This window comes from Cyprinodon tularosa, unplaced genomic scaffold, assembly GCF_016077235.1.
Source record: "Cyprinodon tularosa strain WSP-4 unplaced genomic scaffold, ASM1607723v1 ctg110, whole genome shotgun sequence".
Taxonomy (NCBI): Eukaryota; Metazoa; Chordata; class Actinopteri; order Cyprinodontiformes; family Cyprinodontidae; genus Cyprinodon; species Cyprinodon tularosa.
This window is the reverse complement of record NW_024037894.1, coordinates 1005665-1131899: the sequence shown is the minus strand read 5'-3', so window position 1 is coordinate 1131899 and position 126235 is coordinate 1005665. Positions and strand designations below refer to the sequence as shown.

The 126235-nt window shown below is 38.8% G+C and overlaps 5 protein-coding genes across 10 annotated transcripts; 3 read left to right on the top strand and 2 right to left on the bottom strand.

The window, feature by feature from the left end:
* The first annotated feature begins 47301 nt into the window (after positions 1-47301).
* Positions 47302-72794, top strand: brwd3 (bromodomain and WD repeat domain containing 3). Its single transcript, XM_038297125.1, has 40 exons — positions 47302-47463; positions 47625-47683; positions 47778-47807; positions 47974-48033; positions 49247-49397; positions 49500-49598; positions 52793-52953; positions 53045-53266; positions 53358-53458; positions 53550-53620; positions 54548-54648; positions 54736-54776; positions 54857-54961; positions 55044-55194; positions 55286-55420; positions 55498-55626; positions 56373-56598; positions 56675-56815; positions 56919-57096; positions 57183-57276; positions 57345-57512; positions 57583-57656; positions 57731-57923; positions 58017-58127; positions 58202-58309; positions 59910-60034; positions 62138-62220; positions 62299-62410; positions 62486-62547; positions 63427-63582; positions 63663-63783; positions 63855-63980; positions 68632-68707; positions 68791-68841; positions 68934-69068; positions 69160-69312; positions 69394-69563; positions 69677-69765; positions 70149-70283; positions 70378-72794. Exons 1-40 carry the CDS (start codon positions 47430-47432, stop codon positions 71142-71144), a joined length of 5304 nt encoding a protein of 1767 aa, XP_038153053.1. The 5' UTR covers positions 47302-47429; the 3' UTR covers positions 71145-72794.
* Positions 72795-76667: 3873 nt separating this feature from the next.
* On the bottom strand, positions 76668-84934 carry LOC119791155. Of its 3 annotated transcripts, XM_038297101.1 has the most exons (3): positions 84740-84934; positions 84367-84573; positions 76668-79743 (listed from the first exon to the last, which is right to left on the bottom strand). In XM_038297101.1, exon 3 carries the CDS (start codon positions 79732-79734, stop codon positions 77485-77487), a length of 2250 nt encoding a protein of 749 aa, XP_038153029.1. In that variant the 5' UTR covers positions 79735-79743; positions 84367-84573; positions 84740-84934; the 3' UTR covers positions 76668-77484. The 3 variants fall into 3 exon arrangements, with proteins under 3 accessions (XP_038153029.1, XP_038153014.1, XP_038153022.1); XM_038297086.1 differs by having other exon boundaries at positions 84367-84934; XM_038297094.1 differs by having other exon boundaries at positions 84451-84934.
* Positions 84935-84989: 55 nt separating this feature from the next.
* Positions 84990-91771, top strand: chmp1b (chromatin modifying protein 1B). Its single transcript, XM_038297116.1, has 8 exons — positions 84990-85112; positions 89967-90064; positions 90138-90284; positions 90354-90422; positions 90503-90610; positions 90693-90736; positions 91022-91094; positions 91184-91771. The coding sequence occupies exons 1-8, from the start codon at positions 85097-85099 to the stop codon at positions 91226-91228; spliced, it is 600 nt and encodes a 199-aa protein (XP_038153044.1). The 5' UTR covers positions 84990-85096; the 3' UTR covers positions 91229-91771.
* A 1807-nt stretch (positions 91772-93578) lies between these two features.
* On the top strand, positions 93579-101919 carry rraga (Ras-related GTP binding A). 4 transcript variants are annotated; one of them, XM_038297054.1, is made up of 10 exons: positions 93579-93736; positions 93961-94079; positions 95944-96043; positions 96133-96199; positions 96296-96518; positions 98802-98897; positions 98975-99097; positions 99184-99275; positions 99360-99475; positions 101443-101919. In XM_038297054.1, the coding sequence occupies exons 2-10, from the start codon at positions 94053-94055 to the stop codon at positions 101544-101546; spliced, it is 948 nt and encodes a 315-aa protein (XP_038152982.1). In that variant the 5' UTR covers positions 93579-93736; positions 93961-94052; the 3' UTR covers positions 101547-101919. The 4 variants fall into 4 exon arrangements, with proteins under 4 accessions (XP_038152982.1, XP_038152991.1, XP_038152996.1 ...); XM_038297063.1 differs by having other exon boundaries at positions 93581-93736; positions 93958-94079; XM_038297068.1 differs by having other exon boundaries at positions 93599-93736; positions 93936-94079.
* Positions 101920-102746: 827 nt separating this feature from the next.
* Positions 102747-122894, bottom strand: cnga2b (cyclic nucleotide gated channel subunit alpha 2b). The gene is made up of 8 exons (XM_038297240.1): positions 122720-122894; positions 116397-116506; positions 116201-116311; positions 114665-114841; positions 114318-114425; positions 114086-114192; positions 109442-111060; positions 102747-102800 (listed from the first exon to the last, which is right to left on the bottom strand). Exons 2-8 carry the CDS (start codon positions 116495-116497, stop codon positions 102747-102749), a joined length of 2277 nt encoding a protein of 758 aa, XP_038153168.1. The 5' UTR covers positions 116498-116506; positions 122720-122894.
* Between the last annotated feature and the right edge of the window lie 3341 nt (positions 122895-126235).

The following is a 126235-nucleotide window of genomic DNA, read 5'->3' as shown; positions in this document are numbered from 1 at the left end:
TCAAAAATAGTAACTTGCCCTATAAAGGGTTAAACATCTGTGCTTTCTAAATAAAAGTTACAGTGGATAAGATTCTTTCAGTTTTGAGTTCCGGGGCATAAATCTTTTCCATTATCAATAAACATTCTGCATAAAATTTGTATTTGCAAGTACTAACATCTACATAAATTGATTATTTGATAAGTTATTTATCTATGATTTCACTGAAGACTCCTAGGTGACTTGCAGAGACACATTTTCTCTTTACCCCATATAACACAAAATCTAGTTCTGAAAGAGCATGAATTATGTAGTTATCATCTTTGATGTTAGTATAGTGATGGTATAATTAATCACAAAAAATTAAAACCTTTTTGAATATTCCACTTGAGAGTATTACGGCTGCCACTATCTGTATTAGAGGGGGGAAATGGTAGGGGTGGCCAATGATTGGCTAAGGGTGGCCATGGCCCCCCATCTAGCTCCACCCCTGCATCACAGTAACCTGGAGGTGAAATGTTTCCTCCCCCAAAGGGACACTAATCCCCTATTTCTAATTTATTTATATGATTTCTTTCTTTTATTCAGTCTGAAGCAAAGGAAATTTTGTCCATCAGCAAAACAAGAAGCTAAACACCTGTAATGTTTTCCCTGCTCACTTCCTCTGCGGTTTAACAACTTCCTGGTTGCCTTTTCCCTCAGATGAAGCCCAAATGTGGGTCAGCAGCCTGCAGGACTTATTGGATTCACATATTTTGCCTCGGTGAAATGATTACACAAGTGAGCAGTCAAAGGTCGGGAGGCAGTTAGAGAACTAAAAAAAATCAAAGGTAAAACTTGCAGGCTGACAGTTCAGGGATCTCCTGTTCAATTCTGGCAGCTGAAACGCCTCATCGGGTAAATACATTTAAAGTACAAACACAGAGGAAAGATCTTTGTTAGTTTTACAGGATGGAGGAAAGAGAGGCATTGTTTTTAAATATAATCTGAAAAGTGCGGAGTACAGTTGTTTGCCTTTCCCAGCTGAGGAAAACAAAGAAATCCTCCCCAGCAGTTCCTGCTATGCTGTTAGTCCTGCAGTCCGCTTTAACGTTAATCTTTGTTGCATCTGGTCTGTTGTATGATGGTTCAAGAATAATCCCCAATAGGGAATTTGTGCTACTATTACTCATTGCTATCTGATAGTAATAAGTCAGTAATAACCAATATTTACAGCTGCTTAACATAAAGAACCAGACGGTGAAAACCAACCAGAGCTATGATGCTGCTTCTCTGCTCCAGTCAAACCCCCACAATCCTGAGCTGCATCACTACACGACCAACAGGTACCCTCCTCTCCTCCTCCTGGAACAAACAGCAGCTGGATGCAGAGGTGGATGGAGTCACCCACAAATTGTTTTCAACTAGGAGTACCACCAAGGGGCGGATTTAGGACATTTGGGGCCCTAGGCAAAGACAGGCATGGGGCCCTTTGAAATGGAATGTCAACACATAAAACAGACCCATTATACAGATACAGAATATTTTATAGAATGGACATAGATTATTTGTTTTACCTTTTGTCCCTCTCCTCTAATCCCTTTTCTTGCTGTTTTTCCTCTGTATGTTTTCTTTTGTCCCTTTTTTCATATTGGCAATGTACTCAGTAACTTTTCATGCTGTCTCAAAAGGAATGAAAGATTTTTTTCCAAGCACTAAGCTCACTTAGCTGCATGGGCGTGCACACATAGACACTAGGTGGTGCTAAAGCACTAGGAAGTTTGCCCTTTATCAACGAAAATGTCCTTTTGAAACTCGTTTTTTTTTTATTATTATTATTAATATTATTAAGATTTTACTGAGGTCGGTTTTGAAATGATCTTTTGAAAACCTGAGCCATTAAAAACGACTAAAACAATGCCCCAATATGAGCCACCTCCTTACGCACACCCGACCAGCCTATCTCTCTTCCTTTGTCACGTGAACTCGCGCGGTCGCCCGCAGATGCGCAGCATCATAGCAGTTCAGTAGCGTTTTCAGATTGCAGGAACGGTCGCTGACAGGCTGCTTCTCCCGTGCCCCATTAGCCAGGTAATATACAGATCAAGCTAAATCATTTTGTTGTGCATTAAAATGTCTCAATCAGCAGCACCAAACAAGCATTTTTGCCAACTGGTCACCTGATAAGCTAGTTAGGCTAGATAAAGTTTTACACTGTAGCCCAAGTCAATGACAGATAATGTGAGGACGACCACATAGGCTACAAATAATTTCGGTAGAGTTTTCAATTGCAAATCTATGTGTTAAGACAAACGTTTTCTGTTGTATAGGTTTTGTTAGGCAACATAAATTAACACATTTTGGTCTCTTTATTGTCTTAATTGTATATTGATTTAGTAATTGCAGCACAATGCCAAGAAAGAAGGGTTAATTGTATTGAAAAATCTTAAAAGCTGTTCACGTTTTATTTTTAAGTGGTTTATACAAAATCAGCAGGTATTAAAAATAGCTATTATTTTGTAGGCTACCATAAGTCATTGCTATTATTATTATTATTATTATTATTGTCATTATTATTGTCATGATGGTTATTATTATTATATTGTAGCCAGTCACAGCAGGGAAGCTCTATACCATCAACATCTACCAGGACAGGAGATGAGGAAGAGTTCAGGGAAGACACAGAGACAGAAAAAGACCAGGATGAGGGAGAACAGCAGGATGAGGGAGAGCAGATGGGTGAGGGAAAACAGGGAGATGAGCCAGATGAAAGAAGAAGAAAGATGAGCAAGTAGTACGCTTTAGTGTGTTCTTTTGGTGGTGTGACTTTTTTCCATTGAAAACTCACGTTTAGAGAATGTTACAAATAAAAGTCAAATTTCATTCAACATGCGTCTGTATTTTTTTTTTATAATTAAGTGTTCCACGTGCGCTAAAAAGTGCTCCCCCCCTCCTGAGCACCTGCCCCCCAAAATGTCTGTGCACGCCTCTGCTTAGCTGATTGCTGCTTCCTGCATTTCCAAAAAGGCGATGGCAAAAGTAAATAACACACTCCTTCCTTTCACTGTAGAGAAGCCATGATCTGCATATGTGTTCTCCATTTTTCATTTGGACAAAATAATAGCTGCATGAATCATGACAGCAGACAAGATAGAGGAGAGCAGGAGGCGGGGTTACTAATCTACGAAACCAAAGACTGGCTGATAAAAATTATTTTTAAAAAAATAGATCAAATTGATAATGTAAACACTGTTAGATTAATAACTGGAATTTTTAATGGGTTCTCCTAAGTTTTAATATGATTATAAAGTAAACGAAAGCATTTTGCATATTTTTATGAGAATCAAGAACCCCTGCTCCATAAAATAAATTATTCGTAAATTTCTGTTTGTGTTTCCAATTCTTATAAACAGCTAAAGATGCACTGAAATGAAAATGAAACAATATTTACCAAGATCATATTTTAAATATTTCCTTACCCTTCGGACACCATGAAAACCAAACAGACTATTGATATTTGTTCTCTGTTTCAGTTAAACACACACAAACCTAACAAAGCTTTATCTTCTACTAGAGATAAATGCATGCATGAGTTTTTCTAGATCCTGATGGACATTAGTCCTTTAATGTTCTTCAGGTGATAAAAGGCTTATTTAGTTACTGCCTTAATGAGCCTCCGATGGTTCAGATCTGAGTCCATCATTACACCAAGATTTCAGCCATAATTTTCTAGCTGGAGTAGCTGAAGCTGGGATCCAACTCTGTAACTCTCCTCCTAGTAGATTTTTTTTTACTACCCACCTCAGGCTGGATGTAATAAACATTGGTTGGTTAACTGATCGGATCGATACAGATATGTTTAGAAATGACCAACATCGGCCAGTTCCAAGGAGGAGCTTCCTAGAACATCCATGTTTAATGGAAAGATAAATTAAAAGATTTCTTTTTGTTTTTAAATGTCACCCTGTGGGATCAGACTACAGGAGACTGAATATAATTACATCTGAATTCTATTTGACTGGATATCAGTTCAACTGATGTCAATATAATCTACTGTAGATCAATGAATGAAATTTAAATATCAAATGAGTCCCAGATTTATGATGGCAACACTTTAACGCGTTTAATAATGTTAGGAAATAAACTTTACCTGGGCTTTAATTCCTGTTTCGTTCACCGTTTCACATTTCTAAAGATTTTTATAGAAGTTAAATGAAAGATCAGAGATTCTTAAAAGCTGAATAGTTAGACCTGATTATTCAACCAACCGGATGACTGAATGACCTAAATGGCAGATTAAAACCAATAAATGTCTGTTTGATCATCCATCCAATAATTTAGTAGAGACATGTATATGTTATTTATGTTTTCTTTTAGATTAAAATGTGACTTTTTGCATCTCTTTGCAGGTGAATAAGCAGACTGAAAATGTTTTATCATTATCTCCCTTTTATCTCCTCTTTCTTTCATCTTTTCTCCGTTTTTTCTGTTTTTCCTGTTCTGTTCTACTTACATTGCAGTGTCCATATACAGTAAACTGTAAAACTCCCTGCATAATTATAATAAAGCAATTTATATGCATGAAACAAGTGGAACACTATGGCAATATCCCTACTGCTCCACTTGTGAAAGTAAAATCTGTTTGGCTCTTCTTTGGCATCAAGACAATTATTCTTATTGCCACATTGCCAGACAGGACACTGTAAAAAAAAAAAAAAAAAGAAAGATTAAAATGTGACTTAAATGTAAAGAATTTAAAAGGAAACATGTTTCACGTATTTATCCATGAAATAATCAGCAGCTGCTTTAGGTCAGCCAGGCCTTATTATTGTCTCAACATTAAAGTTTCTCTCCAGATGTTAAAGAACTTCATCACGCACAGCTGAGGCTTCGCTGAGCAGCCGTCTAAAACGTCTCATTTTCCCTTCAGCTGATTCACGCTGCAGATGTTTTATTAGTCACATGTCAGGTTGGACGAATGCTGGGGTAAAAGTAGTCTAATAAACTCCCCTCTATCTTTGAGGTCTGTCGCCTCTTGACCTCCATAAAGTTGTTAAAAATAGCTTTCAAACCAAGTAAAGAAGTTTTCTGTATTATTTTTTATTAAAATCATGAAGTAATCATTCTACTTCTTAAATCCCTTCTCAACCTAAAATAATAAAATCCAGATCTATAAACAGGGAAGTATGAGGACATAAGGAAAGAACAAAAACACATTTTCTGGCACTGTAGTAAAGAAATAAGAAAGATCCCTAAGGTATTAACGTCAGTGGCGATGAATGGTCAACAAACAACGGTCTAATCTGAACCAGTTGTTCTAGTTTCCTAGATGTGGATAAACAATACAGACCATGGGGACCATGAATCCCACTTTGACACGTTATTTGTAGGTAGACAATAGCTGTTAAAACCAAACACTGGATTTATAATTGGACTTTTTATCCTTCCCTAAAGAAGAGGGAAACCTGAACAAATAAGAAGAGAATCAAACAGCAGCTGTTCATGGCAGCCATGATTAAGTTCAGGTATAAAACTGTTCCTAACAGAGGACGATTAAATGAGGTTTTTTTTTTTTTTTTATGACATCATCACATAATTTGTATATTAAAGGTAAATCAAAATTAGCAAGACAGAAAGTGATTAAAATGCTTCAAATAGGTTTGAAAGTCAAGCTGAACATTATAAAAATAATTTTTAGTGTTAAATAAGGTTATTTTAACCTGATCTAAACCTAAATCAATTAGTCTTATCTTATCAAATTCAAATTAAAGGAACTATTTTAGTGCAACTGGCTGAAAGAAAAGAAATCTGCGAAATATTATATTTGCATTCGACTTTTTGATTCAGGGTCGATGGTTGGAAGCTTTGGGAATGTGTGACTACTTTTCATAGGGGAACCAGGAGAGTTGGTTTTCTCTCTCTGACTGCAGAACTGTGCTGCAGCTGCTGCATCTTACTCCCTGTCAGTGTTTTAGAAAAGGGAGGGACTCACTCGCTGAAGACTGTAAACCCAGAGCCGTCAGTGCTTTCACACTGTCACAAAAGTTTAAAACAAGAGATAGTCACTAGTTTTGTTGCTAGTTGCTTTTTCTGTTTTATGCTGGTAAATATAGCAACAATGTCACTAATACCCCTTTCACATTGGGGAAAAAAACTTGCGTAAACCCGGGAACAATGTGCTTTTAGTGGCAGTGGGAACAGCTAAATGACATGTGTCGACTCGCTTAATTACGTGATACCATTGAATGCAACGTAGGGCATCAACACACCGCGGCAGTCGCTTCTGATTGAACAAGCCGAAACAACTCTGTTTACATTCATTAAACATGGAGCAGCTCTGGTGAGAGGGATTCAGACAGATAATAGAGAGAAACAATGAAGCACACTGACTACACCCTGGCTTTCCTACATATTGCTCTCCACTGTTTACTTTCCTGATTTCTGTCACACTGATGACATCATCAACGCTAACCCAGTGTGATTATAATGTCACTAGACATGCAGCCGTGGATGGAGAGAGGCCATTAAGCCGCCAACTATTTTAGCCAATGGGAAGGGAGCCAAATGCCAACTGCTAGCAGGTCGAACCATGTTTGAAATCTATCATTTCTATAATTTTCTCACAGGCTATTTGTATTACAACAATCTTTGAATGTATTAAACTCACATCTGTCCCCTACAATCCCAAACTGCAATATTTAGAGGCTTGATCTACAGTAGTTAACGTGGTTGAACTGAGTTTGTAAAACAGTTGCAACACCAATTTATTAAAATATAAAACAAATTTTTTATCACCTCTGTGATCATATTACATGGCTATGTTTACATACATTCCTCATCCACCACAGTAACATTAACCTGTAGAAGCAGTGCCTCTGTGATTAACATTCCCTCAGTGAGAGAACATCACAAAATAAACCCAGTATTGGCATGTGTGTTACAATATGATACGTTTATACACACTCTGTATAAACAAAATGACAATAAAAGTTGTCTAAGTCCACTATGACTGCCTCAACTACAGATATGACACTGTGCCGCACAGCTAAAGGGCTCCACAGCGCCATCTGCCAGAGTGGTGATGCAGAGGGAGCTCATTTTCCCTCTTTGTTTTAGATAAAAATGTTTTGGTTATTTTAATCGATTTTAGGAACTGAAAGATCAATATTATATCAAGCAGCCAAAAATCATCATATATATCGCCAAATTGATTTTTTTCTCAAACCCCTACCCGTTTAGTTGAAAATGTCAAAGCCTCTGCTTCAGAAGACACAGAACAAAAATGATAAAATATTCACAACATCTAAAACATTTTTTATGTTTTTCAGCAGCTGGAAAAAAGGAAAGAATCAGAGTAATTGGATATATTTTAATGACAAATCATTTCGTAAAGACTGTCCCAACTTAGATTTTCACACAGTTTATTCTGCCAAACGCTGACTGGATGTTTGTTATCTGGTCTAAGCTGGAAATAAAGATCTATAAATCTCCTCCACAGATGTGCATCCTGGGGTTTGGTGCATCTCAGATCCGACACATTTTAACATAACACTTTTTCAGGGTCTCACTAAAGCAAATTTAAAACCAGTTATTTGTTGTTGCTGTTTTCCACGGGGCTCTGTGGAATTGGAATATCTTAAAATACATTTTAAATGGGTCCAAACTAGATGAAGAGACATAAAACACACAGCAGGTACATTGATAAATAGTATTTTATTTACAGGGAAACTGATGGTTTATAACTTCCATTTATAAGCTGCCATATTTGGTGGCATAGCTGTAATATGTTGTTGAATTTTTTTGTTATCGCCAAAGTAAATATTATTGATACATATTTGTGTTGATTGGTTTGATTTTATTTAATTATTTTTCCTTTGCATAAATCTGTGATTTGATCATGATGGTTGCCATGACCACAGTCCACCTGATACCACTGTTTACATCCACAGCCAGACATAGAAAAACCTGAATTAGGGTAAAATATTTTAAAAATATCACTACAAACATTGCTTTCAGTATCATTATTTAAAATGCTGAAAAAGTTGGAAAGCAATAAACACAAAGTATCCACCCTGACAGTGTTAACTTGGCATTTTTTGAACCTGAAAATAATTGTTGCAGCGCGCTCACCGTCGCCATCTGCTGGATGTACTTTGTCTCATCCATCATCTCGGTAGCTCTGGTGAACGCTTACATTTATATTGTACTTTGAACCCCACTCGGAGAAGGATTCTAGGGGGCCAGAGAGGCCCCCCATTACAATTATAATACTGACAAAATAATATATCCATGCATGCATCCATCCATCCATCCATCTTCTTCCGCTTATTTGTGGTCGGGTCGAGGGGGTAGCAGCTTCAGTAGGGAGGCCCAGACGTCCCTCTCTCCAGCCACTTGGGCCTGTTATTCCAGGGGAATCTCAAGGTGCTCCCAGACCAGCCGAGAAACATAGACCCTCCAGCGTGTCCTGGGCCTCCCCCTGGGCCTCCTCCCGGTAAGACGTGCCTGGAACACCTCACCTGGGAGGCGTCATCCTAATCAGATGCCCGAGCCACCTCAACTGGCTCCTCTTGATGTGGATTAGCTGCGGCTCTACTCTGAGTCCCCCCCGGATGACTGAGCTCCTCACCCTATCTCTAAGGGAGAGCTAAAATGTAATTTTATTTATTTATTTGTTTTTTTAGAGAAATAGGTATTTGGTATCAGTTTATAATTAAATTAACTTTACTGAATCTAATTTAATTTCATTGGAATTTTCAGGTTTTCCCCACCGGGTCATGTTTTTCTTTTCCCAAACCAAAAGTATTGTTCAAAAGCAGTCTTATGTGAAAATTAGTTTAGTTTTTCCTAAAATTAATTTTATTTAGTAGAAAAAACCCAACACATTTTTCCTGACATCTGTAATATACTGCTCTGGACAGTTGGTGGTTACCATAGCAATCAGTAGCTGACAACTTGCCGCTTTCTAACTGTGTTTGTATTAATTTTCTTCCCAGACGTCATGTTGTAGTCAAACTGAACTGCATCCAGGGTTTTTATGTCGCCATGTTTTGTGTTTGTTTTTGACCGTTGTTATGGTTGATGTGTATTTTGCCTGTGTTTAATTTTACAACAGTTAACCGCTGCCAACTGTTCATGGTTTGTTTGTTGCATTTTAATTCATGTTTGGAAGCAGAAGCTGCTGGACTGAATTGAACCACCAACTTGATTCTCTCTGTTAGGATAAATGCAGTGAACCCGAGTGTGTCTGCTGTAGGAAGACCTCATGGACCTGAGACGAACAGAGCAGCGTTACACATGTTGTCACATCATACCTTCGCTCACGTGTTTTTTTTGTTACTGTAAAAACTGGAGACACTTAAGTTTGCTAACAAATAAAGTAAAGGCAAACTGTAAAACACAGAAAACAAAGTAAGCCAACTGGGCCCTAATTCACAAAGCAGGGTTAGTGGAGATCAGACTTAGTTCTTGGGTTAATTCCTTCATACTCTGGCTTTTCTGTTGCAAAAAGCTAGGAAGCTGTTAGCCTGGGTAAAATGGTAGCAACAGAATCCTCTGAAACAGCCCTGGGGTCTGTTTCAAAAAACAGGTTCACTAAATTTACAAGTTTTCCTGCACTCAGGAAAACTTTTTAGTTTCAAGAGTTTCCTCAACCTGTTTCTGTTGCCATGGTAACATTCTCCCCAGAAATAACCTGGTCAGCAGCAGGTTTTCTTCAGTAAACTCGGAGTGTCTGTCTCCGCTATCCTTACAGCCAATCACGTTACTTTATTTCCTGATTCAGTAAGATTTTTGTCGTAGTTTGGCACATAAATATGCATATGCGCTTTTAACGCTCGAACATCTTAATAAATCTTATCGGCACTTTTTCGCAGAGAATTAAATATTTTTAGAGAGAGGATTCAACAACTCAGTGACGGGATAGCAGATTACCTAGTTTTGGTTTGTTTAATATGAGCGAGATGTAGATGGTTTTATTTTTATTTATTTATTTTTTACAGTAAATAAAGAACTACTGAAATCATTATCGGATTGCACATAAATAGATTCATTAATTCTGCAGAGAACAGGAATTACTTTAGGTAGACCTTTTGATGAGCCTACTGGCACAATCTGAAGCCATTCTATGGGACTGATAACCGCTTACAACAACAAGTTATTTGGATGATAACATCCGAAGCAGCTAGAAGTAGACACTTAGCATTTACTGTGTGACAGAAGACATTATCAAACTGAGGAAGAACCCATGAGATGATGCACAGATTCTATCTTTTAGAACGTTTTTATTCTTTATCTTCACCTCCTGACAGATAATTTCATTTATACATATACATTGATAAACTAGCATTGAAGAAATAAACTCTTAATGTTACCGTGGTCGCAACACGCTATGGCAAGCCCGTTTAACATGTACTAGTATTAGGGTTGTCACGATACTAAACTTTTCAACTCGATACCGATACTAAGGAAAATATTTGATACTCGATACCATTTTCAATACCACAAGGATACTCCAAACACTCCAAAATTCTACAGAAATATTTTCATTAATAAATAAAATACAATAAATAAATACAATGAAGGTTGTATGCTGTGCACAATATTAAGCAAGCTTGATAAAAAACTTATAGAATTAAAATTAAGTGTTCCTTCCTTGGCTATGCTTTGCACACATAACAATGACACTAGCCAAACTGGTTAAGAAACAAAAATTATTCTCAGCGGCTGCACCTCTTACAAAAAAAGGTCTGAAACTGAAAAGTGCACAGAATTATTCAATCACACAGTGTTCTGAAAGTGCATTTTTCACTATTCTGCACTTTAGATGAATGACTGCTTAGGTGCCACTGGTGGTGGCACTGTATCGATACTTTTAGAAATGAGTATTGTATCCGGATACAACATTTCAGTATCGATACTTTTTTGAGAATCGATACTTTTGACAACCCTAACTAGTATTACTGAACATATATTCCTGATATCTGAAAAACTTTTTTCCTTGACAAAATGACCATTTCAAACAAAATGACATTCTTCAGGTCTAGAATTAACATTTATGCTGAGAAGTAAATTTCAGATCTCCATATTCCTATTGTTGCCTGCAGCATTTGTATTATTTTGACTATGAAGAAATGTATTTCAGATATCATAAATAAATATTCAGTCAAGCTGATAAATGTCAGAACTGTTAGTTAAAATGCGTAAACATCTTTAGATATATAAAACTTTTGGTGTCATTTTGTTTTTTACTTTTGAAAATTCAGTTTCTGCTGCAAAAATGTAATTTAGACAATATATTATTACAGTTCAGTCTAGGAGTGTGATTTTTATCAGGAAGAATCTTATTTTAGTGTTCTACAAATGGGACTACATAGAGGAGAGTGCTTTTAATAAATGTAAAAAAGCCTGCCACAGTAACTTCATATAAACCGAAGCAGTAACCCCGGCAGCAATTTTCCTTCGCTATCTTCCTCTCCTTTGCAGCTGTAGGTCTGTTTCTCTATCTTTTAAAACATTCTCCTTTTTATTTTTGTAATTTCTTAATTTGAAAAATAACTAGTCGAATCGGTGCTCTACTGATGATGGCTAGAAAATTTTAATCTCTTCCTAAGAAATATCATATTTTAAAACGGCTTGAATAAAGTTACCCGATTTTAATTTTTTTTTAGCACTAAATAAGATCCATGTGGAGTAATTTATACTGTACTTACATGTACAGTATAAATTATTGGCAATATGAAGAGAGCCTGCTGCAAATGAAATTTTCCTGAATCACATCTATAATTGACGCCTGACTTGTTGCACCAACTTACATAGAAGCAATTGCTGAAAAAAAAAAGTTAAATCTATGTCTAAAAATATTATATTTATATTTTATTGATTTAAATACATTCTTTTAAAATATTACATGCTTAATATGAATGTAATATTTTTTGGGAAATCTTAAATTTATACTTAAATCTTGATCTTGAATTTAAATCATATAACTAATAACTAATACGCAACATGTATTTTTAATGCAAATAGATATATTCTGTGTTAAATCTAGATCTAAAATCTCAGACCTAAATGTTTACCAGCTTATTCTGTAGCCACGCCCCCATGGCAGAGGAGCCAATCAGAGAAGGAGTCTTTCTTTGAATGACTCCGCCCACTTGTCATTCTTGGGGTGTGGCCACTGACTGAGCTGGTAGGGTGGATGATTCATTGATGAAACTAATTAATAAAAATTTTTGTTTCATTTTTTGGAAAATCTGGAATTTTTTCCACCAATCCACTCCTTGGGCCTCTTCAGCTCAGAATGATATCAGTTCATCACTTTTTGTCATAGGGCTTGGTCGTCATGACGTAAGCACTTTGCGTTGCCGCCATATTGACGGCCTCTTTTACCGCGGCTCAGACTACTGCCTATGACTACCGCATACTGTTCTCCTTCTCAGCCTGATTAATTTCACCTTAACTTGATTTCAACCATGGTAAACCGTTGCTGTATTGTGGGCTGTAACAGCTCAACACATGATCGCCATGGGAAAAACATTGAAAATGGGTGAACTTTCCACCGCTTTCCTGCCTGGAGGCGTAACCATGGAGACCAAGCGTCAGAGATAAAGAGTCGTCGGCTAGCTTGGATCGCGGCTGTAAGACGACCGAACATAACTTTCCACAGTATTCCAATGTCATTGAGAGTGTGTTCCCTGCATTTTCCTTCTGGTAAGTTAAAGATGCACGGTTTTATTTTATAGCCTACTTTGTTTCTTTCCTTCAAAGTTGGGATATTTTATGGGAGAATAATAAAAACGGCAGCGGGAAAAGGCTCAAATACGTGAGAAACCCGGAGGGTTGGCAGTTAACGTTACTAACTACACCTTTGAAACACATAGCAGCTAGTTAAAAGTACATTACATCCCTGAGTGGTTGTTAGCATTAGCGGTTAGCAGTTGCTAAACTAGCAGGTTCCAGAGCCCGTCTGATCACAGCTTACCTTCGTACGGATTACTGTGTTCCCACTGTTTGCTGGCTTTATGATCTGCAGCTCCTGAACCCATCCATTCATGAACTGCACATGAGACTCCAAGGACTTGTAGCTTCGGAACTGTTTTGAAGTATAGGCGCTCACTCATCGGTGCTCCACTCATTGTTTGGAACTTCATATGGATCCAAATTATTAATAATGCTGATTTTGTCAACATACCGGTCCGTGGCTTCTCTATTTAATGTGTCCTGGTAAATTCCAGATCTTTTTCGGGATTTTGACATCTTTTTTCTCTCTACTTCTACGTCTCTTCTTTCAACAACAACGTTGTATCAGAGCTATGTTTACGTTTGCGTAGCCATCACTATGACCGCGACGTCCCACAATGCAACGTGGATCCCGAGCCCTATTAGGTGTTTAGAACTGATAAACTAGCTCTCTGTGTAATACAAACAGCTGCTAACGATTAGTCTGTGATATTTTCACATTTGTTGTGACAAAATATTTTAAAAGCAGGTTTTCCAGTTTGCCCTTTAAATTCATGTAACCTCCCAGAGGGGATGATTGAATTAAAAGCTCGTTTTTGAAAGATGTATTTACATTTGTTATTTCTATTATGAAACTTAAAAGAGGGGGGGGGGCAGATTAAAAATAGGACTCCCAGAATTCTGATCCTACCAGAACTCCAGATCGGTCCACACCAAACATGCTTGGAGCATCAAAAAAGCTTTTGCTGCTTCATTTCTGATGTTTGTCCACATTAACGTCAGACGTCCAATAAAGTGTGTCCAGATGCGTCTGACGTTTCTGCTGCTCCTGTGTTTAATGGCAGAGAGCGGCTTTGCTATATTTGCTGTGATCAGTGAGTAAAAAGTAGTTTCAATATATTTTAAGTGATGAAGTCCCCCTGAAAACATCGTCTGTGGAGTCAGTTAATCCAGATTACCATCCTGCCTTCAAATATTATTTCTCTATCGTAGCTGCTCAGACCCCCACATACCGCTGGTGCGCTGTTAGCATTTTTCAGGTATGTGGCACAAACTGCAGGCACCAGGATGATAAAAATGAACATATTTTGCCTGCAGGTTTCGAAATTCTAACTTAATATAGGTGTTAATAAACTGTTTCAGGGGAGTAATCATAGCGCTCTACATCAGCAGCGATGTGTTTGTCTCCCTGCCAGCTCCCAGATCGGCTTCTCTGATTGTTGTCAAGCAGCAAAAGTTCAATTTTGATCGTGTCAAGAAGCAAAAGTTAAATTTTTTCAACTCCAGCAGCTGCTGTTTTTGCACTGCGTCACGTGCCTCAGATGCTCAGAAACTCATGAGGCGCTGCTCCAGCTGCTCTTCCTGCCCTAGACGTGCTGCAGGACCTTTTGATGCACCTTGATGCGGGTCAATCATTGACTTTGCATGTAAACCAGCTGCTTTAAATGCTTGAAGCGAGTCTGGTGTGGACCTAGCATAAGCCATACCATCCAGCACTAATTAGAAGCTGCAGTCCTGCCGTTGCCACGGTGAATCGTTTTGTCTGCCTTTCATTGATCAGGACTTCTGCTCCCACTAAACTCAGAGTTACTGAGTTTAGACATCAGCTGTTCTGAATCAGAAACACCGAGTAGAGAGGAAAGGGAAGAACTAATCAGAGATTCTGCTTTCTATTGCAGGTAGGAGGGTAGCAATTATATGGTTGAGCTTAAACAGGGTGGCTCCAGGTTTACTGCTAATGAAAGCTGCTGCTGTGTCGTAAGCAACAAGTGTGAGACATCTAAGATTCATAAAGATCTCCCACATTTCTCTGCATTATTCACCATCCCCCTACATGGAGATTAGCTCTGCTCTTTATGTGGGTCATGCCATTGGATAATGAGATGACATTTCCTGCTCATAAGTGGGCAAGGCTGTGTAGTAGATGATCATTGTTACCTGGTGTGTGCGCCTGCCCCCCCCTTCACACCCCTGAAAGAGGGAATTATTTCATATAATTACAAGGATATTAAGCCTCCAGCGACACCCGCAGCGCTGGTATTGATGATGTCATGGAGGCCCTTAAGCCAAAGCACTGGCTGTCATTAATTAGACCGCTACAGCTGTTCACTCTATGTTCCCATGGTAACCGTGTGCAGTGTCCATCAAACTGCTGGTGTTTGTTTTCTTCTGTTTTTTTTCATAACGGGCTCAGAAAAGCATTGATCTCTGCTTCAGAAAAGGCCTTCTGGTTCTTCTAAGTGGCTCGGGCCGCATGTGGGCAGCTTTACCGACGTTTTTAGAAATAATTACAAGCGGAGAAACAAACAACTGATAGGGGCTGAAACCATTAGTTAAATTAATCCTGATTAAAATAACCGTCAACTCATTTGGTGTCCGATTGAATCTTCACCTAAACTAATGGTAGAGATTCAAAACCCGTTTGCTGACAGAATAACCGTCTTATAGCAGTAACTACGAATATAAACTATAAACATATAATTCATAAGATTTTGTCCTTTACATTGATTCCTTGCAACATGACATAAATAACATTACAAATAATACGTTTGTTCCCTTTTCCCGTTTAACCTATTTTTAACAGGTTTTTGCCATTTTCAAACTATTTAAAATACTCCATCCTATTTGTTTTCTTAATTGAACTGAATAAAGGGCGAATTTTGAAAAGTAATAAAAAACACATTGATGGCAATGTTGGATTCTGTTAAACTTAAAGTAACGAGAGCTTCACAGATTCAATCGGTTTTAGCTTATTTTAAAAACATTTTAATCAAAAAAAGTTTTGAGAGTAACTTTGCCAAAGAAGCATTTCTATTGGTCAGAGAGAGCGATCGCACTGGGCTGGAAGTAAAGGATATTTGAAAAGAATGCAGATATTATACTTAATCAGGACATGAACAAAATTAAAATTAAAAAATTACAAAATTTTAAACAGCAAAATCTGAGAAAAAAATAAACATTATAAATGTCATTATAAATGTACTTCATGCAGCACTGCAGCTGATTACATTGAGCTGAAATGGCTGCAAAGTCCGCTGTTGATGTTTTACTTTCCTCACTGTGGAAAAACAGAGAAAACTTCAAATCGCGGCACCTCATCTCCTCCCAGAAGGACAGGAAGATGCATCAGCAACCACGCTCTCCTTCCATCAACCAAAGAGGAATGGCTGCTAGGTCCAGTTAAGCTACAGATCACTGAGCTTCAATCAGCTAAAGCATAGCTTTCAAGACCATGGAGTTCTGCTGCCAACAAGCAGAGCTGATCAGAAAGGTTCTACCAGTCTTCCCTAAGCAGCGCCAGCACAGATCCTCCACTGATAACAGCTTGTGTGCTCCAGTCACAGCAAAGTTCAACAAACAGTCCATCCTTGTTTTTATTTTAAGATGTGGTCAAGAACCAGGAGGCAGAGTGAATAAAAGGGACGTGTTCTTGGTATCATTGCTTCGACTTGTGCTCATGTTGAGGTACCGAACAGACGGTCCTCTCTCTGCTGAACTCTCAAACACCTGTGATCTCAGCAGCTACTGTCGTTTCTCTTTAAGTGAGCTAGGGGAGTCGTCCAGGGGGCATCTGATAAAGACGTCTCAGCCATCTCAGCCGAATTCTCTGGATGTGGAGGGGGCGATGGCTCAACTCCGAGCCTCCCCTAGATGAAGGGTCAGACAAAGAACACTTCAAAATGACCTAAAGATTAACAAAAAATGCCCAGTGAAGCAGAGCCGGGACCTCATCCTAGGGTTGTCAGCATCTGGCAGTTGGTTTCTGCCTCGCTGGATCCTGCCGGGCCAAGCCCAAAGGACTGAGACGAGGCTATCCCCCAGTGGACCCACCACCCACAGGGGGAACCACAAGGAAGGATGCAAAGAGGACTGGGCAGCAGTCAGACGCAAAAAACATGTTTTCACGACTTAAGACAAAATGAGACTGGTAGCTAATTTTTGCTTTAAATTCGCCTCCAAAGACATCCTCTGCAAATGTGCCGACCTATAAACACTCAGGCCACACAATATTTATGTTTCTACCTAAGCACAGGCTCCCCTCAGGGCTGCATCCTGAGCCCCCTGCTGTTCACTCTGACGACACATGACTGCGTCCCCAGGTTCACATTGTAAAGTTTGCAGAAGACACAACAGTGATTAACCTGACTCCGCCAGATGGATTTGCTCCGCATATCCATCAGGAAACCTTCTGTTAAAGTAATTTTGGGAAGGGGCGAAAATACTGGTTAGCTGATTGGCCTATGTTGGTGATAGTCGGGCCAAATAAACCAATCAGATCAACGAAGCATATGACGTACTAACAGAACGACGACGAAAACACAACCACAAGCCAGGCTACTCTTGCCGAAACCAGTCGGGAGAAGAGCAAAAACATCTTTTCCTCTGAGAAAAGCCTCCAGAGCAGTGTTTTGCTCTTCTTTCAGTGAAGAAATACTCTGTAATTCTGATAAAACTTGCTTGATAGCCACGCTAACGCTAGTTTTCATCGGCTGAAGCTGTTGCGCTTCTCATTGTGTCACACCTCAACCCGCCTCAAAGCCAACGCTGATTGGACGTTCGTTTGGTGAACGGCTCCAAATTTTCTTCTACGGAGAGTCTCCAGACTGATCAGCGTGTGAAACCTTGAAAGCTCGAGAGATCAGGATGGTCTCACGAGGCTACACAGTGATGGGCCTCAGAGACGACAACGATCAGAACTACATATTAAAGGTGGAGCAGCTGATGGACTGGTGCAGAGATAACGAGAAGTGGAGAAGACGAAGGAGATCATGGTTGACTTCAGGAAGTACGGGCCTAACCACGCTCCGCTGCTCATCAACAGCTCAACTGTAGAGGTGGTCAGTAGCAGCAAATTTCCAGGGGTGCACATCCCAGACACCTGGATTGTAAACACCACCTCACCTGCAACACTTTCTTCCTCACTGCCATCAGACTGCTGAATGTTGAAAAAACTCTGCATCAAATTTACCATATCAATGTATTTTTTTTTTTTTTTGCACCCTGCTTTTTCTTCCACAATGTTTACATTTGATCACTGCTGCACTTTAGGAAAATGGAAGTGTCATGAATGAAGACATTACATCAGCTCAATAAGTGCCAAAAAGGAGGAAAAGGTGCCTGGAGGGTATATATAATATATATATATATATATATATATATATATATATATATATATATATATATATATATATATATATATATATATATATTATAAATATAAAAATATGCCTTCAATAAAAGTGAACAAGTCAGCCAACAGCCAGCCTGTTTTAGTCTGCTGCTGCTGCTCAGTGGGGAGGAAGGAGCAGATACCTGACTCCTGGTTCTTAAAGAGCCAGCCTTGCAAAACAAATTTAAGCTAAATGGATAGCAGGCAGATTAACCTGTGGTGAAGGTTCTGACCAGCACTGAATGCTGTTATAGAGCATTTTTAAAATTCTAGTTTTTTATTTAAATGTGTGTTGTGTTGTTACACCTCAGTGAAGTGCTTTAAAGTCATGGGAAGTCTTCTTCTTCCTTGTTAAATAAAGGCTCCGTTTCAGCAGATATGTAGGTCAGGATTCTAGGGCAGGAGTGGAAAGGGCACCGCAGTGCTTTCTCTTTTCACTGCTGCCTTAAGAAAAACATCCCAGATTATATCGGATTAGATTCCTGCCGGTGGAACAGTAGCGCACATCTTTTCCAACACAGAGAAACTGTTTGAGCAAAGAGCCAGCATAAAGTCAGGGTCATGGATTCGTCTGTTTGTGAAACCATAACAAGTCACAGTAAACTGCAAACAGCCCTCGGAGCTGGAAGACTGCGGAAAGTATTACCAAATGTCTCCATTCCTATCTACTGCCGTTTCATTTTCTCTGTTATGAAAGCCTCTGTTGTTGGATCCAGAGAGGAAGCAGTTTGAAACAAAATGTATTTATTTCAGTAGGTAAACAAATCAAGATTATTCAATCATTTTTTTTGGGCTGGAAAAAACATTTTAAGCTGTAAAGATAAGTGTTAAATAAAGCGGCAGTTATTTAAATCAGTTTAGTAACTGGTCATTTCTATTTTCACCCAATGACTCTGAACCCGAATTTCTGCAAGACGCTGCAGTTTATAAAACTTTGACCTTCATACCTGATTGATAGAGATTTTTTATTTCAAAGTTATATTACAAGAATGAAGTTAAGTCTATGAGACTAAAGTCGTAATATTATGAAAATAAAGTTATAATATTAATTCCGCAATATAAAATTGTGGCATTATGAAATAAAATGTAACATTAATAGAATAAAGTCTGAAAATTATGCGTTTAAAGTTATAAAATCAATTGGTCACATTACATGTTTAAATTGTAAAGTTGTTGTATAATGAGAATAATTCCATATTAAAGAATCGGCCTACTTTAAACTCTTAGTTCAGTGTTAAAATGCTCGGCTCAGGCTGCAGTTTTGCTAATATTTGTTAATAACTATAAAAATGTCCAACTTAATAAAACAACTTTTCTCTCTAATAACATTTTTTATAATAGTTATTATTTTCCTGGCATCACTATTTCACTCCTGTAATAAAAAAAAAGGTCTTGATGCTCCGATTGATCCAAACTTTTTGAGACTTTAGCAGAAGCAAATGATTGATCTTTCTGCTGTAACTGCTTTGAACCAGTAATATCCCAGTTTAAACGTTCTCCATCATGTACTGCTGTCGATGCCCCTTTTGGGTCTAATGAATCAGCCTTCCAAAGTGAGTCTGATTACGTTTGTCAGCAAACTGTCACTAAGCTCTCTGCTGACGTCTAATTAGAGGAAAAGGAATCATGAGGGCCTCATGAAAAGGATTACCCTCCACCGCCTAGCTTTGTCTGTTGACAGGTGACTTAACTGTGTGGGAGTGCTCCTTTCAGACGCTCTGATACGATCATTTTACGTTTTTGACTCCTCAAAAACAAACAGTACAGTAACGCATGCAGCCAACACCCTGAAGTGAATATCTAAATCAGATCTAGGTCACACACTGCGGCCAGGCCCACATATAACAACAAACTACAGACACTCCCAGTTCAAAGGAAGGACTTCCTGTTGTAACAGCCAACAACTAATTAATACAAATCACAGCCAGGCAAATACTCTGAGTTAGGTGGAAATGTGTGAATATGAATTTATTGATTGACTTTTTAAGTGTAAATCATTGTCACTGCTTAACATCAATTCATGTCTTTATTATTTTCTAATTTTAGGCTTACGGTTAGAGTGTGATATTACTAAAGCTAGGAACGAAAAGGTTATTCTAAAATTAAGACACTGAGGAGGATAATGGGAACCAGCCTGCAGTGCATCTGAGCCAGGAGCTGCTGACGACAGTAGCTGTGCGCTCCGGAGCCAGAGAGCAGCGGCAGCAGCAGAGGATGATGACGTCTGCAGAGGAAGGTTATATAACCAGGGCTAAATATTGTGTCTGTCATAGCTGCAAGGTTAAAAAGAGCGACACGAATGATGCCATAGTCTCTGGAGTCATGCCCTGCTCAGTTTCTGTGGTCGAAGGAAGCACGGCGTTCCACAAAGGAGGATCAGCGCAGGAGGAAACGTCCTCATTTGAAGCTGACGTTTACCATCTCTGTCTCCTTCTTTCTGGAGTCTAACGCCGCTAAAAAACAAAACAGTTTCCATGGAGAATTCAGGGTTCTACATCATCTAAATATTTTTAAAAACGAGCTGAGTAGAAACAGAATGCCGTTTTTAATGATTTCATCTATCAGGAGGAAAAGTCATATAAACCAACATGTTAAAGAGCAGAAGATAAACAGAGTTACTGACGTCAATAAGTCTGGAAGACGGACCGCAGTGAGAACCAACATCTACTGACGGGAAGATAGATCCAAACAAAAAAAACACCAAAATCTTCTAAACATTTTTGGAAGGCATTTGCAGAAAGACGGTCATCTAAACCAGCGAGTCCACATCTGGAGTGGCCTAGTCAAAGTACACTTTGTATTTACTTATATATATATATTTTTTTTTTTGTCCAATACTAAAAGTCATCTGATGATCTGAAACAAAAAGGCTAAATATCTAAAGAAAAATTAACCAAAGTCGGCTCCCAGATACAGAAAACTTAAGACAGCTTAATTGGGGTTTGAACATATTTCCATTGTAAAAGCCGACCCAAGCCAATAGTAAATAATAATTTCTATTAGGGGGTTCTGAAGCTTTACAGTATCTGGTTAAGCCTGACTTTTTATCAATCAGTCAGAATACAGAACATGAGGAGAAGGGATTGTTCTCTGTAATATATTGAATTATTTTTGGCATTAATACAAACAGCAGGCTTTTAAGCTAGCAACGCGTGCATTGTTCGCCCTTTACTAAAAATATTACAAATTGTACACCCTGTTTTTGGGATGTATGGCTTTGGTACAGCCTAATTTCCCCCCAAAAACTTTCCTCAAATCTTCAAAATTTGCTGATCCTGACCTTTCTAGTCTCAGATATCGAGAGAGTTGCATCCTATTGGTCATATTTGGGTGGGACGCAGTGCAGATGGGCACTGTTATTGAAGGAATATCTAATGTCCCAACTGTGGTTGAAACAATAGGATTTATCGTGATTCCTGGATAATTGAAATAATCATCAACTAATTCAGTTATTGATTAATTGTTAACTGGAGTATAGAGACTGTAAAACATATATAGCTGAAAGAGCAACCCACTTAGAGCAGGAATTATATCAAAATTGTAAAAAAAAAAAAAAAATATATATATATATATATATATATATATATATAAGTTTTTGTTTCACCTGGTTTAATTTCATAAAAAATCTTTAAGGAACCTTTGGCTAGCTGATTATTAGTCGATTAATCAAGAAAATAATTAACAGATTAATCGATTTGCAAAATAGTAGTTATCTGCAGCCCTAGTTACTATGGACAGTTTCATTCGCAGGAACAAACATGCTGCGCTGTATGCAAGCAGGTAAGCTATGTTCTTAACAGAGTAGACAGAAATCACCTGGTTTGCAGATGGTGTTTAGTATTAAGAGACTGTTTTTCAGGTAGTCATTGTTGTTCAACTTGTTTTTTATGTAACAATCAAGTTTCACCTGTAGCAGAAAGTTTAAGTTACATTTTCTGATTGTTTGAATTAACCTATGAAACATAATATTGTCCCTAAAAATGATCTCGTGTCTTCCTTATGACATTTCCACCTCTATTCAAGCACACATACTTCCCGCAATCAGGACAAAAGTAGTGTTGGAACAAAAGTAAAAAATTCAGCAGAAAGCATTTTAGATTTAGATCTAAATTTCAACATTTTCTAAGGGAGGATCCCTCCGGACCCCCTCTATGCTATGCAAATCCTAAAGATGTGATACACCAAGTTGGACACCCTAAGAAATATTCCTAGCTAAAAGCCTGACAAACAGTATGCATGTTATAGAGGAAATGATCTAGAAATGTATAAATCTACACACACATTTATATCTATGTGGTACAATGGAATATTAGGGCCAGGATAAAGATTTTTTTTTATATGAAATTAAAGCATAAAAATCTTGAGAGTAAAGTCATTATATTACGAGAATGACGTCATCATACCACAACCTGTTTCAGAAAGAAGCGTCCAGCATGCTTTCTTTATTACAGACATAGTCGTTTCCACAATTGTTTCAAAGTTGGGACACTGATAAAAATTTGATGCTAAAAGACTTAATATTTTCGTATTTATGAAACTGATGCCAAAGTATAACTTCACAAGATGCTCGACATTCCTCATTCTAGGGAAGACAGTGTGTCTTTTAAGAGTTGTCATAAAATACAACTTTATTCTCATATTGTTGCAAATTTATTCTCATGATATTAGGACTTTATTCCCCTAAATGTATGACTTTATTCCCCTAAATGTACAACTTTATTCTCGTTAATGTACGACTTCATAATGTTACAACATTATATTAATAATGTTATGACGTTATTATCTTATTTAGGAAAAGATTTTTAAAAAATCTCTAGCCTGGCCCTAATACTCAGATAAAGTCAGAAAGTTGGACTCCTTAAATCCGCCTGCTATCCCTGATTAACAATGAATGAAGTTTCAACGTTCTCAGCTTTAATCAAAGCATCTATCCGTGCCGATATCGTATCGGTATCAGTCGCTGATCAGAGCTGCGATATCGATGTTGTATCAGAAATAAAGAGTTAGATCAGGATGTGGCTGTTAATGAGGCATAAATAGAGACTGAAACATCCATGAATCCCAAAGTCGAAGCAAAACAAAGCAGTTTTTAACATCAACAAGCAGGAAGTCTAGAACAGCCTGATAACTGGGAACCAGTTTGACCGATAAACACTCCTAGGACCTTTCCCAAAGATCCAGATCCAAATCTCCCGTTTGGTGTTGCTTAAAGGGTAAACAGATGGGATCTGCATGTGTGGTTCCTGATAGAAGAGGAGCCGTTGCATCAGAATTCACGCCAACACGCTACGCCATCTGCTTCATGGCAGCGTCCTGCATGTGGATGACACCAAACCTTTAACAGGTGCTTTATCACAAAGCTCCCCGTATGTCAAACCAGTTAAAGGAGGTATTGCTCCTGAAAAAACCCCCACTGCATCCAGGTATCCTGTTATAAACGTTTAGTCGACCCTCACATTAGATCCATTAGATTTTAATTGTCTGTTTCATTAAGTCCTGCATGCTGCTAGCTAATGTGAGCAGGTCTTTCTTTTTTTAACCTTTTGTGATGTCATCGAGCCAAAGCAGATATGGCATTCTCTCAGGGAATTCCTACTTCCCTCCCCAGCTGGTGTTTACCGTCCTCTACATCTGTAAGTGGAGGAAAGAGCAGCGGTAGACAGTTTGTCTAAAAAACTATTTTGACCACAGCATCAGGAGAACGTTGAAAATGCTGCGACGAGCTTTTCCAGTTATCTGATTTCTCTATCATGCTTATAAGCCTGCACTTCTGTTAGCACCTGCTGCTAACCCGTTAGCATTTATTTGGATGAACAGCTGCAGCGCTGGGCTCAGGAACACCATACCTCTAGATGCCCATATATGCTAATCCATGAATCTGTCGATTATTTCTCAATTATTAATCAGATAGCAAAAAGTTCCACAAAGACAATTTTTTTAGAGAATTAAACTAAAACTTTTCTACCTGAGGAGTTCTGGATAGAGCATATTGACGGATGAAAAAGCTTAATTATCTTGAATGCCATGTGCTTATACATATTTTTTCAAATTTTGTGAAAGCTAATAAATTAGTTGACGATTATTTCAATAATCTATTAATCCCAATGAATTTGATTCTTTTTTTCAGTGCTAAAGCAATTACTTAAATTTATATCTATAAATAAATACAAAGCAAAGTAATTATATGTATTTTTAGGTGGTACCCAGAATGGCTGAAATGATTAATCATGATTAATTGATTATTCAAATAATCCTCAACTAATTTGGTAATTAAATTGTTATCCAGAGTAATGTTAAATCGACTCTTAACCTGACAGTTGCTGAAAAAAAATGAACCTACTTTTCGAATTACTCAAAACAAAATTCTACACATATAAACTATAAACATTTTAACCATAAAATTAATTTCTAAAGATGTTACTTGTAGAATATGTACGTATACTTCTGACATGTTTGCAATTTATTTAAAATGTACAAAGCAATTTTTCATTTCAAAACTTAATTCAGAAATGTTAATTTACAAATAGTACTTATTTAAATGAATCCTTTTATTTTAAATGAAACTTTATACATAAAAATGTCACTGTAAAGTACAGATCAAAGGTTATTTAGGAAGCTGATAAATAAAATAAACAAGACAAACAAGCTCCTCATGTATAATTTTTATATATATATATATATATATAAAAAAGTGAAAGTCACTAATGATATTCTCATGGCCTCAGATAATGGACTTGTATCTGTGCTCGTCCTGTTGGATCTTAGTGCTGCATTTGATACAGTTGACCATAATATTCTTTTAGAAAGACTTGAATATTTTGTTGGAATTAAAGGAACAGCACTAGACTGGTTTAAATCTTATCTATCTGATCGAATTCAGTTTGTTCATGTTAATGATAGATCTTCAACACGCTCAAAGGTTACCTGTGGAGTACCACAGGGATCAGTGCTAGGACCAATTCTCTTTACTTTATACATGCTCCCAATTGGTAGAATTATTAGACAGCATGGGATTAATTTCCACTGTTATGCTGATGATACCCAGCTATATCTGTCTATAAATCCAGATGAAGCTAACCCATTACATAGATTACAGGCATGTCTTGAAGACATAAAAACCTGGATGACTCTTAATTTTCTGCTTCTGAATGCAGACAAAACAGAAGTTATAGTCTTTGGACCAGAGTCTCTGAAAAAGAAACTGATTAGCCAGTCACTTCATTTGGATGGGATTAAACTGATTTCAGATAATAAAGTAAAAAATCTTGGTGTTATTTTTGATCAGGACCTGTCATTTAAATCCCATATCAAAGAGGTTTCTAGAATTTCCTTCTTTCATCTGAGGAACATTGCAAAAATTAGAAATATCCTGTCCAGGGGTGATGCTGAGAAACTAGTCCATGCATTTGTTACTTCAAGGCTGGACTATTGTAATTCTTTACTATCAGGAAGTCCACAAACTGTAGTTAAAAGCCTTCAGCTGATCCAAAATGCTGCAGCCAGAGTTCTAATGAAAATGAAAAAGAGAGATCATATCTCTCCTATCCTGGCTTCTCTTCATTGGCTTCCTGTTAAATCCAGAATAGAATTTAAAATCCTCCTTCTCACATATAAAGCCTTAAATGGCCAAGCTCCATCTTATATCAGAGATCTGATTGTTCCTTATGTTCCTAACAGAGCACTTCGCTCTCAATCTGCAGGTTTACTAGTGGTTCCTAGAATTTCTAAAAGTAGAATGGGAGGCAGATCTTTTAGTTATCAGGCTCCTCTCCTGTGGAACCAACTACCAGTTTTAGTCCGTGAGGCAGACACCCTGTCTACTTTTAAGGCTAGGCTTAAAACTTTCATTTTTGATAAAGCTTATAGTTAGGGTGGCTCAGGTTATCCTGAGCTATCTCTATAGTTATGCTGCTATAGGCTTAGACTTTTGGAGGACATAGGGACCCCCATTTCATCATTCTGCTTCATTCTCTCTCTGTTCTCCTATTCTGCAGAATCTGTTAGTTCAATCTCTAACCTTCTGCTCTCTCTGCTTTTCCTCAGAGTAGCTTTGCCTCGTCTGTTCCTGTTTGGCTGTGACGTCATCCTGGAAAAAAACATCAGCTGTGCTGCTTCTATCAACACCCTTGTTAATAGATGTTGGAGATCGGCCTGTTTTCCAGTGTGGTCCTGTTTCTCTGACCGTGACTGAGTGGATGTGCTCTCTTCGTCCTCTGGCATGGGAGCTGCCTTGGAGCTCGTCTGCCTGGCTGTGTGTTTCCTGGACGGGGCCGCCTTTTACAGCTGCTTTTTGTATCTCTGCTTCTGTCTCCTTGAACCCCAGTCGGCCTCGGCAGATGGCCGCTCACACTGAGCCTGGTTCTGCTGGAGGTTTCTTCCTGTTAAAAGGGAGTTTTTCCTCTCCACTGTCGCTACAAGCATGCTTAGTGTGGGGGATTGTATTTGAGTCAATGAGTCAATGCAATCAACTGGTTTTCCTTAGATAGAAAACTTTGTATCAATTTGACTGTATGATCTGGTTGAACTGTAAAGTGCCTTGAGATGACATGTGTTGTGAATTTGGCGCTATATAAATAAACTGAATTGAATTGAATTGAATATATATATATATATAGGCTAATATAAAAGGAAAAAAAGCAAAACCAATCAAATGACAGCAAAAAAAAAAAAAAAAAAAACGCAGCACACACAAAACAGTTTGATGAACTAAGTGATTGAAACATTCAATAGATTAACTGATCCCTAAAACAACCAGGTCATCAACAGGTGCATCGCTGGCCCCCATTCTGCTCCATTGGTTTGTTTGGCATCACAGGCTGCTGAAAGATTAAAGATCTAGGCTGCATTAGATAATAAAACGTGTTATTTTTATTTTCAGTGTTAGATTACTGAACCTGATCCATTGGATTATTATCATATTATTATACATTCCAGTGTTTCTGCAGAAATACGTTCCAACAACACATCTGATCTAAATGCGTTTAGTTGCCTCTAACGTTACTTTTCAGTCTAACTTTTGGTCTATTTTAGGGATGCACGATATAATCGGGCCCCTATCGGTATCGGCCTGTATCGGCCTTAAAACTGAATATCGGACATCGGCCACCCCACCGATATTTAACCCGATATTTGATCAGCTTCTGAGTTTCTAAAGTCTAAAAAAAAATAATAAAATACTACTTCTTCTTCTTCCTCAAAAACTTCTTTTTTACAGACTTAAAAACTTCTAAAGACGAGGGAAAAAATACTGATACATTAAAATATCACAATATCTTCATATGCTGATATATTGCCATTTAAAAACACCATATCAATCTCTATTACTAAAGAAATATTGCTATATGTTCATCGTTATGCTATGAAATCCCCCGAAAATTCACGAAATTTTGCCATATTTTTATATGTTGATATATTGACGCGGTATCGATCTATTTTATTAACAAAATCTCACAAGAATTTGCAAAATATCACGAGAGTTTGTAACAGAACGATGAAATTTCAGGAGATTTTGAAAGTAAAATAGATTGATACCGCGATTTTTAAAAATCAATTTGATATCAGCATATGAAAATATATTTGAGTATATTATTTTTCAAAGTGTCAGAAATGGATAACAGAACTGCTATTTTCAATGACTACTTATTTTTGTCCAGCTTTAACATCGATATCGGTTATCGGCTACACGAGTTTTAAAATATCGGCATATCGGATATCGGCCAAAATCCCAATATCGTGCATCCCTAGTCTATTTTCTTAATAATTTTATCTTTTTTTTATTCAATCAACAATTGTATGTTTTTCTTTTGCATCTTCATCTTATTTGAATTCATGATTAATTTCCGTGATCTTGTTGCTTGGATGACACTCCAATGAACTGTGCCATAGAAAGAAACATGCCTTGCCTAAACATTAAGATGGTTTTTAACATGTTTCATGGAAAGCGTCCATGTTTTTTTTCCAGGTAACAGTGCTGCTAAATTTAACGTATCGAGACATTAACGTAAAAACCTTTTTAAACTTTTTAGGCAAAGAGACGTTTCAGCCAGCTAACCCAGAGGTCGACATCAGCCTTTGACCGACTTTAATAAAGATAAACCTCAGAGAAATTTATCCAGAGCTAATCTAAATACAGATTTTTAACTATTATTTCACCCTCATTGAGATTTTTTAAATTTAAAATAAAATGGATTATTCCAACCCAGCCAAGAAAACATGAGTTATTCTAATTACCACTCAATTCAATGCCCAAAAGTTATAAAAGCCGGCTTTATTTTGGGATCTATTCTTTGTCCCAAAATAAAGAGCTGTTGAGGTAACTGGGTCAGTCTTTTAAAACTTTAACACAACTGTTTCTCTCTAATTTGCCTTGACAAGCCCTGAAGAGATCTATTATTTTAGTCTGTTTTCCTCTTATTGTTCCAAGTTATTTACGAGAGCTGAGAAATGCCTTTTTCACCAAACAGAACAATATTGTTCAAAACCAGTCCATAGAGAAGAAGATTAAAAGGAAAGTAGGTCTGTGGTTCTTGATTTTAAAATGAAATTCATTTGCTGAATGAATAAAGCTTTGGCTTCGACTGTTCATGTTTCTACTGAAAACTATTTGGCCACGGTGACGATGTAAATATGTGTTTTCTCTGAGAATGAGGATTTTTCTCAGAATCAACGTTTTCCTATGCCCGAACAAGTCAGCTAAACAGCTAAACCATAAATGATATTGAAAAAAATCCTTCAATGTGAGTGCTAGAAGGATCTGAAGATGTTCTATACCAAGTTTCATGTTTGTACATCAAACTGTTAAGAAATGGGAACGATACGAAAATATGTATCGTTTTGGATTTTGTCTATGATTTTTGGAAAGTCTCTCATTGGATTTCTATTGGGGAAGTGTGGACTTCCTCGTGGTCTGGGCCAAACTGCAGGAAAACTGTAAATCCCACACCAATGAGGGTTACATTTCCTGAATCCTGACAAAAATGCCTACGTTTTAATGTAAAATTTATTTCAATAGAGTGAAAAATGAGGGAGTAAAAAGAATTTGTTCGGAAAAACCAGAACAGCTCAGAAGCTAGAGCACGCAGTCTGACAGTTGAAGAATTCCGTCCATAGACTTATAAATCTGAAAATCGTTAAAATTTCTTTTAAAGTTTGAAGCTTCACTGAAGTAAAACTGTAAAAGTTAGCAAAAAGCCGAGTGAAACAGTAATAGCAGAAAGATACAGAAACATTTTAAAAGTTGAATGGTGTTTCTAGCTGAAAGTATGCTGAAGTAGTTAAAGGTCGAAGATGATAACGTTTTAGCTGAATTTTGCTGAAATCTAAGAATTCTACATGCATTTCAATGGGACGAAAAAAACGCAGAAAAAGCAGAATATCGCGAAAACTACAAAAAATATCTTTACCAAAAGACATAGCATAATTCTCCTGAACAAGCTGAACGTTTTGATACCAAAATTGTTGAAATCGGTTGAAAACTGAGGGACTAGTTAGAGTCAGAAAAATAAAAAGTGAACAACAATAACATTCCCACTTGATAAAAAAAAGTGCTTAATTTCAAACTAGAAAAGCCATTTTCAAAGTGTGGGAATTCTGGTAAAGATTGATTGGAAAAGTGACCATATTTCTAGATTTTTAGAGCTAAAAGTTTCCATAAGTCCACCTTGTTTGTCTGAGATCCCAGATCTTTGAGATTTCTATGAATATTTGCTGTTTATCAACCTGTTGTCAGATTTCACACTGTTTTCTGCAGCTCTGAGATCAATCAGTGTAGGCTGAACATTCAACATTCCTCCTATGTGCAGGGCAGCTCTGTTTCCTTAAAGAGACAGTACAGGAAAAAGATCATGTTTGCTGCTGTGTGAAGCTGCACCATTTGTGCATGCCTGGTCACACTAAGCAGCTGGAGCAATATTCAGACTAGCATTCAGTTTAAGCTTGCAGGACATGGCCCAGTAACCTACTTTCCTCCCAACATGCTCACTAACATCAGACACGAACGGTGTGTCATCAGTTCATTTACCTTGAGCTTTACTGGAGAATCTAGAGACTGATCACTGTTCATGAGAGGTCATTTATCAGTTCAGCCTCTAAAAACAAACTTTACACAAACCTCTCTCACAGTTTAGTCTAGCTGTAGGGAAAACAACACAGAAACTAGAAGGAAAAAGAGGAATGTTTAGAGAGAAATCCTGACATTTGCTGAACTAGTCATAAATGTGATATCCTTTGTCAGAAAAAGGACAGAGCTCTTCAAGCTGGAGGTAAAATATTTCACCATTACATTCGTTGCTGACATCACCAACTCTTGACTATGAAGGACCAACTCTGCCATATTTAAAAATAAATACAGAAATAAATAAATGCTCATACTTGACAAGGACCAGAACAGGGAATAATGTCTACCATCTCTCCTGTAAAGTCAATGACTGGATGCAGCCAGCTGGTTTCACTTAGATAGAAAACTTTGAACTTTTAATCTGACTGGATTGACTGAATCAATCTGACTGGATGATCTGGTTAAATTGTCTCTATGTAGATACTGCCTTGAGATGACATGATGTGAATTTATATAATAACTATTAATTCAACATATTGTGAAAGACTAGCGACCTGTCCAGCCTTTCACCTATAGACTGCTGGAGATAAGCACCAAGCCCAACAAGACCTGGATGGATGGATGGATGGATGGATGGATGGATGGATGGATGGATGGATGGATGGATGGATGGATGGATGGATGGATGGATGGATGGATGGATGGATGGATGGATGGATGGATGGATGGATGGATGGATGGATGGATGGACAAAAGTGCAGCTAACAGAAGAGCGGTTAACAGGAGTGCAGCCAACATTCATTATGAATGAGGCCTGCATGGTGCATATAACATGAGGGCAGCTAACATATGTTACTGTATGACTGCAGCTAACATGAGAGCAGCTAACATAACAGCAGCTAACACAAGTGCAGCTAACATATATCATGACTGCAACTAACAGCTAAAATGAATGTAGCTAACATACACTAGGTGTGCAGCTAACGCACGTGCAGCTAACATGAGTGCAGCTAACATACATTATGAGTGTAGCTAACATGATGCAGATAACATGAGGGCAGCTAACATACGTTATGAGTGCAGCTAACATACACTAGTTGGGCAGCTAACATACACTAGTTGTGCAGCTAACATGGTGCAGATAACATGAGGATAGCTAACATATGTTGTGAGTGCAGCTAATATGGTGCAGCTAACATGAGTGCAGCTAACATGGTGCAGCTAACATGAGGGCAGCTAACATGGTGCAGCTAACATGAGGGCAGCTAACATGGTGCAGCTAACACGAGGGCAGCCAACATGCATTATGAGTGCAGCTAAACGGAATGCAGCTTGTTATGAGTGCAGCTAAAATGAGGGCAGCTAACATTATGTTATGAGTGTAGCTAACATGAGGGCAGCAAACATACGTCATAAGGGGAGCTAACATGAGGACAGCTAACATACATTATGAGTGCAGCTAACATGAATGCAGCTTAAATATGTTATGAGTGCAGCTAACATGAAGCAGCTAACATGAGTGCAGCTAACACACCCTAGATGTGTGGCTAACAGCAGTGCAGCTAACATGAATACAGCAGGAGTGAAGCTAACTCACAGAGTGAGTGCTATTAACACTGTAAATCAGTGGTTCCCAAAGATTTTCTTCTGGGCCCCCCTTTGGATTACAATAAAATTTCCACGCCCCCCCCCCACCCCCACCCCCCCCCCAAAAAAAAAAAAAAATCAACTGGGCACACACATCATTCAACCAGATATAATAAATCTATACACATATTTTGTTTTGAAACTCCACTGAAGTTTATTTCACACTTCAGGTTGCAACAGAACAAACTACACCATCTTTACAGTGGAAAACGTTTGTGTAACTGTATTTTTTTCATAGTTCTATACTGTAGATTAGAAGAGAATTCTTTGTTGTCTGTGTTATTTTAAACATATTTCTTTTTTTTTATTTGTAACAATATTTAACTTTGCTATAATCTATACATTAAAAAAGCCTCTGTGCAAAATGCAAAAACATTGAACAGCTCCCTGAGAGTTTTTTCTTTGTACTTTAATCCTCCCATCTTTTCAGTGGCTGTAGTGAGCCTGCTTTTTGCTGTAGATCTTCTCAAATCTGGGTTGCAGAGTCACAACTGTCCATTATGCTCAGTCAAGCAAGCGCTGTTTTTTTTTTTTTTTCTTCATTCATCCATCCATACCGCTTCCCGCGCCCCCCCTGCAATGGCATTGCGCCCCCCCTAGGGGGCGCGCCCCACACTTTGGGAACCACTGCTGTAAATCATACCCTCACTTAAAAAAAAATTTTAATCCAGCTTTCTGGAATAATGTTTTTTTTTTTTTTTAAGTAAAAATTTAAAAAAGTACAGTCATGAAATTGTTTTAATATTTTCTTTACCAAACATTGTTATTAAGCAAACTCTCTAAAAAAAAAAAAAAAAAGTAGCTTAATAGCATAAGCCAGTTTTCTTTATTCTGTGTTCTATCTGTAGATAAGAGCTGTACAACACATTTAATCCTAACCTTTAGCACAGCATCATTGTGTGCAGTACAATCAGCGTTGTCTTGATGTTATATTTACTGTGATATGTTCTACAATTTCCATTTATTCTCACATTACATGTCAATACTATATATATGGCCACTTAGCTGGGGCTTTATTACTAATTCTCTATAGTTTTCTGATTAAAATACTTAAACACATGGAGGCTGGACCTGAGGAGTTACAAAACCAGGTTATTCTACCTGATAAAATATCATGTCAGATGAGATCTTTTTTAACTATCGGAGAGCACAATGAAGGAAGGTGCAGCGGCAGGCAGCAATACATCTGTTTTCCTGCGGGTAAACTCAATGCACTTAAGTGCTACACAGCCATTTTACCCCATGCATGTAAATTCAGATTGTCCTATTTAGGAACAGGACTAAAAAAAAAATTGAGCTGATGAGCAAAAGGGATAGCATGAGTCATGAGGTTGGCCTAAATGTTAAGCAGCATGATGTAAACAGGAACATATGGTGCCATGAACACCCCGGTTCAATCAGTCACGGAGCTGCCCATCCCGCCCCACTCAGCTGTCAGCATACATCCTCATCACTATTCATGACTGCTGAGGCAATCTGGCTATATTCATATTCAAGCCCAAATCCAGTGGAAGAAAATAGCTTCAACATTGAGACCCATCATAACAATCTGAGCACAAACTCAACTGTAGTTAATTTCCCAAAAACAGTTCAACAATATAAGCTTTTAATTTTACCAGGTTAACAAAACGACTCGTTTTCATTAAAGCAGTCACAGAAAGGTGAAATTCAGACTCTTCCTTTTTCAGTGACATAAAAATAAATAATTTTTTCCTATTAATTATATGGATCTCTAGAAACACTAAACTTTTCACCGGTATAAAAACACTTTGGGATAAATCCATTTTGTAATCCTTCTAAATTCAGCTAGATTCAGAGTTATTATTTTAATCAAAGGACACACAACATTTTTTTTTTTCTTTTTTCTGATATAGTCCAGAAAAAAATCAAATAGTCAAAATGACATTAGAAAACTGATCAACTGTCTGACTGGTGTTAATATCAATCAGCCAAACGGTTAAATATCAACTTAAAGGTGTGAATCCTGTAAGTAAAAACATTACAGCAGCAATCAAGAGGCTGTTCATTAATTAATCCTTTTCTTCATTATTCCTGACGATGAAAAAAAGCTCCTTATATTGTAATAAATGGCAGTTTTGGTCAAAATGTTCAAAGCCTGTTTTCACTGAACAGGAGAGGAATTGGTAAAGTAATTGTGACTGCTTTTAATAGAAATACTGCTGCTCTGTTTTTATATCGCCTTAGTTTATCTGCTCATTAACACAAGCTGTAGTTATCAGGGCTCTGTTAAAATAAATCAGTATTACAGTTCTGAATAGATTACCATATTAAGCCTCAATAATGTTTTCATATGCAACCAAAGATTGATTAAAAAAATGCTGCCATTTACTGCCATCATTTTGTTTATTTATTGTTGAATCTTACTATAATACTGGTATTAATATCTTGTATAACTACAACTTAATTCAGCTAAAGGCAAAAAAAAGTTTCTTTTACCAGAAATCAAATTTGAGATCAGATCGGATTATATTGAAAAAAATCTACTCTAAAGGTTTAGAATAATAATCTAATCAATTTTTGGAAATTGAATCGATGCCCAGCTGGAGTGAGCAGGGTTCATCTTTTTACCAGAGCTCTGAATACTTTAATGCTATTATTTTCGTCATTGTTTACTTTTTTAAGAGACAGTCAAACTCTTTACAAGTATGATGGATGTATGAATATAGACGTCTAAACCCTAAAAGGCAGCTTAAAATAAAAACCAGGTTAGAAAAGAAGTTATAAAAGTTATGAAGTATCGAAAAATCTAGTTAACAGGATAGATTCAATCCTATAAACATATATTCAATTGTTAGAGTTCCAATTGACTGTATTTATTATTTCAAAGATGGATGCCAATAAAGGTCTAACTTAAATTTATTATAAAAAAATAAACTGAATTGTTCTTCTCCTACGAATCAGGTCAATTTTTACAGATACCTGATCTTGAATTTTTTTTTATATTGGGATCGAAACAAATAATAACATCAAATCTTTAGTCGTCCATGAAAGAGATTTTAGTCTCAATGACGACTTTATATGGTGGAAATAGACTGACTGACTATAACTTTTCTACTCCTTTTTTAATGTGTTTTTATTATTACTTCTTATTATTTAAATTATTATTTGGATTAATAATTTGAACTAGTAGTATTAATAAATTATTATTTCATAATTAATGATGTCATAAAGATTATTATTATTTCATATTTATTCTGTTATTATTACTATTCTTTATAAATTGTTAATTATAATAACTATTTCAAATATTATCACAGGTATAAATGGTTTGACACTTCATGCGGACACAGTTAGTTGGTGTCTGTTAGTAAAAAGGCTGCAGCAGGTTTCCAGGTGGCTCTGACAGCCCAGCACCACTAAGCTTCATTAGACAGCAGACTGTATGGCAGGCCGTATTGACATTTATTAGTGTGCTCTGCTGTTCACAATATTACATCCCTAAAATAGGATTATTCTGGTCAAATCCCATCCCAACTGGTCAGAACTATAAATACAGATTTCCTAAATTACATTTTGCCAATAAAAACTGGATGAAAAGAATATAAGTGGCCTTTTCTACATTTATTAACTTGACTGAATATGCATTTCAAATATCTCCAATAAATTTCGTCATAGTCAAAATGACATCTGAAATGTAATTCTTGCTGTCACTTTCCCCGATTCATGTGTATTTTTCTGTCACTTTCAGATATCTGACATTAAATTATCCAATTCCAATTAAATTATCCTCCATTTTAATAAGTCCAGAGGTGAAAATATTCCGGAGGTTTTAGGAAGTGGGAATAACAACTTCCTGTGTGAGGTGCTCAAAATGCCCGACTCATACATATGAAAAGCTTGCATCATTACTCAGTTGTGTAAAAGCAGTCATTTCTAATTTAGATAGAAATAAGGGTATCCTCAACTAAATAAACCTGCAGATGTACAGATCTTTAATAACATTTTTACTAGTAAAAATATATTCTAGATGTCAGAAATGATACTTTAGATATCTGAAATAAAAACTAGGATAAGTAACATTGGATTACAGAGGTCTTAAGTTCATTTTTAGACATCCAGAATATTTATTCTAGATAGGACTAATCTAATTTCAGATATCTGAAAGTAACGGCCCAATAGACATGAATGGGAAAAGTGAAATCTTTTTTAAAAAGTAAATATTACATTTAAGTTATCTGAAATGTTCATTTTAAATACGAAGAAATATATCTGAAATATATATCCAGTTCAAAAAATATATCTTAGAACTACCTCTTAAAATAAGTAAGAATGATATATCTACAATATATTTATAGATAGACATTATCAACATTTAGATATCTGGAATTATAATTTAATTTGTCTGTAATGAAATTTCTACTAGTAGAAACATATTTTTGATGTCAAGAATTGGATTTCTGATATATCTAAAATGTTATATTAAATTTTGATATCTGACATTGTCATTAGTAACTTGGAATATTTTTTTAGAAAGAATGTTTATTTTACATATCTGAAATTTTCATTTTGACTAGGAGGAAATGCATCTAGGGACTTTTTGAATTGCATATTCAGTCAAGCTAATAAATGTAAAAACGACCTGCCATAGACTTCAGGAACCAGGTCAGCCTTCAAAGTCTACGAATAAAGGAGAAAACAGGCTGTTTCATAACACAAATGACCAACACAGACATTAGGACAAGCTAATAACCGTTCATGGCTTTTAGACATGGCTGAAAAAAATGGTAATAACCAAAATAGTATGTAGTGAGAGACCTTAATGATTTAACAGAGTTTAATCTGTTAAATTAATTTTCCTGTCTGAGAGAATCATTTCCTCAAGAAGAAAATATCTCAGGTTCCTTGCTTCATTTTGTGCTTTTCCAGCCGTCAGCTGAACTCCGGCTAGATCTGTACCGAGTAGAGCAGGTAAGCAGCAGGTAAAGTGATCTGAGACATGGATAGAAGACACCTACCTACTTTATCCGCGAGGCAGAGGAAACTATAGCCTCAGCGCGTGACACCTGGTGAAGACTTCCTCCAACCCTCCAAGCCACCCCACAAAAAATAAAACCGGCGCCGGAGATATTCCACCTGTGCTGTGTGTGAGGGAGAATCCTCACACCTGAGCTGCCACCGCTTCCTGAGCTGCACAGCGCCGCGGACCGTCCGCTCATCCTGAGAGCCGCTGCCGGAGCTCCGCCCACCGGAGAGCCCCGCCCACTGAGGGAGCCCCGCCCACTGGAACACCTGCTAAATAAAGGTCCATGGGGAGACTTCAGCAGTGACCAAACATCATGTTAACCTGATCTATCTAGCACCACGTGATCTAACAGAAACTTTCTAGGAATCAACCAGCTGCTAATTTATTATTAGGATTTTTCCATATGAGTTTGATGGATCTGTAATCATGCTGATGTGGGTCAGGTTCAGGGATCCCTTCTTAAAGGAAGCTGCTGCGCCACCTTCAGGTCAACACTGAAATAAACAGGCTAACATTCTGAACAGGTGAGGAGTTATGTAATAATCAAAGGCGGGGTGGGGGGGTTCCAAATGTGTCACTCCAATAAAAGAATAAAGTAGTCATCCAAGAAATCACTCAAGTAAGAGTAAAATATACTTGTTAAAATCTTCCACCCATCATCCATCCATCCATCATCCATCCATCATGGATAGATGGTTGGATGGATGGATGTATGATGGATGGATGATATATATATATATATATACATACATATATATATATATATATATCATCCATCCATCATACATCCATCCATCCATCCATCATGGATAGATGGTTGGATGGATGGATGTATGATGGATGGATGATATATATATATATATATATATGTATGTATATATATATATATATATATATATATATATATATATATATATATATATATATATATATATATATATGTACATATATATACATATGTACATATATATATATATATATATATATATATATATATATATATATATATATATATATATATATATATATATGTACATATATATATACATATGTATATATATATATATATATATATATATATATATATATATATATATATATGTATATATACATATATATATGTATATATATATATATATATATATATATACATATATATATATATATATATATATATATATATATATATATATATATATATATATATATATATATATATATATATATATATATATATATATATGGATGAGAACTGCACTCTTCTGGACAGAGATGTCTAATGTGTTTCAGGAATCTGCTGTAACCACTTTTCAAGTTTGACCTTGGGCACCACTGATGCTTTGACTGTCCAGGTTTTCTCCAGCTCTCCTCTGAGACCCTGGTATTTCTCTAGTTTCTCATGTTCTTTTTTCCTGATTTTGCAGTCACTTGGTATTGCTATGTTAACCACAATGGCTTTACTCTGCTTTTTGTCTACCACCACAAATGGACTATATATATATATATATATATATATATATGGAGGGCCCAAATCTATTCATGAAATCTGTAGATGAAGATGATTCAAATAATCCAGTAATTACACTTAAATTAAATTTTGAAAATGAATGTTTTCTGAAATTAATATGATTTCCTTAGTCTATGTTTCTATTTAAGTATTTTTTTGTAATCAGGTTGTCTGTCTATAGCTCTCTTATTTTAGGGATATAACGTTTGGGAAAATTGTCTGCATGGAAGTGGCTTTTAGGAGTAATTAGTCATTGCAGGGGAAATCTTGAGTTTAAATGTTATATAAGTAGTAAGTAAAGCTTTAGCACCATTTCTGGACATGCCATAACTCCAACACGAAATATTTAAAACTTGACTAAAAAAAGAAATATTACCACATTTTATTTGATTACTTATGTCCAACCAACCAAAACAAAAAATGTTTTCTGTAATGAGCATTCTGGGTGTTTTATTTTTCTTAAATGAAGAGCCCAAATACCAAAACTTTAAAATCTTTGTGTGTAAGAAGTTAAAAGCAGTTTTATTTATGAGATTTTTTCATGCACCTTTGCAAAAAATGCACAAAGGTTAACATGGTGCATCTATGGCTGCTGATACGCCACACAAACTGGATGTAAGGTTAAAAACAGCGACTAAACAGCTATTTCTGTAAGCTATAATTTAGCAAACCGAGGTTTTAGTGGTGAGACCCATGTGTTTACAAATGTTTTCATGTGGATAAAAGTGGACAAAGTCTGCCGGACATCCTTTTTTATCCTGCAGTGATTTTAAAGCCTCTGAACTAATATAAAGTTGGACTTACTTTCATTTTAAGCTTTAAATGATACATTTTACAGTTTGGAAAAATTAGAAAACTAGTACCGTATATGCTAAGTTGATGGGGGAAAATAAACTTTTGACTTTAAAGTTAATCGAGCTCATAACAAAACTCTGAACAACTTCTTTCAAAATATTATTTATTAACCAAAATCATTAAATATAGAGTCTGACATGTTTCAGTTACAAACTCTTGACTAAACCAATGAAACTAAACTAAACTACTATGTACAAAGAAAATTTAATTTAAAATGTTTGCAAAACATGATAAATAGATTGATAAAATGACATCACATTTCAGCAGGGATTTTATGTTTTAGATCTAGATGTTTATCATGAAGAGTTTGGAAAGACGTCAAATTAGCTTTTAACTAATTAAGAGCAACTGGAACGAGTTCAAACCAATTCACAACACAAAACATTATTTGAATAATTATTATGAATTAAACATTATTTCCATCCAGGGTCTCAGCAGGTGTGTCTGACGCTTATCTCTGATATAAATATAAATACAGTTCATTACAGTAAAACATTATTTGGTAAATAATATTTTAGTAAAAGTTTTGCCTAAAGCTTTGCGATAACTAATTCCTAACATTGTGTGATTCTTCCTGAGGGAATAGTTCAGGTAAGAACCTCTTGGTTTGTTTAGCTATTTCTGGCGAAATAATGGAGGAAGTAGATACTTAATTTAAAAGGACTTTTTTGGTCATATTTTAGCAAATGAATGTATGAGCATATCAAGAAACACACAAAAATTTTTATTAGTGCTAGTGAAATTGTTAGGAATCCAGTCCGTGTGGGTTGTGCTTTTGTGTTTTTTCCCCTCCACCACTAGGTGGCGCCCTGTTCTTGTTGGTCCTCCCACACACCTGGTTGGCTCATTACTGAGGACTTCTTAAGCGGTGGACTGCCATTACTTCGACGCCAGAGTGTTTGCCAGTTTTGGGTACTCTAGCCAAGCTGAGTTTAGCTGAGTCTAACTGAGTTTTTGTTTTCTCTGAGTTTAACATGATTTTTTTGTCTTTGGCCTTTCGGCAGGAAGTCATCCTACATACTGGATGTTTGGCCTTCTCCCCCTGGAAGCATCGTTTGTGCTTCACATTAAGCAGGGGATTCATCTCCACACGTCCCGTTCAAGTTTTCCAGGAAATTTAAGTAGCAGTCCGCTCCATTGCTCCTCAAGATCCAACCAAACCAAAAACCTGTCCGCCCTCCAACGAGCCCCTCATTCTCTGGAAAAACCCACACCAATTGGATTCAGGGAAGAAACCTTTCTGCGCAATCGTGAGTCCCGTTTATCTCTGTGTTTGCAAGAGATCGTTCAAAGTTCCCTCGGACCCTGAACTAACCTCTGTGAACTTCCCTTCTCGCTTCCAGTTCCAGTTCACCAGCTCTCTGAGTTCTCCTGTATCAAACCTTTTGAACTCCTCAACAAACCTGTTAAACTTTTCTGTGGTTTCTCTGAGTGGTTTTCTGTATGTAGGTCAAATCTCTTAAATACATCATGACAGAAATAAAGTTTTTTTCCTTTTTGATAAAGCTTATAGTTAGAGTGGCTCAGGTTATCCTGAGCTATCTCTATAGTTATGCTGCTACAGGCTTAGACTGCTGGAGGACATAGGGACCCCCATTTCATCATTCTGCTTCATTCTCTCTCTATTCTCCCACTCTGCAGAATTTGTTTGTTCAATCTCTAACTTTATGCTCTTTCTGCTTTTTCTCACAGTAGCTTCGCCTCGTCTGTTCCTGTTTGGCTGTGACGCCATCCTGGAGAGAAACATCAGCTGTGCTGCTTCCATCAACACCCTTGTTTATAGATGCTGGAGACCGGCCGGTTTTCCAGTGCGGTCCTCTTTCTCTGACCGTGACTGACTGGATGTGCTCTCTTCGTCCTCTGGCATGGGAGCTGCCTTGGAGCTCGTCTGCCTGGCTGTGTGTTTCCAGGATGGGGCCGCCTTTTACAGCTGCTTTTTGTGTCTCTGCTTCAGTCTCCTTGAACCCTAGTCAGCCTCGGCAGATGGCCGCTAACACTGAGCCTGGTTCTGCAGGAGGTTTAACCCTGTTAAAAGGGAGTTTTTCTACTCCACTGTCGTTACAAGCATGCTTAGTGTGAGGGATTGTATTTGAGTCAATGAGTCGATGCAATCAACCGGTTTTCCTTAAATAGAAAACTTTGAATAAATCTGACTGTATGATCTGGTGAACTGTAAAGTGCATTGAGATGACATGTGTTGTGAATTGGCGCTATATAAATAAACTGAATTTAATTGAATTTTAGCTTTATGAACAATTTAAGACATGTCAGCATTAAGGTCCGTGATTCTGTCAGTTTAGTCATGCATTTGTTTTCATCAGAAAATTAAACTAATAAACAGAAAAAAATTACATTTCAAGTTAACGTAAAGGGTTAATGTTTGAAACAGGTAGAGGATGTCATATTTCAATCAGATGTGTTGTATTTAGTCAAAACGCTTAAAGGAATTTCAGGCTTTATTGAGGCGTAACAGTCCCCCCCAAACCCACACACACATTATATCAGAGTGAACATATGCTGCCTCTTCTCCTGACTAAATCAATGAATGGAGCACATCCCATGCTATTCAAGAGAATTTCCTTTTTATGTCCATTGAAGAGGGCGAGTGAATGTGATTCACATCCTTTATTAATGCTTCTTGTATGTGAGAAAAAACTTAAAAAGACAGGTGTCATCTTCTGATGTTCCGGTTTGCTTGTTTTTTTTTACAGATTATTCTCTAGATTTTCCAGAGTTCTTCCAAATTTGTCAAAAAATATGGATAATTGTTTGTTTATTTCAGCCTGAGATCAAATGTTTGAAGTGATAGAAAGATCCAAGTATTTTAAGATCTTAATTCATGACAACACTTACAAATTAGGTGACAGAGCTGTTTTACAAAGTAAAAAACAGTAAAAAAACGAAAAAAAAGAGAAAAAAAACCCATTTAAAATGCAATTATTATTATTATTATTATTATTATTAATAACTTTTTTAGATATATAGAATTGAAGCTGTCATTAATAATGTATTAATGACAACTATAATTGTTATTTGTAAAAAAGGGGATGGGTTAAATGCAGAGGTGAATTTCTCCATTGTGAGATCAACAAAGTTCAATTATCAATTATTATAAATGCAGGTATTATGTCTGAAATGGGGTAAGAATAAATAAAAATTATTTAATAATAACCCTTCACCCTCCTATAATCTATAAAACCAACAAAATTCCTGATTCCTTTTTAACTCACAAGTCAATACTACTCCATGTCCATTGAGTGAGCAAAGAAATATGCAAATTAATACCTGCCTACACACATCTACATTCAAACAATTATTACTCATAACCAACATGACCATTTCAAAGAGGTGTAATAACGGATCTGCAGTGACTGAGTCGCCATCGATGTTCCTTCTTCCATCTTAGTCCTAAACAGTCTCATGGTGTCATTCAACACAGAGTTTGATTCAAACATTCACACCATTTATTAGAAGCACATTTGTCTCATGTTTGTTTGAGCATTTTTAGATTATCTCTGTAATTTTACCCTCCCTTACGTTCAATAAACAGTCTTAGTAGCTGATTATTTCCAGCTTAACGCATCAGTTGTGAGGTTTGAAACTCTTCCAGATCGCAGAATCTAAGCGGTGAGAATGGATGAATGATGAATATCCAAACTTATAAATGATCAGGATGGCTTTCTGCAGCTTTCATGCCGATTTCATAAACTTCAACACATAACCTGTTCACTGATAAAACCAGGTATGTAATATCAGTGAACAGTAAAGAATAAATTAAGCTTTATTGTTCAGAAAATGTCTTGCTTTCCATAGAATTGCAATGCTTCTAGATCACTTTTTGGAGAATGTTTGATGTGAGAAATTTGTTTCATTTACTCATTCCACCTGTACCCCATCTTATTTCATTTCCTGCCTATGTCTCCTTTATAATCTCCTAATTACATTAACTTTTTTCATATTTAAGGCTGTTTTGTTAAAACCAGTTTTTTAGCTTCTTCATCTCTGAGGTGAAATTATCCAGGAGCTGCTCTAAGATCCCACCTGTATAGGATATGCATAGATATACGTATAGATATATATACAGAAGAGCTATATGTGTATATATTTTATCTATTTTTATTCTTATTTTTTATCTTATTATATTTTATAGTTGGATGTGTGTATATATCATGTAAAACTGTAACTGGAGCATGTAACAAAAGTAATTTCCCTCTGGGATTATTAAAGTATTTCTGATTCTGATTCTGAAATACTTTTTTAATCTGCCAATAACAAAATACATTTGAATACTTGCGTATGTCATTTATGTAGAGTCGGTCATTGTCCTGTTGGTTTGTAGTTTTTTGACCCACATGCAGATTCAAATGGAGAACTGGTGAATTTTAATGTCTTATTTACAAAAGCAACAAGACTCTGGAAGCGGAGAACTGCAGGAAGCCAGATGAAATGAAGTTTTTGTGTTCAAGGCTTATTCTTTAAATGTTTTCTTTCATCTGCTGAGTCTGCTGTGTAATTTGTAGAAAGATATTGTAATGTTACGTTCAGACGGAAAGCGTTTTCAGCAGCAACAAAAACTTCTGCTGCTTAATTTCTGATGTTTGTCCACATTATGGTCAAATGTCCAGTAAAGTGTGTCCAGATGTGTCAGATGCTTCTGCTGCTCCTGTGTTCAATGGCAGAGAGCGGCTTTGCTATATTTGCTGTGATCGGTGGGTAAAAATAAGTTTTAATATATTTAAAGGGATAGTCCACCTGAAAACACCGTCTGGGCAGTCAGTTAATCCAGATTACCATCCTGCCTTTAAATATTAGTTTACTGTCGGAGCCGCTTAGACACCCACATACCGGCGGTGCGCTGTCACTGGGAATCCTCAGCAGCAGCTGCCTCAGGCCTGATCGCCTCCTGGGGGTTTTCCCCTACTGTTAGTGGCAGTTGGAAGTAGATGTTAGCATTTTTCAGGTATGTGGTACAAACTGCAGGCACTAGGATAATAAAAATGAACATACTTTGCAGGCAGGTTTCATTTTAAGTTAATTTAGGCGTTAATAAACCGTTTCAGAGGAGTGATCATAGCGATCTGCATCAGCAGTGCTGTGTCTGTCTCCCTGCCAGCTCCCAGATCAGCTTCTCTGAATGGTTGATGTGGTGCGTCGAGCAGCAAAAGTTTAATTTTTCCAACTCCATCATCTGCTGATTGTGAAGTGCGTCACGCACCTCAGATGCTCAGAAGCTCATGAGGCGCTGCTCCTGCTGCTCCTGCTGCTGTAGAGGTGCTGCAGGACCATTTGATGTGCGACAACCATTGACTTTGCCTGTAAACCTGCTGCTTGTGCTGCTTCAGTAGCGTGCAGTCTGAACATGGCATTATACTGTAGGTTTTATAAATAAAAAAATAATGAAATGTTTGTTATGATCATGGGTAGTAAGTAGATCAGTTACTCAGTACTTTTTATCAAATAGCTTTCTTTTTTTTTTACTTTACTTGAATAAAATATGATGTAGTGGTGCTTCTCTTCCTTCAGTACCATTTTTGGATACTCTAACTACCTCTGGAGGCAGTAACTGTACCTGTCCCAATACTGACCCCTGAGGGACACCACAAGTAATATCCGAGCATGATAATTGATAATCAACCAGTTTCACATGGTGTTGCTTTCTATTTAAGTAGCTCTTCATCTACTCCAGAAACACCACCTCCATATTTTAGTTCTGTTTTATTTATTTATTTATTTATTTATTTTTAATTTTTTTTTTTTTTTTTTATTATTTTTTTAAGTGTTTCAGTCTGCTAATAAAGAGTTTTTTTGTCCCAAATTCCAGGAAAACTGTTAAAGTAAAGAAAAAAGCCTATAGTTTGTAAACTGGTGTCCATATAATTATTTTTATTTGTTTTGTTTAACGGTACAATCCTTTTTTTATTGTCTGTTTCAGTTTTACAAACAGCAAAAACAGTAGTATTCTGATTATGTGATTTCCCTTTGTAATCAAAAAAGTATTTTTTTGAAGTTTGAAATTGAATTACAGATCCAAATACAATATAGCTTCAGAACAGGTACACCAAACCCCAGCGCCACTGAGCCCCAGTAGATGGATGTATACAATTCAGACTGAATTAAAAACAAATAAGTATGACTAGATCAAAATAAATAGGTATAAACAGTTCTAATACTCAATCAATAAAGGATCTCAGATATCTGAGTTGGTAGGTAAACCATAAATCAATGAAAAATGAATAGATAAATTAGTTGTAATATACGTACACATACATGCAAAAAAAAAAAAACAACACTGGTTCAGCATTGATCAGACGTCTTGTGCTATTAGGAGAGAAAGGGATTCCAGGTTTCTGAAATAAGCCATCCTTTCTGACCAGAGTCAGTCTACTTTTTTTCAAATTGGAAAAAATCATGCTAAGCATTTCCTTAACCTAGTAGACAGGTGGACTGAGTATTTCCATTTTAGCCATATCAACCTCCTGACTAGAAGAGTTGTGAGTGCCACTAAATCCCCTTTAAAGGAAGAGGGAAAGGCAATACACCAAACTGAATAGAAAATAAGAATAACAGAGCAAGCTTATGTAACGCATGCCGGTTACATCACCAGAAAATGTCGCACAATTACCTCCGACCCCTTGTTGGAAAGGTCTGAGCCTCTAGTTACCAAAGATGCTGGCCACTATAGGGGGCGTGGCTAAAAATGAATACCTGCCGTTGCATTACTACAGTAGAGTCACACATTTTGAATTTTCAATCTCATTTTATTTGTTTACACAGCTAGAAAACAAAAAGTACTTGCGAAAAAATAATTTAAAACAATTTTAAGAAATTTTAAAGCCCCATTTAAAAGGCGTGTGGATGAAACACCATATGACTGTGTTTTGGCCCTTTCTATAGATAGATAAACATGAGCAGGTGCCAGCTGGGCCCGGGCTTAAGAGGTAAAGGCTTTGGAAGCCACATCCCTTCCAATTACCTTGGATAAAGAGCTAAATATTTCACATACTAGCCAGAGGAAAGAAGCTAACAAACATATGTGAGTAATTTGTTGTGGCTTGTTGGCATCGGTCACATAATATAGACAATTTATTAAACATTTTATAACCGTACAATTCTTGCAGTTTTCATTTTGTTTGCAAACTAACATGTTTGGAAAGACAGGTTAAAGATATCAGTCAGTGGTTTAACAATGCATCCATAGCTCTTCTGGCTGGTTTCATTTCAATGTCATCACAGCCAGTGTACTTTTCTTTTTTCTTTTACTTTTATTAAAGACAGCTATGATCTCTGCCTCTTCCAATGCTGTGAGAAACTATAAGTTTACATTTTTCTTTTTGTTATAAGTGCCTCATGTCGACTCTGATGTCACAGGATCAGGATTTTTTCCTGGCAGATTTGGGACAGTTTACAATATAACTGTTAGATTTTTCAACCATTCACATCATCAATAATTATATGTATGCTCATAAAGTATTGTGGATAATTAATTTATTTGACTTGTTTCCTGATAACATTACTTCATATGTTCCATTTGTTTTAAATTGTTCTTTTTTCTCATATATTAGTTTATCATAATATTTCTGTTTAGATGTCCTTTAAATATTTGTTAATTTGTTCTTCTATATTTTGTTTTATTTGTATTTGCAGCAGGAGGCTGCTTCATCCAGCAGCTATAGACGTATGGTTTCTGAGTATTTGTGTAAATTATGTGTTGCCTTCCATCTTAATCATTCATTGTGTTCTACATATTGAATCCCACTCAAATAGATTGAAGGATGTGATTTGAAAAAGTAAAACTGTTGGGAAAATTTAGGCCTACGCAATACAGAATGAGTTGAACTTTATTGAATCTGCATGGTCACTGAAATAAAATTTAAAAACATAGTTGTATCTGATAACAGGTTTATTTTCGTTCTACTTCCCTGAGTTTAATTCAAACATAAATCCAATACAATTTGGATCAAAATCCAATTTCATTTATATTAAATCAGTCCCAGATATTTACTTATAAATTTGCCTTAAGTTTTAAACATGTTCGTTTACAGGTTAGAGCTTTATATCTGTGTGTTTTTTTTAAATGTGTTAAATCAATTTGCTTTAGAAGTGGAAACAGAAAAGGTGCAGTGTTAAACTACCTCACTAGAGGGCGCTAACACAATGCTGCAGGTAATTTATAACAACTTGGGAAAGGAGGAGGCCATTCAATAGCCTGTTTTAGCTACTGTTAGCTAGCCGGCGGCTAACGAGCGGGCTAAAACACCAGTTTTGGCTGAATGTCGCCTGTCCTGAAATAGTAATGGCAAAAGAAAAGTGTTCACAAATCGAAGCGGGTGAGTTCCGAGCGTCCGTTTGATTTGCTATAAATAACTGAACATTTCCAGAGTTTGGAGTTGTGGACATCAGCTGGTGATCCTGGCAACCGAGCGAAGCCAGACGCTAGCTAGCATTAGCACGGCTAGTCACAAGCTAACAGCGAATTATTTCTTTTCAGAGCTGTATTTCCTCATTGCCAGATTTCTACAGTCTGGACCATGTAAAAAGGCAGCACAGGTAAAACGTTACGTTTCTACATTAAAAACGGTCATATTTTCTAAAGGAAGCGCACAGCTAGCCTGTCGGGCTAACTGTGTATATCTGTTGTTAGATTCTGATCGAGGAGCTGGAGGAGTATGAGGTAAGTTTGTGTTTTCCTCCTGTGGGCTCTGCCCAGTGATGCTAAACCTTCTGAACGAAACTAAGTCCGTTTATTTTTGGAAGAGCGTTTGAAGGATGAACGAGTCCCTTTGCCGTGGAGGGAACTGGTAGCTGCCTTATCTTTAACTGCTTGTTTTTAACTTTAGTTGGTTCCGCAACGATGGAGTTGGGACGGAAAGATATTCAAACGGAGTTTCCAAGACTGGGTAGGTTGGAGTTTTATTGGAAATATTATTTGGAAATGTGTCGTTTTATACTTTTTGACGAATTTTTATTTAAAAAAATTGTCTTGCTGATATAATTTTTTTTAACTCACAATTTATTTGGACGAAAGGATTCCTTATGAAAAAAAAAACTTATTAAAAACTAATTGTAATCCAGGCCTGTTGATAAATAACTAAATGTGCTTTCGCTATTGTGTGGAGCTTGTGGGCTGGTAGAGTAGAGCTAGGCGGATCGTGATAGGCTAAGTAAGATACCGAGACCTGTCAATCATCTTTAGAAGCCAATCAAATTGCTGCTGCTTCTTCTTTCTACCCGGAAGAGTTGAATGAGCCATTTGATTCGCTCTGCGTTTTTTAAGCCCCACCTTCTTTGTTTTCGTGTGTGTGTTCTCAAATAACTGTATTTATTTTCATTTACACACATATATATATAATTGTATCTCCCTTGATTGCTTTAAAATGATAATTTTGCTTTAAAAATATATCTATATTAACATATCTTGCTTTATATTTAAAGCGAAATTAACATTTAAAACCATAAAGGGAGATGCAATTTTATTTAAACAGTTTTCCATTTTTGTTGTGCTAATTTGAATTCTTAAATGGCCAAAAAAAAAAACAAAACAAACAAATTACTATTATGCTTTAACCAGTATGGCTAATAATTATTTTTAGAAAAAAATGATTTATGGTATTTTTTACAAATTTGAATGATTGTGTGCACATGTAGCTGTGTGTGAACGATTTTGCCAAAAATCAAAATTGCGAATCCCCTTTACACTAAGCACAAATATGTAGATGTTTCATTTGAGCGTTTCAGTTTTTTTTTTCATTTTTGTGTGAAATAGTTTGAACTTTCTGCAACTGTCTCTTCCCTTCTGTGTTAATTTGAAATTAATTTGAAAATTGCCTTTGGCTAAATTGCGATTATATTACACTCAACCGTATTTATTGTTTATTTATTTTTTCCCTTCAATCCACTCCTTGGGGTTTCGATAGCTCAGAGTGACATCATTTCATCACTTTTAATTATTTGAAGTCCACAGTTTAAAGATGATTAATTTGAAAAGGGAAACAGACATAGGTGATACTAACTCACTGACAATTACCATTTTAAGCACGGCTTGACTTCTGTGATGGTTCTGTTAGTGCAGAGTGTAGCTGAAACAGGAGTTTTCTCATATATGTCACCCAGGTGGTTTTGAATCAGCACATTCCTGCAGACTATCTGCTCCAAGTCTGTCGGCGGATCAGTCCACTTATAGAGAAGGAGATCCCACCCAGTGTTCCTGGAGTCCAAACACTCCTGGGGCTGGGAAGGCAGTCTTTGCTTCGCACCGCCAAAAGTAAGCATACTGTATTCTTTCTGATTTCTCTTGTTCTGTAGCGCTCTTTGCCTCATTCTCGCCAGTTTAGAAATAAATGTGTTAACTGTTGGTTACATTTAGGTTGTACCAGCAAAGTATGCTGTGGCTCTGCTGTTGCTGCCCTGCACAGAGGACGGCCCCCGGAACCTCCTGCTGTTATTGGGAATGTTCCTAACGTTGGTACGTAAAGCTTTTCATGTACTTTATTCCTGTGCAATCGGGGATTAAAAATGCATTCCAGAAAGTTTTCTGCCCCCAATGACTTGAATCAAGGAAAACATGTTCCTTGATTCAAGACATGTACGGTACAAAAAATGCACTGTATTATTTATGTAAAGATAAATGTTTGACCTGGATCGAATATCTAGGGCATCTTTTATCAGGTTTTCCTAAAAAGTAAAAAAAACAATCCACTGGACTTTGTTTCTAAGTTTTAAGATGTTTCGTTCCCATCCAGGAAGCTTTTTCAATTCAAATCAAATCAATTGAGATTTTTCAATTCAAATTTTTTTGGCTGAATAATTGATGTCAATTTAAAAATGTTTCTATAATTTTTTTTATTTTTTATGTTGTTTTCTAGTTTCAGAGTTTCCTCTACATATATTTGATGTCACAAAATAAAAGCCACCAAACCTTCAGAATTACGAAAAATAAATATAACGGTGTAATGCATCTGATTTAGCATACTGTTTATATTTGCCTTTTATCACATTATAATCAGTTAAATATTGTTTAAATGTACTTTATTTTGAAAAACCCTAGCCCTCCTGTCTCCCTGTGGAGCTGGTTAGCATATGAAGCTAACTGAAGGCTACAGGTCACTGCTCTGCTGTGGAGGAAAACTGGGGGCGACAGTCCAATGATAAAAAACTCAGTGATTTAATCGGTGTATATGGAGACTTTTTAGACCCTGTAGCAACTTAAAAATAGCAACTGGAGAGAAATCCAGTGACCTTTCTCTGTTTTTGGTGAGTTTAGCAGCACCAGATGAAAGCAGACCAGCTTGGAGCCCCTCCTGCAGTCAGATCAGACAGCAGACCTGCCCCATTTTTCCACAGCTGACGTAAAACACATGAGCGAAGTTACTGATTCTGTCCTGGATTACAAAGCAAGATATAAATATCATGGAAGCATAGTTTTTAATCTATTCTTTTTTTTTTCTCTAAAACTATTGAATTAAAATAGTGACTTGATTCCCACACAGCATGGATCACTTGTTTACAGGTGCTGGTCATAAAATTAGAATATCATGAAAAAGTAGATTGATTTCAGTAATTCCATTAAAAAAGTGAAACTTGTATATTATATTCATACATTACATACAAACTCATATATTTCAGATGTTTATTTTGTTTAATTTTGATGATTACAAATGACAACAAATGAAAATCTCAAATTCATCATACCAGAAAATTAGAATATTACTGAAGACCAGTAAAAACAAAGAATTTATAGAAATGTTGGCCAACTGAAAAGTATGAACATGAAAAGTATGAGCATGTACAGCACTCAGTATTTAGTTGGGCCTCCTTTGGCCTGTATTACTGCAGCAATGCGGCGTGGCATGGAGTCGATCAGTCTGTGGCACTGCTCAGGTGTTATGATAGCCCAGGTTGCTCTAATAGTGGCTTTTAGCTCTTCTGAATTGTTGGGTCTGGTGTATTGCATCTTCTTCTTCACAATACCCCATAGATTTTCTATGGGGTTAAGGTCAGGAGAGTTTGCTGGCCAATTAAGAACAGGGATACCATGGTCCTTCAACCAGGTACTGGTAGCTTTGGCACTGTGTGCAGGTGCCAAGTCCTGTTGGAAAATGAAATCTGCATCTCCAAAAAGTTGGTCAGCTGCAGGAAGCATGAAGTGCTCTAAAACTTCCTGGTATGTGGCTGCGTTGACCCTGGACCTCAGAAAACACAATGGACCAACACCAGCAGATGACATGGCACCCCAAACCATCACTGACTGTGGAAACTTTACACTGGACTTCAAGCAACGTGGATGAAGTGCCTCTCTTCTTTTCCTCCAGACTCTGGGACCTTGATTTCCAAAGGAAATGCAAAATTTACTTTCATCAGAGAACATGACTTTGGACCACTCACCAGCAGTCCAGTCCTGTTTCTCTTTAGCCCAGGCAAGACGCTTCTGACGCTGTCTGTGGTTCAAGAGTGGCTTGACACAAGGAATGCGACAGCAGAAACCCATGTCTTTCATACGTCTGTGTGTGGTGGTTCTTGAAGCACTCACTCCAGCTGCAGTCCACTCTTTGTGAATCTCCCCCACATTTTTGAATGGGTTTTGTTTCACAATCCAAGTGCTTGGACACTGAGCTCTGTGAACAGCCAGCCTCTTTAGCGATGACCTTTTGTGTCTTGCCCTCCTTGTGCAAGGTGTCGATGGTCGTCTTTTGGACAACTGTCAAGTCAGCAGTCTTCCCCATGATTGTGTAGCCTATAGAACTAGACTGAAAGACCATTTAAAGGCTTTTGCAGGTGGTTTGAGTTAATTAGCTGATTAGAGTGTGGCACCAGGGGCCATCAATTTTGAACCTTTTCACAATATTCTAATTTTCTGATATGATGAATTTGAGATTTTCATTTGTTGTCATTTGTAATCATCAAAATTAAACAAAATAAACATCTGAAATATATGAGTTTGTATGTAATGTATGAATATAATATACAAGTTTCACTTTTTAAATGGAATTACTGAAATCAATCTACTTTTTCATGATATTCTAATTTTATGACCAGCACCTGTAATTCCTGAGCCATGGATTACTGTCTTTTTGGAAAATGAAAATTACATATATCCAGTGAGGATTCAGGTCATATATGAAAATGTACAGATTATTTCACAAAGTCTTATTAGCATACATATTTTATAGTCAGTTTATCAGTGTAGTTTAAAGCCGGGCATACACTGTGCGCTATTTTCAGTATTTTAAGCTACAGGTTAAACTTTTTAAAAGTTCACAGCTCATAATGTTCTCCCACTGTGCAGCCCGACGCTCTGATGCGATCTGGCGACGGCCGACTGAATTTTAAACATAGTTGCTTTCCTCCCGAGCTTACGATCCCTGGTCAGGAGTTGGGAGGTGGCCACCAGAGGCTGGTCGCCCCTCTTTACCCCCTGTACACTAAGCGACACGTGATAAGCTGAAACTCGGCCCGATCGAAAATTCACGGATGACTGGAGAATCGGCCAGAAAAGTCTATGCCTGGCTTAAAACTTCCTGGAGGAAATCCTGTAAAAGTCCTAAAAAAGTTAATTCTGTAGACTTTCCCTGATGAGTCTGAAGGCTTCCTCTGTTTATCAGAGTATTTGTGTCTTATATGTCCCTGCTGAGGTCTCATAATGTGTCCTTTCACACAAAGTGTCCATCATGGGCGCTCGCCAGGCCACGGGTTCGGCCCGTTTCAGCCAGGTCCTGCCGTCTTCATCCTACCAGCACATGAAGATACACAAGCGTATCCTGGGCCACCTCTCTTCAGTCTACTGCGTGGTGTTTGACCGCACAGGCCGGCGGATATTTACGGTCAGGGATCCTTTGTTTGTCTGGAACATTGTTGCCCCGTTGCTTTCTGGAGATCCAGTTTGAAGAAGATATTGTCTGGGGTTTGGTTCAGGGTTCAGACGACTGCCTGGTGAAGATCTGGGCCACAGACGACGGCCGGCTCCTTTCTACGCTCCGCGGCCACTCAGCCGAGATCTGTGACATGGCTGTGAACTTTGAAAACAGCCTTATCGCCTCTGCAAGCTGTGACAAAATCATCAGAGTGTGGTGTCTGCGTACCTGTGCCCCCATAGCCGTGCTGCAGGCCCACGCGGCTTCTATCACATCCATACAGGTGATGCTGTGATCCTCAGAGGTGGAGCGGTTTTACAATTAGCTATAAGCACCTAAAAACCACTGAACTGTAAGGGTTTGTCTGTTTTTAGTTTTGTCCTGCAGCCAGAGGGACGAAGCGATACCTTGCATCAACAGGCGCAGATGGGATGGTGTGTTTCTGGAAGTGGCATTCCCACAGTATGAAGTTTGAGTGAGTTTTCCTTTCCTTTGAACTCTGAAGGTTTTGTTTTTAGATTCATTTAAGCAGAAAAATTAACAATGTTTTTGTAATTTTTCCCCAGCGATCAGCCAGTGAAGTTTGTTGAGCGATCGCGACCAGGTGTCCAGGTCTCCACTTCTTCTTTCAGTAGCGGTGAGCCTACAGTGATTCCACAATGTTAATCAAGTTGGTATATATCTGTAGCTGCATCTTAGTATTCAGAGACATTGTATACGTAGACGCCTCATTGGACATGTGCATAGAAGGCGACCATCTTGGATCGGACCACAGTTCAAACAGCTGCTGTCAGAAAGAATAGGAGGCGCCTTAGATCTCATTTTAATCACACGAAAGACGAGTCAGAGATAATATTACAATCATCTCTTACATGTCACAATCCCTTAAACAAACAAAACATGTTCTAAAATATATATGACACACATTAACTGATTAAAGAACAAATGTTCACATATTCATAAATAATTATAATTTTGTGTTTTGGAAGACGTTTAGACAAACTTATGAGGACAAAAAGTCTTAAGTTAGACACAACATAAATTTACCATTCACTATGATCTTGACAATGACAAAAAATGAATAAAAATGATCATAACATAAAATTAATTTAAAAAACAAAATAATAACTTTACTCTCTTTTGTAAATGACATTACAACGAATGTTCTCTATAGATCATAATACTCATTATCAAAGAGCAATCCTGAAAAAATACTGAATAATGTTATACTATATTATATAATATTTGTAAAACACAGTCTTATCATATATTAATATAAAACTTTGTGTTTTTCAGATTAATATTTAGTTGCAAATTATATAACTTTGCATATATCTCATCCAGTTTGAGTTCAGTTTGAATAGTTTTTAATCCAATAAATATGTGTAAACCATCCTCGTGTTATTCGGCACTTAATAATCCTGTGCAATCTGTAAACTCTTAAAATTCAGGAGAAATTACTAAGCTTATTTAGGAAAAGACTGATGTATGTTTTCAAATCTGACGGAATCTTGATCGTATTGCTCCATGTGTTTTGGTCTCTTGAATATGTTTTTGTTATCAGGAGGTATGTTCATGGCCACTGGCGGCACAGATCACATGATCAGGGTCTACTACCTCGGAGCAGAGACTCCTATGAAGGTGTCGGAGCTGGATGCTCACACGGTAAAAAAAAAAAAGCAGACCATCTGTCGACATTTTTGTCTCTTTCTGTCCTATGGAGTTGAATAATATTCATCTTTATCCTTTTAGGATAAAGTTGTGGTCGTCCAGTTTAGCAATAACAGTGACAGGTGAGATCTGAAGAGGAAACGGTTTTCCTTCGTATTTATGGAGTTTAAAGCATTCTGATAGTCTATCTTCTGTGTTCCAGCCTAAGGTTTGTGAGTGGCAGCCGAGACGGCACAGCAAGGATCTGGCATTACCAGCAGCAGGAGTGGAAAAACATCACGTTAGACATGACGGCAAGGCTTCCCGGGTAAGAGAGCCGTCAGAAACGAGTCATGTGTCACAGACTTTAAAGATGGTTATAGAATTAGTGATTTACACCTTCCTATCAGGACCGCCGTTGCTAACGGGGAGGATAAAACCAAGCTGGTGGTGACCATGGTTGCCTGGGATCGCAGGGACAGCTCTGTCATCACAGCTGTTTCAAACTACCTGCTCAAAGTGTGGAGCGCCACCTCTGGCCAGCTGCTGCATGTTCTGTCGGTAAGAAGCAGAAAACATTTAACTGCAGATCTTTTCAGGATGTCCAGATCTTCTTCGAACGTTTCCAACAAGTTTTTCCTGCCTGCTTAAGGGACACGATGATGAAGTATACGTGCTGGAGGCCCACCCCTTCGACCCCCGCATCATGCTCTCTGCAGGCCATGATGGCAACATTTACATCTGGGACCTGAGCAAAGGAGTCAAGATCCGAAACTTCTTCAACATGGTAACCTGCCAGCTGCGAGGTTTGCAAACCCAGGAGTCGTTATTGGCCTTGTGTTCATGTTGGAATCGTTTTTCCAGATCGAGGGCCAGGGCCATGGAGCCATTTTTGACTGCAAATTCTCAGCCGATGGACAACATTTTTCCTGCACAGACTCACACGGACATTTACTGATATTTGGCTTTGGCTGCAGCAAACCGTATGAAAAGGTATCATCCTGGCACCTATGGCCTCCTCTTTCATTAGGAGAGTTTAAAATCTGTACCATCTGACCATATGAATAACTTTTTCAGAAAACAAATCTGCTAAGATTTAACAGATTTTAGTACCATCTATATGGACCATTAAGGTAAAAACAGTTTAAAAAAAGAGCCTAAAAAGATGCAAAATTTGACTTAAGAGAGCTGAAAGGAGAATTAAGAAGACAAGGATTATTATTTTAGAACAAAATTCATCTTTAGTATTTTAAAAATTTGGTTTTATGAAGCGTATTGGTTGTATTTCATTAAACTACATCAGATGGATTGTAAAACGTGAGCCTACAGCAGGATCACTTAGTTTAACTTGGTTTCTAATCAACAATTGTAAGTCGTAGGGCCACAACAATCGATTATAGAAATAATCATCAAGTAATTTAGTAATCAATTAAATGTTAACTGGAGCATAGAGGCTGTAAAACATGACTTTAGCTGACAGAGCGACCCACTTAGAGCAGGAATTATACCAAGAGTAAACATTTTGCATTTAAGATAAACTTTTTCATCTGTCATTATGCTCTATCCGGAACTCCTGAAGTGGAGAAATTTTAGTTTCACCTGGTTTACTTTCTTAAGGAATCTTTGGCTATCAGATTATCAATAATTAATTTGAAAAATAATCAACAGATTAATCAATTTGCGAAATGAATGTTAGTTGCAGCCTTAGTAAGTCGATTTTTTGTCTTATTTCCTTTCAGATTCCTGACCAGATGTTCTTCCACACGGACTACCGGCCTCTCATTCGAGACTCCAACAACTACGTTCTGGATGAGCAGACGCAGCAGGCCCCCCACCTCATGCCGCCTCCCTTCCTCGTAGACGTGGACGGAAACCCTCATCCTCCCCGCTACCAGCGACTGGTCCCAGGAAGGGAAAACCACAAAGAGGAACAGCTGATTCCTCAGCTGGGATACATGGCTAACGGTAAAAACCGGCTCACTGTAGCCATTTGATGCATCAGCAGCAGGCTGATTTAGGACGTCTCTGCCCTGTCCTTTAGGGGACGGAGAGCTGGTGGAGCAGGTGCTTGGACAGCAAACGGCAGAAAACGGCGAAAGCCTTCTGGACAATCTCATCAGGCAGTTAGAGAACGAACAGGACGGACAGCAGAATGTGGAGCAGCAGGCAGATGGACCCATGGGTTGGCTGCTTCTCATTATGCACTTCCATACAGTCTGAACGCGTTAAATGATGAATGAGGGTCAACAGTTTCTTTCCCCCTCTAAAATGGGCTCCTTTTGCAGCTGCTGAAGCAGAGGTGGTGGCCTCCTCTCCTGGGGTCGAACCTCGCAGGAGCGGCCAGGTGGAGGGTGTGTGGCAGATGCAGCACAACTCGCTGCGCAGTCAGGTGGCCACCGAGAGGGACCTGCTGGCCTGGAGCCGCAGGGTGGTGGTGACAGAGGTTCCGCATGGTACCTTCAGGTGAGCCGGAATCCTGAGCAGCCACTCCGGGAAGCATCAACCACTTCTTTATGGTGTGCTGGATCATAATTGTTTCTCTCTTAAAGAGTACTTGAGGAATGCAGACAAGCCAAAAGTGACTTGGAGTGTTCCCTGTACAACGCAGAGAGGAGGAAGAAACCAGTGGGCTGCATCCTGAAGGTACGGCTGTTCCAGTCCATGTTGGCCTCACATCAGAGCCGCTCTTTAAAATGTTTTCTATGTTCCAGAGCAACACTCTAGGTTCCCGTCTGCGCTCCCTGCGGCCCACCAAGAAGAAGAAGCAGCAACACTCCTATCAGACCCGATCGGCTCAGGTCCGCCGACCTGGAACCCGTAGTCGGAACCCAGGCAACAGGCGTAACTCTGAGAGCCAGGTGGACTCAGACAGTGGAGAAGTAAGCTCCTTCTGCAGCAGAAAACAGGCTTTTTTTATAATGACGCTAACGCTGATCTGTGGGTTTACAGGAACAGGAGAGGCCGGAACATTCTGGTGACTCCTCTGAGGATGAAGCTCAATGGCAGAGCGAGAGCAGCTCCAGGTAAACGGCCTCAGTGTTTCCCCCAGACAGCTTCTCTGATCACCCAGCTAACATCCTCCGTTTCCGGTCCGCAGCGACTCGTCCAGCGAGTATTCAGACTGGACGGCTGATGCAGGAATCAACCTCCAGCCACCGAAGAGGTTGACCAGGAGACCCGTACGGCCCGCCGGCTACAGCAGCTCCGAGGAGGAAGAGGGCGGTGACGAGGATAAGGAGGCGAAGAAGAAAGAAAACAAGAAGAAGAAGAAACCCAAAAACACTAAACAGGTTAGAGCGAGCGAAAGCCGCTGCCGCTAGATGAACAGAAGACGCCACGTTGGTTTGTTTTCGGGTTAAGTAGAGTTTCTGTGTTTGACTCAGAAACCCACGTCCTCTCTGGCCGGACTCAATGCGGAGGAATGGCTGCCGCCGTCCTGGATCATGGAGACCGTTCCACGTCGCTCTCCTTTCGTCCCGCAGATGGGAGATGAAGTGAGTTCCTCTTTTGACAAGGTTTAAGTAGACGCCATGTTTGACGTGTTAACAACGGTTCTCCTTCCTTCCAGCTCATCTACTTCAAGCAGGGCCATCAGGCGTACGTCCGCGCCGTTCGCAGGGCCAAGGCCTATAGCATCAACATCCAGAAGCAGCCGTGGAACAGGCTCAACCTCAGGGTGAGGACAGCGGCCCTCTTTGCGATTATTTCAGGCCCGTGCTACAAGCAGGAGGATTCCAAAGGCCCTGACTGGGCCCCGGAAAATATAGATCAAGAATAATAGAACATTTATATAGATAGATTGATAGCGATAGAGGGAGATATAGGGCTGCAACTAACGATTACTTTGCAAATCGATTAATCCTTTGATAATTTTATTTTGGGTTAATCTTTTAATAATCAAATAGCCAAAGGTTTTTTTAAACAAATGTTTTTTTACTAAATTAAACCAGGTGAAACTAAAACCTTTTCTGGATAGAACTCATCAAAATTTCTTCAAAAACTGTCCAACAAACTGGTCTATCTTCAAGGATAGTGCAGATTGATGGCTGAAAAAGTTATTTTTAATCTTAAATGCAAAATGTTTATATATTTCTTTACAATCTTGGTATAATTCCTGCTCTAAGTGGGTCGCTCTGTCAGCTAAAGGCATGTTATACAGTCTCTATACTCCAGGTAACGATTAATCGATTATTAAATTAGTTGTTGATTATTTCAATAATCAATTAATCACGATTGTTTCAGCCCTAGAGAGATAGATACCATATGTTGTGAAAGGTATTCTCTCCCCTGCCCTGATTAACATCCAAACTTCCTAATCCATCGGGGTTCACTATGATATTGAAAAACTCTTTGCAGCTAAAACAGCTTCAACTCTTCTGGGAACGCTGCCTTCAAGGTTTAAGTGTTGATGGGAATTTTTACCAACTCCTCCAGAAGCACATTAGTGAGGTCACACGCTGATGTTGGACCAGAAAGCCTGGCTCTTCATCTCTGCTCTAATTCTGTTTTCCATTTTCATACATTATTTGAAAAAGCTCCAGATAGCCGCAGGGGAGGCATTAAAGAGCTGCGGTTTGCCAACCCCTGAATTAGATCATCCGGTCAGATTGGTTTTCTCCCTGAGAAAAACTGCAGTTTTCTCTCCTGGATGAGTCTGTAGTGACATCAGACAATTTCCGGTTGACTTTACAGCAAAGCGTCACACTGAGAAAGCATGGAGCGAAAAACTCCCTTAGAAAGGGGAATAAAAGGAAACCTGTCACTTTCAGCAGCACTGTTAGATGACAGGTCACTTCATCTTAGAGAACCTTTTGGTTTTAGAGGATGTTTTCTCTGTTGAAGATGATGTTGGTAGTTTTTATTTTTCTTTGATTACTTACACAGAATTAATCACATTAAATTGTAATTAAATGTAAATGTAAGGTCTTTTTCATCTTTTAAGAATTTTAATGTTAAAAACTGTTCATTTCAATTAAAAATGGCTTTTTGCACACTTTCCGTCTGCTTTTAATCAGAAAACAGTTATGTGCAAACAGTACACAGGCTGTTGTACTATTAGCTACCAGGAAGCAAGATAGTGTTGAGCCGGTGTTTTTTAAAGGCTTCCTGTCTGAGCTTTCTGACCTCAGTGCTTCAGTCGGTTAGAAACCTATCGCTCTGCGATAAGATGGTCTCCATCCAGAACACGCGAAACAGAGGTGGTTCCCAACAGTTGGTCCAGCTTTCATGTGAGCTTTCACGATGATTTCTCAGATGTTTCCTCGTTGCTCCTTTAGGACCAGGAATCTGTGAAGGTGGTTGGAATCAAGTACGAAGTGGGACCACCCACCCTCTGCTGCCTGAAGCTGGCCTTCCTGGACCCGGTCTCAGGGAAGATGACCAACGACTCCTTCTCTTTAAAGTGAGCAGCAATACGGAGCACACTCACCCCCTTGGAAAAGTTTTCACTCCCCTCAAACTGTAGCCATCATAACAGCTAACTTCAGTGTTTGGTGGTTAACATGTTACGTTTGACAGTTGGGGTTGAATTAAATCCTGCGGTAAGTAGCGTCCATCTGTGCGTTGTTGCTCTCGCCGGATGAATGCGACCTATATCTGAACGGCCAAGATTAAATTCATATTGGATTCGGGACCACAGAGCCAAGTGGCCTGGGTCGCATTGGAAAACATCGGATCTGTGTTGTTTAGACTGACATGAAAATATCATATACATAGTGTTAATCAGTAACAAAATAAAAAAAAACAATATTTTTCGTCCCGATCACCAAATCTGGGACCTGAGTCTAGTAACACCTGACTCCTGACATCTTCCGGCAGTGACGTCACAGTGCGGTAAGCCCAGCGCCATTCTCCCCACTTTACAAGCAAAATCAATGGGAGCTACTATAGGGATGGAACGGTTTATAAAAACCGTCCGAACTGTTCGGTTCGAGTGGTGAAAGAACAGGAGTTGGGAGACGCGCCAGCAGCACTTTATAGGTCTGCTGCATGGGACCACTTTGCATTTAGAGTGACCTACGATGACGGCGGAAAGAAAGTTGTGGATAAAGTGCACCAGTGTGCAAGCATTGTGCAACACGTTTTGTTTTTGCTAACAGCAACATGACCAACATGTCATGCTAACACCGAAATCCCACATACTCCGTCAGCGCTCCGCTCCAGACCACCTGCACAAAGCAAAGCCTACAGCCTCCGCTGTGGCTCCCGTCCGCTCCGCTCTGAGTTACTTGGAGATCGTAGAGAGCATGCGCGAGATGATTAAATTAAAGCAGCAAAACAAGCGGAAATGATTGTGGGTTTCCGCGAATCATTAAAAATAAATACAATTCATTATTTTTTGGGATTTTTTCATTAATTTCTTAAATTTTTATTTTTTCATTAATTTTTATGATTTTTTTTATTTTTCGGTGTAACAATAAACATATACTGAACCGAAAACCGTGACCACGAAATCGTGAACCGAACCGAACCATGGATTTTGTGAACCGTTCCACCCCTATGCTACTAGACACATCAGCAATCAACAACAAATATTTAAGATTTCCAGAGGACTTCACCATTGTAATTCACCCGAGCTATAGTTATAGTGACAATGCCCACATGCATGGCAGTTGGGTGTTGTAATACATCTGGTAAAAGTGGGAACAAAAAAAAAGAAATAGTTCTTTCACCTTTTCAATCCATGATCCACCACAGACGGGTCACTGCGGTCCTGGTTGTTGGATTGTCAACTTGAAGAGGGAGGATTTGCCATCAAACTTCTGGACAGAAAAAAAAAACACGTCTTCAATGCGTTACTCTCTGCTTCGCATAATAGCGGGTTGTGGCAAACATCAGATAGAGCACTGGGATTTGCTCAGCAGCCGATACCGCGCCGTGGCGTCACAAACCGGTAGGTAGCAGTAGTGTTCTTTGTGAACATAGATGTCTCCAGTAAATCACATTCAAACGAAATTACTCTTAATTTAAAAACACATAATAATTTCATGCTTAAAGTACTTTCAGAAGTTTGTATTCCTAATGTGATGGGGCTCTTTAACATAACAGATATTTTGTTATCTTATTTTAAACTAGAGCTGCATATGATTATTTTGCAAATCGATTAATCTCTTACTGATTTTTTTTTTTTTTTTTTTTGATTAATCAATTAATAATCTGATAGCCAAAGATTCTTTAAAGAAGATTTTTTATGAAGTTGAACCAGATGAAAAATAAACTTTTCCACTTGGGGAGTTCTGGATTATGGAGCAGATTGAAATACTTTTTTTGCTCTTTGTTTCTCTGTTTTTGCTGCCAAAAATAGCGTGTCCCACTTCCAATTACAGATATCCCACTTAAACAATATAGTGTCTCCAAAAATCCGACATTGGGGCAACAGCGTTTGAGGTTAATAATAAAATCTGTTTTTAGAATTTCTATTGTGAGGTCTGAATACTGAGGGTCTGAATACTTGGCAGTGTGCAGCTTCAGCATCAGATTAAGAGCGTGTTTCATCCTCCTCCAGGTATCACGACATGCCCGATGTCATTGATTTTCTGGTGCTGCAGCAGTTCTACAACGAGGCCAAAGAGCGTAACTGGCAGCCAGGTCAGTTCCTGCCCAGCCATCTCTCCAGAAGTTATGTTTTGGGTTAAGTTGTGTAAAAATGCCTGGTTCTCCCTGCAGGGATGAGGTTCCGCAGCATCATAGATGATGCCTGGTGGTTCGGGTCCGTGGAGGATCAGCAGCCGCTGCAGCTAGAGTATCCAGACAGCCTGTTTCAGTGCTATGCAGTGAAGTATGTGAAAGGATGCTTTATTTAAGCTATGTTGCTCTTAAAAGGACTGGGCTGAGTCTGATTTCATTTGATCAGGTGGGACAACGGTGAGCGGGAGAAGATGAGTCCCTGGGACATGGAGCCTATTCCAGAAGAAGGTTGGTGATGTTGATTGTTTTTAAGTTAAACCAAATATTCACAGAAATGTTTTGGAACAACTAAGGTTTGAACGATTCAAAAAAAGTAACAGAACAATCCACTGGACTTTCTTTTCAAGTTTGAAGATGTTTTACTTCCTGTCCAAGAAGCTTTTTCAATTCAAAATGTCAGAAATAGCGTTGAGTTTCGGGCTTTATAGAGTGGACCAAAAACAAAGCCTTGTTTTGGCTTAGAAAACATACAAATTGAATTGGATGAACGTGTCCGGCCCTCAGGAATGGGAGTCCTTTGGCTTCTTTTTTAGCCTCCAATACTCAATATCTGTCCGTGTCTCTGAAAGGGGGGTCATTAGGGGGGAATTTTTAGTCTGCCTGAACAGGCAACTGCCAGTTGGACACAGACTTAACTAATAAGGGCTTTAGTTTGAAGTCGGTCAAAGGTGACACTAAACAAAGAAGTCTTTAATGTGGATCTAAAGCAGCTGTTTGCTGGGAGTTTCGAAATCTAGATAAGTTATTCCTAAAATAAGTGCATTTGTTCTTGGATTCAGGAGGTAAAAGAGACATTTTGCCAATGGAACAAGATCATTTACATTTAAAATAAGAAAACACAATTACAGTGTCTTATTTCAAGTGCATATTATCTAATTATCTTATTTTAAGAGTAAAAATACTCATTCCATTGGCAAACTATCTCAAATTAACGGTAAATGCACTTAATTTGAAAAATTTGTACTTATTCCTAGACGTTTTTCCAGTGTGGATTCTCTGGATATAGAACAAAATCTTTTGAATCTGGTCTTATCTCAGACCGACCTGCTGTACCTTAAACATATTTATTATCCAGAGGTGTTTGAGTTTCTGAATGATTTCCCTCAGCTGCTTTGCCAGAAGAGGTTGGGGACGGCGTGGAGGTGATGGAAGAGGAGTTCCAGGCCCTCCTCTACAGGCCTCAGGAGGGAGAATGGGGGGCTCACACTCGGGACGAGGACTGTGAGCGGGTCATCAGAGGCATCGATCAGCTTCTCAAACTTGGTGAGCCTTCAACGCTTCCGCTTCAGTTAAAGGAACCCATCTGTGCTGGTTCTCATGATGTCACATTGATTTGCCCCCAGATGTGGCGAAGGCTTTCTCCTCACCTGTAAGCCTCCAGGAATATCCCCTTTACTGCACGGCAGTGGCCTACCCCACAGACCTCAGCACCATCCGCAGACGGCTGGAGAACCGCTTCTACAGGTGAGCAGGACGCGTCCCTGTGCTGTGAATAGTCGCTCTGAGCTGTGCGCTGACGGTTTTCCCCGCTGCAGGCGGATCTCTGCGCTGATGTGGGAGGTGCGTTACATTGAACACAACGCTCGCACTTTCAATGAACCCCAAAGCCCAATCGTAGCAGCTGCCAAGGTGGTGACGGATGTCCTCCTCCACTACATTGGGTGAGAAGCACAGATTGGAGGTTTCAGCCTCTTTGCTGATGTTCTGCTTTTCGGTTCCTTGCTTAATAATCAGACGGTGAAGAATACAGCGTATATTTAAACTGAACCAGGTTTCAGTTCTTCATTTTAGTTATTAAAACCTTCAGGTTTTCTGCACTGGAGCTTAAATCATTGTTCTGCTGTCTTAAATGTTTTTGCTGATGTTATTTCAGCCATAGTGATACTCAGGGCTAAATAGGTGTGTATGTTCACTATGGGGAAGATATAATATATATAATACTGGATTATATCTGGCTGCAACTAAGCAGAGGTGAAATAAAATAGTACAAATACTTTGTTCCCTTCCTTAAGTAGAAATGTTGGCTATCTATACTTTACTGGAGTAATTATTTTTTAGACAACTTTTTATTTCTACTCCTTAAAGACTCGTTAGTTTTGTTTCATTTAACCTCATTTTCATTATAGCCTGTTAGTATTTAAAAAAAAAAAAAAAAACACATAAAAAATTATTAGTTTCATCCAGACAATTCATTTCTTTGTGGTTGGACTCGGTGGTGCCCCAACTTGTTGTTCACCACATACCTAAAGAAATAGTTTTTTAAGATGATGCAAAGTTAAATTTGACACTGTTACCATTAGTTATAAAACTAAGAAAATGAAGTCTAAGGAAGTTATCATCCAGAACTGTAGAAAAATGTTCCTTTAATAGGGTAATGCAGTAAAACTTCTGTCCTTAACATTTTTTCCCTGCATTACTTTTACTTTTATACTTGAAGTAGTTTTAAAAATGATACTTTTACACTTTTACTGGAGTAAAAAGCTGAAGTTTATCCTCTAACTTCTGCAAAAGTGTGTTTAACAGTAGGATTTATACTTCTACAGGAGTGATAAACATTAATCCTTTGGACATCTCTGGCCCTAAAATTGTTGATATAAGCAGACTGATAGAAACACTCTGCTTCTGTCTAGACTCTGTAACCAATTGGTTGATAATAAAAGGTTTGGTTGTTGATCTGTTGGAGTAAAATCACTTGATAAAACCTTTCCTGACATAAAACACTATAAAATGTTAAAAGCATCAATGATTCATGCTGATGTGATCTTGGCTCAATATCGGCACCGGTCAGTTCTCATGTATCCCTTTCTCACTAAGGGAAAAACCAGTTTAAACCCGGGACCAATCAGCTTTCAGTGGCAGTGGCAACAGCTCACTGATGCGTGTCTACCCGAGTCAAACGACTCGGAAAGCAACCCATGTTAAAATCGCCTCAGCTCTGATTGGTATGCTGTGGAAACACCAGAGCTGGGTGGACTCGCTAATTAACATGACACCATTGAACGCAACATACGGATGTCAACACACCGCGCCTGTCGCTTCTGATCTAACAAGCAAAAACTCTGTTTACATTCAATAAACATGGAGCAGCTCTGGTGGGAGGGATAGAATGAAACAATAAAGCACACTGACTACGCCCTGGCTTCCTTCCACTGTGCTCTCCATTATTTACTTTCCTGATTTCTGTCACACTGGTGACATCATCAACTAGCCCAGCCTGATGGTCACACCAGACATGCAGCCGCAGGGGGACAGAGGCCCTGCAGCTGCCAGCGAGGGGTTAGATCAGCTTTCATAGCCAGTGGGAAGGAAGCCAAATGCTGATTGACAGCAGGTCGACCATGTTTGAAAAACACGTGTTAACGCACTATTTTCAGCGAGAATGAGGCTAAAGGTGCAAATATCTGTATCGTATCGGAAATTAAAATGTTGTATTGGGACACCCCTGATTTACAGTAACAACTGAGGTATGATATTGTGCCTCTGCTCAGATGGTAAACAAGGAAGTAGCCTGCTGCGGCTAAGCTAGTTAGCGCCTCCCATCAAAATGAGAAAATATCCAGACTGAGGGTTTACATCCACCGCTGAGGAGCAAAGCTGCTGGGGCGTTCAGTGGTTGCTAAGTTAAAGGAATCTTGAATGTAAAATGTTTATGTATTTTTTAGTTATGATTCCTGCTCTAAGTGAGTCTGTCAGCTAAAGGCCTGTTTTAGAGTCTCTATACTTCAATTAAAGATTAATTACTAAATTAGATGATAATTATTTCATTAATTAATTAATCTGATTAATTGCTTCAGCCCTACATATTTATCATTGCTACTGTCTATGTACAAAGAAATCAATCGATTGATCGTTTCTTCCCTTGATGCTGTCTCCCTTTTTTATGGGAACAAGATGATTGTTTCTTCTTGATGTTTTGATATGAGGCTTTGGGAGGACTGACTGGAACTCAAAGGTGCTGTAAATCAGTTTATGTCCTTCGTATCTGTCGGCCTGTGACCTCGCTGAGCTGTTGCTTTACTGCAGGCATTGCCAGACAGCTGAGCTCTATTTAGTTCCAGCCATCTGGCTTTCTGTCATCGCGCCTGGAGCTGGGATTGGATTTAGACTCGAAAAGGAGCTAAACGTCATCATGATGGATGCTTGGCATCTAAAACTCGATTTAATCATGATCAGATGGTTTTTGGTCTTTTCTATAGGCATATAACTTAGTCTTTACAGGTAAATGCTTTCTAAACAGAATCACCAGTAATTGTTAAATAAGTTTTCAAATAAACTAATATGACACCATGTGATGGACTGGCGATCTGTCCAGGCTGTACCCCACCTCTCGCCCGTAGACAGCTAGAGAGCACCCCTCGATAACCTGCTTGGGATAAGCTTGAAGAAAAAAAAATGGATGGACACCATTTGACAATACATGAAGTTTTCTGTGATTTTATTCTGTTTAATTTGCAAATGATGCAGAAACGTAAATTATATCAGCAAAAATATCTAAACATCACAGTCTTTGGTATTTAGCTTCTTTAATTGGTGCTGTATCTGGATACAGTTTGGGAGTATACATGTTTATGACAGTATTAGGAGCTAACTGAGTCATTAATGCAGCTGAGACGGAGGAGGGATTCCTCTCAAGCATTCAGAACACTGGATCCAGGGAACCGGACCTGGTTTGGACCAAAATATTGTAGAAAAAAATCTAGGAAAGAATCTGGAAAGCCATAAAAAACTATTGTTGACAGACCTTCTCCTATTAACTGCTAGAGAATAAGAAGTTAGTCTGGCATCTGGAAAAGCAGCAGGAGGTTCAGCGTAGGGCTGGGCGATCTGAAGAAAATCTAATTATATATTTTTCTATATTTGGGCTGTAATTGCGATACACGATATATATCATAATGCGTTTAAATTACCTTCAAAAACACTAGAGTGTATAAAATTGCACAAATGTACTCATTAAAACGTTTGTTTTTAAATTGAAAACATTTTATTTTAACAGTTAAGATGATTTCTTTGGGTGTCAGTATTAGACTTTTAACAAGATCCCAGCGATCAAACGGGAAACAAAGCAAAAACACACTATACTAAATAAAATGCAAAATAAATAAGGGCTTTATGTGCATAGTAAGAAAAAAAATTACAAAAGCAAAATTAGAAATACTGTCCAAAAATTACTGCATCATCAGAGCACCTCCAAACTATAAGCATTGATCTTCAGTGCAGGAGGTGGGAAACAAAAGGATCGTAACTAAATTAACATCTCTGTTGGATAATGTTTCCCACCCCATGCGTTAAGCTGTTTCAGAACTGGAGAGCTCCTTCAGTGACAGACTGCTGCACCCTGAATGCACCAGGGAGCGTTATCACAGATCCTTCCTCCCAGCAGCTGGAAGACTCTATAGCCATCACTGTTCCCAACAACCTCAATAAGTTTTTACATTAATGCTGAGTTTTGCACAGTTTCTACCTTAGTCAGTTAAACCAGAATTTCCCCTATTGTGGGAGAACAAAGGAATTTTCTATTTTATTCTATTCTATTTATGTACTAGGAATTTTAAAGGAGCTCAAGAAGTTGTAAAATTGAGAACATTGGCAAGTTTAGAAACCTCTGAAGATCACATCACAGGTATTGGAGCGTCTGTGATTTCCCTCCCATCTGTTTCTCTCATATGGGATTGTTTTTTTAAACGAGGCCAACATCATCGGCTTCACAGCTTATTTATTGAAAGTTTTAATTGGTGTGCGGGGAATACGCTGACATGCGGAGTTTGCAACATTCTTCATTCTGCAGCCGATGACTTTTTAGGTGGTAGAATAAATTATACTCCTACCTTTTGCAGCAATGGTTTTTGCCACCTTTTCTTGTGTTCTTCTGCATCCTTGGCATGAAATCCTAGCCTCTGCCGTATATTGCTCAGCTGAAACACCTGCTGTCACCATATTTAGTTTGCTGGTTGCTGCAGTGTGCGAGAAAATAATCCTGTTTAGAAGAGGAGTTTATGATGCATTCAAAGTGTGCGGAAAAGATAAAACTCAGTGAAATAGATGCTTAATATCGTCATGCGAATTTGTGCCTGATGGTTGCGATAGTCATTTTAATTATTGTGCTCAGGGAAACTCGATATATAAAGTATATTTGATATATCTCCCACCCCTATTTCAGATTAATCGATGTTATCAAAGGTTAAAAGCTAATTTCCTTTAGAGTTGGTTTTTGAAGAAACATTAATGAAATAAAATCAAGTTTTGCGCTTTTAGTGTGACAAAACTTGCAGTAGAGCGTTAACGATTTCCTCCTGGACCTGCTGTGATCCTCAGAGACCAGAGCTGCACAGACATCCTGGACCTGTACCACAAAATGAGGTCCGAGGTTAGCAGCGGGGAGGAGGCTGAGGTGAGACTCTGATTTGGTTGTTTTCTTCATGGATCAAAAAAACGCTTTTATTGAAGTTTTCTTTAAAACGTCGTCCTCCTCAGATTGACTTGGACGTGGACTCGGACACCCCGGGGACGTCTGCGGGACATCGGGTAAGAACAGCAGTCTACAGCGGCTCCTTTTACTGGAGGGAACCAGTAGCTCCGGTGCCTCAGTGAGGCTCAGCTTTATCTCTGCTCCTCAGCCGAACTCCAAGAAGCGGGGTGTGGATTTCGATGTGAACGCGTGGCGAGGTCATTGCCGAGAACTTCTGCGCCGCATGTTGGCTTCGCCTGACTCAGGGCCGTTCAGGCGGCCCGTGGATCTCTTTGAATACCCGGTAAAACCATCTCTAATGAACCGGATTACATCGAAGCGTTCTCAGACACTGAAAGTCCAGCTTTTAAACACAGCTTGATGTTTTTACTCAGGACTATCGGGACATCATTGACACTCCCATGGATCTGGGAACAGTGTCAGAGACTCTCGTGGCTGGAAACTACGAGAACCCCATGGAGTTTGCCAAAGATGTCCGCCTGATCTTCAGCAACTCCAAAGCTTACACACCTAACAAGAAATCGCAGGTAAAGCAGGCCAGCCTGCATCGATCAGCTTCCAAAGTCTGATACAGAACTACAGTGGGTATGATGATCTATTCTTTCTAGATCTATGCCATGACGCTCAACCTGTCGGCTTTCTTTGAGAAGCACATAATCTCCATCATTTCTGACCACAAGTCAGCCCTTCAGAACGAGCGGAGAACTCGTCAGAGACTCAGTTATAGGAACAGGCTTCACAACGGAGGAAACTCCCTACGCAGCAGTCCGTCCCCCAGGTACCGAGCAGCACCGTCACAGAAGAGGAATCTTCCCTCAATTATTTCACGAAGGCATATTGTTTGCTGGTTTCTAAATGGTGTTTTTTTTTTTCTCTGGTTTTATATTCCAGCGTCAGAGGAAGGCAGAAATCGGGGAAGTCGTCCAATCCTAAAAAAACCTCATCCTCCACTAAGAGAACATCTCAGAGAACATCTCGAAGTACGTTTGAGCCTCTGTGCTTCTCTTGCTCCTCCTCCTCTGCTTCTTTCTCACCCTGTTAGTATTTGCTGGCTCATTAGGGGGGGTGAACTATTTTTTGTTCCCCCTCAGCAGCCCCACTGTGGGACAGAGGTGGGTAATCCCAATCTGTGTTGGATATGCTAATTGCTGGAACTAATCTCTGGACCGGTTTTTATTTTCTGGGTCTGGATTATCTACCTCTGCTGTGGGACAATGTTCCACATCCTTCAGAGACTCTTTCTTTTGTCTTTCTTCCGTCCGTCCATAACTTTTTTTTTTTTCCTTCATGGTCTCTAACATCAGCCAAATGTGAGGAAGGTATTAAGTTCCTCTCTGTGATCATTACTGCTTTGTTTTTTCAGCTCAGCACAGCAGCGTTGTAGCAGAGGAAGAGGAATCCTCGTCTTCCTCTCCAAGCTCAGGGGAAAGCTTGGAAAGAAGCGACCAGGGGCCCCAACGTTTGACCCGCAGCCAATCCCCTCCTACAAAGAAACCAGGTATGATGGACACGACTGGGAGCGTCCCTCCTCATAGGCTGGTGTTAAATGGAAGGCACAGGACTAACCTTTGACCTCTGGCTTGTTGCTTCAGGCTATGTGCGTAAGCTGCATCTGACTAATGGCTCCAGAACTCAGCCGCAACCGAGTCAGGAGGCACTGCAATCCGACGACGAAGAGGAGGAGGATGGCTCTGGCTCCAACAGCTCAACCTCAGAGTCTGATTCCTCCTCCTCCTCCTCATCGTCTTCCTCCTCTTCATCCGACAGCGGGAGCAGCTCTGACTCGGAGGCGGAGAAGTATGTGGAGGGGGGAGATCACGACTACAGCAAAGCTCCCCGCCTGTCTGCCTGCCCCTCGGCGAAAGGGGCAGTGACGGGGAAAAGGAAAGTGATGGGAGTGCAGAACGCAGCACAGAGAACCAAACGAGCACGACTGCAGCTTCCTGAGGAGGAGGAGCAGGAGGAGGAGGAGGAGGAGGAGGAAGATGGTGAGGAGGAAGATGGTGAGGAGGAAGAGGAGAAGCCGCAGCAAATGGAGAATGTAAGACACTTTGAGCAGGAGGATGATGAAGAGGAGCCCGAGGAGGAGGAAGAGTCTGAGGAAGAGGAGGAGGAGGAAGATGAAGCGTTGCATGTGCAGAGAGTAGCAGCTAACAGCTCGAGAGGCGGCATTTGTAAACTGGGCCGTGTCAGCACACGGAACCAGGGCCGCAGGACGGTGGTGTACAGGGACGAGTCAGATGAAGACGGCCGCGGGTCCAAAGACGACCCGCTGAACCTGGGCCGGTCCCGCTCAGGCCGGGTACGCCGGATGACGGAGAAGGCCCGGGTCAGCCACCTGATGGGCTGGAGTCACTGACGCTGCCCTCCTCTTCCTCCTTTCAGCACCACAAGACTTCAGGGATTTTTGTTTTTGTACAGGTGTGTAAATAATAAATCTAGATATCTATGGTTCTGCTGGTGCTCCTCCACTGTCGCCACGGATTTCTGCTCCCTGGACGACAGAGCCTCACCTTCAGCCTTACTGCTCTCCTCCTCAAACACTAGATGTTCCTCACACTACTTCAGCCACTGTTCACCAAAGAACCATGTGAAGATGCCAAAAACATGGTGCTCCTGTGTTGACCTCCGATGTTTGAGGAAGAATCATTCAGCCGACCCGCCCTTCATCTGCCGCCGCCGCCAGACGCATTAGCAGCCCAGGGCTCCTGAAAAGTCTGGGGTCTGATTCAGGCATTTTCCAGACCCTAGACAAGGAAGGAAATAAGAAAAGGTTTTTATGCTTGATTACTGAGGAGGCGTCCTCTTTTTGTTTCCTTCCTCCCTCCCTTCTTTCCACCCTCTCCTGTGTCCTACCCCGCTGTTTCCTTCCCTCCTCTCTCTGCTGTTCCCTCCTATCCTTTGTTGTATCCTTCCTTCCTTCCCTCCTTCCGTCCTTCCTCTCAAGATGTCATGAATTCTAACCATTTTAATTGATGTTTGAAGGCAGTATTTAGCAGTGATCCCAGCTTATTATGGGATGTATATTTAAACATGGACCGTCTGCAGGAACCCTTACAATGTCGTCGTCTGGCCAACAGCAATACCTGCAAATAATCAGAAGGAATCTCCTCCTCATCACTAAACTATGAACTTTGAGTCTTTTATTTTTCCTGAGAACATGTTTCTGTTATGTGTTTGAATCAGATGGGGTGATGAGTTTTTTCTCTTCTGTTCTGGGTGAGAAGAACCCTCCATTCTTCCAGGTGAGCTCTGATGGACCAGAGCAGAGCAGACGGGTTCTTGGACAACTCTTCCTTATTAATATTTATTTATTTTTACTCTTGTTTGTTATGTTGATAGTGATAAGTAACAGATATTTGCACATTTATCTCCTCCATGTGGCAGCTGAGTGAAAGAGAGAAATTGACAGGAAACCTCGTAATATTTTATGTTAAACCTTAAACTGTGCCAGCGAACTTCTATTTTGGATTAAAATTGACATTTATTTTTGCAACCTGAGGATGAGGCTATATTTGGATTTTCGTTTAAACTTCTCATCTTGCAGGATTCCATTCGGTGGTGGTTTAGGTTTCTTTTCAGTCTAAACTAACTTCTCTGTTATTCCTTTTTCTTTTTGCTTCTGTGTTTACATGAACGCAGTCATGCTGAGAGCATTTAGAGCAGAGCTCGGCTCATCTTTCCAGCACCGGGTGCTAAAGTCTAAACACACTTCCTGGACCCTCAGCGTGTGGTTCTGAGCCAGAGGGTCTTTGTTCTCGTCAGGTTCCTGGAAATAAAACACAAACTGACATCAGCGCGTCAGCTGCCTCTGGCTGCAGCATTAACTCATGTTTTGAATTGTGTGAAGATGGACTCTGATATTTGAATCTGATTTTATGACATGGAGCTCAGCGTTTCCTGGACATCAGGATGACATCATTCTGCTGTAGGTGGAAAAATAAAAACGCTCACATGACTCTTTTATATGAATGTTTTTATTGTGTTGTTTTTTTTGTTCAGTTTTTTTCTAAATAAAACAGGTACATTTGAAAATGATCTGGAGTTTTACTTCACGTTCCTGGATTATACAGCATTGAGCTGTAATGTCTGCTGAAGATGGATGCAGCTGTTCAGAACCGCTGAGACTGAGTCATCCGATCCGGCTGGCAGAAAAGGCAGATTACCAGGTCTGTCAGTTTACTGCGACGTGCGCCGATAAACTTGAATGTACTCTTTGCAGCGGAGTTGAGTCACACAGGGAATAAACAAGGTTAGGCTGTGACGCACTTGGCTCTGCCACGCCTACAGACAGGGAGATGGCTGGATTCACTGAGAGAACAGTGTTTATAAGGGCAAATGAATAGAAAGCCTTTTATTTTAAAGTGTTTCAATTTATACAGCCCCCCGGCTGCGGGTCAGAGGTGCTCCCTGCAGGAGACTTAATCTGGAGGCAATTATTGGAAGAAAAAAATCATTGAAAATGTTTGAAACACAAATGATTAATCTTTAAACGACCTGAATTTTTACATTTAATTATTAAACAAACAGGAAGTGTTTACAAAGACTGATCCTGGAAGGTAAAAAAAGAAAAACTTCTTTTACCTGGTGTTCTGTCAGACCAGCATACTCAGTCAATACGCATGTGCAAGATGTCAGACTTGCATATGTCTAACACTATAATTGGAAGGAAGTCTACAAGGCTACTTTATTTATGCGTGATGTTATAAATATTTTTAGCCCAGGGTACAAGGTAAACAAAATTTAAAGATAAACTGCTTTAAACATAGACATCCTCGTTTTCTTTGTTCGCTATTTCTCACTGTGACGTAACAGCTAACCTGTCAGATTGTCATACAATTGTTAAGTGTATGCTGATCTTGATAGGTGCAGATGTAAAAGAAGTAATTTAAATGTCCCTTTCTGCATGCCTGCACATACATATTCTATGTACGCTGGTCTGGTGGGGTATGCTGACCTCATAGAACACCTGTTCAAGAACCTTTTTAAACTGGAACATATTAACAATATAAATATTTATTCAAGAAAGAAAAAAAAATCACACTAATGATGTAGAAGATATATGATGACTTGTTGTTGCAAGCTCAATGTAAATGTGGGGAATCCTGACATTTGGCTTTACTATCATTTACATGTTCCTCTCCTACAGAAAGTCTCTTAAATTAAAATGTAGAAAGCCCATATTTAATGAGGTAGATAATATATATATAATTTTCTGTTTAATGTAGATTTTAGGTTTATTATATTTTTAATCTCTTAAATAATTTTTTGGCCGATAAGAAAAAAAAGTTTAGGCACCCCTGGTCGACGTGGATTTCAACACATTTTAATGCCTCAAAGGTCCAACAAGAGCAATCACCTTTTTTCCTTCTTCAATATTTCATAGTTTTTCTGTGAATTTAGCTTTAGGTTAAAGTTTCAGAGCAAAGTTTCTGTTTGATAAAGCTTCTTGTCCTCCATATTTATTGACCAGGTCAAGTTTGTGCACAGATCGATGATCCCCAATAAAGCAGATTAATATCAAGCTAAATGAATGCGCTCCTACTTGTGGCAAGAAAACCAACCAATTAAACTCTTAAAGAAGAGCGGTAATACCGTATATCTTGCCAGATTTATAGATTGTCATTCAAGACATGTTACTCTCTGCAGCCCAGATATCAAACCATTATTTTTTATCCAATGTCTTTACCCAGAGAATTCACCAGTGTAGTTTTGGCAACAGTTTAAATGCCTCCTTCTGCTGTTGCCAACACTGCGTGTGATGTCATACAACATAATGAATAAATGAACTAGATGGTGGAGCTCTTGAAGTAGATGCTAGACAGGAAGTGGTCATGTAACATTTATTATCACCATAACATGACAGTGTGAGCGTACAGCAATATTTGAGTGGTAGAACAACACCTTACCAATACACAACAAACCTTAAAGATAAATACAACCAGTTTGAAGCTACAGAGGAGACGGCTTACACTGCTTCATCATCATCATCGGTAGGTAGCTGGAGGATCATGGGCAGGTCAAACACTGTCATTTACGATACCTAATGGTGCATTTACATTGTGCTTCAGTGGAAGCCCTCAGTGCCCTCAACTTGGGCTTCTTTTGTTCACAAATGCTTAACACGAGTACTTTGCCATAAGACATGATGCAGGAACCACCAGCCGCACATTTCAGCTTAAATAATCAATGCAATCAGAAACATCTCAGCACAGTACAGCAGGCAGGAAACCCAAACAGACTTTCCATCTGCAGATGACGGAGAACAGGGTTCACCCCCACACCTGCAGCAAAGACATGGTCAAATAGGTCCTTCCAATGAAAACATGCATTCAAACATTCACAAAGCAGCAAAACCTGCAACGTTTCCTTAAAGTAGAAAATGCAGCAGAGAACAACCAATAACACCTGGGGAAGAAATACCACAATGTCGCACTAATTTGACACCACCGGAGGAAAAGTTGGTAATAATGACATTATCTCCTCGTTTCAGATGGGGGAAAAAAATTATTTGAAGCATTTATGTGCATTTTACCAAACTAAATAAGCTTCTTATGGATATTCATATAATAGTTAAGTCTGGGTAAATACAGATATGAATATAAAGTAATGAGACAGAAAAACACTGAATTTTCTGTTTCTGAGTTTAAATTTTTGTAAATTTGATGAAAGAATTTTTGTTTTGTGCATCAATCTAAGGTTAGTTAACTTTATTGAGATGTATCAAACATCCATATGGATTATTAATTCCTTTTTAGGCAACCTAGAATAAAACAGGGTGAAAGCATGATCAGATGAGTCTGTAAACATATTTCTGAAACAGGAAGATTTTCTGCTTTCTCTAAATTTCTTGGCACCAGAGTAAAAAGCCTTCAGCAAATGTTCTCACCAGTCAAACCTTACATTTGAAAACAAGATGCTGTTTTTTTTAACATGGTGCTTTTCCTTATTTTGGAAGATCAACACCCATCTATTGAGGCGGTGGTTCCCAAACTCCCTTTGGTTTACAAGAAATTAAGTAAACTTCTTCTACTTCCTGATTATACCAGTAAGTAGAAAACACTTTACATCTGTTGCAGGGAACTTACTGATTCCCTGTTGCTATATTTTCCCTTTTACTGGAAGAAAAAAACTCAAATTAAAAACATTGTGCCAGTAGATGTCATGTATGTTTACCAAGAGCACCAATGATTGTGGAACAAACGGTAAGACAATTTTTCGATCTGAAGTCAGGTTTAAAAAGCCAAATCTGATGTCGAGGAGGATTAATTTATAGCTCCAGATTTTGTCATAAATGCAGATGTTTAAGAGTAAAAGATATTTTACAGTCTATCCAGGTTTAAACAATGGTTAAATAACTGTGCTTTGAATGTTAGCGGCGGTGACTGACACTAAAGCTCCATTAATGGAAATTATCCCACACCAACGCTTTTTTAAACATGTTTTCTACTGTTTTACAGGACTGGGAAGTCTAAAGTCAGGGTTTGTTTCATTTCTAAACAATGTGTCACATTTTGAAACGTTCAATCATATTCAATGAATATCTGTTGAAATAAAACTATAAATACACATTACTGTTCATGTTTGAGCTGTTTGGGAACAAACATAGGAGTGCTTCTATCACTTTAACAGGAGATACGAGTCTAAACCTTTCAGAGGACATTTTATTTATTCTCTAAGCTATTCTTATTAAATGACATGTTCCCAGTTTACATCCACTAATACATAATTTACCACATTGTGGAAGCACCACTGTCTAATCTAAACAGGTGTTCTGTCAGAACAGCATACGCTATCAGAAAGGCATACGCTCAGTTTTTCTCACTTAAATGAATTCTATCATAATATAAACCACACCCAATGTTTTCTATCATTTTAAACATGAAAACAAAATCTAACCAATTTTAAATTAACCATACGTTTTTTTTTTTACTACTAAAGTAACTTATTTTATAATAATGTTGACTAATATGGTTATAAATATAGATGCTTCTTCTCAACATCCCGGAAACTTCAATCATGTCATAGCAGTATAATCAATGGTGATTTTCTTTTTTAAAAGTTAAAATAAATGTGTTTTTGCTGGTCGGTACACTGCTGCTAAAATTCAGTGGGATCAGTTGCCCATGTGCGCGCATGTGTATTAGAACAAAGTATGCCGATCTGACAGGGTATGCTGTTCTGACAGGACACCAGCAGTAAAGGCGTTACATCCTATCACTAAATAATGAATACGGAGCTAAGTCATCACCAGATGTGGTTCAGATGAATGATTCCCGAAACAGTTAGGGTTTTTACCCCACAGGATCAATCCTCAAACTTTATCCAAAGTAGGAATTAAGATCCTTGTTGCCAACAAGTGAGGGATTATGTTTGATAAGTGAACAATGTTTTTCATCCATTACTGCCTTCAATGCAGGAGGCCGATGAGTCCTCCAAGGTAAAGCAGAGCGGCCTTACAGCAGTTGTGATGAACTCCTCCCGTCGAGTCGTCCTTTCTTTTCTTAGGCTCATCTTAAAAATCGAAGCATATTTGCCGCTTCAGCCCAGACCACTTCATATCTGTTATAAGCGGGAAGGATTTTAAAACTTTAAACAACACAGCAACTGTTGTTGCCTGTTGGTAAAACCGCCGTGTGTGGCTCTTATTGCAGAGCGCCATGCTAAACGCATGCCTTCATGCTAGCGAGCCGCCATGGCTACACAAGGCCAGACTGCATGTGGACGTGCAGTGGGTACGGGTGGTAGACGAGTGAGGGCTGGGCCTGAGGGATGTAGTAGCTGTTGTAAATTGGCTCTGCGATATATGGAGCCGGCTGATAGAAGCAGGTGACGTTTGCCGTGTTGGGGATGGCGTTCTGCTCGCCTAGAACCCTCAGAGCGAGGACCGTGATCATGTTGAGGGTCTGCCTCCTCTCGTGTCCCATCAAACACACGGTGCTCTCGTCTATAACGCGGCGTAGGGTCATCAGATAATCGTACTTGCTCGCTTCCTCACTGCCAACGAAATGGCACTGGAGGTAGGCCTCGATCTTTCTCTGCTGCTCACCTACGTCTGGGAAGTCGATGAAGAAGCGGGAGCACATGTAACGCTCCAAGGACTTGATCTCAGTCTCACTGGCGGGTCTGAAGTTCCTAACAAGCAGGTCACTGTACTTCAGCAGACCTCCTCCACGGATCTCCTCTGGGTTGTGGGTTGCGATGAGGCGATTGCGAAGGTGGTCCATTGCCTGCTCGAAATCTCCGTACATGCACTCTGCTTCAACGGCGATGATGGACTCACCTCCTGCACATGGACTGTTTGGAAAAGTTTCAACCGGCTCGGTTCTTTGATCAGTAACCCGAGACATTAAAACTGGGTTCATTTGAGTCTTTAAATCAGGAGGCTTCTTGGAGTGTTTTGGCTTCACGGTTTGTTCTACAGGGCCACAAGAACTGACAGCTTCCTGAGGAATAGATTCTGGACAGTATGGAGGATCCGTAGGAACGTCTGTACCCTTCAGTTGTTCTAACTCAGGACATAAACGATTGGAGCCACCAAGTTGGACAGTGTCCGGTGCCAGGGCCCTTGGCTGAAGAGGTTTCACCACCTCTATTGGAGGAAAGAACTGTGTGGTGAGATCCGACACGTCCGTCAGGAGGGACCACTTTTCCGGCTGGCTCAGCAGCTTTCGCGACATTTTCCTTTGCAGCCTTGGAGACGGGTAGAAGTTTGGCACAATGTCCTGCGATGTGCTGCAGGTTTTCTTAGCTGGGGGAGGAAAGGAGTATTCATGGTGGGGATCTTGAAGATTAGGAGGCGGCTCAGTCTTGCAGGTTTCGATGTGTATTTCTAACGTTTTTGTTTTTTCAAAGATTGCAATTTCTTGTGAAGCTGATTGTTCAGTGTTTGCTGCACACGCCTCTTCCGTATTCTGTATTCTTGAACATGAATGTGTAATCAGCTGATCCCTGGTGCTGGGGAATAAGGTTTCCGTTGAGGCGTCAGGAGGATATTCACCATCAAAGAGTTTTTTCTGTTCTGCTTTTTCCTCACAGAGCTCAAACCCCTCTGACATGTCTTCCTCTGATTGAACGCCCACAATGCCACCCTCGTCTTCCTCCTCCTTAGGTGAGGTATTCTCCTCAGGTCCTTCCGCCTCCAGCTTTTCAACTACATGCTCAGCCTCTTTTTCTGGAAGCTCGTATGTGGAAGCAGCTTCTTCTGGGGATGGAGGATCTGTAGTTGTTACCGGTGCTCCATCTCTTTGAGGATCTGCTTTAGCATCTTGAGGAAGCGCCGATTCCTCTTGTATCTCATCTTCTCTGCCGTGGTCTCGCTTAGATGAATCTCTGGCATTCAGAGCCAGTTTTTCTTCTTCTCTCCTGTCGCTCCCCCAGTAAGACTCCAGCATACGATCCAGTATTATCTGAAAGGAGTCTACACTGAATTCAAACTGCCTCCGGAGGGAGCTAACGAACCTGAGCCCCACGGTTTTAGATCGGTTGTTTGAGAGTAAAATCAGGCTCCATCTGTCGTGCTCATTGAACACTTTCACCATCTTTTGCACATATGCTTCCTTCATAGTGAGGCAGGTTATCTTCTGCCTGTTAACCCCGCAAGGGAGGAGATCTCGCAGGCTGCCCAGCACCACCTCCTTAATCACCTGGAAGTCCTCCTGCCTTGGCAGCTCTACTCCAAATATGATGTCCAAGTCTCTGTAGCCTAGGCCGTTATCTCTCACCAGGATGTGGCTGGCAGTCGCTCCGTTCAGGCGAATGTCTTTAACCTGGATGTGCCTCTCCATCAGTCGATCCTTAACCACGCGGATGATGTCTTTGGCTCTCACCTGCAGCGTAGGGAAATTTCCTCGCCCGTGGATTGGGATCACCTCGGTGAGAACTTTATCGAGAGCCTGGACCTGCTCTAGGGTCAGATTGTGGAACCTCTTTTCGGTTTTATGCTCCATAGCCCTCACCTGTAAGAAAGGACACACATAATTTTCATCACACTTCGACCATCTGATGAAAATGGTTTGAATATAGAAAATGTGTCCAAATAAGCTCTGTTTAGACGTTTTCCTCCTAATATGATCCCACTGGAATTCACGGGCAATTTTTTTGATTGTTTGAATAAAATGGCAGGGTATAACTTCTTTAAAGCAAAATTTCATCAGAAAGCTACATTCTTTTCATTTTTAAAGCCTTTTTATTTCATTTTTTCTTCTTCCTATTTCAGAACTATTAGCAATCAGCTCCCTATAGAAACCTAATCAGTCCTGACATTATTTGTTAACATGCTCTTATAGTAATCCATCTTTTATTGCAGTCAAATAATTTCAAATTGAAAAGTTTTATCTTTACTTTAATCTCAGAGTTCTAAGATTAAAGTCAGATCTCACACTTTTTTCCCATATTAAACTCAAATTAAATAAATAAGTTAACTTTCTTTTTCCTTTTTTCAAGTGCCCCTAATCCTCTTCCTTAAATCGATCGTGATAATGCATGATTTAAAGAAATAAACTATAGTAGAAGTGTTTTAAGGCAAGAATGCTTATAATCAGAACCACAGAAGCTACAGAGGTGGAGTCGGCTGGATCCTGAATCAACAGAATCTGGGTTAATATCTTCAAATCAATGAAATCAGCAAATATGCGTTCAAGATTTAAGATCTGACCAAGAGCTGAGAAATGAATTTGAATTTGGTTTCTGTTCCAGTTTATTATTTATAGGGGAAAAATTGAGGCTTGAATTAAGCTTCTCTTGGTTTAGCAATCACCTTTAGGGAACTGTAGTGGGGAAAAAGTATTCAACTATTCACCCCAGTTAAATAAACCGAGATCAACGGATTTCACTCAGTCGGCACTTTATTTTCATATGTTTGCAAAGAAAACAGTTCATCATACAGCCCTTACTGCTCTATATTCAGCCCCGTTCTGCCTGGGCAGAGTACGGTACCCTTACTTACAACAATGGAGAGTAATCAGAGCCTAAATAAATTACAGACACTTTGGTTAACAGTAACATGTTAGGAATAATCCTTGATAAAGAATCTAGTTTGTTTTGGGAAGAAGCTGTGTCTGGTCTGTAGATACCCTCATGCAGGAGAATTGTGAGGCCTTGCAGTTGAAACAGACTGAGTGAAAACTTTTATAGTGAGTAAATAGGATAAATTAATATATGAAATAAGGGAAATCTAAATTTTCTGACCACAGGAACTCAGTTATGTTGATTTAGACATTTTTGTAGAGAAAACTGTTTTTTTCAACTTGACATTTTAATTTGAGATCAACTGATAGAGGTTTTTTAGACTGATACTGACTATTTTGATATCAGTCTAATTGATCCCTGACTGGTTAGATCATTTTGATTAATATTAGGAGCTGATATTGCTTTTGTTTGCTCCATTCAAATCATACAAATGAGACAGAGATGACAAAAGTATAAATTGAAACAAAAAAATGTATTTATCAACACTTCAAACAAAACATTAACAGGGATATTAAACTGCGAGAGTGGCAATGCATTCGCTCCACGTGATTTTAATTTCTGGCTGCAGAAACGCTGATTAATCGGCCAAAGAAGGCAGATATCGGCCGATACCCATATAAGAAAGAAAATTAATCATAGCATCCAGCCGATGTGTCAGTCTCTCTAAATTTAATTGGTATTAACCATAAGAAAATGAACCATAAGAGAGTGACAGTATAAAGAGAGAAATGACATCAACATGCAAACATTTAATATAACAAACACAGAATTTTTTCAGGGTGTTTTGTTAAAGAAAAGCTGCTCAGCCTATTTAATGCAGATATTATACAGAACTATAGATCATCGATTTAGACAATCTATAAATATGACTGTATATTCATCAGCAATATAATCATGATTAATCATAAACACCGGATGATTGGACAGGAAATGCTACTTTATGGCATCACTTCAAAGCATGCAGGTGAAACCAGTGTGCCGCTCTTTGCTTTGGAGATTTTAATCATCCTGCTGATTGTGATGCTGACCAGATAAATAAGGATCCTCCTTCAGCCAGCTGCAAAAATAAAAGCTTATATTCATACACAGTAATCAGGGGCGGAGCTAGATGGGGGGCCAGGGGTGACCCTTAGCCAATCATTGGCCACCCCTCTGGCCACCCCTACCATTGTTTTCCCCCTAATAAATATTAAAAACATTTTAATTGTTCATATATTGCTTACTATTTTTTCATATATTCATAGTTACTTGATAACAAAAACGCTGTGGTTAATTATGAACATCAATATACTAACATTAAAGATGGTAAGTACAGAAGTCCTGCTCTTTTCAGAACTAGATTTTGCATTTTATGGGGTAAAGAGAAAATGATGTGTCTCTGCATTCATCTAGGAGTCTTTACTGAAATCATAGATAACTATTTTAATAAAAACTTATTAAATAATCAATTTATGTAGATATTAGTACTTGTAAATATCAATTTTATGTAGGATGATTGTTGATAAAAGTAGGTAAGTATTGACAATGGAAAAGATGTTCGCCCCAGAACTCAAAACGGAAATTTTATCCACGTTACCGTTTATCTAAAAAGCATGGATGTTTAAATATCTGCATCTATTTGTTAGCAAAGGCTGTAGGAAAGTATAGTTTGTCTTTATTTAGAAAATATGGATGTTTTGCTCCTTCATTTTCCTATTGGAACAGTTTAGATTGACCCTGAGATTCTGGTGCTTATCCATTTTCGGCCCCCCCTAAGTGTACATTGATTATTGCTTTATAAAAAATTTCTGGCTGCGCCTCTGACTGGGATGACAGGAAGTTGTGGATTACTAATCCAAAGGGATATTTCTCAAAACAAACAACAAACGAAATATTAGATTTTTTCCTCTTTTAAAGTGATTGTTAAAAGATTCTATGTTTGAATTTATCTGGATTTATTAGTGAGTGAAAAAAAAGGAGACATCCACATATTCAGGCATTTTACACATCTATAGTTATTCTACAAGACAAAACAAGTTGCATCCAGGGGCGGAGCTAGATGGGGGGCCAGGGGTGGCCATGACCACCCTTAGCCAATCATTGGCCACCCTTGGGGCCACCCTTACCATTTTTCCCTTTAATACAGATAGTGGCCGCAGTAATACTCTGAAGGGGAATGTTCAAACTTATTAAACATTTACATTTTTCATATATTAACAACTACTTGACAACAGAAACACTGTGGTTAATTATGCACTTTAATATACAAACATTAAAGATGATAAGCACAGAATTCATGCTCTTTCCAGAACTTAATTTTGAATTATTTGTGTTAAAGATAAAATGATGTGCCTCTGCATGTCATCTATGAGTCTTCCATGAAATCATAGATAAATAACTACTTTAACAATAACATAAAAATTAATTAAATGTGAATATTAGTAGATGTTGTGCTCATTGATGTTGGATGTTGTGCTCATTCCTGTTGAAAGAGTGTAGATTGACCATGAGGTTCTGGTGCCTCTCGGCTAGGGTGGCCAGATGTCCGGCTTTAGGGCGGACAGTCTGGATTTTCATTGCGCTGTCTGGACGCCGGACAGCGCAATGCATTCTGACTTTAATCTCAGAATTCTGACTTTTTTCTCAGCATTCTGACGTTAATCTCAGAATTCTGACTGAATTCTGACAATAAAAAAGTCTGAATTCTGAGATTATAGTCAGAATGCTGAGAAAAAAAATCTGACTTTTTTCTAAGAATTCTGACTTTTTTTCCATACTAAACTGAAATAAAATTTAAAAATCTGTTAACTTTTTTTTTTCCACTGGCCCTAATCCTCTTCCGTAAAATACAAATGCTGGGAACCAATTCTTTTTTTTATATTTCTTTAATATTTTGTTCTATTCAGCTACACAAGCATCCTCTTTAAACTACTAAGAATTGTACTATAAATGTGACTTTACCTGATTCTTATGTACACCTTAGTAATTTATTGATATGCCGCGCAATGTCCTCCTTTTTGGTGCTATAGAAATGGCCACCCTACTTTTGGCCCCTATTAGGATTTTCTGGCTACGCCTCTGGTTGCATCGAAGAAACATAGATTGAGTTTTAGATGACCTAGGATTGTCTGTTTGCTCAGTCAGACAGGGATTGTTTTTTTTTCCTGTCAGTGGCAGGTTATCCACCCGGGGCGCAGGGACTGGGGGCCCACAGCAGCCTCTAGTGAATCTCAGGAGTTACATCCTGCAGCAGGACTGCTCCTCTGCCGCTTGGCTTCTTTATAGATAAGACTCTATGAGTCATACAGCCGCTGAACAAAGCGTCACTCATTGGCTCTCCTGGATTATTTCCATGTGCGCAAAAACTACCCGAAATGCGCCACTTTGACGTGGCATCAGAGCCATCCGCCCGTAAACTTGACATGCGAGCTGTTGCATTGGTGTAATCTACCTGCAGATGGAGTCTGCTTGCAGGGGTCACTTTTATTCCCCCGTGTTAAACATGTTTATAATGATCTGAATCCAAACGTTAATTATCTAATCCAAATGCATTTGTTGTTTTTAACTCAAAGTTTAAGAAAAAAAAAAGCTTTAATTGCGTTTATCCAAAATGACAGACATTAAAAACTCACCTGGTTGGTTGTCAAATATCAGCAAAAAAAAAAAAAAAAAGTAAAATATTAAAGAAAAATGAATATCCAACAGGTTTACTCGACCTTGTTGGGAGGTTGAAGATGAAGTTAAAACGGACAGTTTCCTCTCAGCGCAGCAGTGTTGTTGCCATGGCAATTAGCCGTCACGAAATCCACGGTGAATCACGACTCCGCGGGTCAGTGGAACTACCGGGAGATCAAAAAAAAAAAAAAAACAAGTTTGAGGAAAAGCCCGAAAAGGCCTCAGGAAAAAAGGGGGGTAAATTTTAGAGTTTGATAAAGTTTGGAGCTGAGCGGACACGTCGGGATGAACCGCCGCCGCACTGCCGAGCTGTTGCGGGGTGAAGCTCACATCAGACGGAGTGAGTCATCCTCCCTCTCCTCCCGGTTCTGACCAGGAGGAGCTCCCTCCGCCGTCCGCCGCCTTTCTAACTCCTTCACACCCACAGACACCAAAACTCTCCTCCCAATCTGCTTCTTCTCCTTTTTATTTATTTGTTTCAATTTATTTTTCATTCACGTTTTGAGCGAAAGGGGCGAAGCCAAGTAGCTGTGACGTTTGAATGGAACACCGATACCACGTGACGATGACGTAGACGAAACCAGGAAGTGCGGAAGAGGGCGAAGCGACCGAAACAGAAGCTCAAGTCTCAACAACTTTTTTTCTTTTCTTTAGCCGTTTTGGTGTCAGAAGAAGCAGCAGCTGAAGATGCCGAGCATGGAGAGTATCCTTCAGAGCGGTGGGAAGGCGGGAGGGCTGCGGGGAACCGAGGGGGAAGGCTGGGGCTTAAACCTGCCAGAGCAACACGGTAGCCTCCAAACGAGGACATTTATCAGTCACAGATGTTTGAAACGTTACTGCCTGCGTTAGAAAGCGATGGAAGGTTGACCGGTTGTTCTGTTTAAAAGGTTAAACATTGATGAAACTCTTCAGGGGTCTTTCATCTTTGCCTGAGATGCGTTCAAGGCCTCAGAGCTAACATCGGTAAACAGAACAACGACTGAATCATTTGGTTTCTGCGATACTTTCTCCTAAAAAAAAGTTATGTGATCAACTGACACCACTTTTAGTCTCCTAAGATGTTTTTTTAAGCCATCTTTTCTGGGAAATCAGTGTAAAGGTGTTTAAACTATATGTTTACCATAACTAGGCTAAAAGTAAACACTGTGTCTTCATTTGTCAGCTAATAACTCGCACATAGCTTGGATATAAATACTACCCAGTTACCATCCAGTTATTCTGATATTATTTAGCTGATATTTAAAGTTTTTCAGGATAAATGTCTGGATCCTTCTTTACTTTTACTCTTTTATTCTGATCGTTATTAATCAATAATAATAAATAGATCGGCTGTTTTGTCCAACTATTTGTTTATCGCCTAATCAGTGCTCTTTGTGGACAGACTACGTACGTCATGCTGTGACCGTACTCAGAGCTGAATGACGTCATAATGGATGGTATAGGGAAAAAAATTGAAAGTTGGGGGATTTTCAAATATTTCTTAATAGTAAATCAGAAATGTTCCCATAAAATTCTGATTTCAGTCTGATCTCTGAATGAAATAATAATAATTAATGAAAATATAGAAAATTTTCAAACATCGTGGATATGCTGGTGAGGATTCTCAGTCATCCAGGTCATAGTCATTCTAAAAATATTTCAAATGCAATCCACTGGACTTTGTTTCCAAGTTTGAAGACGTTTCGCTTCCCATCCAGGAAGCTTTTTCAATTCAAAATGTCAGAATTAGCGTTGAGTTCGAGGCTTTATAGAGTGGACCAAACGCCATACAGGGGACCAAAACACCCTGTCTGTTCAGCCAGGCCAACAATTCCCCCTAACAACTAGCCTGTCGTAGTCCTACTCAATTCTAGTCAGAATATGAGTCTGATACTGCTCCATAGAGCTGTGATTATGGGGCGTGTTTCGATCGAACCAGAAAAAAAAATGCCTCTGCACTCAATTGGATAGAGCTACAACCAATAAGAGCAACGGAGTGCGTGACGTATGTTAAGCCACGCATAGTTGTTGTCAACAAAAATCAAAGCCTTGATGATGAGCCTTGATCACATTTCTCTGTTCCTCTTTTAAAATTAAATTGCTGTCGATATCTTCTAGAACAGACCTAATAGCAGAATCTACTCACCTCAACTCTCCGGCAGCAGCCATTGTTGTGGTCACCCAAGCGCGCTTTGGTCACTGTGGTTGATCACGTTACTGATCATCTGTCCATCATCGTATAAAGCCCGCCCTGACAATTTGATTGGATCGCCAGAGAGTGGGCGATCATACTCACGCTACTATGGAGCAATACCAGACCGAACTTCCCGACCTCAAACCTTGTGGGCGGGATTAAGTTCGGAATGGCACCCAGGCTACCTAACAACCCCCTTCAGAGACATAGACAGGTTTTGGTTATTGTAGGCTAACAAAGAAATCAAATGACCCCCATTCCGAAGGGGCGGACCCGTTCATCTGGTTCAATTTGCATGTTTCTAAGCCAAAACAAGCCTTTGTTTTGGTCCACTCTATAGATCCTCGAACTCAACGTTCTTTCTGACATTTTAAATTGAAAAAGCTTCCTTGATGGGAACTGAAACTTCTTCAAACTTGGAAACAAAGTCCAATGGATTGTTTTTTAACTTTTTTTTGGAATATCATGGCTGTACAATTCTATCTATACATGCAGTACCCTATAATATCCGGGAATGTCACCATAACAACATGACTTATTTAAAAAAGACAAGGATTGAACTTTTTCTTTCTACTTTGTGATCACAAATAAAATAGATCTCAGGATATGACTCTTCTCTATAGCTACCTCGAAACATTTTAATCTCATAATTTTTTATTTAGTCAACAAGATTTTTTTCTTAGAAAACATTCCTTCTGGTTTAGTTTCACCTTCTTACTCTATCAGAGATTTTATAAATTAAACAATGCGATCCACTCAATTTAAAGAAACAGCTTAGAAAACCTAAAGGCGCTGAAATGCAATGATTAGCTAACTAATCAATGAAAAATATAAAATGAAGATTAAAAATCTATATAATACGTATGTATACATGTATATATAATTACATGTATACATACGTTCATTTTTAATGGTTTCCTCATCATCATTTAAAGACAACAAATAGGTTTGTTTTGTTTTTTTGATATAAATTTTTATTTCCTATAAATATTTTGCCTCCATCAGAAACTATTGTACATGTTCAGCTGCATAAATAACAGGAAGAAAAATGTAAAGTGGTTCTTTGATAGATTTTCACGTTAATTTATTTACTCTACAGAATCCAGCCTGAAAAATCTTTCTGCTTTGATTAACCAATCAAAGCATTGGTGCTGATTGGACGTTTTAATGATGTCATATTAAAGTAAGCGTTTATTACCGCAGGTTTGCTGCTATAAATTAAATAATAATAATATAGTGCATGCTCTCCTGGAGCTCAAAGGAAGTTGTAGCAGAGCGAGAAGGGAGGAACCATAGGCTGCAGGCAGTCTGAAACGGAGGGGGGCGGATACCGAGGATGTGGGATGTCGGGGTCAGGGAAATGCAGTTAAATTTAGAAATAATGATTAATAGTTCAAGATCCAGAATAAAAAAACCTGAATAATATCTGATTTCATGAGAGGTGAGACTAGAACAGGGCTGGGTATAAAGTCTGGATGTTGGTGTTCAGTGAAGAGGACCTCGAGCTGCCGAGGCGTTTACATGTAACTGTTAAGTTGATGGATGCGTGGGTAAGCATCCTTATTAATGCTGATATCAGTGACAGCACTGCTGGGAAAGAAGGCTATGAATTTGATTGATTGGTCGGTGATTGATTGATTAAATTATTGACTTAAAATTCAAGCTGATTTAATCTAAGCTTAGCAGAGAAATGGTATTCAGGTTTTAGAGCTGTCGTTCATGTTGTAGCATCGAGAATGAAGTTAAATCCAGTTATATCCCTCAGTGACATCTATCTGATCGGGTGGATATTTGATGTCCAGTCCCTGCTTTAAGTGGCCCGCTGCTCTTAATGCCACGACTGTAGACAGATGTTGTCCCTTTAATCAGCCTGGCCCTTTAGAGGAGGATTATAAAGAATATTATCTCTGTTTTTGTTGTTCTGTATCTTCCTATTTTCTTCCTATAACCTGGTGATGAATGAAGATAATAACTTTTATCCTGACAAAAGGGGAACTCTGCTTAAACTAATATGATTCCTGAAAGAGATGAAACTAATCATTAGCATCTATATCTGATAGCATCATAGTATTGGTTGGAAAATGGAGCAATATCCACATATAGGGTTTAAACCTGAACATCATCCTGCTTTGCTTTCTGGTAGTTCTGTGGTTCTACCAGTAGATGGCGCCACATCTGTTCATGTCTGCTTAGACCTGGAATTACACTTAGGCTCCAAAAGGGTCTGAACACCATCAGGACAGACGCTTGGTGAATAAAACAGGATTTAATCAGGATCAGGTGGTTTTTGGTCTTTTTGTAGAGGAATATAACAGGACAACAAAACATTAAATGTTGCAGTGACTCATAGGTTATTTTTTTTAAACAAGTATCTACTGTAGAGGTCTGTCTTGCTCTGAATCTGCAGAAGCCTCTGACTGAAGACACTCTCTTGTTGTTTAACAATCTGATGAAGAGAATGCTCACTATTGTCCACAACTTTCTTCTCTTATTGAATAATTCTTCTTTGTGAAATAATCTACAGAGGTTCTAGAGGAGTTACTCATTTGAGTTTCACAGTCTTTTATTAAATCTCTGTCTGCTGGTATGGTCAGAAAGTCTAGCAGAGTTACGCTTGGGTTCTTTGAGGCTCAAATTTCTTCTTCCTCTCACTTCTCTTTGCTCCCGCTCTGCATCCCTGGTGTTTCATTTTCAACTCAGCTGGTACTTGCGGAGATAATTGAAGTATTGTTTCAGCTTTAGAGATGGTAAAGAGCTGCTCCTGGGTGTAAAAAAAAAAAAATCAACTTGCTATGGTTGCTGTGGTTACGCACCATAACATGTATCCAAAAAGTTTCACAGTATTCATCAACAGAGGCGAAAAACATCAGAAAAAAGAAACTCTGATCCAAAAATTGAGCAATCAAACTTCTCTTAAAAAGAATAACAAGGCAAGCTAGCAGAGCTACTCCAACCTGCAGCCACTTTAAGCAACACTATTCTAAAATATGCCTTTGACTGAGAATACTGTTTTTCTTCTGAAGCTGTTTAAGTTTGCATCGGCCTCCTCTGCAGATTAAACTGTTTATGCTCATGTATGATCCGTTCAGGTTTTAGTTGTTGATGGTTTTATATATTCTGCAAAAATGACACAAAGAAAGGCTTGAAGCACGTCAGCATAAACAGGAGGGCTGCACCCGTCAATGAAGCTAGTATAAACTTTATGCATTTGAAATAAATTGCTAGAAGAAAAACATATAGAAAATATAAAACACAAACTTACTTTTAATTATTGATATATAAACCCATTTATGAGTGTTTTTCATGTTCAGGGTGGAGACGATGCTCGACTGAGGGGTTTGGTTCCTTTGCTTCTTGTTGTTCCTCCTTAACTTCTCCTCTCAGAAAATCTCTTCAATCTAAAGTTTGCAGCCAAAGAGCTCCAGAGAAACGCAAAGAAATGTGACAAAGAGGAAAAAGTTGAGAAGGCCAAAGTGAAGAAGGTAGGTGGCGTTTGTCCCGCTGCGCCGGCCGTGGATGTCAGAGGATTTCACCGAAGCTCTCCTTTGTCTGCAGGCCATCCAGAAGGGGAACATGGAGGTGGCCCGGATCCACGCGGAGAACGCCATCAGACAGAAGAACCAGTCGGTGAACTTCCTGAGGATGAGCGCTCGGGTTGACGCGGTGGCGGCGAGGGTCCAAACGGCGGTCACCATGAACCAGGTACGGCGTGTTTTGACCTCCTGTCAGTGGCTGATCCACCTGCGGCTTTTAATGGCTTCCCTCTCATAGGTCACTAAATCCATGGCTGGAGTGGTGAAAGGCATGGACGCCACCCTGAAGAGCATGAACCTGGAGAAGGTATGGGGCGGGGCGGGGGGCGTGTTTTCACCTTTGGACAGGTCGTCAGGCTTTAAAGCGTCCCGCTTCTCTTCCTTTAGATCTCAGCTCTCATGGACAAATTCGAGCATCAGTTTGAAACTCTGGACGTTCAGACGGCCCAGATGGAGGACACCATGAGCAGCACCACCACGCTCACCACGCCTCAGGTGACTTCCTCTTCTCAGCTCCTTCTGCTGCTCCGTTTCAGAACCATTTGCTTCAATCCAACCTGTTCCATGTGTGTTTCAGAACCAAGTGGATTCGTTGCTGCATGAGATGGCAGATGAAGCAGGGTAACCTTCCTCTTTCCAGTCCTTAACCCCCACAGATCAGTGTTTAATGGTCAAGCTTTAAACGTTCAGTTGAGGAAATCTGGACGGGAAGTTTTCCAGAAGACGTTTCTCCTCTCATCCAAGAGGCTCTTTAGTTGGATAAAAGGCGAAACATCTTCTTGAAAACTTTCCGTCCAGTTGACTAAACTGAACGTTTGAAAGAATGAAAGATAGTTTATTGGCCTGTAAGTTAAGTGTTTTGGTCAGTCTAATGGGTTAAATGGTTAATATTTGGTTTCTGTTCAGTTTGGACCTGAACATGGAGCTCCCCCAAGGACAGACCGGATCAGTGGGTACCAGCGTAGCCTCTGCAGAACAGGTACCGCTGCATGACTGCTTTAAAAAAAAAAAACCTTTATTCTCCTGAACATGGAGCCAAATTAAAGCCGCTCTCTCTTCTGTTCTTAGGACGAACTCTCCCATAGGCTCGCCAAGCTCCGAGACCAGATGTAAAGAATCTGTGCTGTGGAGCAGAACCGGAACCCAGAGCTCTACTGATACACACTACCTGAATATAAACATGTTTTCCCTCTTTGTTTTTTTACATATTCTGTGTGGTGAGCAGCGACTGTCATGAATAATCTCCTCCTAAAGCTAACGGCTCCTCTCGGTGTTTCATTTCCAGCTTTATAATGTTTACTAAATTAGAAACTGAAATCAGAAAGGTTTTAATAGAATAAAAGGTTTGATTCTGGAGGAAAAGGAATATTTATAAACCCTTCAAATATAATCCCAACAGGAAAAAGGAGATTTATGAGTTTTTATTTATCTTTCATTTTCAGAAATGCTCTCCAGGTTTTGTATAAAAGTGGGACGTGTTTCGCGTTGATCTTTACCCCTTCCATTGATGAACTGACCTCTTTTCTGATTGATTGTTTTCTTTGTGGTGAAGGAGGTCCTGGGAGGTTTCGTCGCCTTTCAAGGGTTTCCTCTCATTGTTTGGGAAGGGTTCAAATTAAGAGAACAAACAATAAAGTTTTATAATACTCAGATAAACTATGTCTGCCTCTTTTTTTAAAAGCGATCCACTTTTGGAAGGAAAAATCCCGCCAAATACAGAGGAAATACATTTTTAGTTTAAAGCACTATTTTAGAATCAGACTCAGTAGAGGAAGCTTGATACCTACAGAATAAAACCATATTTAAAGAGTGGTTCTGTTATGTTTTTACTTATCTTAAATCTAAACTCTTCTGTTTATAGAAAACTTTCAGACATGTTTCTGATTCCTTTCCTACATCCACACAATGTCAGTTTTTCCCCCTTCCTATTAACATATTAAGTTCAAATATGTTTAGTCTTTTTGTTTTTTTTTGGCTGCAGTCAAACATTTGATCCGTTGATGAGCATCACCTCCATCAGACATGATCTGTCCTGCAGACAGACAAACCAATGCTGGGCCCAGTTCCTCCACTCAGTCCCAGCAAGAAAGTCATCTTTATTTTTTCCTTTAATCTCACGTTGAGTCAGATCCCTCTAATTCTGTCCATACTTCGTTACCCTGCTGTGTTTTAAAAAGTCAGTTTCTTTGTGAATATAAACTCCTGCTGTTTTTGCAAATTATAAAGCTCTTTCATATTCAGCCTCATCCACAAAGTCTAGTTTGTTCTTATTTCCCCTCTTAGTCAGAACTGAAGCTCCTCTTCTATTTTTTCTGTGGATGACTACACTTTCTTTTTATTCATCTATCTCTCTGTTTATTTATTTCTATACTTGTATGTTTTTAAGATATAGATAATAGTGTTTTGCTCATTTGGAGCAATGTATTCAATTGTCTTTTTCCTCCTTACTGGTCAAATAAAGTGCTGCGGTTTGGAAGAGGGAATGGCTCATTTAAAACAACATGCACAAATTAATTATGACCACAGCCGAACCAGATTGCTTTAACTACTTCCTATTGATACGTTTATCTATGATTTAACCAAAAGACCTTCATTAAGTTTACTTTTAAATGAAATCAAGACTTTAATATGAAGATCATGAATGGAGTTTCTGGATTTCTGATGGAAATTAAGAACATTTAAATCTGTGACTTAATAAAGAACATGATAAGGGAAATATTAGTTTACTTCTGTTGTATAAACGATGATGCGAAGGAAAGATGAAGTGTTCCTCCATTTATTGACCTCTTCAACTAAAGGTCTGTCTTTCAAATGAAGGAAAACCGTTTTCAACCAAATCTGAATTTCAGGAATTTACAAAGAGGATCTTCAACAAAATAATATCAAAATATTACTTCCAACTTCAAGAGAATATAACAAGTAAAAGTACATGTACACATAAATAGATAAAATGAACTAATATGTATTTTTAAGTGTCTTTGAATACAGTTTTCTTAACACATTCCCAAAAATACATTTGAATACGTATAGTAATGAGGCTGTTGGTGCAAAAAGAAAAACAAAATGGAAAAAATATAACAAAAAGATCAGCTTATGAGTCATTTTTTTTTTCTATTTAACGTCCAGAAAAAAAGGGATCCAAGCGAATCTCAGTGAAACATTATTTTCTCAAAGTCTTTCATTTAATCTAACAGTACATGAACAACTGATCTTACAGTAATGTCTCAAACAAAAGAAAAGCAAACAAAAGTCCTGCAGTTTACTAAAAAAAGAAACTCAGACCAATAAATAAATCATACAATACAATACATCGACTAAATAATAAGTCTTTTCCTGATGTGTTTGTCTGGTTAAAATCCTCTCCTAGCATTTGAATAAAGTTATTATTAAAATTTTCACCTTAATCTGATCTATAAAACTCATCCACTGTGGACTACAGTCAGCCTGTCAGACGCTACTGAGGGATTACAGTGTTTGGGTCGTCATGTGACGCTGGCGTAAACAGGAAGCAGCTGATTTTTTTCCCCCCTCTCAGTGATGTGTGTTACTGTGTCCTTTAGGAGTAATATCTCTGTGTCTCTGGGCTTCCCTGGACACCAGTAGCCGCTAAGGCCTTTAGAGGTAAGGGTGAAACACGATACCAAACTTTAAACAGCACAGCTTAGCCGTTAACTTTGGTAGCCTAGCATCGTTAGCATGATTAGCATTAGCTAAAGTGAGCAGCCGGAGCCAAACACACAAATTTAATTAACTTAGTCGGTGAGATTATTTAATTTACTTGTTTATAGAGTATAGTTTGTCCGATCTGATGTTTTAACGGTGGGATTGTTTTATTGCGGAAGTAGGAGCGGAGTGAAACTGCTCCGCAGGAGAAACAAACCCAAGTCATCTGACCTGCAGCTCAGAGGAACCTCCAGCATCGTGTCTCCTCAGGGTTATGTCCAGCTCAGCCATGAAGAAAAAGGTGAAGCTGCTTTCCTCACCTCTCATTAGCAGGGCTGTCAACTCTCACCCATTGGGAGTGAGACTCACCCATCTCAGTGTCTTCACTCTCACTCCATATTCCCAATTTCTCACACTAATAATCTCCCTTTGGAAATTAGGAGTAATTAAACCAACACAAAAATTTTTAATTCTTAAAGCTTCCAGGTTTGCCTCTCTATGGAAGCCCGTTTCCGCCACTCTGTAAAAAAAAACAAAAAAAAACTACCTCAATATAATGAGATACTATCTCATTATATTGAGTTACTATATCATTATAATGAGATAGTATCTCATTATAATGAGATACTATCTCATTATATTGAGATAGTATCTCAATATAATGAGATAGTAACTCAATATAATGAGATAGTATCTCATTATAATGAGATAGTATCTCATTATATTGAGTTACTATCTCATTATATTGAGATACTATCTCATTATAATGAGATACTATCTCATTATAATGAGATACTATCTCATTATATTGAGATACTATCTCATTATATTGAGTTACTATCTCATTATATTGAGATACTATCTCATTATAATGAGATACTATCTCATTATAATGAGATACTATCTCATTATATTGAGTTACTATCTCATTATATTGAGATACTATCTCATTATAATGATATAGTAACTCAATATAATGAGATACTATCTCATTATATTGAGTTACTATCTCATTATAATGAGATACTATCTCATTATATTGAGTTACTATCTCATTATATTGAGATAGTTTTTTTTTTTTTTTTTTTTTTTTTTACAGAGTGGCGGAAACGGGCTTCCATACCTCTCAAACCCATAGGAGCCATTGCATTTTATTTTTCAAAAGATCAGCCACTAAATAAAAGACCAACCACATTCAGAGGGGATGTGCAGAACAGCTCACTTATCCTGGATTCATAGAGAAGAAACCACAGGGATTTTTTTCTTTTGTTATTACTTATCTTATTCATTTATCTTTATTTTTGTCCATTGAATATGTTTGAAAACTTAATTTCCATCAAACCTTCCAAACTGAAACATCCAGAGAAGTGCTGTCTTCTATAATGGTGAGATTTTATCAAATCTACAGCCTCCTAGAAGGTCTGAATTGTTTAACCGTTTTGTCAATTGTAAAAAAAAAAAAAAAAAACTAATAAGATAATAACTTAAGATTTTTAATCCTTCGCCTATTACCAAATATTCATACACAGTGTAGTTTGCATAGGTTTCAATTGCACTGGTTCCTGTATCAGTGCCAGTAATGCAGTAATAGCTTATTAGTTCCCCATTATTTACTTGAGCTGCAGAGAATAATTAATGAACAAAGTTGTGAAATTCTTAAAGTATATTTAAGATGCAAGTATTTTAGTTGGGCACATTCTGCTTTACTGCAATTCTCTAAAAAATAACCAGAATGTAGAAAATAATGTATATTGTGAGGAAAACGTTCCACATAATTACAGATCATTACTACTCACTGTGCTATAAAAAGTCCACATTTTGACACTTTGTTTCAGTTAAATCCTCTAAAAACCTCCAACCTATAGCTGCACCTGTCCTCATCTAACCCTGACAAGGTTTCCTGTCCAAACTATTTCAAAATCTCACTCCAAGGTTTGGTGAAAATTTGGCAGCCCTGCTTTAGTTTTACTCTCATCTTTCTTTTCAATATGAAGTCTTTACCTTCTGTTGTTGGCTTCACATAAACACCCAGCTGACATTTAAACAGACCAGACTGCCTCAGCACTTTATGTAAACACTCCATAGACAGTTGGGTTCTCCAGTGTAAATGTCTAATGCTGTTTATCTTCCATAATTTTCTCATAATGATGTTTTCCGGTTTCTAGGTTTTACTGATGGGGAAGAGCGGGTCTGGAAAGACCAGCATGAGGTCCATCATCTTTGCAAATTACATAGCTCGAGACACGCGCCGCCTTGGAGCTACAAGTAAGATAAAACTCAAATTATTTAACACTTAAACATTAGTAGCTGATGTTTTACCAATTGAAATGAAATAAATGTCCTGTTTCCTCCAGTTGATGTGGAGCACTCCCACGTTCGCTTTCTGGGCAACCTGGTCCTAAACCTGTGGGACTGTGGAGGGTAAGGCCTAAAGTCTTGCTGTCCTTTGCAACATTTGACCCCCCCTCCACTGTTAGTTTAAAAACTACATTAATTTCATCCTTTTTTACCCACCAGGCAAGACACCTTCATGGAGAATTATTTTACGAGCCAGAGGGACAACATTTTCCGAAACGTCGAGGTCCTCATTTATGTGTTTGACGTCGAGAGCCGTGAGCTGGAGAAAGACATGCACTACTACCAGTCCTGCCTGGAGGCCATCTTGCAGAACTCCCCCGACGCCAAAGTCTTCTGTCTGGTTCACAAAATGGACCTGGTTCAGGAGGACCAGAGGGATCTGGTGAGCTTTAGACAACGCTTCCAGCTTCTGTTGCGTTGTCGGTACTTTCTGCCAATCTAACAACTGAAGTAAACGTAAAGAAATGGCAGATGTGTCTCTAATCACCACCGTTCTGGTCAAGTTTGTCTTTTATTTGACTTCATCGCACAGCTGAACTTCACCCATTTAGCATTTTTCTTACAGTCAACTGTAACATTGAGTGTTTTTTAGGGAGGTGAAAAACATTAAACCTCTGGAGACAGAATCAGTGAGATGATCAAATCAAGCTAACAGGCAGATAAAACAGATCAAAACAGCGAGGAATTACAGTGATCAATCAAGGATTGTTTAGATGAGATTAGAAAGGAGACACTGGAGATAACGGCTATATAAGATTAGTAAAACAGCAATAAAATAATAAAATATAACCATATAATAGAACAGTTTTTACAGTTGAAATAAGATGATAATCATAAGATAAGAAAGGTTATAAAAAAAAAGTCAGACTGAGGAGATGTGAAAGCTTTACTTTCAAAAACATCTAAACTCTCAGCAGGTCCTCAGGACGCCTGTTTCATGAGAACTGAGGGTTCTGCAGGGACTGCATGACAGAAACAGTCTGATGGGGAGGAAATTAGAGACTATAGAAGGAATCTGATGTGAAGCGGATTCATCTACAACTTAAGCTCTAAAATTCTGCTTCAAAGGTACTTCCTACGTTCTGAGAGTTTAGTTGATGAAGAACCTAAGGTGGGTCTGTTTTCACACAGAACCAGGTATCAGTCTGCAAAGCAGCTGGTAGAGGATGATTTTATAGGTGGACCAACAGCCAGCAGAACCAGGTTAGAACCAGTCAAAAGCCTACAGCTGTGAAGCAAAAATAATTATTTTTTTTTTAAGCAAGCTGGAACAGAAAGCTGTTATTAAGGTTTAATAGGTAACTCCAATTCATCAGAGATGTCCATTTATAGGTCTATCTCTAAGCTAACATTTATTTCAAAAGTGTTCTCTCAGCTTAAACCTCATCTGGAGGAACATGACCTCCTTGAAATATTTCAGTCTTGGTTTAAGGCTCCTCATAGCACTGAATCAGAATTGCTAAGTTTTAATGATATTCTGTCAACCTGCGACTCTGGTAGCTTTTAGTTCTGCTTGATCTGATGATTCAGGTCTGAATCATTTAGCAGGGATCCAGCACACCGGATTATATCTGATCAACAGTCTAAGTCTATCCTACGGAGTCCAACAAGGCTCACTTTTAGGGCCCCTTTTCTCTGTATTTGCTGCCATTCGGTTCCATACTAAGAAGACATGGAATTGATTTCCATTTTTACACTGATGATTGCCAAATCTATTTGCCCCTAAAGCAGGGAGATGGTTTTTCAGTGAAGTCCTCATTGAACTGTTTAGACATTAAAGCCTAGTTGGTCCTACATTTTTTCATTTCAATGAGAAGAGAACGGAGGTTATAGTGTTTGGACCTAGTGACTCCACTGCTATAGACCTAGGACCCCTGACACCATGTTTTAAGATGGACAGTGATTTAAATTGATTTAAGTTGTCAGATCTTACTTTTATCAGTTAAGACAATTGGCAAAACTAAAACCTTTACTGCATGGCAGCCTTTTGAAACAGTTATCCCTGCTTTTATTTCATCTCGCAGTGTCAGGTTTTACTGTCTTGTTTACAGCTGGTGCAAAACGAAGCTGCTGGTCTTCTAACTGGAACTCCAAAGTATGATCGCATCACTCCTTGCCGTTTGTTGGGAGTCACACTGATAGTGTAGGTTAGGAGAGTTAGTGGTGAGGAGGCGGTTCGGGATGCAGTCAGTCTGTCAGGGAATGACTCTGGACCTGCAGCTTTATGCTTATGAAATCGTATAACATCAACATTCTGCTTTTGGTGCAAAGAAAAGAAGAAAAAAAAAGAAAAATCCTTATATTCGTCAAAAAGAATCTCTATTGTGCCAAAAGCATTGAGCCCTGTTTACATTAGGAATCCCAAACTCTGTCAGGTTGGAGGGTGCGCTACTGATCTGCATTTTCTGATCCTTTCAATAGGTGTGGACTTTGACTAGGCCACTCTAATACATGGAGCTCCTGAGTTTCATCTCAGGCTGTTTGTTTATGGCTTTTGTTCTGCTTGAAGGAGACCTTTTGTGTCTTCTCTCTCTGGAGAGCTTCTGCTCCCTTCACAAGAAAGCTGCTTTTTTTTTTTTTTTTAAACCCGTGAAATGTTGTTCAGATCAAGGTTTTTGTTAACAGTCTGGTTTCTAAAGGAAATGCATCCTCTCTGCTTCTTCAGATCTTTAAGGAGCGTGAAGAAGATCTGAAGAGGCTATCCAGACCTTTAGCTTGCACATGCTTCAGGACGTCAATCTGGGACGAAACCTTGTACAAGGTAAGTCAACCCAGCAGGTTTATTCAAACAGTAAAGGGGGCTCTGTTGGTAAACACCTGGTTCTGGTTTCTTTGCAGGCCTGGTCCAGCATAGTTTATCAGCTCATCCCAAACGTCCAGCAGCTGGAGACCAACCTGAGAAATTTTGCACAGATCATAGAAGCAGATGAAGTCCTTCTCTTTGAGAGAGCCACCTTCCTGGTGAGAGACAGCGCCACCTCATTCCATTAGATCAGGACTGTGGAAGGTAAAATGTTCTGATGGCGCTGTGCGATCTGCTCCTGCAGGTGATCTCCCATTACCAGTGCAAAGAGCAGCGCGACGCTCACAGGTTCGAGAAGATCAGTAACATCATCAAACAGTTCAAGCTCAGCTGTAGGTGAGTTGACCTGGAAACGGATCTGTCAAACGTTTTCTACCTCCCCAGGATCTCTGTGATTTCATATCTGTCCTGTGATTCCAGTAAACTGGCTGCTTCCTTCCAAAGTATGGAAGTTAGAAACTCCAACTTCGCCGCCTTTATTGACGTCTTCACCTCCAACACTTACGTCATGGTGATCATGTCGGACCCCTCTATCCGTGAGTAGTGTGGATGTGCTTCAGTTTATTCCACTGACGTTAGAGATCAAACTTAAATGGGAGGAAAAGCAGGCCTGGTTTTTAAAAAGAAAGGGTGACCATGGAGGAGCTGCAGCCCCACGGGTCAGGTGGAGGAATGTGATTAAAACCATCTAATCCACAGTCTCTGGGGATGTTCCTTCAGTTTTATTTTGTTGAAATAGAAATAGATATGAGACGCGAACCCAAACTACATTCATTCTTCCTGGTTTTAAGAAACAAATCAAATCCGTAACAAATATAGTGGTCATCGTTAGAATCCACTTCTTAAGCTCAAGATTAGGGAAAAAATGATGGAATAGTGACAAAATGAAAATAGTTGTTTGTTTTTTTTTACTTGAATTTTATTCTTTTTCAAAAGGTACAAATAATATCAAACAGAACAATTTGGGTGAATTTCTTCTACAGCATCCATCCAGTTTTTACCTGTTCTTGTTTGGACCATTTGCTGCTGCCAAAGAATTTAAAATAAATTGAGATCTTTTTTCTTAATCTCTGCTCCCATTACATTACCTATTCGGTGGCTGTATCCCAGTATCTTCTAAATTCTTTTCCCAACATTTTCCCAAATTTCAATGTGCATGACCCCCATCCTGTTCTCCTCACAGTCTCCAACAGGGTTAGATTAAAGACAGGGAAGCAGTTTTTATCTTTGGAGTAATAAAGAACCAGACTAAATGTATCCAACAGTAACTTTGCCAATTCCTAGAACTAGTAGGGTTAACCTGGGATTTACAGATAGATTCCCTCATGTCATCATTTATGCCCTCCTATAGTTCCTTCACCATTTGTCCCTATTATACAGTCTTGAGGTTTTCCTATTAACTATTATTCCTTTATACAGTTTTGATACCATTTTATTACTTTTGGTTTTATATGCATCACTTGTGCTCATTTTACCTGGGGGGGACTGGGCTTATCTCTTTTAAATAGTCGTCCCATACTTGAACATAAAAATGTTCCTTTTTTTTTTTCAAATCGAACTCCCACTGCAGAGTTTGGAAACTTAAAATTTGGCCTTTCTTGAGAAATTTGTCCATCCCTTTGATTTAAAATTCATTTAATCTGGACAGAAGAGCTTTTTAACTCACACTTCTAGTGTTAAATTACACCGCCCTTGGCTTTTATATTGGCAAACAATCAGTCCCACACTGGGGGTGAAAGTTGGCGATTAATGAATTAATCTCAAGTTAATTGATAAGAGGCCATTTTATTTTTTATCAGGAGGATCATTTCATAACATGGAGGGCTGCGTATGTTTTTAAAATATGCTGAATTAAAAAAGTAGTGCAATTTTTTAAAAGTATTTATTCCAGTTTTATTAGATTGACAGAATAAACAAAAACTGTTTTCTTACACATCTTTAAACGTATTTATAAAATATAAAAAAGAAGAAACTATTAGGATAATTTAATAAGAGGAGTAAAATATGTGAAACTCTACTCATCTCCGATGAACAGATGATTCCATTTTTATTTTCTTGAGTCAAAGTTGTGCATGTTTCTGACTACCACCATGTTTGTTTATAAGAGCCTGAAAGTTTCCACCTAGAACAACTCATGTCTGTGATCTGCTTCCTAAAACACGTTCAAACGTCTTTGTCATCCTGTCGGTTCCATCATTTCTGGTGACAAATGTGGTGGAAAAAAAGGACGCCACACGTCCCAGTAAATGACACTTTAGGCACGCTTTCCTTCAGCAGCCAAAGGGAAGGTTAGTGAGAGACGACGAATGAAAATCAGAGGTTCACCTTCATCAGAGCAAATTGGTCAGAATGGCCTAGTCAAAGCACAGACCTGAGTTAATTACCACTCTTCCTCCAGCTAGAATGAAGAAAATCAGTTTGGTCATCAGGAAGAAGTTCTTTGATGGTTTCAAAGATCTGATGTTTTCTGGTTTAATGTTAATTTTTTTTTTATCTTCACCAGCTTCTGCAGCGACTCTCATCAACATCCGTAACGCCAGGAAACACTTTGAGAAGCTGGAGCGGGTGGACGGGCCCAAACACAGCCTGCACATGAGGATGCGTTAATTCCTAGAGGAAACCTTCAGCCAATCACAGAGCGCAGACAGCATGGCGCAGCCTCCACGCTTTGATCTATCTAGATCTGTACAGCTCTGCATCGTTTCTGCTCTTTCTCTACGTTCAATCAACAGATATTTTTTGGGGGGCAGTATTGTTTTTGGTTTCTACAGGGATCAGAGGAACTGGTTCCACGTTCTGGATGATTCCAGCTTCGTCCAGCAGTTTAAACGATGTGTTCGCTGAGACGGCTGCCTTTCTTTTCACACTGTTGTATCCATTGGATTTCTGTAGTTTGGGCGGCGCGCTCCTGTGGCGCCGTTCCATTTTCAGCTGCCGTTTTTAAATTGTCACCTCAAATATAGATCTATTTACAAACCTGTGTTTGTGTATGACTGGTTTTTATTCTGTGGGATGTTTGTTTGTTTGCAGAGGTGGAAAATCCAGGTCCAGGAAGTAGAAATCCTGTACAGAGATCAGCTCCAACTGTTTGCATGTGCAGCTCCAGGAGGTTTTATTAAAATCATCTAGTTAAGTGAGCAGGAAGGAAACCTGGGCTGGATTTGTAACTCCCTGGACCTGGATGGTCCACCTAGAGGTGTTTCTTCAGATGGAACCACCATTTAAAGGCACAGAGCCAGATTCTAATGAATGAAACATGGAAATACTGGGAGCAGTTTTATATCAGTGCTTCAGCGTATCTTTACTTTCTGCTCCTGACTTTCTTCAGCTCCTTCCTTCCTTTATATTCTGATAAAGACATGAAAGCTGGAACTAAATGGAAAAAACCAGGAGGATAAATCGTCCAGTTTTTAAATAAGAAAAACAATTCTATTGTAACACTGGAACCTGAACTAAGAACCCTCTCACCCCATAACTGGTAGATTAAGATTAAAATTAGATTATATATTTCATTAAGATTAAGTTAGATGTGTGAGAATGAAACTTAATTGCTAAGAATGTTTTCATTTATGACCAAAAATAGAAAAATGTCCATAAAATTTTATTTCCCTTTCTCTAAAGCCATATTTGTGTATTTGTCCTTGATTTGATCTGGTTAGTGAGACAATTTGTCATATGTGATGATTTAGAACAAGAAAACATACTTCATGATCTCATTTGAAGTGCATGTAATATACTTTATTTCTTTCATTTAAGGCTCTATTGGCCTTTATTTTTGTTATGAAAGCCTGCTGACTGGAAAGTGGGTTAGAAGAGCAGGGAGAGACATTTGGCAAAGGTCAGGATGACCGGGACTCGGACCTGTGACAGCTGGCATATGGGTCAAAAGCTCTACCTCAACACCTTAGCAGCACCATGTGATGTATTTTAAGAGTCTTTTCATGGTGAAAACACTTCCCTAAGGAAATCTTTACTTATTTTTTGATTGGTTCTTACGGTGATCACCATCTTCTCTGCTTTGACTCTGAGACTTTTTTTAAAAATGAAATATTCAAAATTTTATTAAAAATTAAACATTCTAATAAACAAAGAAGGCATAATAAACCAAATGCTTGAAGCTGTGATGGTCTGACTGTTAACTACAGATCTATTTATTCACCTGAAGAAGTAGAAAGTCTGATGTGTTTATAGAAGCTAATACAAACCTGCTCTATTACTATCGTGCTTCTGGTTCAGTGTTGCTGTGGAAGTGGAATCATTTCACCCATTTTTCCCTTTTCAGCTTTGTACTTCTGCTGTTTATTTAGCTTAGAGTTCAAACAGAGTCCAAACCCTTGATCAATGTTAAAGTAACTTTATTTTTGAGCCTTGGACCCGAAGAACCTCTTATTTGGATAAAGTCAGTGTAGAACTAGAACTGGTTGGGGTTTGGTCCATTTTCCATCTCTTAGATGCCTTAAGCGCCTCTTGCAGTACTTTTAGTTTCTCTTATCAAATATGATCCTTCAGCAGTAGATGCCTCCGGACTGTAGCAGCTCTCGGGTTCTGCTTTTGTCAGGAGTTCAGGAGGGGACACTCCTAGCACCCTCTCAGCTCCCGTCACTATCTTCTGCTGGGCTCCCCTGTCCACCATATTAGGGCTGGTGTCTGCTTGACCCGTTTGATCCCAGAGGTCTTTTTTTTAACCAGGTGAGGTCATCAGAGAGCTTAGTTAAAACTATTTGATCGTTTAACAAGGAATAATAGGATGTATAGAGAAAAACAGGTGAATAAAAACATGAAGAAATCTGGTTGAAAATGGTCGCTTACCCTTAAAATACTGAGCCATAAAGAAAACATATTTCTCTTCATAAAAATACTTAATTACAACATAGTATTCTGAATTGGAGCTGCATCAGAAAATTCCCTCAGTTGCAGTGGCGTCAAGTAACAAAGTACAAATACTTTGTTACTTAAGTAGAAAAGTTGGCTATCGATATTTTACTGGAGTACGGTAATTATCTTTTAGACCTCTTTTTACTTCTACTCCTTATATTTTAGAAATAGAGTTGTTAGCTTTGTTTCATTTAAGCTTATTTTCATTATGGGTATTTCAAAAGAATAAAAAACATCAAAATAGTTGCATCCAGACAATTTCTTTGTGGTTGGACTCGGTGCTGCCCCAACTTGTTGTTCACCAAATAAATAGTTGTTCAAGATGATGCAAAGTTAAATTTGACACTGTTACCATCTGTTATAAAACTACGAAAATATAGTCTAAGGAAGTTAAAAATGTTCCTGTAATAGGGTACTGCAGTAAAGCTTCTTTCCTTATAATTTTTTCCTGCATTACTTTTACTTTTATACTTTAAATAGTTTTAAAAATTGTACTTTTACGCTTTTACTGGAGTAAAAAGCTTAAGTTGATCCTCTAACTTCTACTAAAGTTTTTAAACAGTAGGATTTATATTTTTACTGGAGTAATAAACATCAATAATATCCTGGTCAGTTTACAAAGACCATGTCTTTAATGAAGAGAGGAAATGTTTCATAAACTTTAACCTGTTTTCTCTGAAAAGTGGTGGGGATGTAAAATTTAAATGGGAACTTTTACACAAGTTAAACATCCCATAGAGGTGTTTAACATTTATTTTTGAAAAATAAACTATTTACAATGTTGAGTTATGGATGATGACAATACACACAAGACAGAAAAAAATACATCTTTTGTGTTTTAGAAATGGTGAAAGTAATACATGCACTGCGAAAATCCAAATAGAAGGAAGTCAATTTATTCTCCATTGATTTAAGCAAGTATGACAACTTTTCAACTAAAAAGGTGATTTTTTTTAAACAAGAAAAAAAACATCATTATTTTATTTCTAGAGAATAATATCTAATTATTTTCTTTTGAGGGCAAAAATATAAATTTTATTGGCAGATCATATTTTTTTACCTGCTCCAATTAAAGGCAGAGTTTAGGAAAAAGTTACTTATGTTTAATCTTTTTTTGCAGCGTGTATAGATTTGTAACCTGACAACAGCCAGATGCATGTCTCGCTCCGCCTAGCTCCACTCACATACATCTGGGAACCCGCTCATTGAAAGTGATTTCCCCAACCGAATTGTGAGTGGAGCTAGGCGGAGCGAGACATGCATCTGGCTGTTGTCAGGATAATAGATTTGGGCTCATAATGAAACCTTTCAACGGAACATTTAATTATCCTGCTATGGCGGAGAGAAGATTGATTCAAGATGCTTGATATCATCAGTTCCTTTTTTTGGGGGGAAATGGCTTGAATGGCTCCCGCCTCTTCATTGTTCCAGCTCCTCTTATCAACAGCGCTCATGTGTGTCCTGGAATGCAAACCAGCCTTTCACTTCAGAGACCCTTTCCTCACAACCAGGGGATGAAAGTTAGTGCAGGACCTTCTGAAAGGCTCAGACGGTGGATCAGAGTTTAAAGAATACAAAGCTTTGCAGATCATCGATATGCAACCTTTTCCTCATCACTGCCTATTTCTGTTGTCAAAAAATGTTTAATCACCACTGAAAATATTCTAAAAGCACAAAGATGAACAAATTTCACTGGGTTTTATTAAACAGGTTAATGCATATTCATGAGATGAAGGTAAAAATAAATATCGTTTTCAGTGGGACATTTGGGACTCATTTTTTCTTGGAATATGTCTATTTCCCCTTTTTTTAGTATAATAAGTTGTTTTAGGTTTAAAATCAGAAAATGTACTCCTTTTAAGTGCTTAATAACTAATAATCATATTTCAATGCCAAACATATCTGCTCTATTTTCAGATAATCTTACTAATCTACTCTAATTTAGGGCAAAAAACGCACATTTTTTGGGAAATATTTTCTATTTTATTGCAGATTAAAAGCTTTTTTCCTCTTCGCCAACTCTGACCAGCTTCCCTGCAAACATTCCCACAGTATTTTTCTTCCTTCACCCAGTGGTGGAGCTAGACTGTTTTTATTGGGGGAGAGGGGGGTGAGGCTATCTCAAGGGGCTCCACAGACACAAGTTTGAGTTTGTTTCCGAAACTTTTGCTAAAGGGGTTTTAAAACAAATATAATTAGGTACATGTGAGGAGCACAGGGGATAAGATCTGTGTTTGTAATTTGTAAGAGACATAAAAATCTAAAATTCAGCTTGGCAAATGTCAGTGAATGAATAATTTTTCAAGGATCATTTTTACAGACAGATGTATGGTTGTGCCATGGGATCTCCAGTGTCACCTTGGACACCTTAGGAGGAACACCACCAAGCCATTGATTTAGAGATGTGGATGACACATTCATCGAAATCCAGCTGAAAGAAGTGGAAGCTTTCACAAAACACATCAACTCGGTTGACCACAACATCAAATTCACCAGAGAGGATGCCACCGACAACAAGCTATCCTTTTCTGGACTGTTTGGTGAGCATGGAAGGAGATGGAAACCTCAACATTGAAGTGTATAGGAAACCTACTCACACAGACCAATATCTTCTTTTTGACTCACACCACCCACTGGAACACAAACTCTCAGTCAACAGAACCTTACAACACCGGGCTGAGCATGTCCCTACTGAAACAGAAGGAAAACACAAAGAACAGAAACACATCAAAGATGCTCTTCAAACCAGTGAAAACCCCAATTGGGCGTTTGTCAATTCAGCAAGGAAATCCAAATGACACAGAACATAATGGTGAGAAGATTAAACACAAAAACACCCCATATGTTGCTGGAGTCTCTGAAAAACTCTAGAGGATTTTATCCAAACACAAAATCCCAATACATTTCAAACCAAACGAGACCCATCAACAGAAACTAGTGCATCCTAAAGACAAACCCCCTGACCTAAGCTGAGTGGAGTGGTGTATGCAGTTCAATGCAATGAGGAATGCTCTGATCTTTATATTGGAGAAATCAAACAACCTCTCCACAGATACATGGCCCAACACAGAAGAGCAACGTCATCAGGACAAGACTCTGCTGTCCATCCAGGCTCTGACTGGTAATCTGTGATACCGGTCATTTGCCCGGTGGGCCGGTCCTAAATTCAGCGTGTGAGGACCGGCTCTCCTTAAATCATACCAGCCCAAACACTTCCTCTCTGGCCAAAGCACCTACCTGTGACAGTAAATAACTCAATGAGCTCAAGAAGTAATACAATGTTAACTACCTAAATGATGCATGCAGTATATATAGCCCTTCCTTGTCATGCACATCCTTGTGACGGTTGGCATATGGTGTAATTTTCAATTTCTTCAAACTGTAAAATACTTGCAACACACTTAATTACAATAAAAGCAAAATGGTTTCTTTAAACTAAACTGCGATGTTGCTCTTATATTTGGCGAATTTATGTTAGAATATTTTGCAGAAAGATGTTGCGGTGCAAGATTGGGGTTTTGCATCTAAAGGCTAACGTTTCCTGTCTTACATGCATTGTTGCCAGGTTGGGATGCTTCTCAATCTGGCTGTTTAGGATGGCTGTTTATGGGTAAAAAAAAAAATATCCTTTAGATTTATGGCCTAAGAGATCATTAGACCTAAGTTCAAATTGGGCGAGATTTCATATATTCAGGCGGTTTATGAACATTTTTTGGGCTCAAAAACGTGAGTCAGTGACTTCTGGCAACCCTACTGATGTGGTAAGTGGCGCTGGTGATGCTTGTAACCTAGTGTGAAGGCTTTGGAAGCCATTCAATTGACTGTGACTGCTATGTGTCAAGGTATACAATTCACGTTATGCAGCAGCAGTCACTGTCACGTCCGTGTTAATAACAGTGCATCAAACGCGTGCAGTAGAGATGATTCCTTCATGCTATCATCTCAATCCTCATCGCCATGCAGGGGACCAAGACATCTAGCCTGGTCAGCCAGGCCAACAACAACCCTAATGACTCCCCATCACTAAGGGGTGGACCTGCTTTCGGTTCAATTTGCATGTTTTCTAGGCCATAACAAGGCTTTTGTTGGGCTACTCTGTAAAACTTGGAACTCAACACTAATTCAGACATTTTGAATTGAGAAAGCTTCCTGGATGGGAAGCGAAATGTCTTCAAACTTGGAAAACAAAGTCCGGTGGTTTGTTTATAACTTTTTTGGAATCAGTGAGTGAATGTGTTTGTGAATGGATTAATATTAAAAACAGAAGAAAAACCAAGGATTAATAACTTCAGGCCTTTTATCAATTTACCATAAAAACCAATGTTGGCGTAAAAGATTTTTAACCCTCCTCTCTTTTTCTGCAACTGTTAGTTATTGATTAACAGTTTGTGGCTGATTTTTCATGAAACAAAGCATTTTTTTTCTGCTTTCAGAAAAGTATGTTTTACTTAAAGGTACATTTAGCTAACTTCACTTTTTGTGAGTAAAATGTTAATGGAAATCCTGTTCTTTTCCTGTACTCTACTGAAATGATCTGGTTTTCTGACATGTCAAACATCTGAGGAGGCCAATCAGATCTCAGCGGGGTCACCGTCTAGCTCTGCCCCTGATCCCTCCACCCTGTGTCACTCTGGAACAGTCCAACCGGGTGGACTCTGTTGGGTTATGAATGTTCTAGATGTTGGTTAAAGTTCTAAACTGAAAGGGAAGGAACAACACTTTGCTTTTTTCTTTATGTCTTGGCATGAAAACGCTGACAGCTGTGAGTTTAGTTGGTTTCTTTGAAAGAAGTGAGTTGTTTGTATGACATCCAGTCGCCAAGCACCGCATCTCTTTAGACCCGCTGGTTCCCTGGAGGAGCAGCAGGAGTTAATTTGAATGGGAGCAGAACAACAGATGACATGAGGAGGGAGCTGAACGTCTCTGCTGATGCAAACGAAGACGAAGTTCTCAGGCGATCCTCTGATGGATTAAAAGAAGCCTCAGAGTCCCTTTAATCTGACACTTTATTCATTAGGTTCAGGTTTTCCAGTCTGTTTTCTCTGCCTTGTTGACATTTAATCTGCAATATTTATTGAACTTCATTTTAGTTGAAACCTAAAATCAGCTTTGTCACAAATATTCATCTGAGTCTGGTGGGCCATCATATTGGGTAATCATTTTTTTATTTCTTTACACTATAAATAAAACAGCAACACTGCGACGACTGGCCAGCTGTCCACGTATCGCCAATGAGAAACATGCTAGGGACGACATTAATACTGCGCATGCTCAGTTGGACCTCACCAATAGGACAGAAGACACTTAAAATAATTCTTCTGAATTTTTAAGGAAAAAAAATATTTTTTTTGAGTGAAAATTGTTGCATTATTATTCCAAACAAAAAATCTGACCAAAAAAAATCTGAAATATACTTTAAATACATTTCCAATTAAAAAAACGTTTTGAGATCAACTTCTGTTATCTCAGATTTATCTATTAATATCAAATATCAAATTAATTATCTATTAATTTGATTTTTTAAAATATATTTTTAAAAATTTCTTTACAGATTTTATTTTTTCCAGTTTTTATTTATTTTTTATATTTCTACTAATTGTAATCTGTTCAGCTTGTGTTCTACAGACCCCATTCTTATCACTTCTGGGTTGGAGCAAAGATGCATTTCTATTGGTCTGCTGGACGTTAGCAACAACATTTGCATTGGTCATGTGAGCGTTTGTACTGGGTTTGAAGTGACCCTGCATAGGTGAGGGTAGTAGAGGAGAGTTGTTTAAACAATCACGGTTGTAATGTTCGGTTGTTTCTGTCCTGTTCAGGGACCCATTTGGACCGCCAGGGTCATCCTCGCTGGCTGTTTGTGTGCTGGGGGCTGTGTCATTGTTCGCCTCTGCCCCGCAGTCGGTTCTGTTCAGCTGCCGCTCCAGCAGAGTGATCCTCTGCTTCAGCCGCTGCTGAGTGTCTGTGTATTCATTCAGCAGACGGGCGAAGCGAGTCTGAAGGGTGTCTAGGGAGGACTCCAGCCTCTCCACCTTCTCCTCTGTGTCCTCCTTCTGTAGCCCACCCCCCTCCGCGTTCTCATCCAGAAGCCCCTCCTTCTTCAGGATCTCCCTACCCCTGTCCTCAAGCACGGTTTTAGCATCTGGATACTCAGTCACCGCCTCCATCAAGTCATCCTTAGAGAGGCAGAAAAGGTCAGAGTATCCCAAACTTCGGATGTTGGCTGTCCTTCGATTCCCCATCTTGCTACCTTTTATGTTCAAAATGCTGATCTCACCAAAGCAGCTTCCTGCAGTAAGGAGAGCGTACTGCGTGACGCCATCGTCAGCTACAACTGCCAGCTTCCCCTCCTTGATGATGTACATCTCCTTACCAATGTCTCCTTTCCTGCAGATGTAGTCCCCTGGACTGAAAACCTGTGGCCGTAGTTTGAGCACAAGCTCCACAAGTAGTCCGGCCTCGCAGTCTTGAAAAATGCGTACTTTCTTTAAGGTCTCCAGGTGTACGTTGATGGCGATCTCAGCCCGCAGTTTGTTGGGCAGGTTCTTCAGCACCTCTTGCTCATCTACGGCTTTCTTGTTGGTCCATAGGTAGTCAAACCATTTGATGACACGCGTCTCCAGTTCTCTGCTGACCTTTCGGAAGTGCATGTAGTGCTTGATGGCATCAATTCGGGCCTGGAACTCGGCCCGTGTGGCGTTCATGTTGGATATCATAGAGCCTACATTTCCCACAATGGTTGCAAAGATCAACACTCCAACAAGGAAGTCAAAGACCACAAACAAGTACTCCTCATCTCGAACAGGTGCAGGCATCTCTCCTATGGTGGTGAGAGTGAGGGTTGACCAATACAAGCAATAGACATAGCTTCTTGTTAAGGAGGCGAACTCAGGTTTGGTGATGTTTGGAAAAACCCAAGTGTCTGAGCCAAACCCCAGAGACTTGGATATGGCGTAGTAGATGCAGGCGTTCCAGTGGATGATGATCAGGATGTAGAGCACCAGGTTGCAGATGCGGAAGATGTTGGGGTAGTTGGTGCGTGTCTCTGTTCGGTCAAAGAACTCAAACATGCGAGGGAAGCGCAGCAGGCGATTGAAGCGGAGCTGTGGAGTGTGTATGCCGGTGTAGATGTACACCAGGTCAGTGGGCAGGATGGACACAACGTCAAGTTTGAACTGCAACGTTCGGATGTAGCTGTCTCTTAGCTTGGTGTGGTCCTTCACCAGGAGGCCTTCCTCCAGAAAACCTGAAATAACAGAAACGGAGAAGGAACTTAGCAGGACTGCTCTCTCTTTCCTACCTTTATCATGTGCTGCACTCCGGTTTAGTTCTACACAATATGTATCTATGATTACTCCAATCCAGTCTGTCCCAGGGAAAGGAGGGCTTCTGCCATTGCGGACGATACATGCGATGTTATCATTTCTTTTGTTGCTAAGCTACAGAGGCAACAGCCAAATGCATTTGTTGCAGTAACAGGTTTTAATCACGTCCCACTCTTTGCTACACTGCCAACGTTCCAACAGTTTGTCAGCTGCTGAGTCAAGGACTCCTACATCTCAGAAGTAAGACATCATCTTGGTAAATCGATATCAATGCAATGACTGAGTGTGTGACTAACTACATAAACTTCTGTGTAGATAACACCATACCTAGAAGAACAGTGAAATGCTTCCTAACTAATAAATCACGGATCAAGTGATCTAAAGCAATTTCTCAACAAGAAATAACAACCCTAGACAGGGAGTTAATGAGGTGAATACAGAAGCAACTCAAGGTCAAGATCATAGAAAGCAAGGAGGCATAAAGGAAGAGGCTGGAAAACAAGCTCCAGTAGAACAATTTCAGAGATATGTGGTCAGGGATGAAGAAGATCACAGGCTTCAAGCAGAAGGATGATCAGACAGATGGAAGTCGTCTACAGGAAGGGACACAGCACACTGGACTTCCTAAGGGGGCTTAGGTCCTTCAGCGTTTGCAGCAAGAGGCTACATAAGTTATAAATCTGTCATGGAGAGTGCGATCTCTTCTGCCATTGTGTGCTAGGGTATTACAGCTAAAGGCTTAAAAAGGCTCAACAAGCTAATAAAGAAGGCTGGCTTTGTTCTATGAACTCCTCTAGAACCTCTGGAGATTATTTCACAAAGAAAAATTCTTCATAAAGAACAATAACAGAGATCATCATCTTCATCAGATTGTTAAACAACAACAGAATGTCTTTAGTCAGAGGCTTCTCCAGATCTAATGCAAGACAGACCTCTACAGAAGACCCTTCCTGCCTACAGCATCAACACCTGGATAATAAAATAACCAGTGAGTTTCTGCAACATTTAGTTTCCCTTTGGGATTAATAAAGCTTTTTTAAATTCAATTGAATAGGCAAGGTTAGCCTCCATCTGCAGAGAAGCTTAAACTTAGAAAGAAGCAAAATGTGTGTTTTTCATATTTTAACTATAAATAATAAAGTTTTTTTGTTTATACAATTGCTCAGAGCTCCAGTACAACTTGATCAGGTTAAACTGACACAAATTTTTAAATAAACTGTTGGTGCTGCATTGTTAGCATTGTTAGCATTCATCTGTTAGGCCAAAAGCTGCTATAGCATCAATTATTTAACACAACATTATGGAGAAGTAAACCAGAGAAAGAACCTTTTTTTTTAATCAAACAAGGAATTTTAATTCTTCAGATATTTGAAAATCCAGATTAGCTATGCTAGTTGCTGGATAATCTGAAGCCAACGTGTGATGTGAAAGCAGGCGGTCGTCGTTCATCTGCCAGGGACATTTCATACCAAATCATCAGCTGTGGGATATTTTCCATTTGCTTTGTCTGTTGACCATTTAAGTTATTTTCTATAATTTAGCTGTCGTAATCTAGCTGTCGAATAAAGTGTTTACATTTCTCAGTATTAATAAAACAAAAATTTTCTCTTGTGATGTCATAGGTCATATATCACATAAAAACTCAAGTTATCTGTTCTAGCATCTTTAAAATGTGCTTTTTTGATTAAATGTATGATGAAAAAGAAATTCAAACAGTTTACAGTTACACTGAATAAATTAAAATCAGCAACCAGATTATACATTTTTTGAAAACAACCTTTAAGCTGCTCACTAAGGTTTTGCTGTTAGGTATAATCAGAGTACTTCAGCGTGTTTCAAGGTAACAGACGCTTCTAAAGAGCTTCAGCAGGATGTCAGCAGCTACATCTTTATTGGTTAAAATCAAAGGTTTGTATTTGGCTAGAGGGGAAAATCAGAGTAAAACTGAATCTGAAAAACAGAAATTAGAAAATATATATATATATATATATATATATATATATATATATATATATATATATATATATATATATATATATATATATATATATATATATATATATATATATATAAAATATCAAATATGTGAAAAAAAATAAAATTTGAAATGATAAAATCTGTTAAGAAAAAAAACCTCTAAAAAGAACATTGGAACAAAATTCACTTCATATTTTCTGAGGATGTTTTTTTTTTTTTTTTTTTTACAAGAGTAGAAATAATTCCCTGCATTTTAAGAAACAGTAGAAAAAGCTGAAGAAGAAAAAAAAAATGCTGCAGAAAGCATAAGGTCCAAATCTATGGGAGTATAAAGAGTTATAGTATTTTTTATGTTATATTTCCATGCTGACACCATGAAGCCTGAACTTAGTAAAAGTTTCTGTATAACACTTTGAATTTTGCTTCATTAGAGCTGCCTTCTTTCTTTTTTTATCAGATTCACAGATCATTTAAAGAACTCTATAAAAATGTTACCCATATTTGTTCAGCATTAATCGGAAAAAACACACTTATTTTTTCCCACCTAAACCAATACATTGGTAAACAGAAAATATTTACAAACTTACATCTAGATCTAGATATATTCAGTTTGTTACATTTATTTGAGTTAATTGGTTAAAAAGGTGAATTGTTTCACTCTTTTACAGAAAACATCTTTCACACCAAACAGAGTCATATGCTGCAGTCTAGAAATATCCATGTCTATGGAAAGCAAACCTGGATTAGCGGTTATTTAGTGAGAAAAAAACTTGTTTTCCTTCTTTATTTAGTCTCTCTAATCTCTGCTTATTTGGTTGTAGACCACATAGTTGTTAATTGAAATCAAAATAATAAAAAGAAAGCAAACTTGGTTTAGGAATGAAAAACTGAAATGACTGCACTGAAGAAGCTAATTGTTTGTGTTTAAACCTTAAATCTAGACAAACACTAACATCTCTAAAGGGTTACCTGTCCTTAAACGCACAAAACTGTCCAGGATGTAGACCGCATCAGAGAAGTAGTCCAGCACCAGCCAGCAGACATAGCTGCTCACCTGCAGCTTGTCAAAGCACGCCCTGCAGATAGAAACCGTTAAATGATTCAGTGTTCCAGTGAAAGGGCTGCATTTCTCAGATCGCTGCATCTACTGTCTATCTGCAGGCCTGACACCATAACGATATTTACAGTAATATAATAATACCTTGCAACAACAAGGAACCAGTTATAGAGCACTGCCACAGCGATGACAAACAGCCAGCGATAGTAAAGGTCATCAGACGGAGACACAACAAACAGTTCCCACTTCTTCCTGGAGGTAATAAATAATCACAAAGAAACACAAGTTTTAGAGAAGCAGATTCTAGGAGAACATCTCAAAAAATGAATACATTTACGATTTTGTTGTAATACTTTAATCTACAGTTAAATAACATGTTTATATTAATTGGCCTCCAGCACAAAACCTTAAACTCAAGAAACAGGAAGCTAGAAACTGGATGTCTCTCTGACCTAATTCAATATTTTAACCCCTTTCGCAGTCAGGGATACCTCAGGATCCCCTTGGCGTTGTTGCCGTTGGCGTCCGGTTGGGTGATGCTGCTCCGACTGGGGGCTGTTCTCAGTTCGGGGCCACGGAAACGCTCCAGGAAGGAGTCAGGCCGCTGCTCCTCCTCTACCAGACTCCTGTGAGCCCATTCCCTCAGCCTCACCACCAGCTTTACCAACCTGGGTGCACAACAGAAAATCCCTCTTAAACTCATCCCAAACTTTTATCTGTATGGCGGAAGATAACTGTCAATAACAAAAGCATGTGTACATGTCTGTATTTCTTGATAAATGTGAATAGAATAAGTTTAAAAGTTAGGAATAAAAGCTATAAAGTAATAACTTTTCAAAACTACAATTAAAATTCACAAATTCATGAGTATGAAAAGCAAATGTATGATTATGAATCACATAAATAACAAACATGAATAAAAAACTAAAATCAACAAGCTTATAAATTTATGAGTACGTATCTCAAATGTAATAGTTTGAATCACAAATATAAATCATAAATCTATTAGAACCAACACAAATCAAGAAGTTGTATTTGTTCCTCAATCACTAATTTATTTAATATGAAAAACACATGTGTACAAATTATGGATCCATAAATAGGAATCAAAATTCAAAACTCAATAGTAAAAATGATACAAGCTCAAGTCTAAATCTACAACCCGTAATGAAGATGTTAGACTCCTTATCAGATGGTGCAGAAATCCCAGTACATTTCAAACCAAACAAGACCCTTAAACAGAGACTAGTGCATCCTAAAGACAAAACCCCAAGACCAAATATGAACGGAGTGGTGTATGCAGTTTAATGCAGTGAGGAATGATAAGATCTTTATATTGGAGAAACCGAACAACCTCTCCATAGATGCATGGCCCAACACAGAAGAGCGACCTGCTCAGGACAAGACTCTGTTGTCCATCTACACCTTATGGATAAAGGATATTCGTTTGAATACCAGAATGTTCACATTTTGGAAATAGAAGACAGGTGGTTTTAATATAAATGGCTTCCTTCACGAAGGAAGCCATTTATGTTAATAGAGAAAAACCAACCTTAAACAGAGGGGGTGGACTCAGATTTCAGCTTTTAAAAACCTGCAGTTCAGCGATAGTTGATTCCTTCCACCCCCATACATGGAAACAGAAGACCCCGCCTGTTCAGCCAGGCGACCCCCCCTTCAGAGACATAGTCAGGTATGGGCTATTACAGGCTTACAAATAAGCCAAACGACCCCCCATTCCATAGGGGCGGACCTGTTCTTTCGGTTTAATTTGCATGTTTTCTAAGCCACAACAAGGCTTTGTTGGTCCACTCGAATGCAACGTTATTCCTGACATTTTGAGTTGAAAAAGCTTCCTGGATGAGAAGTGAAACGTCTTCTAACTTAGAAACAAAGTTCAGTGGATTGTTTTTATTAACTTTTTTTGTATGACTATGACCTGGATGACTGAGAATCTTCACCAGCTATCTGACAGAACAGGAGATCTGAATAAAAGAGATCTGAATTTTTGGACATCATTGCTTCACCTTGAAATGGCTCCATTCCTTTGAAAGGAACTCCTTGAAGCGCGTCCATCAGGGTCCAGAGTGGCGACTCTCTGCAGCTCTGAGGACGTGTCATCCCAGACAGATGGCACCCTGGGGTCAAAGCAATAAAAAAATTAAAACAAACTCTTATTATAACTCAATCGCTCCTTAGGCCATCAGAGGAGGTTCTCCTTACCTGCTTAGTTTACTATCAGCTCTCTCGATCTCTTCTTCCAAGGTGGTCTTCACTGACAGGTTGTGGGGGGACAGCTCTCCCTCCGGAGCCTGGCCTGTCATGCTGTGGTTCTGTGAGGAAAAACAGTAGCAATGATGCCTCACTTTCTGCCATTAAACCAGGCTGTCACTGCCAGAGTTTGTCTGCTGCAGGAGAGGGAAGTGTTTGTGGTGCATAAAGTCCGCTTATAGTCAGGGGATAGGGGCCGTCTGAGACCTTCTGCAGTCCCTAACCGGGATCCATCAGGTGATGGCTCGGTTACCGTGGTGATGAAGCATACACAAAGCAGAGACTGAGGGATTTATCTCACTATTTAGGATTCTGATACAATTTTGGTTTTAGTTTATTTCTAATCAGAAACTTCCTGAAAAAAATATTAAGTTTAGAAACTAAAACCTTTTTTTCTCTATAATATTCGTTTGGTGCTAAACAGCTCGTCTTATTTGGTTTATTACATTGCTTTTATTAATTTTTATTTAGTTGGTTATTAATTAACTTTGGCTTATTTTAAGTTGTTTTTGCTGTTTACAAATGTATTCAGTTATATGCAGACACACAGTTTCAGACTTGAACAAGAAGCAAAAAAAAAAAAACTCAAAAATCTAAAGACAACTACTTATGTCTCTCCCCTTCTCTCATGCCCCCTTTCCTCTTACTCTTGAAAAAACTAACCACCAGTGCTGTACAAAAAAAAAAAGAAAGAAAGAAAAAAAAAAAAGAAAACAACTACTTAATTGTGAATGTTAAGTTTTATTTGGTCTGGTCCCTTTAATAGAATCTAATTATGTCAATTTGAGTGATTTCTTTTCTCTAGATCTCCAAATTTAGTTTATATAGATATGATTTGCACTAGATTACACTTTGTTCAAATTTCCGTTTAATTCTGTACTTTTGATAAAAAACATTAAGTCTGCTCATGTCGCTGTCGTACTTCATTGTTTTTTAAGGTGACAGACGCTTCTAAGGAGCTTCAGCAGGATGATTAGGGTGAAGTTATATCAGATGAACTACGGTCACAATTTTGCAACACTTTTGCCATGTCCTTTTTACACTAAACCTAATTTACAGAAATTTTGTCTGAATATTTCTGATTAAATTAATTAATGTGTTTTGGCTTTATCCACATCTGTAAAATTATGGGCCAAAGTGTTTGAATCTATGTATGATGTGTTTGGCCAAATGGATCTAATCTATTCAGTGAATTCTAGACTAACAGAAGGATTTTAAAGTCTATTCTCTGAGCAACAGGGAGCCAGTGGAAGGACTTCAGAACTGGGCTAATGTGCTCTACTTTCTTAGTTCTAGTGAGAACACAGGCAGCAGTGTTTTGGATCAGCTGCAGCTTTCTGATGGACTTTTGAGACAAACCTATGAGGACACTGTTGGAGTGATCAATTCTACTAAAGATAAATATATTAATGAGTTTTCTAGATCGTGCTTGGACATTAGTCCTTTAATCCTGGGTGTTCTTCAGCTGATAAAAGGCTGACATAGTAACTGTTTTTATGAGCCTCTGAAGGTTCAGGTCTGAGTCCATCATGACACCAAGGTTTCAGCCATAATCAGTGGTTTCTAGCTGTAGTAGGTGAAGCTGGGAGCTAATTCTGGATCTCTGCTCCTTTGTTCCGAAGATTATTACCTCAGTTTGGTTTTTATTCAGTTGTAGAAAATGATGGTGCATCCACATATTGATCTGTTCTAAGCATCTAGCCAATGCTCTGATGGGTTCATGGTCACCTGGTTCCATTTAGGATATAAAGCTGTATATATCGTCTGCATAGTTATAGTAACTGATCTAATTGTCTGCTATAACCTGAGGTAAGGGGAGCACGTAGATGTTGTATAGGAGGGGTCCCAGAATGGAGCCTTGAGGAATCCCACATGGTATTTTCTGGTCTCCCTAGTTCCCTACTGACACATAGACGTCCCTGCCCTTCAGGTAGGATTTGAACCAGTCCAGTGCTGAACCAGAAAGGCCGACCCAGTTATCCAGACGCTCTAATAAAATCCAGTGATAAACAGCATCAAACACTAGACTGAAGTCCAATAATATCATATTGTATTACAAATAGTACAAATAAGTTGCTACCTTACTTAAGTAGAAATGTTGGCTATCTATACTTTACTGGAGTAATTATTTTTAAGCAACTTTTTACTTATACTCCTTACATTCTAAATATAGACTCATTGTTTTTTTTTCCGTTAAGCTAATTTTCATCATGCCCTGTTGGTATTAAAAAAAATAATTAAAAACTAAATAATTAGTTTAATTCAGACTATTAATTTATTTGTGGTTGGACTCTGTGCTGCCCCAACTTGTTGTTTACCACATAGCAAAATAAATAGTTTTTATAGATGATGCAAAGTTGAATTTGACACTCTTACCATTAGTTATAAAACCAAGAAAATGAAGTTTAAGGAATAATCATTGAGAATTTTAGAATGTTTTTCCTTTAATAGAGTAGAGCAGTAAAATTTCTATCCTTACAAATTACCTGCATTAATTTTCCTTCTATACTTTAAGTAGTTTTAAAAATGGTACTGATACAGTTTTACCGGTGTAAAAAGCGTAAGTTGATCCTCTAACTTCTACAGAAGTGTTTTGAAACAGTAGGATTTATACTTCTACTGGAGTAATAAACATTAATACTTTGGACACCTCTGCCTGTGGTTGGCATGGAAACCTGACTGCAAGACATCAAAGCAGGTGATCACAGTTAAGACGGCTTCAACCTGTTGAAACCATAAGCGTCGTTAGACCTATTTAAGGGTGGCTTCAGCCACCCTTTCTTTGGCATTAGCCACCCTATAATTATTTTGCGATTTTAAAAAATATATATTTTTTTTCTGTATTTATTTTTTCCTCATATTTTCCCAAAACAAATGCAGTAAAGCACCGAATAAAAGCCATAAAGAAGACAAGTTAATCTGAACAATCATAGGCGTAACTTCCTTAAGGACTGGTGTGGACATGTCCCCACCAATATTTTGTACACGTATTTTGCTTTCGGTGCTGTGTATATCTGATTAAAACCCCATTCATGCCGCTCCTCAGAAAGAAAATAAAAAAAGTTCTCCCCGCTGCTCACCGTCCACAAACCCCGACAAAAAAACTCAGAAAAAAGAATCTGTTGCCTCTCGCTTTCTCCCCATCACCCCCCTCCAACCTCTCCCCATAACATTTGAATTGAAGATATCCGCGGGTGGCGGGTCGGGTTCGGTAGTCATCCTAACGGGTTCGGGCGGGTGCGGGTTGGTAAAACTCGACCCATGCAGGTCTCTAAGCTACACTACATTCAGTATCGTTGCCATAGAAACAGACAACAGCGCCAATATATCAGAATTATACTAAAACACACGCAAATAATTTCCCACATAAAAAACAGGACTTTCAGTCCATTACAGTTTTCCGTTTTTAGAGGGTTGTTTATTTTGCGTTTATTAAGTGATGGCTGTGGTATATTAGCTTTCACTGCTATAAGCTTTCGCAGCAGTGATTGATTAATTTAAACACCTGCTCTGCTGATGGTCTATCGGAGTTGGTGTTTAGGTTGAACATAAAGAACACCTTTTATTTGAAGCTTCTTGTAGCTACTGTTTTAACCCCTTGAACCCTACGGACCCACCGGCGGGTCCAGCTGCTACATGACCTCGTCATTTTACCAAACCCCCAGTATTGATGTAAAAAACATATTTGGCACAGTTTGGTGACATTTATGGATAAGTGTGCCAAAATGGCCTCTCCGCCTAAGAAATTTCTCACTAATACCATTCTAAAATAAATATGATTCATCTGATTGAGTCCACATTTTGTATATTTTTACACAACATTTAGATTTGAAAGACTGTACTACTTTTTTGTGCTATAAATAATATTTTGGTAGTGTTTTGCAATGTTTATTTCAAAGAAAATGTTGGCGAGGTTCAAAAAATGCAAAATATTTTGTATTTTGTCCCTAATATTTCAGGCAGGGTCAAAGCTACAATGGTGCTGACACCAGAAAACCATTCTATGACATCTTACCTTTACAGATGTACCAAAAGTTTCTTCTTAAATCTAATAGCTTTGAGGCTATAAGTTATTTACTTTTGTGTGTTTTTGTCAGGCAGAAATTTATTTATACCCCCTTAGGGTGTAAGAGGTTAATCCCGGCTTTACTTAAAACTTTTTCCTGACTTTGATAGTGTTGCCATTCAGTAGCAAGCACTGCGCCCCTTTTTCTTTTATATGTACACGTACATTTAAGATTTAGCGCGTTAAGTTGACAACTCATGAGCAAGCTGCTTTTTGCAATCTAGCAGGAAGGTAAGGATAGGATCTTGCAGGTGTGACGTCACTCTGCAGGGGGTCCAAAGATAAAAGATTTAAACAATTTTGGCATTGGAATTTCAGATTTAAGGGAGTTAGAAAGTTCACTTAGTAAAAGTGCAAATAATAAATCTGATACCGATTACTTTTAAGCTGGTTGAACATACTGCGACAGACTGGTGACCTGTCCAGGGTGATCCCACCTCTCACCCAGAACGTGGCTAGAGATATGCACCAGCACCTCCTGATCCCACTGAGGGATAAGGTTAAAGAAAATGGATGGTTGAACATAGTCCGCTCTCCCAGATTCTATCAAATCAGTATTGATACCCTCAGGGGCGGATTTAGGAAATTTGGGGCCCTAGGCAAAGACAGGCAGGGGGCCCCCTGAGAAGAAAACCCATAAAACAGACCCATTCTACAGATAGAGAAATGTTAATAGAATAGACATCCATTATTTGTTCTAGGTTTTGTCCCTCTCTTCTTGTCCCTTTTTCCTCTCTATTTATCAGCGTTCTGATGGCATTTTAGCCAAAGGATTTTTATCAAAAACATAATTAATGTGCACAAATAAGGATTAGTTGTATTAACCATACATGGAAACAGAGTTTTATGGGGCCCCCAGAACCTGGGGCCCTGGGCAACTGCCTAGTATTGCCTAATGGTAAATCCCCCCCTGGATACCCTACTAGTGGATGTTCTTGACAGAAAGACGGAGTTGCTTAATCATATTCTGCTTAAGGTCCCATAAGATCTTGTCCGAGTCCTGGTTTAAAAGTAAATTAATTTTAAAAAGTGACCCAAAATTGACTGTCAATAAATGTTCTACAAAATTGATATATTTATTTGATTTGTACTGTCTGTTTAGATTTATGTGATATTTTTTGCACAAAATATATAAGTGAATATTGTAACAGTTATGTTTTCAACTGTAAGCATTAAATTGATAAATGTTATTCGCATTTTTTTGGCTTTATCCTTTCCAACAAAAAAAAAAAGGCGTCGCGCAGGGACCTCCCTTTCCTTATGAGCCGTCCCCACCAACTTTCAACACAAAGTTACACCCTTGTCTTAGACAACGCCTTAGCAGGTGCACTGAAAAAATTCGGCGCGCGCTACGCGTGCGCATTATCTTCTAGGGGCTGAGCCACCCTTGTGTCTTAAACCTAGAGACGCCCCTGGTTGAAACACAGCTTTTCCAATAATCTGACTGATTAATGGTAGGTTTGAGATGGGCCTGTAGTTCTGCAGTAGCAGTAGCAGGTGCTCATTTTGATCAGCGGCTTGATAATTGCTGTTTCTTTTCAGTTTTCTGTTTTTGTGAGAGACTCTCTTGATAAATTTCCCAAAGAAGGAGCCTTTAGTCATACTCTTGAAAGAGTCTGTTTTTATTTTAATCTTCATTAACTTCTGACCAGCTCCTGGTTGTTATTTTATTCATGTATGAATTTGTCTTTTTTTTCCCTGCTTCTGTAATTTTCACTGCTTGGTTTAGTCTATAATGTGTAAAGTAAAGTTGCGGGAAAAAATGAGAATAAACCCTATGTGAACTCAACCTTTGTGTTAAGGTAAATACTTAACACCTTAACCCCACCTGCTCCATTGGTCCCTGAAACCAATTTCCAGCCTGCAGCACAGACAGATGAGCTGTTTAGACAACTGTTACCACTGTGTGACTAATTGGTGGATCATTAACGAAAACACACACTCGCTCAGTCGCTCAGCCTGCGGCTCAGCCATCCAATCAACGGCCATCCCTGAGGGCCCTCATCACTCAGGAAACCAACATGCTGACTGGGAGCAAACTGTGGCACATATGTGTCATTACATCATGGGGCATCTGGGTTACCGTACATTATGCAACACCTTATTAAGTGGGGGCAGAGATTTTAAGAAAAGTTTATCATTAACTGGAGAAACCCACTACTACCACTGCCAAATACACACACACCCAAACACAAAGAGTTAGACTTACCTTTAATTTCCTTTAGTTACAGCAGGAGGTTTCTAATGACACCATGACCTGGAGCAGGTCTCCTCTGACGGCTCCATCCACAACATTGTCACCCAACGAAAAACAGACTCTTAAAACAGCCTGAGGTGTTTGGGAGGATGTTCTGTGATGCTTCAGAGGTGTTCTCCTCAGAGGTGTGAACACAAGTCTGCGCTCACCCTCTGATGAGAGAGAGAAGGACACAGGTAGGTGAGGAGGTAAATGAGGGGCGGTGCTTCCCTTGATTCAAGATGGTAGCGGAGTACAGGCGAGGAGTCTTCAGGGAAATGTTCCTGATTGCAGCTCAGATAAAACCTTCTTCACTAACAGAGCTGTTAGAAATCTGTGTCTAGAGTTGTTAAAAAATAAATAAGAAGGAAATGCAAATATGACTTTAAAAATGTATATTTAAAAATGTTGTATTTTTTTTTCTCCTTACCTAGCAAGGATGAATGACAGGACATTGTCAGCGGGGAAGCATGATGCTGGCAGCAGTATGCTGAAAGGACAGTTTTGCTTCAAGCCCGTCATTCTACGTTATCTGCCTTTATTAACTCTGGTTAACTGTTGATTTCGCATCATCTTTCTTCTCTTTGTTTCTTTTTTTAAAGCCAAAGCAGTGACATTAAAACAGGGAATTCCTTGAAACAAAACTCGTAAAAGGAGAGAAATCCTTTATGCTTAATGTTCCTTTAGATCAGGGTGTTAAACTCATGTTTTACTACTTTTAGATGCGCCCCTAAACCAGCACACCTGAATTAAATGGTTGAAGTTCCTTCTCTGTATTCAGCAAAGGAGAGAAAAGGCTGCAGGACACTGAATCTCGAGAAAAGCCAGACCATCCATGGTAAGACTTAAACACAGCTGTCTGCTCCACCTACTCATCACCACTGGACTGAGCATATACTTTGCAAAGAAGAACAGACAATGCATCTAGATGAGTAAAGTTGCTGTAAGATTTGCAGTAAATGTTCGAAAACATCCACTTAATTCAAAAACACAAAATTGACAATTAAGTTTTCTTTCTTTCATGCTTCTATCACATGAAATCCAAACAAAACATAATGGTAGTGCCACCAACCAATAGAATAATTCTAAAGATTGGTGGAACGACATTCGTGTAGGTTTTCTTTGCCAATTTTAAATACCTCAGCCCCTTTGCAAAACACTCCTAAAGAGGTACTACAAGGGACATGTGATGCCCTCCTTCCATGCTTTCTTGATAAGACCCCCAGTGCTCTCCCTCTGTCCACGGACCAAGCAGCGGAGGCCACATTGGGAAGATTCCCTGAATGATTGTTGCTGCTGGTCAGGGAATGCACTCTTCAGAGTGTTCAAAGTTAAGTAAACCTTGTAGCTGGTTGATCTGCTAAAGATGAGGAACAGACTGCACCACTTTTAAAACCAAAGATGGAAGTTTGTTTTCACAACTTATGGGGAGCTGCCTTGTGTTTGTTGGGTGTGTTAATCAATTAATTTGTTTTATTTTGGTTTGGTCTGATCCTTCAGATAATGAGGATGTTGGGTTCATCCCAGGCAAAACTAAAATAAAATAGGGCTTTGATCTGTTTTGTTTTACTCAAGATTAGGACCTAAAATGTAACATAAACCAAGCTAATCAACAAAAAGTAAGACAAGACCACGGGTTGCAGCGGGTATAAAATATATGATAAAGTATAACAGAATGATTAAAAACTCCTTGTAAGGTACTAATGTGATATTATGCTTCTTTAGGGATCAACAAGGGTTTGTCTAAAGATGTTTAAAGAAATTTTAGAACTGATAGACTTCCAGGCTTTTCTGTGCTTTTCTACCACTCAGGTTGGATACATGAAAGGTCCTCATGAAAAATGGGCCCAGGAAAAATGGGCTTTCAGTGGCAGTGGGTAAACCCTTACTTACTCACATACTCTCTGATGCGTGTCTGCCTAGGTCAAGCAAATCTGCAAGCAACCCGCATTAAAATCGCCTCGGCTCTTATCAGCGTGCTGTGGGAACGCTAAATTACGTGATACCATTGAAGGCAACATACAGACGTCAACACACCGCACCAGTCGCTTCTGATCTAACAAGCAGAAACAACTCTGTTTACTTTCGATAAACATGGAGCAGCTCTGGCAAGAGGGATTCAGACAGAAAATAGAGCGGAACAATAAAGCACACTGACTACACCCTGGCTTCCTTTCATGTTGCTCTCCATTGTTTACTTTCCTGATTTCTGTCACACTGATGACATCATCAACTCTAACCTAGCGTGATGGTGTCAACAGACACGCAGCTGCGGGGGGACAGAAGCCATGCAGCTGCCAGCGAGGGGTGAGATAAGCTTTTTTTCAGCCGATGGGAGGGAATACGTATGCTGATTGTTAGCGGGTCAACCATGTTTGAAAAACACGTGTTAACCCGATATTTTCAGTAGGAAAGAGGCTGAACAGGAAAATTGAATGAGAAAAGATCGTAGAATGATGAAGGAAGAGATAACAACCTGTATAATTTTATTTTATTATTAAATTTTTGCTTTGAGCTCAAAAAATTGTGGTAATAATACTAGCAAATTAATAATAATAATAGCAACCCCATAATCTAATCCAAAAATAGCCGACTTCCCAAAGGGGTGTGAAATAAAATTCTTATATTAAAAATTAAACTATACGTTTTCCTGTTTTAAATTCTAATGCTTTTAGATGGAATTGTGATTTTATTACGTCTCTGTTTTTGAATAGTGTATTATATTTAGAAAAGGAGAGAGGAAAAAGATAGGAAGACTGAAAAATTTAATGAAACTCAGTAATGGGCTGCTTAGTGATACAGTGGGTAGCACTGCTGCCTTGCAGCAAGAAGGTTCTGGGTTTGATTCCTGGCCCGGGGTCTTTCTGCATGGAGTTTGCATGTTCTCCTGAGCATGCACAGGTTCTCTCCGGGTACTCCGGCTTCCTCCCACAGTCCAAAAACATGACTGTTAGGTTAATTTGCTTCCCTAAATTCTCCTTAGTTGTGAGTGTGTGCATAAATGGTTGTTAGTCCTGTTTGTCTCTGTGTTGCCCTGCGATGGACTGGCGATCTGTTCAGGGTGGACCCTGCCTCTCGCCCGTAGACAACTGGAGATAGGCACCAGCACCCCTTGCAACCCCACTTGGGATTAAGCGTGTTAGAAGATGGATGGATGGATGGAAAGTCAGTGATGAAGGATGGGAAACACAGGAGCTACAGAAGTTCAGGAAGTGGTGAAGCTGTGCATACAGCCCATTAATGGGAGAAATTCATCCGCTTCTCTAACAAGCACAGGCCCCTGGTGTGGTCAGTTGGCAGTAATTAACATATAATCCTTTACCTGCTTGACCACTACTTGTTTTTGATCCATGTTAATGCAGAAAAACCTGAATGGCACAGGTATGTAGATGTGAAAAGACTGAGCAGTTGATGCTCTTTTTTGAAGAGGTGGGGGGACACAGGCATAAGCTTAATGTTGGATAAATGCTTGCATATACTTTTCTATTT

Excerpts from the sequence above, each read along its gene's own strand:
- brwd3 (XM_038297125.1), top strand. The coding sequence starts at position 47,430 with ATGGCAAAAGAAAAGTGTTCACAAATCGAAGCGG. Across the intron at positions 52,954-53,044 it reads CAGGCCGGCGGATATTTACG|GGTTCAGACGACTGCCTGGT; the intron begins GTCAGGGATCCT and ends GGTTTGGTTCAG. Across the intron at positions 63,981-68,631 it reads GTCCTCCTCCACTACATTGG|AGACCAGAGCTGCACAGACA; the intron begins GTGAGAAGCACA and ends TGTGATCCTCAG.
- cnga2b (XM_038297240.1), bottom strand. The coding sequence starts at position 116,497 with ATGACAGGCCAGGCTCCGGAGGGAGAGCTGTCCCCCCACAACCTGTCA. Across the intron at positions 114,426-114,664 it reads AACGCCAAGGGGATCCTGAG|GAAGAAGTGGGAACTGTTTG; the intron begins GTATCCCTGACT and ends TATTACCTCCAG. Across the intron at positions 111,061-114,085 it reads TTTTGTGCGTTTAAGGACAG|GTTTTCTGGAGGAAGGCCTC; the intron begins GTAACCCTTTAG and ends CTGTTATTTCAG.
- chmp1b (XM_038297116.1), top strand. Across the intron at positions 90,285-90,353 it reads CGGCGGTCACCATGAACCAG|GTCACTAAATCCATGGCTGG; the intron begins GTACGGCGTGTT and ends TCCCTCTCATAG. Across the intron at positions 90,611-90,692 it reads CCACGCTCACCACGCCTCAG|AACCAAGTGGATTCGTTGCT; the intron begins GTGACTTCCTCT and ends TGTGTGTTTCAG.
- LOC119791155 (XM_038297086.1), bottom strand. The coding sequence starts at position 79,734 with ATGGAGCATAAAACCGAAAAGAGGTTCCACAATCTGACCCTAGAGCAG.
- rraga (XM_038297054.1), top strand. The coding sequence starts at position 94,053 with ATGTCCAGCTCAGCCATGAAGAAAAAG. Across the intron at positions 96,200-96,295 it reads AACCTGTGGGACTGTGGAGG|GCAAGACACCTTCATGGAGA; the intron begins GTAAGGCCTAAA and ends TTTACCCACCAG. Across the intron at positions 99,476-101,442 it reads CATGTCGGACCCCTCTATCC|CTTCTGCAGCGACTCTCATC; the intron begins GTGAGTAGTGTG and ends TATCTTCACCAG.